General features: G+C 35.3%; 5 protein-coding genes, 4 long non-coding RNA genes and 2 other non-coding genes across 12 annotated transcripts; 10 read left to right on the top strand and 1 right to left on the bottom strand.

Annotated features, from left to right (window-relative positions):
* Window positions 1-3,050: 3,050 nt before the first annotated feature.
* Trnaq-uug lies at window positions 3,051-3,122 on the top strand. The gene has a single exon. It is a non-coding gene; the product is annotated as a tRNA-Gln (tRNA).
* An 893-nt stretch (window positions 3,123-4,015) lies between these two features.
* Window positions 4,016-4,087, bottom strand: Trnag-ucc. Its single transcript has one exon. It is a non-coding gene; the product is annotated as a tRNA-Gly (tRNA).
* Window positions 4,088-23,397: 19,310 nt separating this feature from the next.
* Window positions 23,398-30,954, top strand: LOC114532148. The gene is made up of 5 exons (XM_028553725.1): window positions 23,398-23,515; window positions 24,064-24,136; window positions 28,226-28,420; window positions 29,151-29,470; window positions 30,874-30,954. The coding sequence occupies exons 1-5, from the start codon at window positions 23,492-23,494 to the stop codon at window positions 30,952-30,954; spliced, it is 693 nt and encodes a 230-aa protein (XP_028409526.1). The 5' UTR covers window positions 23,398-23,491.
* Window positions 30,955-46,823: 15,869 nt separating this feature from the next.
* Window positions 46,824-48,209, top strand: LOC114532147 (stonustoxin subunit beta-like). Its single transcript, XM_028553724.1, has one exon. It carries the CDS (start codon window positions 46,824-46,826, stop codon window positions 48,207-48,209), a length of 1,386 nt encoding a protein of 461 aa, XP_028409525.1.
* A 6,456-nt stretch (window positions 48,210-54,665) lies between these two features.
* LOC114532182 (hemagglutinin/amebocyte aggregation factor-like) lies at window positions 54,666-57,725 on the top strand. The gene is made up of 5 exons (XM_028553757.1): window positions 54,666-54,694; window positions 56,114-56,225; window positions 56,449-56,619; window positions 56,826-57,015; window positions 57,536-57,725. The coding sequence occupies exons 2-5, from the start codon at window positions 56,123-56,125 to the stop codon at window positions 57,564-57,566; spliced, it is 495 nt and encodes a 164-aa protein (XP_028409558.1). The 5' UTR covers window positions 54,666-54,694; window positions 56,114-56,122; the 3' UTR covers window positions 57,567-57,725.
* Window positions 57,726-72,946: 15,221 nt separating this feature from the next.
* Window positions 72,947-82,563, top strand: LOC114532183 (hemagglutinin/amebocyte aggregation factor-like). The gene is made up of 5 exons (XM_028553758.1): window positions 72,947-73,041; window positions 80,071-80,164; window positions 81,577-81,702; window positions 81,857-81,990; window positions 82,519-82,563. Exons 2-4 carry the CDS (start codon window positions 80,080-80,082, stop codon window positions 81,985-81,987), a joined length of 342 nt encoding a protein of 113 aa, XP_028409559.1. The 5' UTR covers window positions 72,947-73,041; window positions 80,071-80,079; the 3' UTR covers window positions 81,988-81,990; window positions 82,519-82,563.
* LOC114532185 lies at window positions 73,195-74,079 on the top strand. Its single transcript, XR_003687940.1, has 3 exons — window positions 73,195-73,354; window positions 73,553-73,686; window positions 73,894-74,079. It is a non-coding gene; the product is annotated as an uncharacterized LOC114532185 (long non-coding RNA).
* Window positions 82,564-85,067: 2,504 nt separating the features above from the next.
* On the top strand, window positions 85,068-85,954 carry LOC114532184. Its single transcript, XR_003687939.1, has 4 exons — window positions 85,068-85,202; window positions 85,530-85,575; window positions 85,685-85,747; window positions 85,830-85,954. It is a non-coding gene; the product is annotated as an uncharacterized LOC114532184 (long non-coding RNA).
* Window positions 85,955-100,069: 14,115 nt separating this feature from the next.
* On the top strand, window positions 100,070-102,019 carry LOC114532146 (hemagglutinin/amebocyte aggregation factor-like). Its single transcript, XM_028553722.1, has 4 exons — window positions 100,070-100,178; window positions 100,512-100,682; window positions 101,175-101,367; window positions 101,893-102,019. Exons 1-4 carry the CDS (start codon window positions 100,070-100,072, stop codon window positions 101,921-101,923), a joined length of 504 nt encoding a protein of 167 aa, XP_028409523.1. The 3' UTR covers window positions 101,924-102,019.
* A 5,929-nt stretch (window positions 102,020-107,948) lies between these two features.
* On the top strand, window positions 107,949-111,052 carry LOC114532170. Of its 2 annotated transcripts, XR_003687935.1 has the most exons (5): window positions 107,958-107,976; window positions 108,054-108,091; window positions 108,347-108,460; window positions 109,930-110,410; window positions 111,025-111,052. It is a non-coding gene; the product is annotated as an uncharacterized LOC114532170 (long non-coding RNA). The 2 variants fall into 2 exon arrangements; XR_003687934.1 differs by lacking the exon at window positions 108,347-108,460 and having other exon boundaries at window positions 107,949-107,976.
* Window positions 111,053-117,167: 6,115 nt separating this feature from the next.
* Window positions 117,168-117,744, top strand: LOC114532187. Its single transcript, XR_003687941.1, has 2 exons — window positions 117,168-117,203; window positions 117,515-117,744. It is a non-coding gene; the product is annotated as an uncharacterized LOC114532187 (long non-coding RNA).
* The last annotated feature ends 2,990 nt before the right edge of the window (window positions 117,745-120,734 follow it).

The raw sequence follows: 120,734 nt of genomic DNA, 5'->3' as shown, positions 1-120,734 counted from the left end.
CGAATATGTCACGCTATGCTTGTAAAGTGGATGTGCGCATTTAAAGTCTCGTTGCATGCATGTTGTCGACGACACTTCGCTGAATTATCTAATGATTGAAAAGGGAAAAAAACTACAACTTTTTGAAACCAGCAAACATCAGAAGACTCGTTTTCATGCATGCATTTTCTTTCCCCCTCTCTCTCAGCCATTGCTCTCAGAATTCTCAATTATAGATCTTTGTTGCAATATATAATGAATGAAAGTGAGAATAAAGTACTTAAACACTCGAGTGATTGCATAGATTGCATTAGACAATAATGTCGCTTATTTATTTATTATTTGGATGGCTGTATTTTACCGAGGACGAAAACACTCGTAGAACTCATACATCACTACGTCCACGGGGTACAGTGCGCGTATATATATTTTCCGTATGTCACGTTTAGGTGTGACATAACGAGTTTGGGACACTCTCCCGCCATTTTTATTGCTGATGTTGTGAAAATAAAAATGGTCTTTGGTTGGTGTATGAAACGAAATTATCATCTTAAACATCTTTAGATAAATAAAATTTACTCTTTGTATGTATAATTTAAAAATATTCGCTTGTTCACTTGTCGTCTTTTACCTTGTTCACTTGTCGTCTTTTACCTTGGGTGTACTCACTCTGAATTTAGGCTGGAGATTTTTTAGATTATGGAGAAACTATCGCTGAAAAATACCGTGATGCGTTGCGCCAATTTTAGAACTTTTATTTATTTTAGGGCAATGAAGATAATTCGAACGTTTTTTGGTAGTGTTCTGTGTCCCCTAAATTCATTCGAAATATGTTGTTCCCGATTTTTTCTTGAAATATCAAACCAATGGAATGAAATAGCAACTGTTGTGCTAACGAAGAGAAAAGTTAATTTCTGTTGTCGGCGTAAAAACATGCAATATTTTCCTTCAAACAGAGGATGATGAAGACAAGAAAGCGAATATGCGTTGATCGGGACCACTTCACTAGTTCACTTTGTCACCCATCAAACATTGATTTTAAATTTAAGAAGATCACTGAAGAAGACCTGCATAAGAGCCTCAACAGTCTAAAGTTAGAAAAGGCAGTAGGTTCGGATAAAATTTCAAATAAATTATTCACTTCTGCAGGCACTACTATTTACGAGACATTACTTTACATATTTTATTTAATTTTGGCAACACGTTTATTTCCAGATGACCTAAAGCTATAGCCAAGGTAACTGCAATCTACAAAGAGGGTGAGAAAAGTGAATGTGGGAACTATAGACCAATCTCAGTCATATCATTGCAAAAATTATAGAAAAATTAATATCCAATCAATCAACCACTTTCTTGAAAGCCAATAACATAATTTCAAGACATCAATCAGGTTTTCGAAAATCTTATTCCGCAAAGACTGCCCTAGTAAATATCATCAATGAATTATTACACAATATGAACAAAGGATTAATAAATGGGATCTTGTTCCTTGATCTGAAAAAAATATTTGATACAGTGAACCACAATATTCTATTGGGAAAATTAAAACTTTATGGTATCAAAGGAGTCGAACTAAAATTATTCCAAACCTACTTAACAAACAGAAAAAAGTCATGCACAGTTCAAGGCTCAAATTTTCGATACAATAAGATAATATGTGGCGTCTTCCAAAGATCTAACTTGGGTCCCCTACTATTTTCATTATATATCAATGATCTTCCTAGTTGCCTTACTCAAACGCAAACCTCCATGTTTGCAGATGATACAAACATATCATGTGTTGGTAAAACACTTGCAAAAATAGAAAGTAAAAATAACAACGACCTTCATAATATCAATAAATGGCTTGAAGCAAAGAAATTAACCCTAAATGTTAAGAAAACAGAATTTATGATGATTGCATCCAAACATAAACTAAAACAACTCGCAGGAAAACTTCAGATACTAATTGGCACCCACTCTATAAAACAGATTACAAGTAAAATTGTTTTGGGTCTTACTATTGACCACGAACTTACGTGGAGTGAAAACAGTGACAACCAATGCAAAAAAATAACTCAATCAATTGCATCATTGAAAAGAGCTAAACCTTATGTCACCCAAAATGCATTGATTGAAATGTACAATTCTTTAGTGCTACCTCACTTTACGTATTGTTCAAACGCATGGAATGACGATAACCGCACACACATAGACAAGCTGTTTAAATTGCAAAAAAGATCAGCGAAAATAATTACAGGATCTAATTATGAAGTCACTTCGCATGAGATTTTTAGTCATTTAAGCTGGGAACCAATAGAAAAACTACTTAAAAATGTGAATTGATCATCACATTTAAAGCCATACAAGGCTATCTAACAGGATATATATGTAAGACATGTTAAAATATACCCGTAATAGCACGTACTCCCTCAGACGTAATGACTGTAAACTTTATCTAAACGAACCTAAAACTGAATTTATGAAAAAATCTTTTTCGTACAGGGGAGCTTCTTCCTGGAATGACCTTCCTGACGAAATCGTTAATACTTGCATGCAATAACTTTTCTATCACTGGGTTTAAAACTAAATTATACAACAACTATTTTAGAACATTGACGTAAATATAATGCAAGTACATTATCTTGAACCATGGGGTTTTGTGACATATCTTATTCCATTTTTTTACTTTCTTTCTCTTTTTTCCCTAAATTGTGAAATATTTTAATAGAGCGTTTAGTTTTAAGTCATTTGTAATCAATTATTTGTACTTAAATACCAACGGCCTCTTGAAAATCAGCCTAGACTGAAGAGCTACCGTTGTTAAAAAATTCTAATAATAATGATAATAACCCAGATCTAATGCTTGGAAGGCAGCAATGCTAACCATCACACCATGAACGCAACATTCGACACATGATTGTACTTTTTGTTACAAATCGTAGGTGGCAAATAGATGCAGAGAATGAAGAAAATCGTAGAAAGAAAAAGCTTCCACCCTAGTTTCAGTGGAAAAAATCATGGTGGACAGTTTTATACGCATCGTTATAATCCTAGATTAAAAAAATGCGTCTCGAAACATATCGCAAGTTGGTTCTGTGGTGTAATGGTTAGCACTTTGGACTTTGAATCCAACGATCCGAGTTCAAATCTCGGCAGAACCTACAACCGCCTTTAACGCAAATCACGCTTTCAAGTCAAGATAATTGCAGGTCTTGTGAAAGTGAGGCACATTTAAGATGATTTGTTGAAGATTTAGGGCAGTAAAGATAATTCGAACGTTTTTTGGTAGTGTTCGGTGTCCCGTAAATTCATTCAAAATATGTTCTTTCTGATTTTTTTTGGAAATATAAAACCAATGGAACGAAATAGCAACTCTTAAAACATGCAACATTTTTTCATTCAAACAGGGATGATGAAGATCCAAAAGCGGATATGCGTTGACCGGGAATCGAACGAAACTCTACTGCTTAGAAGGCAACAATGCTAACCATTACACCATCAACGCAAGATATGATAATATTCGACACATCATTGTACTTTTTGTTACAAATCAAAGGGTAGTAAATAATTGCACAGAATGAAGAAAATCATTGAAAGAAAAAAATTCCACGCTAGTTTGAATCGAGAAATTCATTGTGAACAGTCTTATATTCATCGTTATAATCCAGGTGTAATGGTTAGCACTTTGGACCTTGAATCCAACGATCCGAGCTCAAATCTCGGCAGGACCAACTTTAACTCTAATCACTCTTTACGGAAAAAATTGCAAGCATTGCACGTCTCGTTGAATCGAGGCGCTTTTTAAGATGATTTGTCGAAGATTTAGGGCAGTGAAGATAATTCGTACGTTTTTTTGTAGTGTTCGGTGTCCCGTAAATTCACTCAAAATATGTTGTTCCTGATTTTTTTTTGGAAATATAAAACCAAATGAATGGAATGAAATAGCAACTGTTTTGTTAACAAAGGGAAAAGTTAATTTCTATTGTCGGCCTAAAAACATGCAATATTTTCCTTCAAACAGAAATGATGAAGATTGAAGACCCAAAAGCAAATATGCGTTGACCGGGAATCGAACCCAGATCTACTGCTTGGAAGGCAGCAATGCTAACCATTACACCATGAACGCAAGATATGACAATATTCGACACATCATTGTACTTTTTCTTACGAATAAAAGGGTAGCAAATAGGTGGAGAAAATGAAGAAAATCATATAGAAGTAAAAAAATTGCACGCTAGTTTGAATGGAGAAATTCATCGTGAACAGTTTTATTTGCATTGTTTAATCATGATGAAAAAAATGCGTTTAAAAGCCAATCTCAATCTGGTTCTGTGTGTAATGGTTATGTATTTCGACACATCATTGTACTTTTGTTACAAATCAAAGGGTAGTAAATAATTGCACAAAATAAAGAAAATCATTGAAAGAAAAAAATTCCACGCTAGTTTGAATCGAGAAATTCATTGTGAACAGTCTTTTATTCATCGTTATAATCTAGGTGTAATGGTTAGCACTTTGGTTCTTAAATCCAACGATCCGAGTTCAAATCTCGGCAGGACCAGCTTTAACTCTAATCACTCTTTACGGAAAAAATTGCAAGCATTGCACGTCTCGTTGAATCGAGGCGCTTTTTAAGATGATTAGTCGAAGATTTAGGGCAGTGAAGATAATTCGTACGTTTTTTTAGTAGTGTTCTGAGTCCCTTAACCCCCGTTTACACTACACTCAGTTTATTGGCACGGCACGGCTAAAATGGGTACCCGTACCCATTTCATCTGTACTCGGCCTTTGTTTTGGTAGCCTGAACACTGATAAAATTGGGTACGGGTGCCCATTTTAGCCGTGCCGTGCTGATAAATTCATTGTAGTGTAAACGGGGCTTTATATTCACATGTGTTCTTTCTGATTTTTTTTGGAAATATAAAACCAATGGAATGAAATAGCAACTCTTTTGTTAACAAAAGGAAAAGTTAATCGTGTAGAGTTTAAATTTTCATTGTAAACAAAAAGGGCGACGCGTTATTACAGAATTGTATTGGAGTTAGGAATAAAATTTTGTTTAACGTAAACCTTTAAAGGAAGCTTAAAATGTCGGACCGAAAATTGCTAGATTATGGTAACAACTTTCATGAACGGAAAATTTGTCATATAACGATATAGAAATTTTATTCGGTATCACGACTTTTAACTATGAACCAGTGGTGAAATAAAATAATTATATAGCGCAGTACGTAAATACCTCAAAAGCTCTGCAAATAAATGCCATTCTCTAACCATTTTGATTGGTGAATACTAAGTGTCGCATCCCCCTTAGCTTGCCAGTACAATGTGTCTCAATCGATAAATCTTCCCAAATCTGTACGATTTTTACGTAGCTAGTTTGGTATTTTGAACTAACTTTAGTGCGAAATTAGTATATTCCAGCTGTGAAATTTGACCCCCCGAGCAAAAGCGCACTGGAATGGCGAACAGAACGAACTAGATATCGGCCTTTCTTGTTCGAATATGCATCCATTTTGCTTGTTTTTAGTACAAGCTTTGTGGCCAAGCCTTGGTCTCTAAGCAAAATTAATATATTCATAAACATTGCCGTCTATGGCTGGAATGTTACATAATTATATTGAAACCGGCGAAACTTTGAAATTAATTTCGCGCAATATTTATAACAACAAACGCAATAATTTTTAGCGTCTATAGCAGTTAGGTTAATGTTTTTAAAGCATATAGAAACAAGTTCTTAAATGTCTGACGCAACTATTTCTTTGGCGAATGTTAAACTGCTCATAAATGGAAATGTGCCGTCGAATATGTTGTTCTACGTCGCCAAACAAGCCATATTAGGTGATCATGTAATATACTGTATGGCTATTCACAATAGCGTTTTGCAGTCTGATATGTGAACAGTCTGAACCTGGTGTATAAATACACTCATTGTATATTGATACTGCAAAGTGTAAATTAATATACCCCTTGCAGTAAAAGTATACACCTTTCAGTGTAAATACAGAGGCAAGAGCATATACACCAAAATTGGTGTAAATATACACGGCCGTTGAGTGTATATTTACCTTTAAGAAGGATTATATTTGCACCTCTTTGTGTGTTTGTAGGGAGGCAGGAATTTACACCTTTTTTGGTGTTGGTACAACACTTGGAGATTTAGAGTGTATAGACACGCACACGGATCTGCGAATTTTTAAGCAAGGGATGAATATAAGGAAGCGAATGGAAACGAAACCCGATTTCAATTTCTTAAGACAGGAAATTAATTATTGAGAAAGAGCTTAACTATGTCTCGCATTGCGAAGAATCCTACGAAATGCGAGACTTATTTAATTAAGCTCTTTTCAATAAATTTTAATTAAATCCAATCAGCAAAATTAATCATAGAATTGAGGACGCCATAGCGCACGCAAATTAAAACTTTGTCGATAATTTCTTCTCAATATGCATGTGTATTAACTATAATTACTAAATTATATTTTAGGTGAATAAGAAAATTTCTTAGGGTCCAGCAAATTAGTTATTAGTAGTTTTGCAACTGATTAAATACAGTAATTTCATTTTAATACTGTTAGCTTCGGGAGAATTTACCAAAAGTATCCGCCTTCACTAATGTCAAAGTCATAATGATAAACAGCTTTCAAATTTCGAAACATTCAAACAACGTCTCGCATTGCGTAGGATTTTGTATATATCACGGTAGGCTTTCTTTTCAAAAGTACCGTGGTATTACATATATCGTGCATGTCTAGCTGTTAAGTAATATATCTTAAGTATTTTTTCCACTAGGGGGGATTTTGGGCACGGAGCGGAAGTTTAATTTTTTTTCTCACGTTAGCCTTGGATGAAATTAAAGGTCAACACAGACCGGACGCGAAGACGAAACGCGACACGAATTTTCAGTTTTCAGAATCATATAAATTGAATTCTGGGATCAAAACTTGGAATCTATGGAGGCTAGAGCAGTCAAAATGTTTTTTTTAATGTAATCTAGAAGAAAATTTTGATAAGTTCAAATTTATTTGCCTTTGAAAGATATAAAACGTTGATAATTCGGGCCGCGTTGCCAATTCGCGTCCGGTCTGTATGGGCCTTAAATGTCGACACAGACCGGACGCGATGCGATGCCGCGACGCGATTTTTCAGTTTTTAGAAGCACATAAATTAATTTCTGGAAGAAAAATATCTTAGGCCTTTTTTCCACTAGAGGGAATTTTGGGCACGGAGCAGAAGTTTATTTCTTTTTTCTCACGTTAGCCTTGGATGAAATTAAAGGTCAACTCAGACCGGACGAGAAGACGAAACGCGACACGAATTTTCAGTTTTCAGAATCATATAAATTAAATTCTGGGATCAAAATTTGGGATCTATGGACGCTACAGCAGTCAAAATGTATTTTTTTAATGTAATCTAGAAGAAAATTTTGATAAGTTTGAAAACTATAAAACGTTGATCATTCGGGCCGCGTTGCCAATTCGCGTCCTGTCTGTATGGGCCTTAAATGTCGACACAGAGCGGCGCGATGCGATGCCGCGACGGGATTTTTCAGTTTTTAGAAGCACATACTGAAATAATTTCTGGAAGAAAAATTTGGAATCTATGGACGCCAAAGCAGTCAAAAGGTATTATCGTTAAGTAATCTACAAGAATATCAGGAAAGTTTAAAAAATAATTTGCTTTTGGGAAATCAAAAACCGTTTGAAAAATCGCGCCGCGTTGCCAAATCGCGTCCGGTCTATGCGGGCCTTAAAGCGCGCAGACAATGAAAAATTTCGCTCGCGCGAAAATTCTGCATTGTGGAAAATAGGCTTTAAACAGAATGTATGCGTTCGGAAACCCATCTTAAGTTGTAATGGTTTACTAACCTTCAACGGATGGAAAATTGAATATAAGTGCCGGTTTTCTCAGTAGCGGTTAAAGCAATATATCTTAAGCCTTTTTTCCACTAGAGGGAATTTCGGGCACCGAGCGGAAGTTTAATTTTTTTTCTCACGTTAGCCTTGAATGAAATTAAAAGTCAACACAGACCGGACGCGATATTACACCTGTATGTCGATATTAATTATACATTAACAACCTATATATATTTCGAATTTCATGTAATTGTGAAGTAGAAAACACAGTTATATATACAGTTATAGGAACACGAGTGGGAGTTTGGGAAATAATCTGTGGGAAAACGAGCTCGTAGATCGAGTTTGTCAACGTTGCTTCTAGTTCTCTCAAACTCCCACAAGTGTTTCCGCATAACTAAATAGAGAAACAGGAAAACAGTTTTTCTATTTGTTTTATAATATAACTCAATAAAAAGATTTTGTAAAAATATTATAATTCGATTCAGTTACAAATTCTCATTACATCGCTTCGCATGTCAAGTTAGGCGGGAAAATTCCCGTGTTTCTATACGGTTATAGAAACACACTTCTCAACCAATCAGCACATGCTTACTATGAATGTTATATCATAATTAGCTATATACGCTATAATAATTATATACTCTGCATGACGATGTTCAATTTAGAAAGCTAAAATTGATTTCGAACTTCTGAAAGGGGATAAAAATTCATCCAACAATAAACCCAAAACTATCATTATCAGGGTCGTAACTAGAACGATAATTGGGGGGGGGGGGGATGTTAATTCATATATTCAGTTCTGCCCGACGGATTTCCATTGTGAGCTATTGCACTTAAAAAAGAAATCCGTCGGGCTGAACTGAATATATGAATAAACACCCCCCAACTATCGTTCTAATAATAACAAAGGAATTCCAAACCGGAAAAATGCTAATTCGGTAGAATAGTAAAAAGAGGACAACCTATAAAAACCCAAAACAATATCATTTCAATAATTCTACCAAAGGTATTTTGCCAGGAGTTTCGCAAGCTAACTCACGATCAGTCAATTCGTATTGATGTAAAGTTGCAAAGGTATAATTATATGGATGCGAGGTTCTATTATCATCTTTAAACGGCTAAAATACACAGCTGAATGACAGATTTATCTCTGTTTTGACTATCTCAGTATTTTTAGAATGAACGGGTATTATTTTTTACACAGCGCAAAATCTCTGACGATGATAAACTTCCTGTTAACAACTGGCGTCATATTTTGCTTTCAGTTCGTATTCTGTTCTGCTGGTGAGTATTATACAATGCAGTATTGTAGCCAGCCGAGCAATTTACATACCAACTAAATTCAAATAGCTGGACAATTTCGTTGGGCTGCATATGCCACGTACAACAATACGCTACTATAATATCTTTGCTGTTTTATAATAATTATTGTGATTACTATATCCAAAACGAATGTCCAGTTTAAAAGTTGGCTGTTGTTATCTAACTTCTCTAGGTTCAGTTTAAATGAGGTTAAATCATTAGCACTATGTTTTTCGCTTAACATTCGGCGTTAGTACTTGCAAGTCGCGATAATTTGAGCACTTTACCGCTCGCGATCGCTTATAGTTATACCTTACAATTAGACAGACAATGACCTTACGATATGAGTCTACAAACCTAAAATAAAAACTTATATTGGACACTGCTTACTGCATTCGTCGCACGATGATTTAGAGAGTCTTATATAATTAGGATTTGTGATGCATGTACGGCACCTAAATAACTTCGCTAATGAAACCAAAGGCAATTTTTCTTTTGTAACTTAATTGATACTGAGCAAGCTTAATTTCTGCATGGCTAATAAAATTTACTCGAGTTAAAGTTCATCCAAAGAAGTTGGCGTAGAATTATCAAAGTGCCTATCATCACTTGTGGGATCTTTACGGATTTGAATAGAGCTTGAAAAATTAGTTTATAAGTTGTAGAACCCTTTTTGATATAGTTAAATAGTTTCGGAAATATTTACATCTAAACATGACGATTTGCCTAAATTTCCGTCGTGCTCGGGAGCCTGGGACTCAGGAACCGAGTTCTTGTCAAACATAATATAATCAATTGCAATTTTACTTCGATCTTCCAATAACGTAAAATATTTGAGAAAAGCGCAAACTATATCGCCAGCGAAACTATTCCTGTTTACATTATAAAAGACGGCGTGTTTGCAAATCATTCCCGAGTCCCAGTCCCCCCACCGATGTAACTATTTATTATATCAAAAAAGGTTGTAGAACTTATAAACTAATTTTTTAAGCCCTATTCAAATCCATAAAAATCCCACAAGTGATATGGGCACTTTAAATGCAATAAATCAATTTTATATCGTGGAGTTGGTATAGCAAAAGCGGAACGACAGCTTTTGACATTAGGCGATACGAGTATCAGTTATTCCGCTGATTCATTGGACAAAATGTAATTTGTTATTAACCGTGTATTAGAAAATCTGAATAACTGGCTTACAACTAATAAGCTTAGTTTGAGCATAGTTAAATGCTTGCAAATAGATAATCTCTATACATGTTTAAAGTATTAAAAGGAAATATGTCTCCATATTTACAAACCTTGTTTTCTATTCGAAATTCTGAATATGATTTTAGAAATAATCAACTTTAGAAATAATCAACGTAGCTTATGCTCTAACGGGGCTTTGCTATGGAACAGCTTTCCTGAAGAAATGCGTAATTTAGCCCTCTTTCCTCGATTAAGGAAAGCTACAAATGATTATTTTACTAATTTACATAACGAATCTCCCACGGCAATTTTGTAAACCAGTTGTATTTTTTAACTGAAGATTCCTCCGTGTCTAAATAAACTGTTTGTATTGTATTGTATTGTATTAATAGTAATCGAAACGCATTAATTGTTTACTGCATGTTACGTGTGTGGGAAATCCGACCGAGGGAACGCAAGTAGTAATAAGTAATCTCCTAATTCGCAAAACAATTTTTGTATCCCGGCGCATGTGTTAGGTAGCTTTGACCTGTTTTGAATTTGCCGGTACTGTAGCTCTCTATACACTTAGATCAATTCTCTATTTGCTGCATGTATATATAAGCTTAATTTTTTGCCTGCTCCAAAATCATTATGCTATATAATAGCTATACGTTAACTTATAGTCTTTAGCTACAGTGCGGTATGAATCAAATTAGGGTAAACTCTGTTGTCTAGTTGTGTGTTTTCTCAGCTACGTTGAATTGTTTTGATGTTCAGTTTTGTGAACTATCAACTGCAAGAAAGCATAAATTTACAGCAAAAAAATCCAATATTTCCTATCATCTTGGAAAGCACTGAGCCGAAAACGGGTTAGATTTACCACGTGCATGCAACTTCGCTTTACTTGGATCTAATTGGAAAAAAAATAGAATAATGTTGTTTTTGAATATTTTTCTCCAGATGAAAAGCCAATTTTATCGCAAATTCCGTCTTACAAGTCGAGGTTCAGAGGTAAGTGTAATGAGGGATATTGTTGCATGGTTCCTGACGTCACGTAGCGTCGTTTTGGCCTATTCTCGCCAGTTTTTGCATACAAACGCATGCAGCCATGTTAGAAAATGCTTAAGAGGTTAACGTCTTATGTGTCTTTCAATGAGATAAAATTTATCAAATTCGTAGAGTAATTTTGTTTGATCGCCAAAAATATTTCCTTTGGCTCAGTTGCCGTGATGCAATAATTATAATGCAATATGACTTGAATATTAAATATTCAACAATATTTTAACGAATATTTGAAGTATTCGAAGTAAACGGTGTCGCAAACATCGATAAGTTGGTCATTCTTTATCTTACCCTCTACTCAAATTATCAATTTTTTATAAGTGAGTTTTTATAATCGAGCCGAATCTGTAAGATTATTTGTGTAGTTGATTGATGGAATAAAAGCAATCGAGGATTGTCTTCTGGCAAAATACTGATCTATATAATTACCTGAAAACTAAACTGCATGAGACCACCAACATGCATGGCCACTTACAGCATGGACTGCTGTATATGATGTATATATATATATATATACATTCATTCGCAAGATCCACTTAACATAGCTAATTCTAAGAATTTTTTATCACTGCATATGTCATCACAATAGTATAGTGGAGAGGGGCGTGAAAAAATGGTCCTAACTGGAAATTGGTGACTTATAATATTAGGGGGTCTGCAGGACCACTTGCAGAAAATTTTCTGTATTTTGCAGTCCTTATCACATTATTTCTAGCATTTTGGTGGGCAACTGCTTCTGTGCCAAATAAAAAGGAGCTATGCCCCTGCCTCCATCATATTATTGTGAATGGGTTAAATGCAAACTAAACTTATATCTGTGGTAAATTCTTCTTAGCTAAAACCACCTATGGAGCGTACCAACAATGTGCCAAGCTCGCGTCGGCTCCAAACATACACTCGCTCAATTTATTTTGACTGAATTAAAAAATATCGTATATCCCTATACAAGAAGTTAACCTAATCACTTGACATTATGCGGAACATTTGTATTCCCCAGGTGCCCCCCCCCCTTACTTACATCAGCACGCCCGGATTTGTTGCTATATATCAGCTGATATGTAGTTTCCAAAGCTCTCCCGAAGATGAGCTTGTCTAATCAATTATACGTTCTTCCAGGTACACAGACTAGTTATGGAAAACACTTCTTAGTCACATTTACATCTCGAAATGGGTATCGTGAATTCGACTACATATTCGTAGTTATTACAGCTCTTGAAGAAACAAACGTGACGATTTTTAGCGAACAGACAGGAACGCCAATGCATATAAAAAAATTCATTAAAGAAGGAGGAATTTTAAGGCAGAAACTGCCAAATTCGTGGCGATTGAGGGAACTAATAAGTTACCAGAGAGGTATCCAGTTTATCTCATCCGGAGATATTTCAGTTCTGTGCTTAAATATCGGCGACAGTCTCAAATTTGAAGGAAGTTTAGCGTTACCAACTCTATATAACGCTACGGGTTTTGCCTATTATGCAGCATCATATTTACCATTTTGCACTAATTGTACTTCAAATCTTGCTGTCATACCAGCAGTGCATAGCTTTCGTGTTATGATTACTACTGGGAAAAATATAACTTATCGCTCTAACGGTGAGATAATTGATAAATATAGAAGGCGTACCATATATATGTATCCTAGAAAACGTGATGTGTTATACGTCTCAAGTAAAAAGGATTTATCTGGAACACTCGTTGTTTCAAGGTCACCATTGACCGTGATATCAGGCGTTGATGATCGCAGATTGCGCGGATCATACAGTTTCCTAGAAACAACCCTTTTGCCGACTTATTTGTGGGGCTATGAATACATCTTGACAACAATAGGAACAACGAAAAAAACACGGAGACATTTTTCGTATTTTTGCATCACAAAATAATACTGTTGTCCAATGTTCATACTGGACAAAAGTGTTGTCATCTGGGTCATACGTGGAGTTGACCCTAAATAAAGATTTAGCTTCATATATTAAGTGCAATAAGCCATGTCAAGTTGTCCAGTATATCCGAAGCGAATCAATTTTTTGGAAAAATAGAATATGGTCAATGATGGCTCTTTCTGCAGTAAACCAGTTTCTTTCGTTATATCACGTTGCCCTCCCGTTTGATTCACAAATTTCCTACTCCATCACAATAGTTATAGAAAAGGAAAACGTCGATGGTTTACATGCGGATGGGCTGAAATTGAGTGATTTATATTGGAAAGGCATCAATGCATCGAAATATGTTTGGACAGTGATAAATCTGCCAGATCTAAGCAAGGTTGCAATATATCACACTTCTTCCTTGGTAAAGTTCGGTCTCATTGTATTTGGATGGAACTATAAATCTTCATTTGGTTACCCTGGTGGCTATGATTTAAACCCTCTATCACATGGTATGCAGTGGCGTATAGCCATCATCGATAAATAAAGTTGGGAGACATATTCATATATAATTATTAATTCATGTTAACAGACTGTAATGACAAACAATTTGAAAAGAAATTAATCATACGTACCATGAATATATGAACAATCCCCCCAATTATAGTGCTGGCTGCGCTTATGGTATTTCTAGACTCTTTCTTCTAAAGAATCGGAACAAAAAAATGTTATCAACTTTTGCATTGCCATTGAAATTCAAACGAACTTTTTAAGTTATTTTCCGATTTTAAGGCCATTCTCCAAAAAATTATGATTACGAAGATATTTTCAATAATTTTTTAGGCCCATCGCCAGGTAAGCCAAAAAATATTTCAGTGGCTGTTAATAGAAGCATTATGATCGTTAAATGGTTGCCAACGGAAGTTTTTGCTGGTCATGCTGATCACTACTTAGTATCTTTGAGAAAAAATGGAAACGATACTTTTCGGAAACCACAGGTTGCAACGAGTCTGTTTATCCACGATTTTGGAAGTAAGAATACATTTACCACCTTAATATCATTGAGAAGCTGAGCGAAACATATTTCCCCTCGTTATGTTCCTGCATTGGAATACTTTGAAGTAGAAATAGTATTTGAAAAAGTATTCCAGATAAACTTGGATATGCAATTGACCTAGAATGCCCCATTTAGGCCCTTGTGGAATATTGCAGAGATTATTTCTGAACTTTTTTCTTTCAATTTTTATGTAGTTTCATTATTTTCGTTTTTTTTTTTTTATTTAATCTCTACGGATGCGCAGCCTTGCTTTCGGCAATTTACGCTTATGTAGATCCTGGTTGATAGCCGTGATCGAATATTTCTTCCTTTTTCTTCAGGCCTGTTTATTTTTCAGATAAATCTGGAGTGTACACTATAAAAATCGAGGCTGTTGATATTGGCATTGTTGGTGAAGCTGCTTACTATTACAATGTAACAATACAGAGTGAAGTTACCGAGGAAACTATTACCCCTGAAGCTAAGAAGTCTCATTGCAATATGCCTGCTATTGCAGGAGGATCAGCCGGAACCGTCACATTCGTTGGTCTTGCAGTGATTATTTATCTTTTCTTGATGCGAAGAAGACATAAAGGAAGTCAAATTCAAGTAACCTCAGTAAGACCTCCCTCTGACCCTAAATTTTATTTATTCATGAGAGCTAGGTGTGTCAAATGAAAATACAGGTCTTTTTCACAAAGATCCTGTTAAGGATTATGTAATTTATCTATGGTAGGAATATCAGTCCCGCCAGGAAAGTGAACATACCACACAAGATGGGTTCGTTATTTTTGGGGAAATAAACAAATATAATGGTAATTTTTTGTGAACGCCTTTTTTAGGCATTGCCTATCGTATTTTTGATGTATTTTTTGCATATAATGCCAATATAATTCTATGATATAATTTAACGTTTTAGTACCGCTGCCAGGCGAAATTTCCTACATTACGATCTTAAAAGACTGGGAAATCTGCCCAGACCGTTTGCAGATTTTGGACGAGACACTTGGATCAGGACAATTTGGCATCGTAAAGCAAGGGTTATACACGTCTCTTCTGGAAGAAGGACAAAAAAAGGTTGCTGTCAAAATGTTAAAAGGTATATAATATGGGATTTTATTATCAAAAAGTCTTTAACTTTTCATGAATTTTTAATACAGCTATAATCTAAAATCCCTGTCTTGTTGGGCAGCAGCAGCCCACTGCGCAACGATTTGTACATGATACTCACAAATTTCACAACTGTATTTATTGCTCGTTATAATGAAATCTTAGACTCTTAGTTAAACACTTTTGTTAGAAACGCCACGGAACTTGATCTATCAGATCTGATAACTGAGTTAGAAACCTTGAAAAGAATTAACAAAGACCTACACCCAAATATTGTAAGATTGATCGGATGTTGTTTTTCGAAAGGTAATACGTGTAAATATTCTATTAAAGAGTATATTCGTATGTGCTTTTGGCTAAGAATTCGAACTAGGAAATTATAATTTGAAGTATAGCTTTTGAGTTTGTCTAAATTATTGTTAGATGACGGATAATGTTTCCTTGTTTCAGGGAAACTAATGGTTGTAACAGAGTACTGCTCTCCAGGTAATCTACAAACCTTTCTCAGAAAAAGTAAAGTCGGTGACAACTCCATTACACCTGACTTGCGAAATGTTCAAATAATATCGACTGTAAGTGGTCGTGAACTATTAAAAATGTGTATGGATGTAGCAAGTGGAATGGTGCATCTTTCCGATCTAAAGGTGAACATATTTGTTGAATACAATTTCAAAGTTAGACAGTTCGTTGCAAATATTTTACCCTCAAACGACTTATTCAGCATATCAAACATAATTATTTAGTTTCTACTGTATAAAAATAGGTATTATTGAAAAAAATAAAACGAGTGGGTATGTGTAATACACGTAGATCGCCTATATTAAGATGGGATGCACGGTAACTTCTCCCTGCAAATCCTGCAATCAATATGATTATAAAAAGAAAGGCAATTTATCAATCCACCTTAAAAGCCCTCATGCATTTCAGTTCGTTCATCGTGATTTGGCTGCAAGAAATATTCTCCTTAGCTGTGATGTGGCAAAAATTTCAGACTTCGGGCTGACAAGGGATATTGCTAATGTTGAGGAATACATACGAACAAACCAGGTATAATTATTTTTAAATAAATATTATTCAGAAACTAAAATCATACTACGGACGGGCTTCGTGCTGAAGGTTATTGAATAATGCAGTTCAGGAAACAAAATGCAAAATTGAACCAGCTTTATACCCTGCAATTGGCAACTGTTAACCAGCAATGATAGTGAAAAAAGTTTCGGATACTCTTAATAGAAAGAACTTTGCGCATGCGGCCAAGCAGGCTCTTGTATATCCTATACACATCAGTTCACTATTCCAAACTTTTACCGAAAATGTCTATATTGTCTGTCGTATATTTCCTGGTAATGACAAAAAAAATGTAGCTAGCTTCTCTGTAGCTATGTATACGTGCGAACGTCACTGGTAAATAAGCGACTTGAAGCTAGGTTTTAAAGTGAGCGTGGGTAATGGTGTTTAGGCTTGGACGTGAACGTATAATATATGATAGGAAAATAGTTTAACCGAAAGTTTTCGGGTAGGTAGCTTCCTTTCATGAAACTACAAATAAGTCTTTAAAATTAATTTGTTGCAATGATTCTTGTAGGATTTATTACCTATTAAATGGATGGCTTTGGAGTTTACTTTATGGTCGCTTCACAACAGCTAGTGATGTGTAAGTTCAAATATAACTGTCGGTATAAGGTCTTTTTAAATTTGACAATAATTTTTAATACAATTTTTAGATGGAGTTTTGGCGTTTTTCTCCATGAATTGGTAACCTTAGGTAAGTGTATCTATATACTAAATTTTTTAGTGGAGAAAATACGAACTTGCAATATGTTTATGAATCTTTCGGGACGTAAAATGCATGGATGATGCATTAAAAGCTGTGATAAGAATTTGTAATATTCCACATAAGACATTTTTAGCCATTTTTGGTTTAGCACGTCTCTCGAATATTTTCTCGAGTTATTGCTATATTGACAGTAACACAAAAATAAAGGTATTCATCGAGTATCACGCAGTGCCGAAAATAGTTGCAGTATAAAACGGAAGGAGTTTTGCCCTGCACAATGGATACAAACAATGAATTCTTTCTAAACAGCTGGGAATTACCTGTTACCCTTCTATACCCTTGCGATTTTTTGCCTGTCCAATTTCCTCCCCATTTACTGTTTCTCTTTCTAAGGCTGTCAAAAAAGAGCGTATCCGCTATTTATATAGAATACATAAACCCGTTGAGATGCATGACACGAATTATTATTTAATTTTTAAATATAGTCTCCTTCAAACCATAATGGTGATATAATCAAGTGAAATATATAATACGCATGCATGCTGCGTATATTTTTTTAAACCTTTTTAACAATGATAACGTTTTTACAGGTGGGGAACCATACAGCGAGATATCTCCGATTGAAATGCGAAATCACATCAATTCTGGTTGCCGACTGTCGAAACCATTTAATTGCTCAAATGAAATGTAAGTAGCTAAGATGAGTTTTTTTAGCAATCTGCAGAAATACCCTCGTTTATTTATTTCGCTAAGACCGCTTATTTATTTCAAAATTCCCTTTGAGGGTTACAGGAATAAAAATTATATTTGCTCCATACTAAAGCGTGAACATATTATAGTTTTTATTTTTTTAACAGCAATCCTGCTTTTTACGTCACGTAATTTTTAAGAAGTTTTATAAAAAGTGTCAATTTTCTTTTCAACAAATTAGAAATACTTTTTGTTGCTATATCCCTTTAGGACCAAAATTTTCTTTCATTTCTATTCAGATATGAAATAATGATGAACTGTTGGAGCGATGATGAAAAAAAGCGACCAAATTTCTCGGAAATACGGCAATATCTTCATGACATGTTAACTGATAACCAAGTAAGCTCATATACATAGAACTATAAAGCCTGGTTTTCACTAATGCATAACATAAGCTTAAAAGAAAAAACATTCCGACTTAAATAAAGTATATGTAAAAGAAAAATCAGGAGAATTATTCATTTGAAATTTATTTTGTCTTTCACTGGCTTTTGTTTTATAAATTCAGGGCAAATGTCGATTCGAGTGCTGCATGTTTCATTGCGTTTCATTGTTTTTCTTTTTGCCTTTTCTTATCCCTACGCTTATACATGTCGCAAGTGGAAGCCAGTTTGATTTCTTTACAATGTAACTTGCGATTTTGCTGAGGATATGGGCATGCCCAACTGTTACAGCTATCTATGTAACGATTATACAACTAATATTACATTAAGATAACAATAAATTTATTTTCAGAAATCGTATATCAGTTTGCATCAAGTAAAGGGCGAAGACTTTCGAAGAGAGATTAATATCTAAGATCATGTAACTGTGAGAAATGAAAGTGCTTACGTTTGAGAAAGATCTTCTTTTAATCGAACTAAATATCTTTTTGAAAAACATAATTAGAGTTTAGTATTAAATTCAGTATTTTTTGCACGAGAGTAAATTCGCTAGTAATATCCATACAGTTTGGAAGTGCTAAAGTTTAAGAGCATGACTTTAGAATAATTTCTAGTACGACACTATGACTATAGTGTTACATATAAGTTTGTAACGCTACGAATAGGAAGCACGATAATTGGAGGCAGCGGCAGATATTTTTAAATTCATTTTGCCTTTGATCAATTTTTTTCCAAATCCATTGTTATAACAATCTATTAATAATCAACACAATCTGAGATATACAAATAGATCACCCCTAAAATTTGAGTCTCGCTAGCGAACGAGACCTTGACCTGCTAAATAGTCATACGATTCGCGAATCGCGGTCGACTTCTTAGAGGGACTAGTTTTTGACATGAGATTGCATAGCCAGCCTTACCATTTTGTCCCGCTATGTAAATTTCGAGAATAATTTTTCATGTCTTTAGAAATTCATTGTTTTCACAATCAATGAACACAAAAATATTAGCATAAGGGGACAAATTGTCAGGCTCGCTACGCTACTCAAATATCCTTCATTGAAAATTTAATACGTATTAAATGTTTGGTTTCGTTATAATAAAACCTTGTTCTACATTCATGAAAAATGTCACGCTATGCTTGCAAAATGCATGTGCGAATTTGAAGTCTCATTGCATGTTGACCACGACACTTCACTGAAATATCTAATAATTGAAAAGGGAAAAAAACTACAACTTTTTGAAACCAGCAAACTTCAGAGGACTCGTCTTCATGCATGCATTTTCTTTCTCCCTCTCTCTCTTTTCCTCTCTCTCTCTCTCAGCCATTAATCTCAAAATTCTCAATTAGTCATTTAATTTTATAGATCTTTGTTGACATATATAATGAATGAAAGTGTGAATAAAGTGCTTAAACACTCGAGTGATTGCATAGATTGCCTTAGCCAATAATGTGGCTTATTTATTTATTATTTGGATGGCAGTATTTTACCGAGGACGAAAACACTCGTAGAACTCATACACCATATATAGTATTTACTAGAAATACATTGCATGCAAAGTCCCCTCGCCTGAAGCAATAAACTTATATTTCCATCACTGAAATTCTATGATACTCGCGGTTTCTGCTGAATGATCGAAGCCGTGTAAGTAAAATCCTATATCTTGGTACAATTATAAGGTCGACTCTCGAGCTATCACATTCAACTATAATCGTAATTCATTAATTGTGGTACGAATAGTTTTAAATAGTACAATTTTTAGCGAAATTTCAATTCCTTTTTAAACAGATTGACCTTTAAAAATAAATGTTTTCCCAATCAAAATCATTTTAACGAAATTGACGAATAAATTCAAAGAGGTGTCGTACGTTTGTTCATAAATTTACAAGTTAAACTTACGAAATACTTGCATGCTCTAAAATACAAAATCTACCTATTTACCTGTTCAAAAACACTCCAAAAATGCTTTAAAATCGTAGATTTTTCACCATCTATTTGAATCAAAGTTTTTCTATCGGAAAGCATCATCTACTTTACATTTTAATCATTTTTACGAGTGAATTTTTCCGTATATTTTCAAAACCATCCAAATGAAAAATATTTTTTAAAAAGTATAATTCAAAATATCAGTTATGCTGACGCGAACCAAAATTTTAATTTAGCCAATCGCACGCTTGCAAACGTTTGCTCGTTACCAGTTTTAGCTCGTCTTAAACTCACGCATGCGCATAACTTACAAAAACGCCCAACGTCCATGACATAATGGCGGACAACTTTCATTTCGCATTTGCATTTCCGGGTGTAATCAAAATTTCTGGGCGGAATTAGTATCCTCGCCCGGTGCTTCGCACCGGTTCGGGGATTATATGTGTATAGTGATTTATGCACAGCAGAATGATGAAATAAAAATCGCATTTCACTGTGTAAATTAATTTCATGCAATTTGATTGGACGTACGATGTTTTTCACGTGTGAAAAAATGCCATACACGGCTTTTGATTGGACGTACGATATTCTTCACACATGAAAAATTGTCGTATGTCATTTTGGCGGCAATTTGTTTATATTTTCTTTCAAGATGGCGTCGAAATATAGGAGTGAGATTCAAAACATAATTCTCATATTCACGATATTTTTACATTCAGCACATCTCAAATATTTCGGAAAGAATCTTTAACTTCTATTGAACAAAATTACAAAGAAACGGAACGGTAGTAAATATGTTTTCATGCATAAAGTTTCGATTTTGTTGTTCACTGTGTTTTTGTATATTAAAAGCGTGTCGTTGTCAAATTGATCTCTATACACATTTAATAAACAAATTACTTCATGGTTGGCTCGTTTGTACGATTTTTATTATGCACTCGTTGCGAAGGATCGCAAACTTACTCGTTGCTGCGCTCACTCGTTCGTATTGCGATCCTTCGCAACTCGTGCATAAAAATCGTACACACTCGCCAACCATGAAGTAATCTCTATATCCATGCACGGGGTACAATGCGCGTATTTTCCGTATGTCACGTTAGGAGTGACATAACGAGTTTGGGACACTCTCCCGCCATTTTTATTGCTGTTTTTGTGAGAATAAAAGTTGGTTGGTATATGAAACGATATTATCATCTTATACATGTTTACATAAATAAAATCTATTCTACGTATGTATATAATTTAAAAACATTCGCTCTTATAATTGTTTTTCGCGGCTTATTCACTTGTCGTCTTTTACTTTGTCTGTATACTTTAGCCACTCTGAATTTAGGCTAGAGATTTTTGAGGTTATCGAGAAACTAGAGCTCAAAATTACCGTGATGCGTTGCGCCAATTTTAGAACTTTTAAAATGGATGCAAGATTTTTGTTATTTTTGTAAATCTGGCCGTGTTTTGGAAATAAATCAGTAAAAATGTTGTGCAGAAGTGGTTAGCCTATATTTTTCATGATATGATTTGTTTTAGGATTCATTTCCAAGGCCATCACGACGAATCTTTAAGTTAATCTAAGAGCAAGTTTACATGGAGCGAGTTATCCCTGATATAGGCGGGAGAAAAATTTGACATATTTTCCGTTATTCTATAAGCTTTTACATTCTACAGATTGATTAAACTCAAACTGAGTCATCCTCAAACAATATACTAGGTCAATTTTGTTTTGAAAAATTGTAAAAAAAATTGTTTGCTTCCTTCATATAGTGACCCGCTTATTTTCGCTACATTTCTTGAAAACTGCCGTAATAGACCGGCGTTACTGCTGATCAATTGCGAGATGAAAAACAGAGTAATTCTGGATGCAAAAGAAACCAATAAATGCTCAAGAGAAAATTTAATTGCTTTTAGAAATTAATAAGACGTCTTCAGACAATAAACTAAATTATAGAATATTTTATTTGGTTTTTATCAAATGCATACCAGGCTAGTAAACGAATTGCATTTCTTGATTGTTAGTTTCGAGTGCATAAATATATGCCTTGTGCCATATAATAAACTTTTTTATTAACCCCGCTTGCTCGACCTACCGGGAAATATCGGACCTATTGGAGCTCGGTCTGTTCAAAAAGACCTCGGTCTAATATTTATAAAAAGTTATTAAAATGTTTACAAAGGACGGGATGTTATGTAAACATTGCATAACTTCCTCATAGTGGTGAAGCATGCATAATCGCATTAATCACGTGCACATATCGTTATGAAGCATATATTTGCTGGCACCTATTATATATAACAATTTTTATTAAATTAGACTTGTTACCACACCATCTTTTATTCCCAAGAAACATTTTTTTCATTTCTTTTTTCCTATATTTGGTTTATTTGCGATTGGAGAATATAACAGACTCGGCACATGAAATCGCGCGAAGTGAAAATTAAGCCTAAATTATATGGTTGGTATATATAGCAATATGACAAATGTCCTCACATTGAGTAACAAACTTAAATCTTATGTTGACAATAACGACACTAAGGTAAGAATATTCTTAGAAATTATAGCAACAATCAGTTATAGATCTCGTTTTTATTTAATGTAAAGAAGCACTTCCGTCTTATGTGGTGAAGATTGTTAGTAGCCTACTAACGGTTTGTCTGTTTACTTGCCTACAGTTGCTACTAATATTAAGAATCCAAGTCCAGATATAAACAGCAACTATAGTTTTTTCGTTATATGTATGCATGAGAGACGACATGCAGACGTCAATCTCCCGCATCGTACTCTGGTTTATTTGAACTATAGGAATTGAATGCTTATACTTCTTTCATTGAGCATAAATTTAAGTGATTAAAATTATCCAAAGTCTTAACCACAAAGTTTTGACGTTAGTGAAAATGAATATTGCAGTTTTGTTATATTCGGTATAGCCAAAAAGTCTAGTCATATGCGCTATTGCATGTGTAGAATGGAATGCGGTAAATAATTGAGAAATTTTACGTTTATTTATCATAAGGGTTTTATTGAAGAGCCGAGTTTCTATTACTACAAAAGAGGTTTAGATGTCAAGTTGACGCCAACGCAGTATACGCCTTATAAGTAGACATTCCATACGTCGAAAGTGAATTGGATCCGACAAAATTGGATCGTGGGAACGGACATGCATTTATATATGTCATTGCTGTGGGAAAACGACCAATGGAATCAGGACTTACTGCTATATATAAGGACAAACGAGTACAGGAGAATTATGACATATATCAAAATTAAAGTTGTACTCCAATTTCAAAGCATGAATGATATTAAATACGGAAACTATGGTATGATACAGAGAGCTTAAAATAAAACGGTGAATTTATTCTAAATACGCTAATCCATCTATTTATGCGGTACTGCATATACGTTTATTTATCATAAGGGTTTATATATATATATATATATATACATTTAGTTTCGATCGAGATCGAAATTACATGTATACATTTAGTTTCGATCGAATTTTATATCATTCAGAAATTTACTCTATCGGCGGGTGGCAAGAAATCCTCACAATGGCCATTATAATTACAATTCGATAGCTTTCCAAACAGGAAAGTTTTGATCACTAAAGCAGTAAAATGCTGGCTAATTTGACAAAAACAAGGAAAAACCCGTTCCTTTAATTTAGTAGATTTCAATCAAAGTTGGTTTATATTTCAGATCAATTCAAAAGGTGTAGTCTATAGGGATCAAATAGCATGGAGGCAAATCATGAGGTCTGTTAGGCGTTATTAAAATCAGCAGCGAAATTATGCAACCATGGTATATTATTTATTTCGATTTTGATGCGTTGAATTGATTCAAAATTCTTTTAACTTCTTTGTTACAGACTAAAATCTTTCAAATGAAGATGATTACAACTGGAGTCATATTTGGTTTTTTATTCTTTCATTGTGCCAGTGGTAGGTACTAGCTACTGCGTATTATACATAAACGTAATAAATTATTTTGGACGTAATATTTTGTAATATTTTTATAAAAATGCCGCGCTGTTCATTTCCGTATACAGCTATGTATAGTCGGCATATAGTCCCTATTATAGAATAACGGAAGACTGCATGTTTTCCTACTTAGTACGAAGAATTCGTCACCGCGATTACAATACCGTGCTTGTATTTTGGATTAAAAATGGGTAACAACAGTTACTTTTCATTGCAAATCAAATAATAATCAAATAATAGGGATTATTACCAACGTGTGCGAATATACATATTACGGAAATATATTAACCTCTTATTAACCGAGCGCGAGGTCTTACCAATAAATATCGGACCGAAGTCTTTCTTTTTGAACAGGAAGTTACGCTTGCCATATAATAGTACGAATTAATGCTATAGGAATCATATTATATGTTAATTTATAGCTTTCTAACACGGTAAATAAATTTGTATAAGTGGCTTCTCGGTCTGTAGAAGAGATACGGCAATTTTTTCCTATTTTAAATAAGCCTCATGATTTTTTCTAAATTTTTTTACGCATTTTTGTTAACGAATTACTTTTCATAATCAATATATTTTCCAATGAAATTATCTGACATTCGCTATTTTTCATATGCATATTAATGATCGGCTTATTCTGACAACGGAGATTATTTTGAAACAGAATTTATTCTTGCTCACTTGATCCAATTCGCTTAATATGTTACTGCAGCGATTTCCAGTTGAGCGTGGAATTGCGAAAGTTTGTTGGTTGAGTTCTGTAGTTTCAGAGCAATGATTCTAACGTCATCTAATAATGTTGCCAAGGGACGCTGACCATGGGTAAGGGTAAAAAACGTAAGCGCAATGGCGAAAGCCGATTGGCAAAAGCGAAAAAAGAGGTAAACACGGAAGCGGTAAAAAGGTAAAACGCGGAAAAGAGGGTAAAACACGGAAAAAAGGGTAAAACGCGGAAAAAATGGTAGAACGTGGAAAAAGGGTAAAACGTGGGAAAAGGGGTAAAGCGCAGAAAAGAGACCATTCCGCTTCGGCGTTTTCTTTTACCCCCTGGCCAAGTTGTCAAGGGAAAACTGTCAATTTTTTTACTATAAATAGAAGAATATGTCCATTTTAGGCAACTGTTATACAACATTTGATGCTAAGTTGTTTGAAGACGCTGCCACGGTTATATGCTTCCTGGTTATATTCCAAAATAAATAAAAGATCTGCATGTATAGCGATTAATAGCCGCTATTTTTAAAGTAGTTTATTTATAGCTGTTAGTCAAAAACTTGACATTTTTTCTTGACAACTTGGTCCGCGTTACCTAAAAATATAATTAGAAGACGTCACAAACATTTCTTTAAAACTACAAAACTTAGCGAAGAAACTTTCGCAATTCCCGCTCAACTGGAAATCGCAGAATATATTAGAAGCTCTCATTTTAAATGCTGTATACCTTAGTACCTCACAACATTACCGTTTTAAATTTAGAACCACCTTAACTGAGATGGATTATAAATTTTACTCTCAAAAGGTATGAAAGATGCAAAACTGAGATCCTATGAATTCAAAACGATAAAGTTGTGACGTAATTATCGGAAGGGTCTAGTATTTGTCATGGGTTTCTAAAAAACATTTTTAAATAAAATCCACCAATGCGATTATAATTTTCATCTGTAGTCATATATTTCTTAACTCTAAATTCGCCATTGGTTTCTCTTATAATTGTTTCTTAAAATAGTTTTAAATGAAAATAACATTACATGTTTTCCAATGCTTTTCGAGCTAAGACTTTTTAAGCTAATTACGTAGAAATTTGGGAAATATTAACATCTACAGCGCGTTGTTTTGCCGTATTTAAGGTAATTTCTAGCAATGTCTATAATTAATATATTATTGATCATTCGTGCATGATAAAGAGGCAAACCTTAGGAATTTTTTTATATTAGCTAGCAAATAGCACGCGATATAATTATATCGGTCTACACATGGCAATCAAAAATTCAAAAGCTAGTGGTGTTTTTAGAAAACTGATGATTTAATTAATAATTCGCAAGGGAATTGATCCTGGATTTTTTATTTTCGAATATATAAAGAAGATAAGATTCCGAGAATTTAATGAAACATTTAAGGGTCAAATCTGTTCTAATTATTGCTAGCATTCTGTTTTTTGCGCAAAACAATACACGCACGCATTTTTTGTGAAAGAAGGGGCTCAGGGGAAGCACTCCTATAGAATGCAATTAATCCTCCATTCAAAATACTCGATCTTAAATGGCCTTTAAATCACTGTTTTCCTAGGGTGTATATGCTCCCCAGACTCTGAAACTGCGCACAAGAGTATGATTTCACATATGCCTGTCGACGATATGTAAACATTCCAGTGACACATATATAGTTCAGTACTCTTAGTGCATGCGCGCAAAGTCGAGAACATGTGTTCAGCTAACGACTATAGAATTCTAGTTTAAATGTTTCACGTTTGTACTATTTCTATCGATCTAATCCACCGAATAAAACAAAGTTATCAAATCCTTTCCGTCATATATATTCTACTCCACAATGCCCACACGCTACATAATATTATACTATGAAACAGTAGCCCTAAGACATCAACCTGACAAGCAGCACACGCTAATTGGACATGCCGTATACGATTGAATGAGTCTATGGGCATATATATAGATTACAGACAATTGTTATAGACTGTTAATGGCCATGGTCTAATCTATGAGCGATATGTCAGCCAATAGAACACGAAACAACGTAGTATAGCGTTCGTCTTGTGTTATGAAATATATAGCGTATAGTATATAGCGTATAGTAAACTTTGCTGAAGCAATATAGGTAATTATATAATGACCACCATGCATGCATACATAGGTTAAGCGGCAATTGTCCCTTTTATTTTTGAACGGTGGAAGGGTGGGAAAAATTTCCGATTTAACAAATTAATAGCTTCTAATTTTGCAATCTGTATCTTTGAGGAGAGCGATTTGCTAAGTGAGAAGATGGAACATGTGCATTTTGCTTGTGCGCGTTTTTAGTACCGTACGTTCTTAATAAATTGAAATATAGTCAATTTTTTACAGCTTTATTTTCATGGTTGTATATTTATGTTACGGATTTCGTGATTTCTGATTCAACTTTTACCAGCTGATTTCAAATCATGACGTCAGTCAACAAAACAAATTTTCACACTCCCGGTGTTATTTGGCTCCGTGCTTCCAAATAGTGACATAAAGAGCGAAAAAAAGAATTTTAATAAACCGTTGAGTGAAAAACTGGGACATGTCGCTTTGCTGGGAAGCTTTCGTCCAATCGGATAATGCTTTTCTATGCTTTCTAAAGAACAAAGCTAGGCTATTGGTTGAAACAGAAATGCATTGTAAAGTTCAGCCAATGAAAATCATTCTTGCGAGGAGCTGCGACCCTACCGAAAAAGTACGTGTTTCAGCATTCCAAAGTCATATGAAAAGAAGGAAATTATAATTCAGTTTTGTCGAAAGTCTGGCTTCGAATAATTTATGTTGATTTTTTTACATATTAGCTCCTTCAATTTTGAGATATTTATGTAAAATTTATAAATATTCTATTGTTTTAAGACATGTTTTCATTAGAACTTTTGGGATCCTATACGGATTACCGAACGATTTTTTAATTACGCTTGAAATAAAAGTTGATGAATACATGTGCATAAACAGCTCGGGCGCATGCATAATTATTATTATGAAAGTAGTGCTTTTAAAATCTCACAATAACTTTACGAAGTCGCTATATAGTTGTTCTCGTAAAATTCGCGCGAGATGTTTCATCCTCGTACCTATTCCTCTTTGCTTGGGATCCCTCGAGGGATAGAGGACCTCCTCAATACGATATTATAACCGTGCATGCATCGAGTACGTACGTAAATAAATCTATTATCTTGTTTCATGTACAAGTATTTTTTTTATCTTACTGGCAAAAAGCTCTCTACGTAAAACACTCATGCATGTTATCTTATAGCTGTTGTACTATATAGCAGTCAAGTTCATTTCTTCACACATTGTGGACTTTTTCTTATATTTCTAGGACTAAAGATTGAAAAACCTCGAAATCTTAGAGCAACAGTTAATGGGAGCAAGGTACTTATTAAATGGCAGCCTTCTGTACCTACGCAAGGGGATGCCTATTACTACGTTGTAACTTGGAAAAGAACCAATAAAAACGAAACAGAGGACTACGCAATTGCTGATAATGACAATTCCTTCGTCCGTGATTTTGGCAGTAAGTATATATTGGGGTACAAGAGTAAGTTGCTGCTAAACTTAGTTATGATTTAACGAATGATTAACGAATTATTTGCTGACGGTTATGATGTATGTGATGCATGTTTGGATACATATAATATATGTTTTCGCACGTTATACAGTATAGACATATCACTGCAGTCCATGGACCGCTATAAAAGATTAACCAGAGTGCTTAGATACAAAACAAATTGTAATTAAGTTGCCTGATCCTGTACGGCTATTGACCGATCAAATTACGTGTTTCGCTCTAGTTATTATGTATTACTTATTTTTCCGACGCCGAAGGAAACAGTGTGTTTTGTGTCACAAAAACGTTTTTCACTAACTTAGTGATTTGTTATTATATCTAGTGTTAGTGAGGCCAAAGAACATGAAATTCATAGACATTACCTTTATGGTTAGCATATGATATAATTTAAAGGTAATTTCCAGTATCGCACGGTTGCTAGGAAAAGCATCGCAACGGGCAAAAAATTCCATAATTTGCCGGCCTAGGGAAAATTATTAAAAAATGCCCGCTTGTGTTGATCACGCCTAATCATGCAGATTTGAAGCTCTTTACGCGTGGACCTCTTGTCTAATAGGAAAGCAGAAAATATGAATTTTGACACTATAGGTATAAAACAATAGAATTTATTAGTGCGTCAATCATTAATGAGTGTGTCTACATCAATCATTCATGAGTGTGTCTATTTTTCCTTTAGATGCCACTGGTTTATACACAATAGGAGTCCAGGCTGGTAATAACGTTGGGATTCGCAGTGAATTCGCTTATCTTTACAACGTTTCAATAGGTGGAAATTATACCATCACAACACAGAGTACTAAATTAACAACCGCTCAGCATTCAAATACAACCACTCATACTCACGAATTGTTGAAACGAACGAATCCAACTGCAATGTCCATGCCTTTAATTGCTGGAGGTTCGACAGGAGCCTTTGTATTCCTCTGTTTGGCTGTGTTTATCTTTCTTTTCCTGCTGAGAAAAATTCAAAAGAAGCGACGAGATCGATCAATACAGGTAAATATTTTTATCACCTTACAGCACAATTTGTTTATTAGAGGTTGACTAAAACTCACAGTCACGATTTTAATGTCTGCACCCTCTGCATGTGTTGGAAAAATTCGTTTTCATTAAAACTTATGCATCTTAGTTCATGTATTAGCTTATACTGTGTTTATCTTTCATTTTCAACCCTGATGTTATTGCAATAATTCGACTTTCGTTTATACTTAATAATTTACGTACTGCTACAACCGTATTCAACAATCATGCACCATGTTGTCCGTTTTGGTAGGCATATTATTGAAACCTATCCATCACCAGAAATTCAAGACATTAATTACCAACACTCCAGGATTTCGCAATCAAAGATGGCTGCCTTGTAGGCAATAATTCCATTATAACAAGGCAACAATTTTTGATTGCAAAATCCTGGCGTTATGGTGATCAAAGTCTTGAATTTCAGGTGCTGAATTGTAATCTATAATTGGTAATCTGTATGTCTGCCCCACCCCAATTAAAATACCGGAATTTTCAAGGTGATACAAAGATTTTTCTGGACAGAAGATACAGTTCATATTCATTTAAACTTAAGCTATAGCGTATTATATAGCGTATAATTATATTATTTAAAAATTGCCGGAATTTTCAGGTGAATCAAATATGAAAAATATGAAAATACGGTTCATATTATTTAAACTTAGGCTATTGCTTATAAAATATTCGTGAAAGATATCCAGACAGCACACATAAAATCAATTATATATTTTCGGAGTTTACGCTAATCCAAACTGTTTTTGTTTCAGCCGTATACACTATTTTATAAATTCAGTGAATCAAATAACCTTGTCCACTGACTGCTTTTTGTGTTCCAGTGGCCGACATAATATTATGCCGTCTTGTTGACTTAATTGTTCGCGGTTAGAACCTCTCAACAACTTTTTGGACTAACTCAAACACAAATTTTGAGTACTTTGATTGGCTAAAAGCTAAAGGAAGTACCTATAAGATACAAATACGATACCAATTTAATCCAATTAATACATATCTGCTTGCGCGGGTATAAAAAAAACAGAAAATGCGAGGCAAATTCCAGACAAAAGATACAAGAAACAGATTAACATCAAGGCCTTATATAATGTAACGAACAAAAACGCTTTCGTATTCTGTCAAACCTAAATATCTAGATTTTTTTTTAAAAGTGGTAAACATCTGAGGCAAGCGCCAAGCAATGTAACAATTGTAATGCGTTAAACTGAGAAGTTTACATTGGCTGCGATCAACATAAAAATTATTCTGTTAGATTATTTCTATCAGTTTCCAGGAGATGTCTCTATTATAAATTTAATCGCAAAAATATAAATGAAATTCAAACAAAACCTGTGGATTTTTTTTTATTTGGTTGTATTTTTCATTTTCAGGAATTTGAATCCCGTTGGTTCGAAATTAATCTTCAAAAGACAAACGCTGCGATTGAACGACCAAACCGAAGTAGCGGTTAGTAATTTACGGTTGCATATAAAAAGTATGGATTATGCTAGCAACTTTATATTTCCTCAGTTAAATTCAATAGTAAATTTTATGAAAATAGCTGGAATCAGGGTAAGCACAACCTTTAGAATGCTATTGTGGCGTGATATGACTTTAATTGGCATCACGTACGCGCTGATCAGGTAATCATGCACTAGCTGAGATGAATAAACCTGGAGTGCCTGCTCCTCTCGAAAACCGTTCGCAAAAGTATTCGTAAAAAAATGGCGTCAGCAGAGGTAATTTTTCTCATAGTATGGCAGCCACTGTCCGCGTGTGCGCTGGCTCAGGTTCAGCTATTAACCAATCAAAAGCCAGAGTCTCTTTGCCAAGATACATACCATATGTTTGTTTTATTTGCCCGTTTCAATGAAAAAGAGTTATTGAAGTGTTCTATATGTTCCCGAAGCATTTTTCTTTGAATAAACTGGTAATATCTAACGATTTTAATATGCTTTCAAAAGTGTTTAAGGTGATTTTGGAATTGCACCAGTTAATTTGTGTTTCAAGTGGGAATATGCTGGGAAGTATTGCCCCAAAATACGCTGAGATTTGATACTGGTAAAAGATTTTATCTATTTGTTGTTAGATGCAGAAGACTTTCTATTTACCTAGGTCAAGGCTTCATTAAAGCAAAATTAATTTTGCCTTTGTAGCTATGAGTTTAAGAAATATATATAATAATAATTATAGCTATATTTAAAAGCGTTAAAAAAACATGATGGGCTTCGTCTTTGTATTCGTATTCATATTGTTCAAGGAAAAATGATTTGTGGAAAACATTACCCTATTGAAACTATTTTTGAACTTTTTTCATACTTTTCGTAGGTGACAAAAAGTGCTAAAATTCCGATAAGTGTGTTTAAAAAACCCAAGAGAGTAAGAAATTTCGTTACAGGTTTAGGGAAAAAAAATTTTCTGGTTTAATTTCCCCCCCACGATACGTTGTTTATCGCGGTCAGTGGATGCCCGGGTGAAAGTATTGACCTCTGCTGACGGCAGTTTTTTATCTCAGACTCCAGGTTTATTATGTCAATGTAGTGATATCATTCGTCTTGCATAAGTCACTATATCGACTGTAGTTTGGCAATACTAATCTCAAACTCTTATTGTGTGTAAAGTTATTTGTCTCACTTAAGTGAGAAAAATATTTTTTCTTCAGAATCACGCCAAAAGAAAATATCATACGTTGCACTATTGAAGCGCTGGCAAATCTCGCCAAACAGGCTGAAGGTACTGAACAAGCCACTGGGAGTTGGACAGTTTGGTATTGTTAAGAAAGGTTTATACTCACCTCAATCTGGCGGCGATCCTAAAGATGTTGCTGTGAAAATGTTAAAAGGTTAATAGTTAACATTAATAAATTAAAATTCTGAACAACTAAGAAGCCATAGTAACTTAGGTATTGCCCATTTGAAAGTAGTCCAAAGTCTTAATACTCCAGACGAAGCGACTCCTCGTGCATTGCGCACACAGGTATATAATTTTTATTTGGAACAGCAAATATATCTTTTTATTTGTCCATTTTAATTTGGATATTATTTTCAAAATATTATTTCATGTATTTAGATAATGCGACACAATCTGCTCTATCCAACCTGTTAGCCGAGTTAAAAATTCTAAAAAAAATAAATAAAGAGCCACACCCAAACGTCATAAGATTCATCGGTGGTCTTTTTACGGAAGGTATGCAACATGTATTTTGCAATAACTATCCTGCTTTCCTTTCGCGTTTTCCTTGGATTTTGTTTTGTCCTGCACAGTATGCCAGGTTTTAGGAAAAAATCCTTGCGGAATTAATATTCTTAAACAGCATTCAATTAAAATGTTTCCTTACTTTAGACCAACTCATGGTTGTAACGGAGTACTGCTCTTCCGGAAACCTGTTAAAGTTTCTAAGAAGAAGTAAAGTTATTGATACTGAATCTAACGCATCTCATTCGGAAAGCGACAAGCTAAATTCAACATTAAGCTCTTGCCAACTTCTGAAGATTGCCGTCGAGGTGTCCAGTGGAATGTTATATCTTTCAAAACAGAAGGTATATTCACCCATTATTATTAATATAGTTTCATCAGTCAGTTTCTCCTATTTCATAATCAACTAAATAGCAATTAATTAACAATCACTATAAATTTTAAGCTTGTCCATCGTGATTTGGCAGCCAGAAATATTTTGCTTGGCGGGGAAGGTAACGTGGCGAAAATTTCAGATTTTGGGTTGGCGAGGGACATCAGAAATACTCAAGCATATATAAGAACTAACCAGGTAAAACATCCTAAATGAACTGTAAAAGTTGCTACATTCATATTAACGTATGTATACGGTATGACAACTCTATTTTATTAGGCGAAGAAAAAGAAATTATTACTCTGAGAATTACGTAATTTTGAAAGATTGAGTAAAAAGTACTAAGTTCGCGTATATAAAAAGTTTAAATGATGTATTGAAACTTTTTCTCTTCCTTTTATTTGTCTTAAACCAAACGTCTTTGGTTCGACGAATTAAGATTAGAATGCTTATTAAATAACCATGAAGCGCAACTCCCCATGAGTTAAAGATGACGTACCTGTAAACAAATTTTAGTGTTCGTGGTCACTGTAGTCTGTGGATCCGGTTTTCATTGCTCTGACTACAGAAAAGGTTTATATTATTGCCATGTCAAAGGGTCATCTATTGTGTCCTTAAACTTTAATTAACGCAAAAATATTTTGTCTTTGGTAGTAAAATTAATAATATTTACAGCGTTATAAACCTGCATGCATGAATTGTTAGAAACGTGTATTTTTATAGGACTTACTTCCAGTAAAATGGATGGCTTTGGAAAGTTTAACCGAAGACCGTTTTACAACCGCCAGCGATGTGTGAGTTGATATGTTTCGTTAACTTATAATGTTATATGTACCAACTATAGCAAGATATTTACTTGTATTCCCCGGGCCCGTGCATGCAGAGTACTGTGGGATGGTACTAATTCCGCCCGGAGATTAGGAACTACACCCGCGGAACCCAGGAGAATAATTTTTTGTAGCGGAATCCAAAGTTGCCCAAATGTCATGAACGTTCAATGGTCATGGTGTTTGTACACATGCGCGATGCCAATGAAATGGCAAATTGTTTTTCGTATATGTTTTTTATTTTTAACAGTCTTTTAGCCTTTTCCAGAAAGGTTTTCACACATTTAGCCGTACGTTGCTTTGGTTTTGTCGTTCTGTGTACCTTTTTAAACAAATACACATGAAAATTATATTTTTTTGAAAACATCGTGTCAATTGTCAAAGATTATGAACATTATAGATAAAGCACTGAGTGTTTAAAAGTCAAAACAAACTGAAAGAAAGATATACCACAATGGTAGAAAAATGCGTTTTTTCTTTGGATATCAGACAGCCAAAAACTGCGAAAGCTATTTGTTGTGAATCGCGAATATAAGGGGCCTTAAGATTCACAATTTTTTTCCAGTTTAGTTTTGAAACTGCAGAAATGAAGACAGTTTTACTTCACGTCTGTATCGTAGATTTGGTATTATCCACATCTATAGATATCTTCCATGCTCGCCTGATCGATATAAATATTGAATCAAACTGTAGTAATTGTAGGCCGGAAGCCTTTCTTTGATCTCCGATGTTCCTCAAAAAACAATGGTACAAATTACAGGTCTGAAAAACAAATCTCCATATGCATAAGCAGAAAAATTGCTAAAATATGACTTGGATTTTAATCAATATTTTATATAAATTGGAACAATTAAATTAAGGCAAAGTTTTATTTCGTCAATGCCTTATTGTACGCTAATTTTGCATATTATGCGCATGGCATGCATTAAATGCAGAAACTAATTTCAATGTTTTTGTTTTTATTCAGATGGAGCTTTGGCATTCTTCTCTATGAAATTGTGACTTTAGGTATGTATATATATATTGCACTACACGGGATGCGAGACCGCGTAGACTCCGAATTACACCAAATATAGCACCAATAAGATGACAACATAATTATAGTTAGGCGTTTCAAATTACTACAATTTTCAGGTCAAGAACCATACAAAGGTGTATCGCCGTATGACATCAAAGTGCACGTCGTTTCCGGGGGGCGCATGGAGAAACCGTCCCACTGCTCGAGTGAAATGTAAGATAATTAAATTAAGGTTTCGTTCGTAAATAAATAAGTCTTTATACCAACCTCTGGTTTTCTTTGGCACTCAATAGTTTTGGTGTAACTATAAGCTAATACATTTATTGATGAACATGAACTTCAAATGAGAGTGAATATATCGGAGAAGTGAAGGATGACCACGTTTTCCATCATTAAGCTTATATATTAAAGCTTTAAGCTACAGTCAAAATACGCGTAAAATACAAAAATTAATAATGTTTCCTAATTAGCCGACAGGCATTAGAACACCCTAGAATTCACTCGAATTGTGGTATGGAAAAAATTGCAAAAGGCTAGCTGTGCAAAAAATGTTTTACTATAGCAGTGAGATATGTTTCTATTTTTTTACAAATTAATCCGCTGCGGGTGGATTCCTATAGCCTTTCCTACAATCTGATTAGCTGTAGCAGCCGGCAGAATTTTACGATATCTGACCACGGTCCGGAATTTGTTTTCTTTTCTAAATATTTATTCGCAAACCTTTTTGACTTTTTAATTTCAAAATATATGGACCAAATGATTATCGTGATAAATTGAAGTGAGTTTTAGTAAATTAAACAAATGAGGTTTCGATTGTTTATGTTTTTTTCGGCGTTGCTGAGTCTGACTAAGACTAAACGCCGCTTTTATTTCCCACCAGTCACGAACAAAACAATCCTTTCTCTTTCTTGACAGCTATGGAATAATGTTAGACTGCTGGAAAGCTGAAGCAAACGAACGACCGAATTTCTCAGAAATATCGAAAAGTATTTATGGTATGATGAATGAATCCCAGGTAACTCTCAGTAAATTAGATTATTATTCTACAATTGAATAAAAAATGAAGTTTATGCAAGTTGCAATGGGATAGAGTGTGAAAAACGGGTTTAGAATTAAATTAATCTATAATGTTCATAATATTTACCAATTCAAAACAAAACAGTTTTAAGCATTTTATACTTTCTCATCTATATATTATCTGTTCTCAATTGCAAGAACTGTCGCTAGACGGCTGGATACACACACAAAGGTCTCAAACCTTAATTTATGCATTTGTGTTTTATGAATAGATGTTTCTTGCTTTTTGGTTTTTCTTTGAAAAGTGGAAAGTAGTAACCACTGGTGGTATATAATAACCACTGGTATATAATATAATATAATATGATAATATGGACATGCCTCGGGTCCACAAATCATAATGTTTCCTTCGTTTGCAGTAAATAAGTGCTAATTGTTTTGCCCGAAATATCATGTGTAACCACTAACTGACAAATCGCATCGAATTACGATACCGATCACGAATTTTAGCCCTTGGCTACTATCGTTTACGTCGCATTCTTACTATCTTACACAAATGATGACATAAAATATTTTGCTTAATACGAAAATCCTTAAAATATCAGTCTAAGGCGTGTTTATATGGAGCGAGTTATCCCAGCTAGGCATGGTGAAAAGTGCATAAAATGAAAGATCTGATTGATCTGACGCGCCTTTTACTTCGCCAAGCCGCACAAGGAGGAATATCGTTTTAAACTAATCGCCATGTTTGTTTACATATTTTAGGTAAATCCTTTCAGAATGCTAAATCTTAAATACTTTATGTAAAATGGTATATATTGTACTTTTTATCAAAATTTATGCATTCTGATTGGGTTATTGAAAATGAAAACAAATTTGCTGATTCGTCTAACGAAATCCCTCTTGTTGCCGAGCCGGTATAACTCTCTCCATGTAAACAGGCCCCTAAGACGCATTTTAATCCAAAACTTACACACTTTACGCACTTTGATATACACAAAGGAATGAGACTAATGGTTTCAAATGGCCGAAAATTATATTTACCCATTTGCTTTTCGTATCAAAAATAAAAAAATCATCCGCGTCATGCCTGTTGATATTTACTACTTTTACAATAGTTTTATCATGCATATAACTAACACAACTAAGCCTTATGTAACAATATGAAGTCTAAATTTTCTTTTCAATAAAGCGAAAATAATTTTATTGCCATATCCTTTCAAAGTGTATTTATTTTTTTAACAAAAGCGAAATTAATATGAAAACATGTCTTCACATATGAAAATATGAAAAGAGAAAATCCTTTTCTGGTGTATAGATTACTTATTAACGTTTAACTATTGGCTAGAACTTTGGATAATGTTCAACGCCAAGTTATCTTTTTTTAGAAATCGCATATCAATGTGGGGCGAGTAATGGGGAAGAATAGTGTCCAAATCGAAATGGCGAAAGTTGCAAATAAATCAACATAACAAATTGGGAAAACAGTATTATCCCCGAGCCGGTGCGAAGCACCGGGCGAGGGTACCCGCCCGAGATTTTATTACGCCCGGAATGCAAATGCGAAATGAAAGTTATCCGCCATTATGTCATGGACGTTGGGCGTTTTTGTAAGTTATGCGCATGCGTGAGTATAAGACGAGTTAAAACTGGTAACTAGCAAACGTTTACAAACGTGCGATTGGCTAAATTAAAATTTGGGTCACGTCAGCATAACTGATATTTTGAATTATAAACCTTTTTTTATATAATATTTTTCATTTGGATGGTCTTAAAAATATACGAAAAATTGACTCGTAAAATTGATTAAAATATAATGTAAAAGATACCTTTGGTAAATAAATTTTCATTCTAATGGATGGTGAAATATCTACGATTTTGAGCATTTTTAAAGTTTTTTTGAACTGGTAAATGGGTAGATTTCGGTATTTTAAAGTATACTAGTGTTTTGTAAGTTTAATATGTGGATTTATCAACAAATGTATGACCCCTCTTTGAATTTATTCGTCAATATATCGTTGAAATGATTTGGATTTGAAAAGTATTTATTTTTAAAGCTGAATTTGTTTAAAAAGTAATTGAAATTTCGCTAAGAATTGTAGTATTTAAAACTATTCGTAGCACAATTATGATTATATTATAGTCGAATTTGATAGCTCGAGAGTCGACTTTATAATTCTACCAAGATATAGGATTTTACTTTACGACTTCGATCATTCAGCAGAAACGAGTATCATAGAATTTCAGTGATGGAAATATTGTTTATAGCTTTAAATATTGTTTATTGTTTAAAGTTTATTGCGTCAGGCGAGGGGACTTTGCATGCAATGTATTTCTAGTAATTATACAGTAACTAGTATTACGTATATAGCCACTAAACAGGATAGCATGTGCCACAAAGCACTGTATTGCGCAGGGAAAATGACTTGTAGTTTTAGTTCTTCCTCTAGCGCTTGAAAGTAATTTCCTAGGTAAGCAAATTTCTTTTACATCAAAGCCCAAATGGGTAATATGTTAAAATACGCGAAAGTACGCAAAAATACATGACATGAATGAATGGTGACCATTTAATCATTTTATTACTAAAGAAGCCAAGATTTCATGTATCAATCGTTTTACTTATATATATGGAAACGTAATATAAAAAATAAATAAATCAAAATTCATATGTGACAGTAGCAATTCATATTAGGAAATTTATTTTCCACATTATAGGGAAAATACTATCGATATCAGGAATGAGACTCATTTTAAAATAATGCCAATATTTTATAAAATTTAAGCTTTGTATGCTCATTGGGAAAGAGCCAATATGTTGACTATATAAACTAAATGAACACACTAGCTAGCAAACAACAATACCATTATTCTATTTATAGTTTTAATTTTTACTTAAAGGTGTGTATATTATGATTTATCACTTTGTTCAAATCCAATACAAGAGTGCCTGAGTTTCACAATAACGATTAACACTTACCAGGTTGGCATTAAAAACAATAAATATATTTGTAATTGTTCCGATACTTCGGCCCTCATCGAATGAGGTCCTTCATCGGCAGCTTAACCAAAACACAGATAAATTTATAGCTTTTTATTGTGAATATATACGCGGTAAAAGGAGAATGCCTATTCACCGCCTACAACAGAAATATAACAAAACGAGACCTTTTCCCCAAGCTAGGGATTAGCCAATAGAATACAAGCGTTCACCAAAACGGCGCGAAAAATATAGTGAGCAAGGCCGTGGGGCCAGAACAGTAATTAGCATCGTAGATGCAGAGAGCCATAATATTGTATACACGCCTATGATGTGGATAATATATACTAGCAGTTGTTCCTTTTAGGCTCAAGACTGTTACTATTAGTTAGCTGCTCAATGAGTCCATAGTTCTTCCGTTACCCTGTTCCCTGGTTCCCCATTCCCCGGTTCCCCCCATCCCCCTGCTCTCCTTTTCTTTGGTTGCCCCGTTCCCCGGTTCCCCCGCTGATTCGATCACCGGTTTCACCGTTCACGGGTTCCCCCTCCCCCCACTTCCCCATTCCCCTGTCCCCCGGTCTCTGTTCCCCCATTTCCGCATTCCTCCATTCCCGCATTTCCCCATTTCCGCATTCCCCGATTCCCGCATTCCCCCATCCCCGCATTCCCTCATTCCCCCATTCCCGCATTCCCCATTCCCTATTTTAAAGATAGCCAAGAAAAAATGTTGAGATTTTCTGAACTGTCAACAGCCAATCAGAAATTTGCCGACGATTTTTCGGATGATGACGTTTGACGAGTAAATTGCATCCCGCCTCTGTTTAACAAAATTTCGATAAAAATACACTTTTTATTTGCAAAATTTTTGCTGTTTTCAAGTCTAAAAATGACAGATAAATTTAGCAAACATATCCAAGGTGTTTTGTATCTAGTTTTTTTTCACGAAACTAGCGTAATTTTTGTGTTTCAAGCGATGGTATTAATGTAACAATTATATTTTTTGTGAGAGAGTTGCCAGCATAAGATAGTATGCAGTACCTGCATTGCCCGGGTTGCCTATTGCAATATCTGTATGTGTGTTACAAAGTAGATCGTTATAGAACGAAAGATTTAAATCTCCCATAACGATGTAATAGTTAGAGTTTGAATGCCTAAATAAGCGTCCTGTTGGGACCCACAAGTGTGTATATGTTCGCCATAAGCATTTCTATGCATGATGACTATAAAGTTTGTTTGTACCCACAAAAGATTTTCATTACCAATAATTACAATGACCTTTGACATGTCCTTCTTCTCTAGAAAATTTTAAATTTTTGTAGGCTTGTATTCAGCATTTTATAAGTTATGTCCATCCCCACAAATATAAATTCGCGAGCAAGTCAAACTTTAACAATAGGTGATTTCAATAATTTAGGGGTTTTTTTGGACACCATGTATATATTTTCTCTAAATTCAAATTTTCAAATTTCCATCCCCACCCAAACACTCCCAATCCATCCCTAACAATTTTTAAAAGTATATATTCTCGTGGTCATGGGTTGAATTGTTAAAATGCCTTGCTGGTAATTTCTCACATGCCTTCTAATGACTGGATGTATGTTCCTAAACAAGAGGATCGATAGAATCGATTCCAATGCAATATTGAAATATGAACAAAATATTGGGTAGGCCTGTGAAATATTCTCGACAAATAATTCAATTCTTAATGCGCCAGACGCAGGACAATCATTAATTTTTGCCGCTGCCTCATTATATTCCTCTCTTTCGGAAATCAATACTTTCTTTAATACAGCTTGAATTCCTTGAAACGATCTGTTTTAAAGAATGCTAACTGAAATGTTCATTAACGCGAAGTTAGTTTACTTTAAAGTTGGTAACAAATGCTTTGAAATTTAGGATAATTTAAAGCAGTGGCAATGCAGATTACTTACTGTGATCTCAGAAACAGTACTCATCGATTTTTTGTTCTGTTTCAGCTGGATTGTAGTAACTCTTTTCTTGGACGTGATTCAATTTGATCTGCCAAAATGAGTAGCCTTGAACAACAGTAAGACTGAAATCCATTATTGCATGTCAACTACAACACTGCACTGTGTATATCCTAGACGCTAAAGGCTCGTACCCAATTATTGCAATTCACAAAAACTAATGCGCAAGCTGGCTGCGAGTAATTTCGTACAATTACAATGATGGACAGTTATTTTAATTAGATGCAAACAAACACTCGCAGCGAGGTTGCCGGTTGATGACACTGAGCTATATTACAATTCCTGGAGGACTTGCTCTTGATGTTTTTGGCTCAGAAAGTAAAGCAAAAAACATGGCGGATTTTTCGTGCTGAAGCCAGTAAGATATGGTCCGAAGGGGTCATGGAAATGACGACTGACACGGCTATAGAATTATGCAAAAGATGATGTAAAGTCCGTTCTGCGCATATATTCTGCGCTGCAACACATTCCATCAGTGGGGGGAGCAACTTTTGGAACGCTAATGAAAGAGAGCTAGAGAGGCCTGTGGAGGAGGCTAATGCGATATTACTGCGTTGTATTACAAACGGACAGTTCGGGGGCACAATTGAAGGTGAAGAGGCTCGAATTGCGAGTGACGAAGATAATGCTGCTAGATAAAAGCAATATTATGCTGAAAGGAATGCTTCAATAATTTATTTGTTGCATGAGGACACGAGATGGCGAGGGTATTTGTCGTCGCTACAGATGCTACTTTCTCGCTTGTCCCACAATTGCAAATACATACATACATACATACATACATACACTTTATTTAAACACGGAAGGAAAACCATCAGTACATTTGATATTTAAATATTTACAGTCTAATTTATATATAAATAAAGAGAGTATCGTGGGAGTACTGTTCTACCTGGTTGCCGTGTGGGAGTCGGTTGAACTAGAATATAGAGATTCCAGTCTACTTTTAAAAGAGGTTAGAGATGGCGATAATCTAGAGGATTCAAGCAAGCTGTTCCAAAGAAATGCTCCGCTATAAGAGAAGGAGCGCTTTAAGTAATCAGTGTTAGGTTTAGGAATAAACAACTTGCCATAGGAATTCCTAAGAGCATACTGCCCCCTTCTAGAGACGAACATCTCTTGTAGGTATTGAGGTGTTTGACCATTAAGAATTTTGTACATGAGTATGGCCTTCTGTTTTTGACGGTTGAGTGATAAATTATTCCACTTTAGCTTATGAAGAAGGACATTGGATGATACATCATATGAAGAACATGTTATGACGCGTGCTGCTCTATTTTGTAGTCTCTGAACTCGATCACTTAAAGTAACTCCGAGTCCGTCCCATACTGGGGCGCAGTAGGAAAAATAAGGTTCAATAAAACCTTGGTAGATCTTAATTGCGGTTTCCTGATTCATTAGCCCTCTAGTACGTTTGAGTGCACTAATTGCAGACGAAACTTTTTTAGTAATCACGTCAACATGGTTAGTCCATGTAAGATGTTCATCTACTCAAACCTAAAGTTTTGGCGGACTCAACTTGTTCGATTGGTTCATTATCCACAGTTACACAAAAGTCATGATCATCAAAGGTTGCTAACCGTTGTCGAGAACCGATGACCATGAATTCTGTTTTAGCAATATTTAAACTTAACTTATTTGCTATTAACCACCGTTTTAGGTTTAAGAGATCAAAATTCATGAGGTTTTCGAGCTCAAAAAGATTATTACTCTTGAAACTTATATTGGTGTCATCAGCGAACATTCTAGGAAAACCCTCGTTCAAGCAATTCGGTAGGTCATTGATATACACCAAGAACAAGAGAGGCCCTATGATAGAGCCTTGGGGAACCCCCTTAGATATGGAAGAGCTAGACGAGTATTTGCCGTTGACGAAGCACTTTTGCTTTCGATCAGTTAAATAAGATCGAAACCACGCTAGCGCGAGATCGTCAACACCATAGACTCTAAGTTTTTCCAATAGAATTGCATGATCAATAGTATCGAAGGCTTTCTTTAGATCGATAAAAACTACGCCATTAAGAAGACCCCTGTCTATATTGACACACCACTCATTCGTTGTTTCTAGCAAGGAGGTTAGAGTGCTATGAGATCTAAAACCAGATTGATAAGTATTAATTAAATTATTAGCTGATAAATAACTATAGAATTGATCATGTACGAGTCTACCAAAGACCTTAGCAATTATAGAGATAATTGAAATCGGTCGATAATTGTTAAGATTATCTTTCTCGCCACTTTTAAAAATAGGCAGCACTCTAGCCATCTTCCAATCGTCTGGGTAGATTCCCATATTAAGTGAGCGTTGAAGATGGCAGTTAGAGAAGGAGACAAAATATCAGAAGCAATCTTCAAAACCCTACCAGGAATATTATCCGGGCCGGTTGCTTTGTTAGAATTAATAGATTTAAGAGTTTCAGTTACAGTCTCCACGTTTAAAACGGTAAAGGAGAATGAACTGTTGGTAGAATTGATATAAGAAATAGGATCTATATCAGAGGAAGGTATTTCGTTTGCAAGACTTACTCCTATCGTGGTAAAGTACGAATTAAATGCATTAGCTATATCGTGAGAGTTTGTTATCTCTACATCTTTTTGCCTAATACATTTTACATTTGTGGAGTCGTGAACTTTGCGCGAAGACAGCTCATTAATGAGTTTCCAAGTTTTTTTAGGATCACTTTTAGCCGAGTTAATACGATCCATGAAATATTGGCGCTTAGTGTTCTTGATGAGCTTAGTAACTTCATTTCGAGATTTTTTATATTTAGTCCAAATTACGTCATTGGGATTTTTATCAAATCGTTTTTTTAAGGAATCCCTTTCACGTATTTTGCTAATTACTGTGGAGTTAATCCACTGCGATTTATTGCATCTAAGCCTTTTTGTCTTAATTGGTGCATGAATATCTAATACAACCGAGAATCTAGAAAGCCAAGCTATCCACATATTATTAGGGTTATCAAATGAGCGAATATCAGACCAGTTAATTTCGCGTAAGTCATTCAGAAATTCATCATCGTTGAAATTTTTAAATTGCCTCTTAGTTACCGAATGATTTACACCAACTGCTTGCCAATTAGATTTTCGTATTAGATAGATGAGAGAATGATCACTTATACCCAGGGAATGAGTCCCCGAGTCTTTGACCTTATCAGGATAGTTAGTAAGACATAAATCGATAAGTGATTCCGTTGTATTAGTAACTCTAGTAGGCTTCGATATAATCTGGGATAGATTGTAGATATTACATATATTAAGAAGATTTTTGGTATTGCAATCGGGGTTCGCAGACATGACATCACAGTTGAAGTCCCCTAATAAATAGAATTCACTTCCATCAGCATCAATTTTATCCATTATATCTTGAAAAGCAGTAAAAGCTGTCGTTGGGGAATTTGGAGGTCTATACCAAGTTACTACCAAGAATGGCTTTGAACGAGGTTTACGAATCTCAATCGCAAGTAGTTCTAGGTTCTCACTATGTAAATCGTCTCGTAATCGGAAGTTTAAATTACTTTTGATGTAAATACAAACTCCACCACCATGACGGCCGTTAATAGAACGATCTCGTCTGGCGATATCATAACCTGGGACATGAATCTGATTTGAAGTTATTGTGTAATCCAATTTAGATTCATTGATTGCTATAGTATATCAATTTTATAAGTGTCGAGGAAGATCCTAAGTTGATCAATATGCGCAACTAAGCTATTAATATTTAGACATGCTATCACAAGACCTCGCTTACTTAAAGTTTGTTGAAGAGAATAATTATATACAGTGTATAAAGTTTTAAATAACGGTCGGTTTATTTATAAGCTTCGCTTTATATCTTCTTCAAAATATAACAATATTTTCTTCAAAATATGATATGAAATTAGCATGTTCATCACCGCCGGTCGAGCGAGATCGAGAAGAAAATAAGAAAATTAAAAACGACACATATGTCATGTAAAAATAGATTACGTCATCAAAAATTCAATTCGATAAATAAGAGTGAAAATAGTTAAAGTTGAAAGATATTGTTCACAGACGTATTGTTTGTAAATTTTACTAGTTGTTGATGATAAATATTTTAAGTTGTGAACATTTTTAAGTATTGATCGATTGAGCAGAAGACCAACTCGACTAGTGCGACAACGCCTTAAACAAGCAAGATATGAGAGCTGGAACGAGCTTCTAAGACAAACCCACATTACTAACTTACAACGCTGATTGGTTGGATAAGGATCACCCCACTCTGGTTGATGACGTGTGCAAGTTTCTCTCAACCGTTACTATAAAAGAGCGTGCACAACCCCTCAACCTTCAGTGGACTAGCGGAGTAAAAAGCACGTGAAACGTTAAGAAGCTCAACCTGATAGGACAGACAACCAAGACAAGAACTCAAAAACGACGAAGATCTGAAGTGAAGAGTAGAGAATCCAGAAAAGAAACTAGCATTAATGAACATTAGCTAACAATTGTAAAAGATCTCTTACCTCGCGCATAAAAATAAAAACGTCTATATATAACACCATCGTAAACAAACATTGTTATGCGCAGAACGGATTTTATATCATCTTTATTCTGTACCCAGATGTCTCACTTTTAAATAAAAAAGCGTTAGCGCTTGCTTAGCAAGTGAGTGAGTACTAGAGGCATTCGCCCTTTCGATATTTGAAACTGGAGCAGAACCATTTATATTGACAACAAATATGAAAATAAACTCCTCTCATTTGCTAGAAAAAGGTACAGTGTCGGTGTGGTTAAGTTTGTGCCTGAATCCCTCATCATCAATACGCGTATTTGAAAAGTGAGTTAAGAAGACCTCGTTTTCATTATGTTGCGAGTGTTTTATCTTTTTTCCATTGTCGTAGGAGCGGAAAATTATAAGCAGTTGGAATCCCCGTACGACGGGAAAACGTGAAAAAGTTTGTGAATGTCTTCAAACTGAATGACATTGCCTGTACAAATCAATAAATGTACATATATTCTGAATGATTTGAACACATCGTCGTTTTTTCAGTTGGAAAAAGAGCCAATAAGCTTTTTATTTGCAATTCTAAAAGATGACAACTGGGTAGGCTGGGTGTCCCCAGCATATTTTTGACAAAATTTTGTCAAAATATCGAAAAACATTTGCTTTTTTAGCATCCTTAAAATTGAACTTTGAGGTAAAAACTTCGGTTTAAAGTTTCGACGTTTAAACCGATGCAATTTTTATATTTCTTTTATTTGTAATTTGCGAGACATTCCAGGCGGTAGCAAACGTTGGAGTATATTTTAGTAAAAAAGCTTGCCAACCTTATCATAAATCATAATAATAGATCGAACTGTGAACCGAGTAGACTCGCGTACACGCGCGAGAGCCACGACAAGTGCGAGGCGGAGTCGAGATTCTCCACTTTTAGCGACTAACAGCATCCACAAACTGAGAAGAGGCAGTTGTTCCTTCACGTCAAAAAATAGTGGAAAATATCAAGATTCGATGGAAAAAATACGAAAAAATTACAAGAAAAATAAAAAAAAATTCGGGCCAAAGAGTGCGCCTGAAGTATTGTATCGCGGTTGTCACTGGTCACTGGTCATTGCCATGACCGTATTTGGCCATATTTGGCCACAAGGCGTCCAACTACGAGCTATGATTGTACACGCTTATCAGCGCGGGTGAAGCGTACGGTAATGGAGAATCGTATTTAAGTCATGTACGGCATTTATTATATTAGTAAGCGCTGCATAAAAACAATTTCATTGTACTTGAAAAGTGATTTAAAGCGTTGGTCGTAATTTGTTGAACGAATTTCTAGTATGCAAACCAGTGTTTATATAATATAACTAGCAATACTCTTCCAGACCGTTCTTTATTTACTGTGGTTTTTATTATTTAGGAAGGAAATTCCTGCCTTAGGAAGATTAGCAGATCTGGGCATGCTTTACGATATCCGTACAAATCAGCTGATTATGGGGAAATCGTTGTGGTCGCTAGAAGCCCTACAATCTAACGTTGCTACTGTGCCTGGCCGTTCCTCAAAAGAAGAATTCTTTGTCTCTGAAACGACGTCGGATAAAATAATGACAATAACAGGCGATTCACATCTCCAATTGAATCTGTTGTGCCAAACTGTCGACTTGCAAGGTATGGCTAGTTATTTGCGAGATTCTAAGTATCTAAGGCATCAAGCTCAAGCTTCTTTCAAGTACGAAATAACAACAGAACTTCGACAGCTTACAATGGAACACCTGAAAAAAGATAAAATTGAACATCCCGAGATTTTAGAAGAAGATATTGCCACCCATGTTATTGTTGGAATAAAATATGGTGGACAGATTATCATGAATTTCGTTGAGGAGCTTGATAAAGAAGAATGCTCGCAAAAGTTGAAATCTGAGCTCCTGTTAGAGAAGTTAAAGGGAATATTTTCGGGTAAGGTTGACGGTGGTTATACTGGTAATGATTATAGTCGGGATGAAAGGATAAAGTGCAATTTGTACAGCGATTTTCCTGTTGATACAAACCCGACTAATGTTAAAGAAGCAGTAGAGCTTTACAAGAAGCTACCGTCCTTGACAAGCAGTGGAAACATTGGAATTCCAGTTTCTTTTCACCTATGTCCTTTACAGAGCCTCGCTGGAAAAGGCGGTGATACTGTGAAAGAGATTCGTTCTTCATTAGTTCAGAAGATATGTTTCATAAAAGAGAAAATTCACTTTATCCTTGCTTCTTGTGAGGATCTTGTTCAAGCGGATGGTTTTCCGAGCGCAAAAAGAAAGCTTAGATTGTTCATGGAAATGGTGCAGCAGTACAAGCATTTTTTAATTCAAAAGGTTTCAGAATTGCATCGTGAAATTTCGTGTGGATCAGCCGATAATGATCACCTCGATACTTTCTTGAGGGAGCAGGAATGCTCGGTATTTTCACATTCCGGCCTTTCAAAATGGCTCAGTGTGAAGGAGCAGGAAATGAAGGTCATGCAAGGTTTGATGAAATCGCTCAAGACCCCATTTGTTGGCCGTGGAGAACTGGAAAGCTACTTCTTAAACCCTAACATTTACCACCTAGTATGCCTTGCTTTCAAGCTTTTCCCGGACACAGACACCCAACTTCAGAATATGGAACGATTTTTGGAGAAAGAACCAGTGCAGGAATTTGAACAGCCTGTGATGATGCCATTCGCCTCATTCGTACGTGCGTCTTTGGAGCGTTTTCTGACGCTAAGGGATGATAATCTGAAGTGTAAAGCTGCCAAGTTTGTCATCACAGAAGAACCTCTTGGCAAGGATCCTAAGTATGTATGTTTGATTCCATTACCAAACAGACTGGTGAGATTATATAGAATATTGAAATAATTGAAATATGAGATGAAAAGATTCCGCAATGTTAGCGGTTGTTTGCTCCATTCCACGTAATGAAATTTCCATTTTTACCGAGTACTTTTTGTACTGTTCTATGTTAAAATTTTACACGGGGTAATGCACTGCCAAAAACTTTCATTATACAAAAAAATAAATCTATTTGGTAAAGTCATAATTTTTTATTGCGGAAAGCAACATTTTTTATTTTCCAAAAAATCTGACTTTCCGGGTTTTTTTTATTTTGATATATATAGCCATTTGTTTTTTTCCTAAGTTAATTAAAAATGTGTTGAAAAATTCGGTCAATTCTTTTCCACGTATTCAAGCCAATGGGTCATTTCGGGGTAAAGACAGAAAAAGGCAACCTCGTACCCACGGCCTTGGTAGTTGGTATGAGGTTGAGAATTAAGGAGAACCCTTAAAGAGTTGAGCACCTGTTTTAAGTAAAATTGTATCGAACCAGTTTCATATGCCTCTAAGAATGTGGCGACCTATAGTTTAGCGAAGATTGGGTAAAAACGCGTTGCGCGAATCATGGATAGCGCATAATCTAAAATTTAAAGTTTCGTATCACAGCGTCAGCTGTTGCTAATCATTAATAACATTTAATTCGTAAATCAAAATGAATAATCGATTATCATGATGCATCCTGTGTTGGATGCATTATTCTAATAATCGAGTCATTTCACGGTTCGAAACTGAAATAGACTTGAACTAGTATTTCGCTTGTACTCTTCACATTTTATATCCACTAATAGCGATCACGATTAACACTTCGCAAGATTAAAGTACGAGATTTCGACTTGATACTGTTTAGCATTTTATTTGCCTTAGCCTTGACCAATAGTTTACAAATCGCCGGCCGCATATATGCTTCAAATTTTGGAGTTTATATATCGCGCGGATATCAAATCATCACTAATAGTCCCACTAAATACATCTATTAAACCGTCAAATATTGATAATTTTACCTGGCAATTACAGTTATTAAACGGCTAAATATCAAATAGCGTGCATGGATTGTCTTTAAAAACACTTAATTGAGGCCTTTATAGTTTACAAATCGAAGCAAGCACAACCTTATAAACGATACAGGACGATACAGGAATCAAATTATCCTGACTCTACTATCCCATATAGCATGGATAGATGAGCGAACAGTAAACCAATAATGATATAAATTACAGTAGAAAAGCACGTGAATGGCAAATGGTAAACAGAATATAGGACAAACTTGTCGCACGATAAGAAAATTCATCGCACAATATCAAAACAATTTTCAGCCAGACCACATGTAGTGAAGTGAGACGAATTTATAGACGATGCGCACAGAACTGCGCAAAGCCACAATGCCTTACGGCCCTAAAATTTGCTTTTTTCTGCTACTGCACAAATCAGGATGCGGCTACGCTCGCTCGCTCCGCAGCAAATAGTGCACCGCAAAATTTTCCTTTTCTCATATTGTGTAAAATTTTATCCGTAAAGTAAGATAAAGCGCTTACTGTTGAACGTTTTCACCTGAAACCAAATTGTGTATTGGAAAGTAGCTTGTTTTAAGCTTGGAAAGAAATCGATTGGCAAAATAACTTTTTTAGCTAAATTATTAAATTTTAAAGTTCACCTTTGTCCTAAAATCTAAAAGTTTATAATTTGATTAAAATCTGGCAGATGTAAATATACATGAAATTTTCGTTTGTTTCGGCAACAAATCAAGTATTTTTTATCCAGTAGCAGTGCTTATGTGAAAGATATTAATTCCTTATCTTGACATGTCATACATGCATATAATAATTTTACTTTGTAAACCAGGGTCCGGTTGTTCAAAAGCAGATACTTTAATTTTTGTTCACGAATCTTTTCCGGTTCATAATAGTTATACTTGCCTTTTCCTTTGTAGTGAAAGGCCCGGTGCATTCGTGCAGTATTATTATAAAGGAGAGCTTAAAGAGACAAACTTAATGCCATTAACGAAATTTCAGAAGTTGACGGTGGAGAGCGTTTCCAATGAATATGTGGTGCTTACGTGGGCTAACTCACTGGAAGATCTAGAGCTGAATGATATTCAAGACGAAATTCAATGTTACAGTGACAAAAAACATTGTGGGGTCTCGTCGCTATCGTTTAGGGAGGAAAAGAAAGTGAAAATCGTAGGACTAAAATCTGGCACGGAGTACAAGTTATCTTTGCGTTCACAACATCAGATCTTCTTAAAGGAATTTTTTAACTCTGTGTATGTAAAAACCCATAATTCACCCAGAACCTTAATTTGGATGTTAATTTGGTACCTTGATCTAATAAAGGCATGGAACCAAAAATATTTAAAATTATAGTACTCAGTGGATACCGACAACAAGGAAGAATTTCGTCTTAAACTAATCGCCATATTGTACTTTTTATCAAAATTTATGCATTTTGATTGGGTTTTTGAAAATGTAAACAAACTTGCTGATTGGTCTAAAACGAAATTCCCCGTTGTTGAAGCCGACACTATAGTACAATAAGGCAGGAATCATCGAGGTGCACGTAGACACAGGTAATTGATCATGTGGACAGGGTGTTGAATGAATTCGGTCCGTAGGATTGTGGATCATGTGAACAGCGATCACCGATCATGTGGGCAGTGCAGTAGAACAGATGTGTGACGTGTCCGTATATGAGAGGAGACATTTATTCTAGTACATCATTATAGCACATCATTAAATAGATTTGATTTTGTAACTTTTTTATTCACGTGCAGTCAAATTTTAGCGTACGGATTTTATAATTGATTATACACATAATATTCTTGTATGTTTGCATGGTGACATAAATAAATAAATTATTTATTAATTAAAAAAAAATTAATTAACTTGTATTAAATACTGCAAAGCTTTCGGCAGTGAAGGCCCAGGATAACGGACCGAAAGCTTTGTATTTTTAGCTCGCCTGCACTTTAGTGCAAGAGAGCTATTGCTATAGTCTTGGCGTCCGCGTCCCCGTCCCCGTCCCGTCCCCGTCCCCGTCCCGTCCCCGTCCCCGTCCCCGTCCCGTCCCCGTCCCCGTCCCGTCCCCGTCCCGTCCCCGTCCCCGTCCCCGTCCCCGTCCCCGTCCCGTCCCCGTCCCCGTCCCGTCCCCGTCCCCGTCCCCGTCCCCGTCCCCGTCCCCGTCCCCGTCCCCGTCCCCGTCCCCGTCCCCGTCCCCGTCCCCGTCCCCGTCCCCGTCCTCGTCCCCACTACATGATAAGTAGAATGTTAAGATGCCACTTTTATTTTCCCATTATTTTCAACTTATCTACTTAAGGAGTCTATTTGTTGCAAAAGAACCATTTACCAGGGGGGAGTGAACATTATACAACAAAATAATTATAATGATAAGGTCAATGTTAAAATGCTATATTTTTTCTATACTTTGGCTTTACATCAGAGGAATCATTATCAATATAAGTCATCAATATGCATTGTGACTATTTATTGCCATTTGGTACACATTTATACAATAATAAAGAGAGTTTTGCTCAAAATTATCAAATGATAAGGTGAATGTTAAGCTAATTAGCATAATGATAAGGTCAATGTTAAGATGTTATATTTTTTAAATATTTTGGCTTTGCATCAGAAGATTCATCATAAATATAGCTCATCGATATGTCTTGTACACTTACGCAATGTACCTAAAAGTTAAATTAATTAATTATACACAGGTCTATCAAAACTATAATTTGTGTAAGTAGATACTTATTAACAAATAGCATTTCAGTGCCAATACTATAAATTACTTATATACATATTAATAAAACTTAATAAACTAAGATACTGGGATTTGAAAAGGTGCAAGTGTACCAACAAGCATCAATAGCACCTCGTTAAGAAATATTTGGTGTGTTTAGGTAGTTTGAGTCCTTCGAATACAATTCTGAATTTTAAAATGTCCAGAAATTTATCAGTCTAAAGAAATTATACATTAAAATATCGTTTCCTTAAAATCCTATATGCATTTCTAGTATACGGGGAGGGGTCTATAGACAGAATGTGGTAATTATACGTTCTTATTGATAACTATTGATTGTATGAACTACCATGGCTTTTGAAGATACAATGTGAACTTTTATAATAAATGTGAAAATAATGTTAGATTTAAAAATAATGATAAAAAGATGCAGAAAATTGTCTCCCTTTTTTTTACCATAATTCGAAAATTGGTGCACCTTTCAAAATGCTACGAAAACACTTATCACCCTCCTCAGTGTGATTTACTTCCCCTAACGGCCCGAGGTCATATTCTAAGCCTGTAATGCTAACTATGTTGTAGATCAAAGATTGAATCATTTTACGAATTTCAATACAATCGATATCCCTGGAATATCCGTTGTGTTTTAACCATAATGATGGCGATCATTCATTAACGATGTTCTTGTATTATCTCAGAGGAATATTACGATCTTCCTTAGCTGTTTGTTTGAAAAATGAAAATTGTCTTCGCAATCAGCCGTTGGTTTTCTTACAGTCAAATGCATAAAATTTCGACGAAATGTCGATTTCACGTAATTCAAGACAACTGTCAGAAAAAAGTACGAATGCTATTTCCCAGCTTGATGTTATAATTTTGTGAACTCTGCATATCACATCGAAAAGCAACATTCTTCATATACTCTGACAACTACAAATGGACTTTATAATTCAAAATTATTCTCCTGGCCTGAGAAGAAAAACACAACGCCTTCAATTGCACCTTGGGAAGGGAAGTTGGAAAATGAATGCGCAAATAAGGCCTATATAGGCCATGAAATACGACCTTCCTTTTCATGCTAAGCTTATCTCTCAACAAGAATGCTTTATAATGTAAACATTTTTTGGCTTCTGTAGATCTTTTTCTTCTTTTTTAAGTTCGTCAAAAACCCCAATAAATCTGTTTTTCTTTAAGTCTTTTAATCCTTTTTGAGAAATATGAGATAAAATATCATACCATCACGTATTTTACTATTTTTTAGGATTCGACATTTATTAATCGTGTTGAGAGACTTTGTGATACTGTAGTAAAGTTTGAGTCATTTGCAGGATCAGAGAAAGAAACAAATCCAATATATAAAGACTATCACGGTATGCTTTTGTGTTGGTTACAAAAAGTTAGTTGAATGGTAGCATTGCTATGCACAATTCTGCTTTGGATGTTTGTCAAAATATTTAACACTTATTTACCGCGAAAATAATAGAAGATGGATACAGGATAAAATGCGTTATTTAGACAGGATATTTCAACTGACGTTCTTTTTTTGTTTTTACCTAGTGCAGGTTTATCTGTAACCTTTTACCGTTTACCTTTCGTGAAAAAATGTCCAATTATGATATTCATTAGCATTTCCGAAAAATAACGGCGCCAAACCGGACTGTTTACTGATTATTTCGAAATATTAATTGTGTAGGTTTATTTCATATTGTTTGTCTTCCAAGACTGAATTGAATAATTCCACAGTGCATGGTCCTGCTACAAACGACTATACCCTCGCACGTTCTACACGTTCTTTGAATGGTTGTGGAGAGACTCCCTTGAAGAGGTGACGAAATCTTGGTATATCACTGCTATATAGTTATTTAATGTTTTCTTAGACATTCATCTGCCTGTTATAAAGTCGAATAAACGAGCGAGTTATTAAAACTAAAACGGTTCGAACACCATCCTTCAAGGGTTTCAATCCTAGAGAGACGGTGGGATACATATTTGCCCCGAATACATATTAGCCCCCCCGCAACTTTTTATACTATAATGTTTCTCTTGAAGAGATGTTTCTCTTAAGCCGACATTGAGCTGTCTGTATGTAACGTTATACAAATAACCAACGATCATCGATCATCTGATCGCGATCTTTCTGTCCTCAGTAATAATTCATTCTTGTTCGCAACAAGAGTTACGGCAATTTCGCCTCATTTTGTAGAGCTACATATAAAACGTGAAATCCGCAAATTGAAATTTTTTATGCAGCTTTATCATAGAATTCCATCAAATTTTTTCAATTAATGACCATTATAAGAGCTGATTATAAGGAAGGAAATATTGAAAGGAAAAATATACGTTATAAATACCGACTGGATTTTTCCAAACTTGTATTTCAATATAACAGTAATAATTACTGCATACAATTAATTACTGTATTTTCCATGAATTTATTGCTTAAAAACAATTGTTTTTTATAACTATTTAATAGTTACCAGTCAGTATTTATTGTTTTTTACTAATTAAGTGACTTCTAAGGAAAAATGAACTCAAAGATCCCAAGATGCTCCACGATTTCGGATTCCATGTTTCACACCGTCGCTTTTTACTGCTTAGCATGCAGTTAATTAACCGCTTCATATTTCTTCGTGAATCCTGAACTGAAAAGGGGTCGAACAGGTTATCTTTTGCTTCCTGCACGAGCGTATATAAATTAAAGTATAAGCACTGAAGATCTGCCATTATTTGCAAATCGGGATCTAGTGATCAAAATTTACCCTTTAGCTTACAAGGTAGGAAGTTGTTAATATGGAATATACCAGCTACTAGATGGCCAGGTAAAATGATATATTGTATTGTTACAATCATACAAAGGTTTCCTCCGTCCTACTTTTTTTACTTAACTGAACCGTAATTACACACTTGCTGTTAAGTTCTGAACTGACTCATAGTCATCGCAAATCTTTTGCTCAAACATATGTCATGCATATAATATTTCAGTGCGAAAAAACTCGAGCTTGACGTACTTAATTGCAATTCACGATGTCTGAGTACTCGTATATAATCAGTTTAATTAGTGTGTATAATCATTTCGAAATGAAACTTTAAGGCAACGTCTTTAAATGATAGATGTTAGCTATCCCTATACTGATTCCACTGTTATATACCTAAGAGAGAAAAGCAAGTATATTGTATGGTCATATTGATTAGGCGCCATTTTTCAAAGAAATTGACTGCATTTTCCAGGAAAACTAAAGCTGAGCGTCAATCACGTGATCCGGAATAAAGCAATTCGCATGATTTGGTCGGCTTTTCTAAGAATATTCGTCACGTTTAAAATATATCATATACAGGGTTGGTATAGACCATGAACAAATAAGCCAAATATTATTATCATAACATATGCTTTTTTTGTTTAATTGTAATAATCAAAGGGCCGTCAATAACAATTTTGGTCTATTTATTCAGTAACTTATATACCAACCCTGCATGATCATGTAGCTACATGCATTAACTTCTTCAAGTCATATGTCAGATTCTATGTCTCACTGGTATCAATCAATCCACAATCATCTGCGAAGGAATGCCAAATACGATTTCATTATTTTCATATGAAATTTGAGGACGATCGTCGGACGCAAAAAATACTTTACCCATATATACTGATATTTATATACATATAAAAATGGAATAAAAACCATGACTAGCCGACAATTTAAAAAATTTCGTAAAAAACAAATTCCGAATAAACAGCACATGTTCAGAGTCAAAATATGAATCAAACAAGACACAGGTTGAGACTGAAGATTTTAATACAGTCCCAACCTGTGTCTTGTTTGTTTCATATTTTAATTCTAAAGATGTCCTGTTTGTCTTTTACATAAAAATGAATAAAGTGCATGAATGTGTGTGCGTAATGCATGTCAATGTTTTCTCGTTTACATGACCGGACGAAATGTCCGGGAATACTCGACCTAAACGTAATAACACACAGTAAAGTAAAACATTTTCTCTTCAACCATATTGATTAAAAAAAATGGAATTTCTATATTGTGACTGACCAAGACGAGATTACAAAGTGCTGTTATTCGCACTTATGACCGAAACAAGAAGGAACTTCGCCAAATTTGTTTACATTTCTCAGGCAAAGCCAATAATGCCTGAATTCTTCCTGAAATGTCTAAATCAGCTTCAACCTGTTTATATAATAGAACACGGCGATGATGAAAGTCACTTTGACAGTCTTGATTTTTCTTGCTAATTCTATGCTCATCAATGCTGGAACAAACTTCGACGCGGCTTGGTCAAGTGATTGTCCATCAGGTAAGTCGACAAACATCTAGCAACCATTTTCTACCATATCTATTAATACTATAGTTATATTACTAACACTCGAACCGCCTTCAGAAGAGAAACATCTTGATACACCGTAAAAATGAAAAGACTTCATTCAAACAGCGCAACGTATTTCCGTTTGTTTACATACGGACTTGACTTCCACTTTATATGTAAAATTTCCGTAAATTCCGTCACACATGCACTGTAGGCCAATCCATCCGGCATATCAGCAGCGTTCATAGCAACTGGCATGAAGATCGTTCATGGACATGGAAATGCAAACATGACTCCATAATAACAAGTTCATGCCGATGGTCTGGGTATGTAAATTCGTTTGACAAAGACCTTCTCTACCAATGCGCAACTGGAGTTATCACTGGTGAGTATTACACAAAATGTATTCAAGCACAAGGAATAAAAATGTCTGACACTGATTTCTTACTTTCATATGATTTACGCTTGTTTAGTATCCTCCAAAATCATACACGTAAACAGCCCCTTGTGAGGGTCAATTCTAAATTTCACTCAACTGAAAAAATAATGAAACACACATTGTATTCAAAAAGTTATTTCTAATTAAATCAGGTGTGAAGTCGTATCATAGCAACTGGTATGAAGACAGAAAATTTAATTTCAAATGCTGTAAAACTAAGAGCTACACTCGCGCTTGTTATTGGACTGGCTACGTGAACAGTTGGGATGGTTACTTGAGCTACACTGTTCCATCTTATTATTATCTTGTTGGCGTACAAAGTTACCACAGCAATTTTAGAGAGTAAGTTCGTTGAATACTCTCCTTTATCGCTTGGTATAGACCGTGCTTCACCCATAAGCTTACATGACGTACAGTATTAACAATTTTGCTGAACTGACCTTGTTAAACCATGAATATCGTTGTTACAACTTGTTAACATGATTGTCAACAAGCTGAAACTTCCTGGATAGCTCAACAACCATTGTTATATAACAGGGTGCAGCACTCTGACCTATATTAGATCTATCTCTTGTAATACATATATAGATCATTGGTGGGCAGCATCACATTGTTCAGTCTTATTTTATACAACTTGCATTCATCAACATGATGACTTTTACGCGTGTAACTGTGGAAGTGAAAGAAGAATAGGAAGAAAATTTGAGAAAGAAGAAGAGGAAACGTTTGGATGTCTGTTTGCTGTTTAATCGCAAAATGCAATCATGTGGTGTTTTGTACTTAAAAATCTTATTTAATTATAAACTTACTGGCGCTTGGAAAAATCCGTCAAATTCGTCGTCTTTCTTTTGTATTTTGTTAGAGACAGAAGATGGAGATTCCTCGTATGTTGATCGAACACGTTGATGAAGACAAAACGCCTATAATCTTTCCTAATTTGCCTGTTCTGCATGATGATTCCATATGATTGTGTTTATGTCAGTAGTTTGATGTGGTTGTTGCTTTTGATAATTATGATAAACAAATAGAATATGGGAAAATAAAAAATTCTTTGCTCGAAACTATCTCTTATGCTATCCCCAAACAATACGTCATGCCCTTGCTGAGTGACATTTGTGATCTCCTCTGAAGCCCCGCGTTGCTGGGAAAATTTGCGGAATTGCGCAGTGTCGTCTGTTTTCAGTATATGATCATAAACTTTACTTCATGTTTCTTGCTTCTCTGGCCCAGTAGCGTCGCGAGCGTCGATTAGGGGGGGGGGTAGGGGGTGTGCACGTTTATATTATTCATGTTCATAGACCGTGATAACAATTAATTTGAAAATAAATTAATAATGTAAAAGACGAGTATAAAAATATGCCCCGCCACTTATGACGCCCTCTAGCGTGTAATTAATAGTGATACTAATAATACCAAAATATTTTATATTTATCATTTTCATCCTGACTGAACTGACGTGGTCTATAATTGTATCTAACGCAAATAGAAATTTGCTTTCCTTTGGGCACAAAAGATAAAGTTCGTGCACACGACACTAAATAGCTTCCTCAGTTTGTATCAGAAGTATACAAATGTTCATGTAAACATGCAATGTTTGGCTTCAAATGTCTGATAGTTTCCCACTTCCTGGAGCAGGAAGTGGTAAATGCTTAGAAAAAAAGTGGCATGCGCTTAAACAAATTAAAATCAACCTAAATTGCCTGACCAATTAATAACCCACGGAATATGTATCTTAAACTAAAAACTATTACTCAATACTGTTTGTGGTTATATATGGAGTTCTATGGAGTCCGTATAATTATTACACAGAAGAAAGATCAAATGAAACAAACGTGCGGTAATAGTTTCTACGATTTCTGGACGTTTTTCAATCATGCTAAACAGTATATATTGCTATTTCTGATTTCCGTGTTCTAGTAAACACCGAGCTTAGAGCGGCCAAAAACATCACATCGCGCCTCCACAAAGGTTGTGCTATTCATGACTTCACTGCTTGGAAGCGAACGTATACCATCGCAATACCGAAGTAGCGTCGCCACATATAATTTGAAATACCACTTGAATTCTCGTATCCTTTAATGCACATATAAATCCGTTCAGGCGAATAAAGATAAAGAATCATTAAATTGCCGTATTTCCAATAGTTACAATTTTGTATACTTTGAGAAGGGTCCTAAAATGGGGGGGGGGGGTTATTGTCCAATTGACGAAATCCAAAAAAAGGTCAAATCCCATTCCCAAGAACTAAATCCCACTTTTCCAGCGTAACTGAATTGGAGCAATCCCAGCTCCCATTTTACCCATTCCGTGACCCTCTTATTTGGCTCTTAAGCAAATCATCGTGTTTATAGGAATAATTTGGCAGGTAAATCCAAACTGAAAACACGTGAACAATTAAATGTGATTGACGTGTTTGCAATTGGAATTTTCCGATCCGTTTAAGCATATCGAGTTCATCCTTGATATCATTAGTAAATTCCTTAGTAATTTCATCTGAAGGAAGAGCTGAAACAGGAAGATAATATTTTATTTCGGAACATATAAATATCAAACCAGGAGAAAGTTGTAATTTGGTTCATTTTCATTTCATCAGGGTCCAGGTATGAAGTATTTGCCACATCGATGTGAAAACTGCTAAACTGCAGGTGTTTACATAACACTGTATAATTAGGTCAATTCCATGTCGATCATTTTGTAGTGCGCAAAAACGCAAGGTCGACGTACTTGTAATTATGTGGCTTTGTACCATATATATTCAATTTAAACGTTGCAATATAAGCATGAATTCATTTCGAAATCAAACTTTTAGGCAACGTCTTTAAATGAATAAGGTTAGCTTTCCCTATACTAATTCCACTGTTATATTTTAGCTGAACTGTGGTGCAAACCCGAACAATATTAATATTCTTGCATATTTAAGTGGTTGCGTTTTTTGAGATACCCTGTAGAGTAGCATCCCTTGATTTCCTCGCAATATTCCCCACCGCGCGCAACTTGCTTTGTCTACTGATGTTTGTTTTTGACTAAATATCAACTGGGGCCATTATCAGGGATTAGCGCTAACCCCTGGATTAATTCTAATCCTGTGTTTCTGAACCACTGTTCGTTTTAAAAATTTACAAAGTGTGACGTCAATCGCCTATCGTATAGAAAATAGTTATGGAAAAGATATTCAACTTTGTAAACAATATGTATATATATATATTTATTTTTAATATATATATATATATATATATATATATATATATATATATATATATATATATATATATATTGTTATTAATAAATGTGGATGTCTTCAATTAAAGTGTATGCTATATGTATTTCTGATTGCAATTAATTCCTTGGTAGGCTCAATTAACGAAGTGAACAAGAATTACAAATTGTTAAGATATCTTGGGTTCAACCACGGGTTTTGGACAGAAAACAGGTATGACTCACTACGTATGGTATACATGCAGATATATGCGTAGATTCGCATCCGAGAAGTACAGTATACCAAGCGAGTGAAGTGCCAAAAATCATACTGCTTTTTTGTAATGTAAAATGTGTTTACTGGCAAAGATGGGGTATAATTATAGTCCATAATGTAATCCCTAGCTCTTTAGTTTGGAAAGTGAGTTTTGTGGTTTTAAGGAAATGAGGTCTGTGGAAATGTGGCCGAAGTCTGCATCTTCCATTAATGCATGCTGGGCGTCTTCTAGTCATGTTTGGTGTTGTAGATTATTTGGTTTCTGAAACAGGGATTGGGGCATGTATGACGTTTGGTATGGTATGGTATAGTTTAAAATTAAATAGTGCTATAAGGCATGGTTAGTTAAAGTGTAGTACGGTTTTCTTCGCTGTGTTATGAAACGTAACCAGCAAGGGTAAATATTAAGCTGTTTGTCTTCATTTAGATATCCAATATGAAAGATCTTCTCTCAGAGTGGTGTGACAAAACAAAGAATACGAGTGATATGGTCGAAGACCAAGTCCCAGAACTATTAATATAATCTGCAATTGTATAAATAATGTTTTTATAGCATTGTTTTGCCTGTCAGTTTGTTAAAAAGCTTGTAATCAGTTAAATTTTACTGAACATCTGCGGTCAATGATCAATGCAGAGTAATTTTTCCGATATACAACAGTAGCCTTGTTGTTCTCATAGATCGTAATTTAAAATATCGGTTCAGAACAGATGTGTTAAACTAGTTATTATGAACTAGTTGCCACAAGATTGATACACTTAACATCGGTACTTCAAAATGATCTTTCATACCCCCAGTAAACAATCCATCCCAGGCAAAAGAATTCCAGCTCCGACAAATTCGAATATCATCAAAATCGAAAATTATTTCAATTAAGTTTCGTTTTACATTTCAATTAATGTGGAAGCACCATGTATTGGTTGCGTAAAGGCAAGTTCACACGATCCAATTTTGTTGGGTCCAATTCACTTCTGAGGGATGATTTATAGTCTGTTTACTTGCAAAGTATATGGGCAGCAAATCAACTATCCCCACGTCTCCACTGTCCACGAGTCTTGTTCTTACGTGCCGGAATTGAAAATTCATGTAAGTGAATTGCTGGGAGTATCTTCAAACAACTTGCCACTGGAAGAAAAGATGGAAAATTAGCGAAGGAATACTAACGGAAAACCAAAGTCGAACAAGAGAAATTGGAAAATGACTTTTTTACTTTGATGGCATATATCAACAAGCCCCCCTGGATAAAATTTTGGCAATACACCCCCTGGACGCACTATATATGATTAGGTTAGGATTAAAGCTTGGGACACAGTTGTATGGCACCTGGGAAGAAATATGTATAAAACACGATAAAACGAGTGTTTCTAAATAGGCAGTAGCCTATAAGTCTGAGTGTTTATTTATCGCGAAAAAGTGCTTATATGTTCCTCAACCGTCAAGGTGTACTGAACTCGTGCAGACGTGTGCTTTAGCGCTTATATAATTTAGTGCGTACATCGTTTAATCTCGGAGAATAAAATCCACTGCTCAAGCCACGGTTCAATTGCAGCGTTTTTACTTTCATGCTTTCAAGTTTTATTCTTGGTAAATTTATTTATTTTAATTGAGCCATGCTTCCGTCTCTCGTGACAATTAAATTATCTTGGCCTTTGAATATGAACTGTTCCCTATCACTCACTAAAATCAGGGAAAACTTCAAAGCCGGTTGTGTTGTAAATGTTGTAAAGCCGGTTGACGAATCACGAATGCGCTGTTACACATGACATGAACTGGGAAAGCGAATTGTGACAGAAAATGTGTTTTCGCACGAATACGGTCAGTAGCTCACCAAGTGTTATTGATACTATTACATGTCAAGGACTTTTCCAGGAATTCTTGTTAACTTTCATTCTCGTGTGATAAATAATTATACGCCGTATAGCTCCAATCAGTAGCAATGCTGATTACTTTTGATAGATTTGGACTGTGGAAATAAATATACCAAAGTCCAAATCTATCAAAACTAACTCAGGATTGCTACTAACCATTGCCCAAAGGCAGACGAAGATGTTGTGACAAGCGAATCCGGTTATAGTGAAAACGGGGCTCACATGCGAATAATTTCACTGGAAAGAACTTGCACTTCACACGAACATCCATTCTATTAAAATTTCGCTTTTTTTAATACGGAGGATTTTTTAGAAAAAGATTTCTCAGAATTAGTGTGCGATTCTTTAATTCTTGGTGCCCTGATTCCTGGAACTCGCACATGAATATAGACATAATATAATCTATATACAGCATGCCTCAAAAAAACGAAAACTATTGAAATCACACATTGTTAAAATTTGAATGCCGTGTTCACGAATTTTATCCCCTGGGGATTTATAATATGCTAAATACGAAAAATTTGAAATTGTGAACATGATTTAAAAATTTAAATGAGCCATGTTATTGCTTCGAAAGAAAATGGTACACCTGACCGCGGAACAACGAGTGTTTATTGTGATAAATGATACGCGTATATCAAAGGCAAAGTTCAGCGGAAATGCGAAACGCTTTTCGACAAAGGTCGACAAAGGACAAATTGCAAATATTGTAAATAAATATTTTTGCGTACAAACAAATTTTACTGCATCATGTATAAAAATGCTTATGGCAAACATTTATACACTTGTGGGTCCCAACAGAGTGTTTAGGCATTTAAACTCTAAAAACTACATTGTTATGGGTTATTTCAATAGTTTTTGTTTTCTTTGAGACACCCTGTAGTCTCTCAATTATTGTATATTTGTATTCTGGTATTCTGCTTTAATTCTATTGAAATTTCGGAATACATTTTTTCATTTCGAAATACACAAATTCATCAAGTATGACGAGCAGTTATTGAAGTAGCGAGAAATATTTAATAAGGGTAAATGGAGCATTGCCGGAATAAAACTGTCAAAGAAAATTAGGAACTGTTCCTTTACTATGCATATGGTATATACGACATATATCAATTTCTCAATGACAATGTTTTTCTCAAATTTTGCCGAATTCAAGAATGAGCAATGTAATTTATGGTGCAGCAATTGGAAAGTATTTGAACAAATATATGCAAATTATTTACTGCAATTTGCATATTCTTTAAGACTCTGTTACTTTCGCCGGTGAGAACGAACAAAAAAATGATAACAGTGTTGAGCATTTTAAAACATTTAGTGAATTATAGTGAGCAATAAGCAACTTAAACTTTACAAAGCACATTAACAGTATCCTATTTCTTAACATTAACTTATCTGGTAAGAGTAACAGTGAATAGCTCCATAGTCGAAAATCTATCATAAATCCATCTATGTTATATTGTTCATTTGGTCAGCCGTCAGCTTAAATTAGCATCGTCAGTTATGGCATGTTGTAATGGCTGTAATCGCTTGCTTATATCTATTTGCGCTCGGACTTATATACGCTTGCTAAGAGAAACTGCAAAACAACAAGTAATTTCCCCTACGCAATTCAGACCGTTGTAGCGCATGTTACCATGGCTTTGTGGTTGACACCAAGCTACGCACTCGCGGTTAGGCGTGGACATAGCTATTGCCTGCTCATGCTTATACCTATTTTGCTTACTCATGCATGTAAGTCTTACGAGAATAAGGTTAACTAACTAAAAGGTATATATTTTTATACTAGCTAAGTATATGACGCTATATTATTATACGATCTAATTTCATGATAATTATTATGTATCATGTAACAACTCAAACAGGCCCCCAATTCAATAATGACAATATCCTCATGGAACAAAAGTCTATCAAAAGACATATACAAAGATGTATATTATGTACTAGTAGACTAAGTAGAGAACCCAATTGACACAAGTATCAGCGAACACCTTGCCTCCGATTATGATTTACGATAATTTTTATATTTATACTTAGAAAAGAGAGTGAACTTAAAACGAAGAGAAATACTATGAATTCCAATTTCCATGAAATTCCAATTCCCATGAAACTCCAATTCCTAGTTTCCTCGATTCCTGTATTTCCCAATTCTTTAATCTCATTAACTTAAGCGTATAAAAGGACATAATTATGAAACGCTCCGCTTGCTATTAGAGGCACACAGTGCTACCGCGCAGTTAACGTCGTTTGTTCTTAGCTCTTTGGCTGTTTATACGAAGGTAAAAACATCGTTCGTTCAGTTTCACAGAAATTGCAGAAATTGAAGCGCTGAATTCGTGGTATCTCCAGAAAGGTACGTCAAAGGTATCTTAAATCTCAAAACTTTGGACTTTAAGCTGCAGCAAATCATGCAGTTTTGTGTCTTTGAGGGTTCATGATCCTCGAAGTATATTATGATCGAACTGGTGAACTTGCAACTGAGTCATTCTTTTCTTGAACAGCAGTTACACGAGAGCTAGCTTTATAGGTTTCACTTAAAGCTCAAAATTTCCGTTTGAATTTCATTAGTTTTGTTCATTTGTTTCTAAAACCATGCGCATATTATTCGCATTTTAGCTCTTTGATTTACACGCTGAATTTGAACTGATCGCTGTTCGGTGACCACTAAGCTGCATAGTATTGAAATTGGAAGTATATATCTTCAGGTATGGCAATATTTAATAATGCGAATTAATTAAATGAAGCATTGCTTTCCACTTTATATAAATGTAAAACGATCGTAGATTACATGTTATATCTCTGTTTTCAAACTTTGGGAATTGAAACTAGTTGTATTGAATATACATGAATGATACATATACGTAACAATATGATGGAATTTATATTGATCTAAATTCGAAGTGAGGTCGTGGATTTTCTCCGCAAAGTACACATTTGGAAAAGTCACTGCCGAGGTTATAATTTATAGTTGTTCGTTTTTGCACAGCAATTATAGAGGCGATTAGAACGGCCTTGCAATTGAAGATTGAAGTAATTTTCACCAAAATTTTCCATCTTTGTTGCATGGTTTCTAAAGGTCAATAATGTTAAGACAGTGGGGTGTTTCAGTCACGGACAGTTCATGAGGCTTTAATTTGGAGGATTCTTATATATATATATATAGCTTACATAATTCAAAAACGAGACTTAAGGCCCTGTTACACGGTGCAATTTTTCTTGCAACTTGCAATGCAATTCAAGCATATGTATAACACTGTATATGTCAATTGCATGCATGTCGATGTCTATTTAATAACATTGAAGTACGTAGACACGACTATAAGGTTGCAAGAATTTTATAGGAACGCAGGTAAATGTACGTTTGCTATATTTGTATTTAGTTAATCATATAGGACATATGATCATGACGCAAGTTAAGTTGGCGATTTTGGTGTTGGTAATTTTTGCACATACAATGAGCATCAAAGCTGGTACAAACTTTGATGCGAGTTGGACGTATAGCTGCCCATCAGGTATGTCAACAAACAATAGATCGCTATTACTAGGGTCGACGTACATACCTGATCTCTTAACTTCCCACACTCGCCTATACGCCTGCACCAAATTGCCTGAAACCATAGCTAATAACTTATAAAACGTTTAGGCTTCTCAAGTTAAACTGCATTTTCGAATTCAGTTGCTTATTTTTTTGTGCGCAAATTTTATGTGCTGGAAAAAACACTGTTTTTTCGCATGAAGGTCTCGAACTACCTAAGACATACCAAAATAAACCTCTGCCGAGGCTGCGTGTACACCTAGAGGTTGTTAATAATGTGTAAACTTTTTCGGATACACCATGTATAGGTCAGTCTATCTCACATATCAGCAGTGTCCATAGCAACCAACATGAAGATCGTTGATGGACATGGAGGTGCCGAGCTTCCTCTGTAATACAAAGTTCATGTTCATGGTCTGGGTATGTGAATTTCATGGACGAAATAATGCTCTACCAATGTTCAAATGGAGTTATTGCAGGTTAGTGTCACCAGCAGTCGTTCTCGAATAGCTGGGGGTGTTCACAATTTGTCGTAATCTGATTCGATGAAAGCATGAAGCATTTTCAACACGTGTTTTGGAAACAAAACCATTAAAATTTAAATACCAGTAAACCTGGGTGCTAACCATTTACCCCAGGGATTCCTAAATTTCAGTCGGAAAGCAAATGGTACAAGGAATCTCCATCGGAAATTTCCGAAACTTCCTGACTTTTCCATGGAAATTCCTTGTACCATTTGCTTTTCCGACAAGAATTTCCGATTTCGCAAAGTGAATGGTAAGCACCCTTGTATCTTAATGATAAGACATGCTGTGATGTAAGAAGCTGGAAGTGATTTTCCATTAAGAATTGACTTCACCCCTAAACCCGAGATTGTACTACTCCAGTCTATTTTGAGGCCAATGACGACAGTTTGAAACGCAGCGTCTTTTAAAATGATTTTAATTTATGAATTGATTTTTCAGGCGTGGAATCGTATCATAGTAACAGGCAAGAAGATAGAAGATTCAAATTCAAATGCTGCAAAACCGATTGTTACAACCGTACTCAGTGCTCTTGGACTGGCTTTGTCAATGACTGGGATGGTTTTTTGAGCTATGACGTGCCTACGAATTATTATCTTGTTGGCGCATTTAGTATACACAGCAATTCCAAAGAGTAAGTTCATAAAAATGTTATATTGGGTTGTTAGTTTTTGAGAAAAACGTAAAAATGATAGCGGAAAATCCACGGATGTATGTCAATTTTCATCAGCATTGCAAGATATGCATGATTTTGGTCACATGCATGAAGCTAATAAAGTCTAATATCGAACTCAAATTATTAATTAATAAGCAGAAGTTGATCCAATAAATAAATGAACACATTATTATATCTTGCGCACTTTAAGCTGTCATGAATTTTCAATTTTATGAAAACTCGTTGGTCAGTACACTAAAACCTTTTATGCTGTTGGTTTATCTCTTGATCGTAGTAAGATTAAACTGATTTACGGGCAACAACCACTTCCATTAGTTGAAAAAATAAAATGCATTACTTAATTAAGCTAATGAAACTTGAAATTTCTTGAAATAGAAAACGCTTGTACCAAGCATCCCATTTAATGACTGACTTGTCATATAGCTCATAGCTTCAACTTTTTTTCATGACGTCATCTTAGTAATCATTGCTGTACATTCTTAGGGACAGAAGATGGAGATTCCTCGTATGTTGACAAAGTTGATTGAATCAAATGTTTTATCTCTTTCGAATTTACTTTAAATTTTATATACTCTCTCGACAATAGAGGCTTTGTACGGCCACGTAAGTAACCTGGTTCTTAAATGTTAAAAAATAAACCACTGTTTGTTGTTTAAATTATCTCAGTGTTTTTTCTTATCCTAAAAGCCATTCTGCCGTTATTTTGAGGAAACAGCTCTGGTTTTAATGCTGACGTCAGCAGTATATCAAACCGGCTTAAATCGTCGGGGGGAGGAATGCACTGGTAATTTGTAAGGAAATACAAGATTTGTTAAACAGCCAGCTGCATACGTTACAATTTTTGGGAATTTAGACAATGTTCACATGACCCAAACAGACCGAATAGTTTGAAATAAAAAAGCTAGGAAAACCTTGATGTATCGTTTGCACTTGACTATTGTGAACTTCTCGTTGTACTACCTCGTTCCCAGGGCCTTATACCTTAATTCTGGGTTGGGATAAAAGGCCAGCCGCTTCTAACTTTTGATTCGTTAAATGATTTTTTCTAATTTATGTGTAATTAGCGGAATTTTTTGTAAGTATTCCGAAATAGTACAATTCCAACATTCTTTAATGGTACAATATTATCCATTCGACGCGATGCCGCCATTTTGAAAAAGATTAAGCAAAATTTTATTACAAATTATTCTTATTCAAAATGGTCGATCTCCGGGAATTCCTATTCGGAACGAAGTTGCTCGTTGTACAATCCTGACTGGCAAGGTCACCAGTTCGTTATTAACGGTAGTATAGGTTGCCATGCAGTCTACTAATATGATTACCCTAAGCATTATACCAAAACAAAGGAATATGTGAATAAACGTAGTCTTGAACAAAAATTGAACAATTGTAGGAATGCAGATTTCTTAAACAGCCAGCTGCATAAGTTACAATTTATTGGAATATAGACAATGTTGACATGAACTAAGTACACCGAGTAGTTTAAAATAAAAAAAACTAGGAAAAACCTTGATGTATCGTTTCCACTTCACTATTGTGAACTTCTCGTTGCACTACTTCGTTCCCAGGGCCTTTTACCTTTTACCTTGATTCTGGGTTGGGGTAAAAAGATCCCAAGATGCTCCACGATTTCAGATTCCATGTTTCACACTATCGCTTCTTACTGCTTAGCATGCAATTAATAAATGTCGTGAATTCTGAACTGAAAAGAGGTCGAACAGGTTACTGGTCTTTTGCTTCCTGCATAAGCGTATATATATACTAGTATAAACACTGAAGGTCTGTCATTATTTGCAAATTGGGATAAGTTGTCTTGGAATATACCAGCTACTAGTTGGTAAGGTGAAATGATATATTGTATTGTTACAATTATACAAAGGTTTCTTTCGTCCTAATTTTTTAACTAAACAGAACCGTAATTACACACTTGCTGTTAAGTTCTGAACTGACTCACAGTCATCGCAAATCTTTCGCTCAAACATGTGTCATGCATACTATCATCTCAGTGCGGAAAAACTCGAGGTTAAACGTTGACGTACTTAATTTACAATTCTTGATGTCTGTGTACTCGTACATGGTCAATTTAATTAGTCTGTATAATCATTTCGAAATGAAACTTGAAGACATCGTCTTTAAATGAATGATGTTAGCTATCCCTATACTGATTCCACTGTTATTCATACGAGAGAAAAGCAAGTATATTGTATAATTATGTTATTAGGCATCTGCGTTATTTTTCGAAGAAATTGTCTGTATCTTCCAGGAAAACTAAAGCTAAGCGTGAATCACGTGATCCGGAATAAAGCAATTCGCATGATTTGGTAGGCTTTTCTAAGAATGTTCGCCACTTTTAAATTATGTCATATACAGGGTTGGTAGAAGTCATGAATAAATAAGCCAAATATTAGTAACATAACATATGCTTTTTTTGTTTAATAGTAATAATCAAAGGGCCGTCAATAACAATGTTTGGCCTATTCATTCAGTAACTTACATAGCAACCCTGATCATGTATATGCATTAACTCCCTCAAGACATATGTCAGATCCTGTCTCACCGGCATCAATCAATCACATGCGAAGGAATGCCAAATGCGAAATACGATTTCATTATTTTCATATGAAATTTTGAGGACGACAAGCCATCGTCGGACGTCAAAAAATACTTTACACATATATACTAATATTTATATACATGGAAAATAAATAAACCATGACAAATTTTCGAATAGAAACTTGTCAAGACATGAATCACAGGTTGAGACTTATCAGATTTAATACAGTCCCTTTTGCTTACAAGGTAGGAAGTTGTTTTGGAATATACCAGCTACTAGATGGTAAGGTAAAATCAGGGCCGTAACTAGAACGATAATTGGGGGGTGTTTATTCATATATTCAGTTCTGCCCGACGGATTTCTTTTGTAAGTGCAATAGCTCGCAATTGAAATCCGTCGGGCAGAACTGAATATATAACACCCCCCCAATTATCGTTCTAGTTACGACCCTGGGTAAAATGATATTGTATTGTTACAATTATACAAAGGTTTCTTTCGTCCTAATTTTTTAACTAGACTGAACCGTAATTACACAATTGCTGTTAAGTTCTGAACTGACTCACAGTCATCGCAAATCTTTCGCTCAAACATGTGTCATGCATACTATATCTCAATGCGGAAAAACTCGAGCTTGACGTACTTCATTGCAATTCATGAATTGATGTCTGTGTACTCGTATATAATCAGTTTAATTAGTTTTTATAATCATTTCGAAATGAAACTTAAGACATCGTCTTTAAATGAATGATGTTAGCTATCCCTATACTGATTCCACTTTTCATAAGAGAGAAAGCAAGTATATGTATATATTTCAGGCACCTGCGTTATTTTTCGAAGAAATTGTCTGTATCTTCCAGGAAAACTAAAGCTAAGCGTGAATCACGTGATCCGGAATAAAGCAATTCGCATGATTTGGTAGGCTTTTCTAAGAATGTTCGCCACTTTTAAAATATGTCATATACAGGGTTGGTAGAAGTCATGAATAAATAAGCCAAATATTAGTAACATAACATATGCTTTTTTTGTTTAATAGTAATAATCAAAGGGCCGTCAATAACAATGTTTGGCCTATTCATTCAGTAACTTACATAGCAACCCTGATCATGTATATGCATTAACTCCCTCAAGACATATGTCAGATCCTGTCTCACCGGCATCAATCAATCACATGCGAAGGAATGCCAAATGCGAAATACGATTCATTATTTTCATATGAAATTTTGAGGACGACAAGCCATCGTCGGACGTCAAAAAAATACTTTACACATATATACTAATATTTATATACATGGAAAAAATAAATAAAAACCATGACAAATTTTCGAATAGAAACTTGTCAAGACATGAATCACAGGTTGAGACTTATCAAGATTTTAATACAGTCCCTTTTGCTTACAAGGTAGGAAGTTGTTTTGGAATATACCAGCTACTAGATGGTAAGGTAAAATCAGGGCCGTAACTAGAACGATAATTGGGGGGGTGTTTATTCATATATTCAGTTCTGCCCGACGGATTTCTTTTGTAAGTGCAATAGCTCGCAATTGAAATCCGTCGGGCAGAACTGAAATATGATAAACACCCCCCCAATTATCGTTCTAGTTACGACCCTGGGTAAAATGATCTATTGTATTGTTACAATTATACAAAGGTTTCTTTCGTCCTAATTTTTTAACTAGACTGAACCGTAATTACACAATTGCTGTTAAGTTCTGAACTGACTCATAGTCATCGCAAATCTTTCGCTCAAACATGTGTCATGCATACTATATCTCAATGCGGAAAACTCGAGCTTGACGTACTTCATTGCAATTCATGAATTGATGTCTGTGTACTCGTATTAATCAGTTTAATTAGTTTTTATAATCATTTCGAAATGAAACTTTAAGACATCGTCTTTAAATGAATGATGTTAGCTATCCCTATACTGATTTCACTGTTATTCATAAGAGAGAAAAGCAAGTATATTGTATAATTATATTATCAGGCACCTGCGTTATTTTTCGAAGAAATTGTCTGTATCTTCCAGGAAAACTAAAGCTAAGCGTGAATCACGTGATCCGGAATAAAGCAATTCGCATGATTTGGTAGGCTTTTCTAAGAATGTTCGCCACTTTTAAAATATGTCATATACAGGGTTGGTAGAAGTCATGAATAAATAAGCCAAATATTAGTAACATAACATATGCTTTTTTTGTTTAATAGTAATAATCAAAGGGCCGTCAATAACAATGTTTGGCCTATTCATTCAGTAACTTACATAGCAACCCTGATCATGTATATGCATTAACTCCCTCAAGACATATGTCAGATCCTGTCTCACCGGCATCAATCAATCACATGCGAAGGAATGCCAAATGCGAAATACGATTTCATTATTTTCATATGAAATTTTGAGGACGACAAGCCATCGTCGGACGTCAAAAAAATACTTTACACATATATACTAATATTTATATACATGGAAAAAAATAAATAAAAACCATGACAAATTTTCGAATAGAAACTTGTCAAGACATGAATCACAGGTTGAGACTTATCAAGATTTTAATACAGACCCTTTCGCTTACAAGGTAGGAAGTTGTTTTGGAATATACCAGCTACTAGATGGTAAGGTAAAATCAGGGCCGTAACTAGAACGATAATTGGGGGGGTGTTTATTCATATATTCAGTTCTGCCCGACGGATTTCTTTTGTAAGTGCAATAGCTCGCAATTGAAATCCGTCGGGCAGAACTGAATATATGAATAAACACCCCCCCAATTATCGTTCTAGTTACGACCCTGGGTAAAATGATCTATTGTATTGTTACAATTATACAAAGGTTTCTTTCGTCCTAATTTTTAACTAGACTGAACCGTAATTACACAATTGCTGTTAAGTTCTGAACTGACTCATAGTCATCGCAAATCTTTCGCTCAAACATGTGTCATGCATACTATATCTCAATGCGGAAAAACTCGAGCTTGACGTACTTCATTGCAATTCATGAATTGATGTCTGTGTACTCGTATATAATCAGTTTAATTAGTTTTTATAATCATTTCGAAATGAAACTTTAAGACATCGTCTTTAAATGAATGATGTTAGCTATCCCTATACTGATTTCACTGTTATTCATAAGAGAGAAAAGCAAGTATATTGTATAATTATATTATCAGGCACCTGCGTTATTTTTCGAAGAAATTATCTGTATCTTCCAGGAAAACTAAAGCTAAGCGTGAATCACGTGATCCGGAATAAAGCAATTCGCATGATTTGGTAGGCTTTTCTAAGAATGTTCGCCACTTTTAAAATATGTCATATACAGGGTTGGTAGAAGTCATGAATAAATAAGCCAAATATTAGTAACATAACATATGCTTTTTTTGTTTAATAGTAATAATCAAAGGGCCGTCAATAACAATGTTTGGCCTATTCATTCAGTAACTTACATAGCAACCCTGATCATGTATATGCATTAACTCCCTCAAGACATATGTCAGATCCTGTCTCACCGGCATCAATCAATCACATGCGAAGGAATGCCAAATGCGAAATACGATTTCATTATTTTCATATGAAATTTTGAGGACGACAAGCCATCGTCGGACGTCAAAAAAATACTTTACACATATATACTAATATTTATATACATGGAAAAAAATAAATAAAAACCATGACAAATTTTCGAATAGAAACTTGTCAAGACATGAATCACAGGTTGAGACTTATCAAGATTTTAATACAGACCCTTTCGCTTACAAGGTAGGAAGTTGTTTTGGAATATACCAGCTACTATAGATGGTAAGGTAAAATAATATATTGTATTGTTACAATTATACAAAGGTTTCGCATGAGTATCGCAGTTCTGGGCATGCGCAAATGCGCGCATAAACTACATTCTGTTCATAAATTTCGCAACTTGTTTACTGTTCAACACGTATTCTCTGACTTGTCTCAAAGGAAGATTTTTCGAAGTTTTTTTCTTTCCTAAATGGCTGCAAATTCAACAACTGAATCAGCTTGCTGTTCTGGCGTTAAAGCGAAGAAACCTGACTCGGAAATCTGTAAATATAAGGTATGTCATTGTCGTCCAAACTCTGTTTACTTCGAATTCAAATGTTTGATGACTTCGATCTGATACCGATATTCGGACTGTTGTTTTAATGTAATTATTGTGATCATACTGATCATAACCAAGATATTACTGTTATTGATATTTATTAATTTGTCGTTGTTTTGGCCATGTATTAACACTATAATTTGAATGTCTTAGGCTTAAGTGGAAGAAGTGCTGCACTTCCTAAAATCAGGATACCAGGAATCTACTCATTTTGCCACTCTTGACTAAGTCGCAAGGAAAAAATATCCACATGCTGTCTCAATTCTCGAGAAACTTTGAATATGAAGGTATGTCTAGCCATTTAATAACTTCGCATTGGCGCATCGCATCATAATAATATGTGATATGATCTTATAAATTTTATTATTGTTACTTGTTTTATAGCTCTTATTATTCATTTGGCTTATATATTTACCCTTTATGTAGACATTCAAAAGTGAATATGAAAACTTACACACATGTCTACTAACTACTGTTTGGAATTTTTGTGGCAGTGCTGTTGGGAGAAATACAAGTGTGTGCAAAATTTGCAAGAAAGATGATGGTGAAGACTGGCTTGGGTGTGACCGGTGCTATCAATTCTTTCACGCCAGTTGCAGAAGTGTAGACTTCGCAACAGCACTTTCAGGAAAATTTTATTGCTAATGTGCAGCTAGGTGAAGTGATGCAAGGTGCAGATGTAAATATATGTAAATAAGATATAAATTCCAATGATGTAAATAATTTTGGTTGAACTGTTAAAATTATCTTGTCAGAAATTAAATGAAGCAATGTACCATTATACTTGAATTTTTGTGGTAGTATAATACCAACTATATTGCTATCTGAATCCTTACATTCATTATTGTGATATCCTAACCAAACAAATGATCTAACCACTCTATTACTCAACTACTTAATTTCCCAACTGACATTAGTACCTGACTGTAGTACCCATATCATGAAATAGATACCATTCTGGTACTCACTGGGTAATTATATACAAGTAGATGAGCACCAGAGTGGTGGGGTACTAGAGTCAATTTGGTAAAGAAGTGGTTAGATAAGCCTTCCATTATTCTGCATGATCATGACAAATCTTGACAAATCTTGCATGATTTAATAAGGTCTTAGAAAGATCTTGGCAGGATCTTGTGTAAGGTCTTGCTAGAACTTGACAAGTCAAAGTCAAGTTCTTGACAAGAATGTCATTGTGAACCTTGGACTGGGTTATACTTTTTCAAATTCGATAATGAATAGTATTTTAGCGATTTAAATAGCCTTCAATGATGTTTTATCTGTCCTAGTGAATCTTTGTTTTACACGTTTCTCGATTAATTACTAAAACGTACTAAAATTTTGATCAAAATTAGCCGAAACCAAACAGTCGCACTCGGCCGCCGAAGTCATAGATTTCGCAATCGTCATGTTTTTCGCTCGAGTAAGCCGCGAAATTCGTGACTCGTCACGCGTGGTCATGTATTTCGCAATGGTCATAAATTTCGCTTGACACCGGCATCAATCAATCACATGCGAAGGAATGCCAAATGCGAAATACGATTTCATTATTTTCATATGAAATTTTGAGGACGACAAGCCATCGTCGGACGTCAAAAAAATACTTTACACATTTATACTAATATTTATATACATGGAAAAAATAAGTAAAAACCATGACAAATTTTCGAATAGAAACTTGTCAAGACATGAATCACAGGTTGAGACTTATCAAGATTTTAATACAGTCCCTTTCGCTTACAAGGTAGGAAGTTGTTTTGGAATATACCAGCTACTAGATGGTAAGGTAAAATCAGGGCCGTAACTAGAACGATAATTGGGGGGGTGTTTATTCATATATTCAGTTCTGCCCGACGGATTTCTTTTGTAAGTGCAATAGCTCGCAATTGAAATCCGTCGGGCAGAACTGAATATATGAATAAACACCCCCCCAATTATCGTTCTAGTTACGACCCTGGGTAAAATGATATATTGTATTGTTACAATTATACAAAGGTTTCTTTCGTCCTAATTTTTTAACTAGACTGAACCGTAATCACACAATTGCTGTTAAGTTCTGAACTGACTCATAGTCATCGCAAATCTTTCGCTCAAACATGTGTCATGCATACTATATCTCAATGCGGAAAAACTCGAGCTTGACGTACTTCATTGCAATTCATGAATTGATGTCTGTGTACTCGTATATAATCAGTTTAATTAGTTTGTATAATCATTTCGAAACGAAACTTTAAGACATCGTCTTTAAATGAATGATGTTAGCTATCCCTATACTGATTTCACTGTTATTCATACGAGAGAAAAGCAAGTATATTGTATAATTATGTTATTAGGCATCTGCGTCATTTTTCAAAGAAATTGTCTGTATCTTCCAGGAAAACTAAAGCTAAGCGTGAATCACGTGATCCGGAACAAAGCAATTCGCATGACTTGCTGGGCTTTTCTAAGAATGTTCGTCACTTTTAAAATATATCATATACAGGGTTGGCCGTAGACGTCATGCATGAATAAATAAGCCAAATATTATTAACATAACATGTTTTCTTTGTTTAATAGTAATAATCAAAGGGCCGTCACTAACAATGTTCGGCCTATTTATTCAGTAACTTACATAGCAACCCTGATCATGTACATGCATTAACTCCCTCAAGACATATGTCAGATCCTATGTCTCAGCGGCATCAATCAATCACATGCGAAGGAATGCCAAATGCGAAATACGATTTCATTATTTTCATATGAAATTTGAGGACGACAAGCCATCGTCGGACGTGAAACAAAATACTTTACACAGATATACTAATATTTATATACATGGAAAAAATAAGTAAAAACCATGACAAATTTTCGAATAGAAACTTGTCAAGACATGAATCACAGGTTGAGACTTATCAAGATTTTAATACAGTCCCTTTCGCTTACAAGGTAGGAAGTTGTTTTGGAATATACCAGCTACTAGATGGTAAGGTAAAATCAGGGCCGTAACTAGAACGATAATTGGGGGGGTGTTTATTCATATATTCAGTTCTGCCCGACGGATTTCTTTTGTAAGTGCAATAGCTCGCAATTGAAATCCGTCGGGCAGAACTGAATATATGAATAAACACCCCCCCAATTATCGTTCTAGTTACGACCCTGGGTAAAATGATATATTGTATTGTTACAATTATACAAAGGTTTCTTTCGTCCTAATTTTTTAACTAGACTGAACCGTAATCACACAATTGCTGTTAAGTTCTGAACTGACTCATAGTCATCGCAAATCTTTCGCTCAAACATGTGTCATGCATACTATATCTCAATGCGGAAAAACTCGAGCTTGACGTACTTCATTGCAATTCATGAATTGATGTCTGTGTACTCGTATATAATCAGTTTAATTAGTTTGTATAATCATTTCGAAACGAAACTTTAAGACATCGTCTTTAAATGAATGATGTTAGCTATCCCTATACTGATTCCACTGTTATTCATACGAGAGAAAAGCAAGTATATTGTATAATTATGTTATTAGGCATCTGCGTCATTTTTCAAAGAAATTGTCTGTATCTTCCAGGAAAACTAAAGCTAAGCGTGAATCACGTGATCCGGAACAAAGCAATTCGCATGACTTGCTGGGCTTTTCTAAGAATGTTCGTCACTTTTAAAATATATCATATACAGGGTTGGCCGTAGACGTCATGCATGAATAAATAAGCCAAATATTATTAACATAACATGTTTTCTTTGTTTAATAGTAATAATCAAAGGGCCGTCACTAACAATGTTCGGCCTATTTATTCAGTAACTTACATAGCAACCCTGATCATGTACATGCATTAACTCCCTCAAGACATATGTCAGATCCTATGTCTCAGCGGCATCAATCAATCACATGCGAAGGAATGCCAAATGCGAAATACGATTTCATTATTTTCATATGAAATTTGAGGACGACAAGCCATCGTCGGACGTGAAACAAAATACTTTACACAGATATACTAATATTTATATACATGGAAAAAATGAATAAAAACCATGACTAATTTTTGAATAGAAACTTGTCAAGATATGATTCAAAGGTTGAGACATATCAAGATTTTAATACAGTCCCAACATTATTATTATTATTATTATTATTATACATAAAACATACTCCCAATAGGGCTTTTCAGTATGTACTAACAAGGCTAAAAATAGGTATATTTCTATCTACAATTACGTTATTGACTATGCTATGTTTATAAAATATGTTTACAATTAAGAGAAATCCTAGTTGTATAGTTATACTAAGATTTTAATACTTTAACTAAGATAGATTTCCGTTAACATTATTTGTTAACATATTTTTCTTTAAGTGCTTCTTAAATGTTTTAAAAGGTAGTTTTTTAAAATCTTTATCTAAAATGTTCCAGATTTTTATTGCTCTATAGCAAAAACTTCTTTGACCTGATGTTGTTTTGCATGGGGGAATGTCAAGGTCGTCTTTATTCCGGGTGTTCTTGTTGTGAACTGCATTTCGTTTTAAAAACTGGTCACATAAGTACGGCGGTGCAAGTTCGTTCATGCATTTATAAGCCATTAGTGTATCTCTGTACTGTAAATGTTCCTTGACTGGGAGCCAACCGATCGCCTGTAGTACTGGTGTTATGTGGTCGTATTTCCTTGTATTTGTTATAATCCTACAAGCAAAATTTTGTACTTTTTCGAGTTTTTTTATGTTTGTTGCCGATGTATTCGACCACACCGTAGAGCAGTAATACAATCTGCTCATCACTAGGGCATTGACAATCGTGTGGAGGGTTTCGCTATCGAAGCTGTCCTTTACTCTATTTATTTGGTACAGTTTTGCCATTGAAGATGATATGACGTGTCGTATATGATGATCATAACTTAAATAACTGTCCATGAATAGCCCTAGGTCTTTGGCGTAAGAGGAAGGTGTGATCTCTTTTCCTAGGAACGAGATAACCAGTCCTTCAGTAAGGTTTCCGATTAACTGTCGAGTGCCTATTAGCATTAATTTTGTCTTTTCAGGGTTAATTAACAGCTTATTTGTGAAACACCATGTTGCAATCCTCTTAAGATCCTCTTCTATGTTACTTTTTGCATCGATTATATTCGTGATTGGAAAGGACATGAATATTTTCGAATCATCCACAAATGATTCTAACTTAGCTGTTTTTGGTGCTGTTGGAAGGTCGTTTATATAGATGCAAAATAATAGAGGTGACAATATTGCCCCTTGTGGGACGCCATGAGTGATTGAAAGAGTTTCTGATACTGAAGAGCCAATGCGTACGTATTGCTTTCTGTCTGAAAGGTAGCTTCTAAACCAATTTAGAGCCTTACGAGATACTCCAATATTGCTTAGTTTTTGAAGCAATATTGTGTGGTCGATGCGTCTTGTTTGATTCATATTTTGATTCTCAAGATGTCCGGTGTGTCGCTTACTTAAAAATGAATAATGCATGTCAATCCTAGAGAGACGGGGGGAGACTATAGGTCCTCCCAACTTTTGGGGTAGGAGGGGGTGAATACATATTTCCCTCCCCCAACGTTTTATACCATAATGATTCTCTTTAAGAAATGGCCTTCACAATTAATGTAAACTCGAAAATCAAAACACCATTAACATTGGAAAATTCTAATATAAAACAACGGAAAAATAATTATATTAATAACTAATTTTTGCTTAACAACACTTGCTGTAAGTTCCGAACTGACTCATTATGAGTCAGTTCGGAACTTACAGCAAGTGTTGTTAAGCAAAAATTAGTTATTAATATAATTATTTTTCCGTTGTTTTATATTAGAATTTTCCAATGTTAATGGTGTTTTGATTTTCGAGTTTACATTAATTGTGAAGGCCATTTCTTAAAGAGAATCATTATCATAGTCATCGCAAATCTTTTGCTCAAACATGTGTCATGCATACTATCATCTCAGTGGCAAAAACTCGAGGTTTACGTACTTAATTGCAATTCATGATGTCCGTGTACTCGTATATAATCAGTTTAATTAGTCTGTATAATCATTTCGAAATGAAACTTTAAGACATATCGTCTTTAAATGAATGATGTTAGCTATCCCTGTACTGATTCCATTGTTATTCATAAGAGAAAAACGCGCGTATATTGTATAATTATATCATTAGGCATCTGCGTCATCTGCGTCATAACTCCCTCAAGTCATATGTCAGATCCTATGTCTCATCGGCATCAATCAATCACATGCGAAGGAATGCGAAATACGATTTCATTATTTTCATATGAAATTTTGATGACGACAATTAATCCATCGTTGGACGCCAAAAAAATAATTTACACATAACTACTAATATTTATATACATGGAAAAAATGAATAAAAACCATAACCAATTTTTCGAATAGGTCGAGACTGAAGATTTTAATACCGTCCTAACCTGAGTCTTTTTTTATTCATATTTTGATTCTCAAGATGTCCGGTGTGTCGCTTACCTACAAATCAATGTGTGTGCGAAATACGCATAATGCATGCATGTCAATGTTTTCTCCTTTAAATGACTGCACAAAATGTCCGGGAATACTCGACCAAAACGTAATAACACACAGTAATATTAACTAACTGTATTGTTACTGACCAAGACGAGTATATATTAGATGGATACTCTTCCTGAAATGTCTAAACCAGCTTCAACTTGTTTATGTAATAGAACACGACGATGATGGAAGGTACTGCTAATTATAGTATGTTCATCAATGCTGGAACAAAGTTTGATGCGGCTTGGTCAAGTGATTGTCCGTCAGGTAAGTTGACATCTAGTAACCATTTTCTACCATATCTAAAAATTATAACAATTATTGGATGAGGTTGAGTGTGATATCGACAATTATTATATACAAAAGCCCCAGATATGAGGTATGCTGCAATTTTATTGGTTGGCTACTAAACAGATATTAGCTCATATCTGTCTAGTAGAGAAAGTAAACAAAATGGCTAAAAGATTTGGAAAGTTGAGTGAAATAGAAATCCAAGCTTCAGTTGATAATAGTACACCAAAATGCATCGAAAGGGTGACAAAGTTTGTGTATGTAATAAAACTATATATAATAAATACGCGCCTCGTCAACTATCAGCTCATATACGACTCGAGTTCGCAGAATAACTGTTAATTCTCGATCAAGCCGAAGATTGCGTTATTCGCTGAAGCCAAGCTGAGACTGATAACGCAAACTGAGGCTTAATAATTCTCGATAACATGCGAAAACCAAATTCAATAATTGTTTTCATATGTATTTCCTTCTTACAGAGGAAGCCTGCGCAATTATTGACAACAAAACTAGCGACAAAAAATTACGTTACCTATGGATAATTTCAATGTCTGTAGATGGCAAGAGATTGAGAATTATCCGTAGGTTTTTAGCCAGTCACATTCGAGATGGCATAAGTAATGCATAATAATACTATTTATAATTACTATACAACTCGCACCGCCTTCAGAAGAGTAAACATCTTGATATACTGTAAAAATGAAAAGCTTTTTAAAGGGTATACCTATGAGAGGCGAGTGAAAGGAAGTCAAGTCCGTTCTGCGCATGGGTACTGCTCGTATAGTTTGTATAGTTCATATTCATTTACAGTGCTCTTAACACAAAAATAGATTTTAGATATTTAGATCTTTGTTGGGAGTATATTTGATATTCAAAAACCGAATTGCAATCGCAATAGCTTAGAAGTTATTCCCGTTGAAAAATGGTAGCTATTTGCGATGTACGAAAACTGAAAACCGCACAAAAGGGATTGGTGCGAAATCGATGTTATGTTGTGATGTCACCATCTCAATACAATTTCAGCACGGTAACAATCCGAGACCGCTACACCGGCCAATATTTCATTCATTAGAACAGCATTATAGCGTGTATTATATACTGAGGGCGACAGCACAAAAAAGGCACGCAAATTAAAAATATGCCAAATAGATGTATTGCAGTTGGTTGCTCTAATGTATCTAATGCGGGAGAAGGCATATCTCGGCATTTTATATACCGTTTTCTGGCGACGAAAGGCCAGAAGTTAAAATAACAGCATTGTTTGCGAGTATGTGTTGTAAGACGAAACACAGGAACGAAGCGAGCTGAAGCCTTATACATCATGGACTTTACTTCCACTTTAATAATTATGTAAAATTTCCGTAAATTCCATCACACATGAATTGTAGGTCAATCCATCCGGCATATCAGCAGCGTTCATAGCAACTGGCATGAAGATCGTTCATGGACCTGGTCTGGGTATGTAAATTCGTTTGACCAAGATCTTCTCTACCAATGTGCAACTGGAGTTGCTGGTGAGTTTAAACAAGATGTTTTCAAGTTCAAGAAATAAAAAATGTCTGACAATGATTTCTTACTTTCAAATGATTTATGCTTGTTTAGTATACTCGAAAATATATTTAAAATACACATTGTATTGAAAAAGTTATTAATTTCTAATTAAATCAGGTGCGAGGTCTTATCACAGCAATTGTTATTGGACTGGCTATGTGAACAGTTGGGATGGTTACTTGAGCTATACCGTTCCATCATATTATTATCCTGTTGGCGTACAAAGTTACCATACACAGCAATTTTAGAGAGTAAGTCCGTTGAATACTCTGCTCTATCGCTTGGTATACACGGTGCTTCACGCATAAGCTTACATGACGTACAGTATTAATAATTTTGCTGAACTGACCTTGTTAAACCATGAATATCGTTGTTACAACTTCTTAACATGATTGTCAACAAGCTGAAACTTACTCGATATAAAGTTCAACAACCATTGTTATATAACAGGATGCAGCACTCTGACCTATATTAGATCTATCTCTTGTAATACATATAATTATATAGATCATTGGTGTGCAGCATCACATTGTTCAGTCTTATTTTAAACAACTTGCATTCATCAACATGATGACTTTTAAGCGTGTAATTGTGGAAGTGAAAGAGAATAGGAAGAAAATTTGAAAAAGGAGAAGAGGAAATGTTTGGATGTCTGTTTGCTTTTTAATCGCAAAATGCAATCATGTGGTGTTTTGTATTAAAAATCTTATTTGATTATAAACTTACTGGCGCTTGGAAAAATCCGTTAAATTCGTCGTCTTTCTTTTGTATTTTGTTAGAGACAGGAGATGGAGATTCCTCGTATGTTGATCGATCTTGATGAAGACAAAACGCCTATAATCTTTCCTAATTTGCCAGTTCTGCATGATGATTCCATATGATTATGTTTATGTCAGTAGTTTGATGTATTGCTTTTGATAATTATGATAAACAAATAGAATATGGGAAAATAAAAAATTCTTTGCTCGAAACTATCTCTTATGCTATCCCCAAACAATACGTCATGCCCTTGCTGAGTGACATTTGTGATCTCCTCTGAAGCCCCGCGTTGCTGGGAAAATTTGCGGAATTGCGCAGTGTCGTCTGTTTTCAGTATATGATCATAAACTTTACTTCATGTTTCTTGCTTCTCTGGCCCAGTTGCGTCGCGAGCGTCAATTAGGGGGGGGGGGAGGAGGAAGGTGGTGTGAACGTTTATATTATTCATGTTCATAGACCGTGATAACAATTAATTTGAAAATAAATAATGTAAAAGACGAGTATAAAAATATGCCCCCGCCACTTATGAGACCCTCTAGCGTGTAATTATAGTGATACTAAAATACCAAAATATTTTATATTTATCATTTTCATCCTGACTGAACTGTCGTGATCTATAATTGTATCTAACGGAAATGGTTGTGCTATTCATGACTTCACTGCTTGGAAGCGAACGTATACCATCGCAATACCGAAGTAGCGTCGCCACATAATTTGAAATACCACTTGAATTCTCGTATCCTTTAACGCACATATAAATCCGTTCCGGCGAATAAAGATAAAGAATCATTAAATTACCGTATTTCCAATGTTACAACTTTGTATACTCTGAGAAGGGTCCTAAAGGGGGGAGGGGGTTATTGTCCAAATGACAAAATCCAAAAAAAGGTCAAATCCCATTCCCTAGAACTAAATCCCACTTTTCCAGCGTAACTGAATTGGAGCAATCCCAGCTCCCATTTTACCCATTCCGTGACCCTCTTAAGCAAATCATCGTGTTTATAGGAATAATTTGGCAGGTGAATCCAAACTGAAAACACGTTAACAATTAAATGTGATTGACGTGTTTGCAATTGAAATTTTCCGATCCATTTAAGCATATCAAGTTCATCCTTGACATCATTAGTAAATTCCTTAGTAATTTCATCTGAAGGAAGAGCTGAAACAGGAAGATAATATTTTATTTCGGAACATATAAATATCAAACCAGGAGAAAGTTGTAATTTGGTTCATTTTCATTTCACCAGGGTCCAGGTATGAAGTATTTGCCACATCGATGAGTAAACTGTTAAACTGCAGGTGTTTATATAACACTGTATAATTAGGTCAATTCCATGTCGATCATTTTGTAGTGCGCAAAAACGCAAGGTCGACGTACTTGTAATTATGTGGCTGTGTACCATATATATTCAATTTAAACGGTTCCAATATAAGCATTGAATTCATTTCGAAATTAAACTTTTAGGCAACGTCTTTAAATGAATGAAGTTAGCTTTCCCTATACTAATTCCACTGTTATATTTTAGCTGAACTGTGGTGCAAACCCGAACAATATTAATATTCTTGCATATTTAAGTGGTTGCGTTTTTTTTGAGACACCCTGTAGAGTAGCATCCCTTGATTTCCTCGCAATATTCCCCACCGCGCGCAACTTGCTTTGTCTACTGATGTTTGTTTTCGACTAAATATCAACTGGGGCCATTATAAGGGGTTAGCGCTAACCCCTGGATTAATTTTAATCCTGTGTTTCTGAACCACTGTTCGTTTTCAAAATTTACAAAGTGTGACGTCAATCACCTATCGGTATAGAAAATAGTTATGGAAAAGATATTCAACTTTGTAAACAAGCGATTAAAGAGTCAATGTAAAAATTTGCTTTAACCCAGGGTTGAACAACCGGCCCCAGAGTCCATCTGTGTATCAAATTAAAATTATGTTTTATGAATATTTAATATCATTGAATCTATATTGCATATCGTCAATTATAGGCCACTGGTTCATTCAATGCATTATTATTATTACAATCGCACTACGTTTATGATTGTACTAGGTTGTACCTATATTACAGCTGCAATTTAGTATAACACCCAGAGTTAAAGTAGTCAAAAATATAAAACATATTTATTAGGGGGCGTATAAACTATATAACACATGCATATTTTCACCATACGGAAAGGCAAAATGTACCATAAGAATTGTATAAAAATATGTACAAAACGTCTGTAGAGGTAGGTAAAGTGGCTTCCACCTCACATCACGAGTTCGTGATGTCGACCATCCTATATACAAAGAAATAACTTGAATAAGACCCGAGTGTTGAATGTAATAGCTGTATTCATTCTGTTTTTTTAATTTAGCGAAAGAACTACAAGATAGAGGTTTCAACTTAGCCTTGGCTGCGTTGTTTGGAAGTGATATTTGTAATTTTGGAAAACTGGTATGATTATTAGCGATTGTTTTAAATCGTGTCTAAGCATGCAATTCGCCCATACCATATGTTAATGATGAATAATACATATGTTTTACATTGCAAACCGTTTAGTATGCTGTTGAAGCCATTATCATGATAGCAGATTTGCTCGTTGCATCTTTCCTTGAAAAATCTTCATTCCTTTATTCTTTCAGCTTGCACATCCAGTATTGGACTCAATAACAAAAACGGACCACCAATGGGTAGTGGACTTGCTTTTTGCTTTTAACAGTGGTACATATGTCTTTATTTGTGATACTTTTATGAGGCACATAAATGCAGCGAAAAATTTTATGCGTGTACTAATGGGTAATAAACGTTAGACAAAGGCCTCGCAAATTATTCATGTAATGTTTGAAAAACAGTGAAACCCACAATGATTTGGAGCGTATATACATGCATGAAAAAGAGAATTCCCAAATTGTGATTTGAAAAGATTTCCATCAATAGCGCTATCCAGGAAGTGAAGCTGCACATTTAAAATGCCAAGATTGAGCTCAAAATCAGTGTAGAAGAAGTCGAAAACACAATAAGTAGTTCTTTATAACAAAATGTTTTTAGGTAATATTCCCACTTTGAGGCAATGAAACCCACTTGGACAAAACAAGTAAGAAAGTTGGTACTCCGTACATACCCTATATTACCGTATATATAGATGACCAAATAGAAATGCTCCGTTAAACAATTCCAATCAATTTTCTCATATGTTATTCTAGCCTGATTTAGCAAGCCACGAATTATTACTGCGTCAGAAGATCACGTTACTCTGCTTAATGGAGGTAAAATGTACAAACGTGTACGAGGGTGGTTTATAGAATATTGTGCAATTTTGATCTGATAAAGATCTCGTTTTTATTTTAGATGGCATTCAATCGCCCACCAAATGACCGATCCTTATCCTTTAAAGAAATAGCTACCGATGCGAGGATACCAGTAAACGAGGTCTACTGTGTTCAGGGTCTCGAAATAACGGCCGGTCAACGGACAATGACCACAGGGGCGCCAGAAGCAGCTAGTTTAGGGCGGCGGGGGCAGAGTTTTAGAAAAGGGCACATTCGTTTTACCTTAGCAACAACACAAAGAGGAAACTCAAATTTACAAGTACATGCGAACTTGCAAATCCACGGGAGAACGCATTTTCAACAATATTACGGTTAGTTTTTATGCGAAAAGTAGGCATCATGATTAAATGTTGAATTTATGATACTTTTATATGGTAGTAAAGGGCACAGGGCTGCCCCCGTAAGCAAGGGGCAGGCGGCAGCTGCCCCCGCTGCCACCGTGGTTCCGGCGCCCCTGAATGACCAGCCAAAAATGCTTGTTGACCGGTTAATTTTTTACCATGCCGGTCATTTTGACCATTTGACATAATTCTCTTGGCTTTCATTTATCAGCTCAACACCTATATATATATTGTTATTAATAATTGTGGGTGTCTTCAATTAAAGTGTATGTTATATGTATTTCTGATTGCAATTAATTATAGTCCATAATGTAATTCCTAGCTCTTTAATTTGGAGAATGAGTTTTGTGGTTTTAAGGAAATGAGGTATGTGGAAATGTGGCCGAAGTCTGCATCTTCCATTAATGCATGCTGGGCGTCTTCTAGTCATGTTTGGTGTTGTAGATTATTTGGTTTCTGAAACAGGGATTGGGGCATGTATGACGTTTGGTATGGTATGGTATAGTTTAAAATTAAATAGTGCTATAAGGCATGGTTAGTTAAAGTGTAGTACGGTTTTCTTCGCTGTGTTATGAAACGTAACCAGCAAGGGTAAATATTAAGGTGTTTGTCTTCATTTAGATATCCAATATGAAAGATCGTCTCTCTGAGTGGTGTGACAAAACAAAGAATACGAGTTATATGGTCAAAGACCAAGTCCCAGAACTATTAATATAATCTGCAATTGTATAAATAATGTTTTTATAGCATTGTTTCGCCTGTCAGTTTGTTAAAAAGCTTGTAATCAGTTAAATTTTACTGAACATCTGTGGTCCATGATCAATGCAGAGTAATTTTTCCGATACACAACAGTAGCCTTGTTGTTTTCATAGATCGTAATTTAAAATATCGGTTCAGAACAGATGTGTTTAACTAGTTATTATGAACTATTTGCCACAAGATTGATACATCAAATCCACCCCAGGCAAAAGAATTCCAGCTCCGACAAATTCGAATACTGCATCAAAATCGAAAATTATTTCAATTAAGTTTCGTTTTACATTTCAATTAATGTGGAAGCACCATGTATTGGTTGCGTAAAGGCAAGTTCACACGATCCAATTTTGTTGGGTCCAATTCACTTCTGAGGGATGATTTATAGTCTGTTTGCTTGCAAAGTATATGGGCAGCAAATCAACTATCCCCACGTCTCCACTGTCCACGAGTCTTGTTCTTACGTGCCGGAATTGAAAATTCATGTAAGTGAATTGCTGGGAGTATCTTCAAACAACTTGCCACTGGAAGAAAAGATGGAAAATTAGCGAAGGAATACTAACGGAAAACCAAAGTCGAACAAGAGAAATCTGGAAAATGACTTTTTTACTTTGATGGCATATATCAACAAGCCCCCCTTGATAAAATTTTGGCAATACACCCCCTGGACGCACTAAATATGATTAGGTTAGGATTAAAGCTTTGGACACAGTTGTATAGCACCTGGGAAGAAATATATATAAAACACGATAAAACGAGTGTTTCTAAATAGGCAGTAGCCTATAAGTCTGAGTGTTTATTTATCGCGAAAAAGTGCTTATTATGTTCCTCAACCGTCAAGGTGTACTGAGCTCGTGCAGACGTGTGCTTTAGCGCTTATATAATTTAGTGCTTACATCGTTTAATCTCGGAGAATAAAATCCACTGCTCACGCCACAGTTCAATTGCAGCGTTTTTACTTTCATGCTTTCAAGTTTTATTCTTGGTAAATGTATTTATTTTAATTGAGCCATACTTCCGTCTCTCGTGACAATTAAATTAAAGTGGCCTTTGAATAATTATGAACTGTTCCCTTTCACTCAGTAAAATCAGGGAAAACTTCAAAGCCGGTTGTGTTGTAAATGTTGTAAAGCCGGTTGACGAATCACGAATGCGCTGTTACACATGACATGAACTGGGAAAGCGAATTGTGACAGGAAATGTGTTTTCGCACGAATACGGTGAGTAGCTCACCAAGTGTTATTGATACTATTAAATGTCAAGGACTTTCCCAGGAATTCTTGTTAACTTTCATCCTCGTGTGATAATTATACGCCGTATAGCTCCAATCAGTAGCAATGCTGATTAGTTTTGATAGATTTGGACTGTGGAAATAAATATACCAAAGTCCAAATCTATCAAAACTAACTCAGCATTGCTACTAACCATTGCCCAAAGGCAGACGAAGATGTTGTGACAAGCGAATCCGGTTATAGTGAAAACGGGGCTCACATGCGAATAATTTCACTGGAAAGAACTTGCACTTCACACAAACATCCATTCTATTAAAATTTTGCTTTTTTTAATACGGAGGATTTTTTAGAAAAAGATTTCTCAGAATTAGTGTGCGATTCTTTAATTCTTGGTGCCCTGATTGCTGGAACTCGCACATGAATATAGACATAATATAATCTATATACAGCATGCCTCAAACAAACGAAAACTATTGAAATTACACATTCTTAAAATTTGAATGCCGTGTTCACGAATTTTATCCCCTGGGGATTTATAATATTCAAATACGAAAAATTTGAAATTGTGAACATGATTTAAAAATTTAAATGAGCCTTGTTATTGCTTCAAAAGAAAATGGTACACCTGATCGCGGAACAACGAGTGTTTATTGTGATAAATGATACGCGTATATCAAAGGCAAAGTTCAACGGAAATGCGAAACGCTTTTCGACAAAGGGCGACAAAGTGCAAATATTGTAAATAAATATTTTTGCGTACAAACAAATTTTACTGCATCATGTATAAAAATGCTTATGGCAAACATTCATACACTTGTGGGTCCCAACAGAGTGCTTAGGCATTTAAACTCTAAAAACTACATTGTTATGGGTTATTTCAATAGTTTTCGTTTTCTTTGAGACACCATGTAGTCTCTCAATTATTGTATATTAGTATTCTGGTATTCTGCTTTCTATTGAAATTTCGGAATAGATTTTTTCATTTCGAAATACACAAATTCATCAAGTATGACGAGCAGTTATTGAAGTAGCAAGAAATATTTAATAAGGGTAAATGGAGCATTGCCGGAATAAAACTGTCAAAGAAAATTAGGAACTGTTCCTTTAATATGCATATGGTATATACGACATATATCAATTTCCCAATGACAATGTTTTTCTCAAATTTTGCCGAATTCAAGAATGATCAATGTAATTTATAGTGCAGCAATTGGAAAGTATTTGAACAAATATATGCAAATTATTTACTGCAATTTGCATATTCTTCAAGACTCTGTTATGTTCGCCGGTGAGAACGAACAAAAAATGAGAACAGTGTTGAGCATTTTAAAACATTTAGTGAATTATAGTGAGCAATAAGCAACTTAAACTTTACAAAGCACATTAACAATATCCTATTTCTTAACAATAACTTATCTGGTAAGAGTAATAGTGAATAGCTCCATAGTGGAAAATCCATCATAAATCCATCTATGTTATATTGTTCATTTGGTCAGCCGTCACCTTAAATTAGCATCGTCAGTTATGGCATCTTGTAATGGCTGTAATCGCTTGCTTTTATCTATTTGCGCTCGGACTTATACAGGGTGTCCCAAAAAAAAAGCAACCACTTAAATATGCAGAACATTAATACAGCTCTAAAGCGCAATAGATAAGCACCTCTGGGAATTGAAAATGACTCTTAATCCTTCATTTACAATGCTAAAAGTCATTTTAGCTGAACTATGGTGCAAACCCGAACAATATTAATATTCTTGCATATTTAAGTGGTTGCGTTTTTTTTGGGACACCCTGTATACGCTTGCTAAGAGAAACTGCAAAACAACAAGTAATTTCCCCTACGCAATTCAGAGCGTTGTAGCGCATGCTACCATGGCTTTGTGGTTGACTCCAAGCTACGCACTCGCGGTTAGGCGTGGACATAGCTATTGCCTGCTCATGCTTATACCTATTTTGCTTACTCATGCATGTAAGTCTTAGGAGAATAAGGTTAAGTAACTAAAAGGTATATATATTTATACTAGCTAAGAATATGACGCTATATTATTATACGATCTAATTTCATGATATTATGTATCATGTAACAACTCAAACAGGCCCCCAATTCAATAATGACACAATATCCTCATGGAACAAAAGTCTATCAAAAGACATATACAAAGATGTATGGTACTAGTAGACTAAGTAGAGAACCCAATTGACACAAGTATCAGCGAACACCTTGCCTCTGATTATGATTTACGATAATTTTTATATTTATACTTAGAAAAGAGAATGAACTTAAAACGAAGAGAAATACTATGAATTCCAATTTCCATGAAATTCCAATTCTCATGAAACTCCAATTCCCAGTTTCCTCGATTCTTGTATTTCCCAATTCTTTAATCTCATTAACTTAAGCGTATAAAACGTATGAAGCGTATGAAACGCTCCGCCTGCTATTAGAGGCACACAGTGCTACCGCGCAGTTAACGTCGTTTGTTCTTAGCTCTTTGGCTGTTCATACGAAGGTAAAAACATCGTTCGTTCAGTTTCACAGAAATTGCAGAAATTGAAGCGCTAAATTCGTGGTCGCCACTGAAGTATCTCCAGAAAGGTACGTCAAAGGTATCTTAAATCTCAAAATTTTGGACTTTAAGCTTTTTTCAAATCATGCAGTTTTGTGTCTTTGAGGCTTCATGATCCTCGAAGTATATTATGATCGAACTGGTGAACTTGCAACTGAGTCATTCTTTTCTTGAACAGCAGTTACACGAGAGCTAGCTTTATAGGTTTCACTTAAAGCTCAAAATTCCCGTTTGAATTTCATTAGTTTTGTTCATTTGTTTCTAAAACCATGCGCATATTATTCGCATTTTAGCTTGTTGATTTACACGCTGAATTTGCACTGATCGCTGTTCGGTGACCACTAAGCTGCATAGTATTGAAATTGGAAGTATATATCTTCAGGTATGGCAATATTTTATAATGTGAATTAATTAAATGAAGCATTGCTTTCCACTTTATGTAAATGTAAAACGATCGTAGATTACATGTTATATCTCTGTTCTCAAACTTTGGGAATTGAAACTAGTTGTATTGAATATACATGAATGATACATAATATACGTAACAATATGATGGAATTTATATTGATCTAAATTCGAAGTGAGGTCGTGGATTTTCTCGGCAAAGTACACATTTGGAAAAGTCACTGCCGAGGTTATAATTTATAGTTGTTCGTTTTCGCACAGCAATTATAGAGGCAATTAGAACGGCCTTGCAATTGAAGATTGAAGTAATTTTCACCAAAGTTTTCCATCTTTGTTGCGTAGTTTCCAAAGGTCAATAACGTTAGGACAGTGGGGTCTTTCAGTCACGGACAGTGCATGAGGCTTTAATTTGGAGGATTCTTATATATATGTGACCTTCCACGGGAAAACGTACGTTAACGATATTTCGTTGAAACGGCAAAACGAACGGATAACGAACGGGTAGTGAACGATCTGTAATAACGTTTCAACGAACCCAAAAAACGTTTTGACGAATTCAGCTAAAAATGTGAACGTTTAAAGTCGAGAATACGAACGGATAAATAAACGTTCAATCTGAAGCCGTTTGAACGATTTATGTTTATGAACGGTTTTAACAAATTAGTCTGAACGCCTGTTGCGCGTATGATTGACGCAAGATATTATTGAGTAATTAAAAGAATAGGAAATATTTTCAAACACCTAACATGTGTTGGCGCAAGTATGCGTGTACATATAATCTATGCCTTCATTTGAATGTTTAACTAAATTTATTAGCCAAACTACGTAAATCACATTATTTTATTTTATACATATACACATTTGCATTTTGCATCAAAATTCGGGTTTATTAATCGTTAGAAAGCCTTCAGTTATTAGTACAAATTATTATCATTATGTCAAATTAATCAATGCATCATCTGCAACTATACCCATCAAAATATTCAGCGCGTGTTTATTTGCAACAACGTTACAGATTTTGTAAATCTCTCCACGGACAAACTATATGTATGGATGGGTGGTTAAGGACATATAAACACATCATGCATACATCCGTTTTATTAACACGGCTTTAAACCGAGAGTAAACAAAGATTGCCATAAATGGCCTGGCTTCGATAATAATATCATAGGCAATGTCATTAGTCACCGTCTCAGTTTGGTTGAGTTTCAGCTATATACTGGATACATATTTTATGTTAAACTAAACACAAGAGATTCCATTGTACACTATTGCTTATACTCTTTGACGCGCAAACGACTAAATTAATTAGCGCAAGGATCAAGTTGTTTACAGATGATAACCAGACATTAATACAGAATATCGCATACGCAAAGTTCGTTTGTATGCAAACCAGCTTAGTAACGTGTGCTTGCATGCTGTCAAAACTTTTTTGGTATAAATAGCCCACTACATTAAATATCCAAACCATTTATACACGTGCAAATCCACATTTAAATTTTAGCAATGCATTGCGCGGCGGTAATAAAATATTTAAAATATAAGCTTGGATATTTACCTAGTGCACACTTGCAATATGTTCCGTGCAGCAATAGCTTCTAGCTGCGGTCAAGCTTGTCGCGGAATGTCGCCTATACACAGTTCTGTCAGTAGCAACTAAGGGCATCATTATACCTTAAGAATATTTTAAAATTTGATAATAATCATTTTTTTATTGACTGCATGCACCATCGCCATATTTTCTTCGCAAAGCTAAAGCTGCAATGTTCTTATTTCTGCCGCCATATTTTTTCATATAAGTGATATGTTTTGTGACCATACGATCACATATGCATGTGTTATGACTTATGAACCAGTATATCGCTAATCAATACTTGTGATATTAAATTAGCTAACTAAATTCTTGGTGGACACTATATTCATCAGGAAATATTTTTTCCCCCAAATATTCGACCATTTACATAGTTAACTGCGTAAATATACCTATGCTACCTGCAGAGCCTAACAATAGTGACTAAAGAAATAGAACGCGTAAATTAATGGGATAATTTTCGAAATCTTCATTTCAAACCACTGCGGGCAATCCGCAACCCGAAGGTCCGAATTCAGTTCCGCCTGCAAAACAACTTAATACTCAACCCCGGCAGCAAGAAGAGATTGCACAGTATTTTCACTAAAGCATATAGCAATAGCAGACGGCCCATATAGAAACCGGGTTTTTAAATCACAGAGTGCAAATATTTTTTTTCCAAAGCATATAGCAATGCTGCCGCCCATATAGAAACGACAATGCCAAATGCATGCACAGGGGAGTTTATACTCACCATTTTAAGAAACAAACGATCCTCAACATCTTCGAGACATCTACTTGTGACACAATTTGTGCCTCCTGCTTACAGTAAAATTAACTAATCAAGATTAATTAAGACATGCAGAAAGCATTAATCCATTTTGTCTGGCGAAATCTTTTTACATCATATAATTATATATATTTCGAGGTAGCATCTACCCTTTTTTTATGAAAAATGTCAGCAAAGTTGTAAACAATTGCTTTTCAATGTAAGTAAATGCATCCTATAAATTGTATTAACCACCACGGCCCAAGCTAACAACTTTCTAACCTCAGCCAAGCCATTTTGAAGGTCTGGCAACCTTTCATGTCATGTTTATTCGGAATGATTGGATGATCGTGGCCCAACTTGATTCCACCGGCCATGATAAGCAATCTAAAGGGTTATATTGCTGTGCGCATTTAATATATCCGAATACATTTTACTCGCGTTAACATATACATAAAATGCAATTGAGAACGTCTTGTTATATACAATTGCATGATCATCTATATGAAATCTTACTTCGAATGCGTGTCATATTTCGATATATGCATGGTCAATAGAGAGCTACAGTTTAGCCAAGCAAATACACTCAAGGGAATATACGAATTCTGTTGATGATTTCATCGATAAGCCTGATTTCAAGGCTTGGAGGAAAATAATTGCAAGCGCCCCTAATAAAGTGGCCCAGTCATGACTTTCCTTGTATCATAGCTAATGTTTCATTTAGTGTTCATACCTTTATATGCACGTGTTAAAACGCCTTGACTTCTCCATTGATTTTAATATCCAGCAAATATTTGGGATAGTCTTCGCGAAATTATTGGTAAAGATCTTTACCCGCGTGCACATGTACGCATAAACAGTTGATAGACGCCATTTGAAATTTGCTCATTTTGCCGCTCTAGCTGGCAGGCGTCAAGGTGCAATGACCATGCATAATTGCAATTTAATATCCGGAATGTAATTTCTAATCAAGGGAACCCAAATCAAAATTAGTGAAAACTTTCCTGTTGCCCAACAGCTGATATTTTGTCCAAGCAAGATAAATTCAAATGCTCCTTTTCTGATGAATTATATATAGCGAAATATATGTAGCAAAATATCTGAAAGGTCAAACTTAAATGTTTGTAAACGTTAGCCTGGCAACTTGCCCTTTGGGCTTGTGTCAGCCCAGTTGTGCGCAAGGAAGGACTGCACGCACTTTAAAACATAGCGCAAAACTCAACCTCACAAAACACGGAATTTTTTTTGTAATAAACAATGTCACACAATGAACATCATTGATATAGGTTCATAACTTTCATACAGTCTCTATCATTTATACGATTTGAGCCTTTTCCGCGTTCCACGTTTCCGATTCGAGGAGCAAGTCGAGAGAAATCAAATTACAACCAAAATATACATGGAGAGTGAATTGTGCTGAAATGTGCATATATCAATATATATGAAGTATTTTTTTTGTGAATTAAGAGTCTAAATAAATATTTACAATGCATGAGTTATATTTATGCCATAAGTTATATTTATGCAATTGCCACCTTTCAACATGCCAGCAACGATCGAGCCAGATGGCTTAGATCTGGGGAGACAAAGATACCTTTTTAAGGAAATAAGACAATTTTGTAAGCGGGGCACTGAGGATCTTGTTGCTCCGGCTCCAGTTTTAGACCAGATGCACCTACATATTTAAATTGCTATGATATTCATGCAGTGGCGTAACGAACAGAGCCGAGGATGGAGTCTTGAGGTATACTTGGTACTGCGGGGTCCCTTAATTCGCTGTTTGTCATAAATCACGTTTTGCTAATACTATGATGTTGCGTTATCTATCCTGGCCCCCAATAAATGGGGATCTCTTAGTTCTCCTCGTAACCCTACCGAACGCGCGTTAGGTCACTGTATTTATGCCTTCAAATATTAGCTAGGGTATTTCAATTGTTGTATAATTTGTAGCTATGTCAGACTGCATTAAAAACAACGAATTTCAAGCTGAAATGTCCGTCCTAGGATGCGGTCCTTAATTTTGAATAGATTTTAATCAGTAGCTGCTTCGTACGGAGGCCCAGCTAGATAAGTTTATCAGATGTAAATAAATTAGCTATATACACATGGTTTACAAGTACGATATTAATATGTAACACGCAAAATCCCTCAATTCATTTTAAAATCTGGTTTTGTCTGTTTACCTACATTTAAAGACTTCCGACAATTATGCAACTTAATTAGCACCTTGCCAAGGCATATTATGGCTCGTAATGCTAATATATGGCTTGCGAGTTGTTTGGGTGCGCGGTGAAATTTGGCTTATGGAAGCTACAGAAGTATAGTAAAGCACAAATTCTAACCATTTAGTGCATTACCGAAATTCAAAAAACGATAATTTTTTGAAAGAAAGCTTAAGACGTGAAATTTGACGCTAATGGAATAATTGCATGCACTGAATCTTAGGCCCTGTCTACACTAGTGCGTTTTCGTTTGAAAACGCATACATTTCGATGCGTTTAGGCCTTCCGTTCACACTAATACGCTCGAATACGCTCAGCGTATTCACCGAAAACGCATCGATTTGAATACGCTGTTGAAAGTGAATACAAATGAAAACGCATACATATCGTATTAGTGTGAACACTTGAATACGATACTTTTGAAAACGATTACGTCACACGCATCGATTGCCACCAGTGATTGCCACTAATTTCAAGGTCTTAAGTCCGTTATCCGCGGCATAATTCCAACCAAAAAAGGCGGACGAGCACGATATGGAGTTTCTCATGCTTCTAGCAAAACATAATTGTTTGTTTGCAGTTAAATGTTGCGTTGTATAACGCCATGATGGCTTCACACGAAGACAAATAGCTGTCTTACGAACTACATTTATCTGGGCCTTCTACCATATGAACACCTCCTGCTTGTTGTTATTAGCATTCTTTTTAGGTTTATTTTGCTGCGAAGAACTAGACATAATCGACTAAACAAATGCCGAGCATGCGCAAATTAACGTTTTACGTCAGACTACGATCCGATCATCGTATTCAAGCGTTTTAGTGTGAACAGTCGAATACGCTACGAAAACGGTAGTGTGAACGCGAATCGATCGATGCGTTTTCGGTCTTGCGAAACCGCATACAAACGAAAACGCACTAGTGTATACAGGCCCTTAATAGCCTTCTGTCTGCATGACGCTAAGCATAAACCATAACATGAAGCGCACAAAAAATACATTCGATTACGCTAAAACGATATTTCCTTTACAAGCCTTCTACTAAGGAACTGAATACGTTTCTGGGAGTATTTCTGTGTAGCACATTCTGCGCTTTCTTCTACAATGTTGTAACATTGCAAATGTTTAATCTAATATGTTGAACCAAATCCAATGCGATTAAACGAAATTCCGGCAAACGTTTCAACGAACCGTAATTCAAATGGTTGAACGCTTTTGGACCAATTTTCAAACGTTTTTTCCTAAGCGTTCGAACGGGCAATTTCGAACGATGAACGATCTCGAAAATCGTTTCAACGAACGCTTCAAGCGTTTGAACGGCAAACGAACGGATAACGAACGATATTTTCGAACGAACGAAATAGCGTTAACGTATGTTTTCCCGTGGAAGGTCACATATATTGCTTACATAATTCAAAAACGAGACTTAAGGCCCTGTTACACGGTGCAATTTTTCTTGCAACTTGCAATGCAATTCTACTTTTAATTGATATAAATTAGTGAAGTGTCTTCAAAATATTAAGTGTAAGAAACGCTATGGAGTGTAATAAAGACAAAATTTTGTTAGTTGGCAAATTTAGATCCCTCAAAAGAAGAATTGAATTACAAGTTGCAGGAGGGCCGTCAATAACAATGTTTGGCCTATTCATTCAGTAACTTACATACCAACCCTGATCATGTATATGCATTAACTCCTTTAAATCATATGTCACATCCCATGTCTCACCGGCATCAATCAATCACATGCGAAGGGATGCCAAATACGAGTTCATTATTTTCTACCGTGTTCTTATACAAAAATACTAAAATATTTTATATTTATCATTTTCACTCTGACTGAACGTCAGTTGTCTATAATTGTATCTAACGCAAATGGAAATTTGCTTTCCTTTGGGCACAAAAAATAAAGTTCGTGCACACGACACTGAATCGCTTCCTCAGTTTGTATCAGAAGTATACAAATGTTCATGTAAACATGCAATGTTTGGCTTCAAACGTCCGATAGTTTCCCACTTCCTGCTCCGGATGTGCTTAAACAAATTAAAGTCAAACTAAATTGCCTGACCAATTAACAACCCACGGAATATGTATCTTAAACTATAAACTATTACTCATTACTGTTTGTGGTTATATATGGAGTTCTATGGAGTCCGTATATAGTTATTACACAGAAGAAAGATCAAATGAAACAAACGTGCGGTAATAGTTTCTACGATTTCTCGACGTTTTTCAATCATGCTAAGCAGTATTGCTATTTCTGATTTCCGTGTTCTAGTAAACACCGAGCTTAGAGCGGCAAAAAACATCACATCGCGCCTCTTATAGCAAAGGTTGTGCTATTCATGACTTCACTGCTTGGAAGCGAACGTATACCATCGCAATACCGAGGTAGCGTCGCCGCATAATTTGAAATACCACTTGAATTCTCGTATCCTTTAATGCACATATAAATCCTTTGAGGTGAATAAAGAGATGAATTCTATAATTGCCGTATTTCTAATGTTACAATTTTGTATACTCTGAGAAGGGTCCTAAAGTGGGGGGGTTATTGTCCCTGAAATGACGAAATCCCATTTCCCACGTCAAATTTTCGCAAATTCCAGTAGGAGTTGGACTTTTCAAAGAAACCCCAGTCAGCTGAGTTGCATGTGTATTAATCCAAGGAAATCCCAGGTCAAATCCCATTTCCAGGAACTAAATCCCATTTTCCCAGCGTAATTAAATTGGAGCAATCCCAGTTCCCATTTTCCCATTCCGTGACCCTCTTAAGCAAATCATCGTGTTTATAGGAATAACTTGGCAGGTGAATCCCAACTGAAAACACATGAACAATTAAATGTGATTGACGTGTTTGCAATTGGAATTTTCCGATCCATTTAAGCATATCGAGTTCATCTTTGATATCATTAGTAAATTCCTTAGTAATTTCATCTGAAAAAAGAGCTGAAACATGAAGATAATATTTTCTTTCGGAACATATAAATATCAAACTAGGAGAAAGTTGTAATTTGGTTCACTTTCATTTCACCAGGGTCCAGGTATGAAGTATTTGCCACATCGATGTGAAAACTGCTAAACTGCTGGTGTTTACATAACACAGGTCAATTCAATGTCGATCATTTAGTAGTGCGCAAAAACGCAAGGTCGACGTACTTGTAATTATGCGGCTGTGTACCATATATATTCAATTTAAACGTTGCAATATAAGCATTGAATTCATTTCGAAATCAAACTTTTAGGCAACGTCTTTAAATGAATGAAGTTAGCTTTCCCTATACGAATTCCACTGTTATATACATAAGAGAGAAAATCAAGTATACTGTATGGTCATATTAGTAGGTGACATTTTTCAAAGAAATTGTCTGTATTTTCCAGGAAAACTAAAGCAAAGCGAGATTAACGTCGTCCGGAATACAGCAATTTGCATGATTAATTGGTCGGCTTTTCTAACAGTTTTCATCACTTTCAAAATATATCTTATTAAATTCCTTAGTAATTTCATCTGAAAGAAGAGCTGAAACAGAATTAAGATAATATTTTATTTCGGAACATATAAATATCAAACAATGAGAAAGTTGTAATTTGGTTCATTTTCATTTCACCAGGGTCCAGGTATGAAGTATTTGCCACATCGATGTGAAAACTCCTAAACTGCAGGTGTTTACATAACACTGTATAATTAGGTCAATTCCATGCCGATTATTTTGCAGTGCGCAAAAACGCAAGGTCGACGTACTTGTAATTATGTGGCTGTGTACCATATATATTCAGTTGAAACGTTGCAAAATAAGCATTGAATTCATTTCGAAATCAAACTTTTAGGCAACGTCTTTAAATGAATGACGTTAGCTTTCCCTATAGCTACTGATTCCACCGTTATATACATAAGAGAGAAAATCAAGTATACTGTATGGTCATATTATTAGGCGCCATTTTTCAAAGAAATTGTCTGTATTTTCCAGGAAAACTAAAGCTAAGCGCGAATCACGTGGTCGGGAATACAGCAATTTGCATGATTAATTGGTCGGCTTTTCTAAGAGTTTTCATCACTTTCAAAATATATCTTATTAAATTCCTTAGTAATTCATTTGAAGGAAGAGTTGAAAGGGGAAGATAATATTTTATTTCGGAACATATAAATATCAAATAAGGACTGAGAAAGTTAGTAATTTGGTTTATTTTCATCTCACCAGGTATGAAGTCTTTGCACATCGATGTGGAAACTGTTAAAACTGCATGTGTTTATATGTATAACACTGTATATGTCAATTGCATGCATGTCGATTTTTTAATAACATTGAAGTACGTAGACACAACTATAAGGTTGCAAGAATTTTATAAGAACGCAGGTGAATCTACGTTTTGCTATATTTGTATTTAGTTAATCATATAGGACATATGATCATGGCGCAAGTCAAGTTGGCGATTTTGGTGTTGGTATTTTTAGCACATACAATGAGCATCAAAGCTGGTACAAACTTTGATGCGAGTTGGACGCATAGCTGCCCATCAGGTATGTCAACAAACAGTAGATCGCTATTACTAGCTATAGGGTCGACGAACATACCTGATCTCTTGAATTCTTACACTCGCCTATACGCCGGCACCAAAATGTCTCAAACCTCAATAACTTATAAAACGTTTAGGCTTCTCAAGTTAAACTGCATTTTTGAATTCAGTTGCCTATTTTTTTGTGCGCAAATTTTATGTGCTTGCAAAAACACCATTTTTTCGCATGAAGGTCTCGAACTACCTAAGCAATACCAAAATAAACCTCTGCCGAGACTACGTGTATACCTAGAGGTTGTTAATAATGTGTAAACTTTTTCGGATACACCATGTATAGGTCAGTCTATCTCACATATCAGCAGTGTCCATAGCAACCGACATGAAGATCGCTCATGGACATGGAGGTGCCGAAATTCCCCTGTAATACAAAGTTCATGTTCATGGTCTGGGTATGTTAATTTGATGGACGAAATAATGCTCTACCAATGTTCAAATGGAGTTATTGCAGGTTAGTGTCACCAGCAGTCTTCCTCGAATAGCAAGGGGTGTTCACAATTTGTCGTAATCTGATTCGATGAAAGCATGAAGCATTCGCAACACGTTTTTGGGAAAGAAAGCCATTAAGATTTAAATGCTGGTAAGCCTGGGTGCTAACCATTCACCCCAGAAAATTGAAAATTTCAGTCGGAAAAGCAAATGGTACAAGGAATCTCCATCGAAAATTTCCGAAACTTCCTTACTTCTCCTTGGAAATTCCTTGTACCATTTGCTTTTCCGACAAGAATTTCCGATTTCGGAAAGTAAATGGTAAGCACCCTTGTATCTTGATGAGAAGACATACTGTGTTGTAAGGAGCTGGAAATGATTAATTTTTCTATTAAGAATAGACTTCACCCCAAAACCCGAGATTGTACTACTCCAGTCTTTTTTGAGGCCATTGACCACAGTTTGAAACGCAGCGTCTTTTAAAATGATTTTAATTTATGAATTGATTTTTCAGGCGTGGAATCGTATCATAGTAACAGACATGAAGATAGAAGATTCAAATTCGAATGCTGCGAAACCGATTGTTACAACCGTACTCAGTGTTCTTGGACTCCATTTGTCAATGACTGGGATGATTTTTTGAGCTATGACGTGCCTACGAATTATTATCTTGTTGGTGCATTTAGTATTCACAGCAATTCCAAAGAGTAAGTTCATAAAAATGTTATATTGGGTTGTTAGTTTTGGAGAAAAACGTAAAAATGATAGTGGAAAATCCACGGATGTATGTCAATTTTCATCAGCATTGCAAGATATGCATGATTTTGGTCACATGCATGAAGCTAATAAAGTCTAATATCGAACTCAAATTATTAATTAATAAGCAGAAGTTGATCCAATAAATAAATGAACACATTATTATATCTTGCGCACTTTAAGCTGTCATGAAGTTTCAATTTTATGAAAACTCGTTGGTCAGTACACTAAAACCTTTTATGCTGTTGGTTTATCTCTTGATCGTAGTAAGAATAAACTGATTTACGGGCAACAACCACTTCCATTAGTTGAAAAAATAAAATGCATTACTTAATTAAGCTAATGAAACTTGAAATTTCTTGAAATAGAAAACGCTTGTACCAAGCATCCCATTTAATGACTGACTTGTCATATAGCTCATAGCTTCCACTTTTTTTCATGACGTCATCTTAGTAATCATTGCTGTACATTCTTAGGGACAGAAGATGGAGATTCCTCGTATGTTGACAAAGTTGATTGAATCAAATGTTTTATCTCTTTCGAATTTACTTTAAATTTTATATACTCTCTCGACAATAGAGGCTTTGTACGGCCACGTAAGTAACCTGGTTCTTAAATGTTAAAAAATAAACCACTGTTTGTTGTTTAAATTATCTCAGTGTTTTTTCTTATCCTAAAAGCCATTCTGCCGTTATTTTGAGGAAACAGCTCTGGTTTTAATGCTGACGTCAGCAGTATATCAAACCCGCTTAAATCGTCGGGGGGGGGAATGCACTGGTAATTTGTAAGGAAATACAAGATTTGTTAAACAGTTAGCTGCATACGTTACAATTTATGGGAATTTAGACAATGTTCACATGACCCAAACAGACCGAATAGTTTGAAATAAAAAAGCTAGGAAAACTTTGATGTATCGTTTGCACTTGACTATTGTGAACTTCTCGTTGTACTACCTCGTTCCCAGGGCCTTATACCTTAATTCTGGGTTGGGATAAAAGGCAATCCGCTTCTAACTTTTGATTCGTTAAATGATTTTTCCTAATTTATGTGTAATTAGCGGAATTTTTGTAATTATTCCGAAATAGTACAATTCCAACATTCTTTAATGGTACAATATTATCCGTTCGACGCGATGCCGCCATTTTGAAAAAAATTAGGCAAAATTTTATTACAAATTATGCTTATTGAAAATGGTCGATCTCCAGGCCTATCCTATTCGGAACGAGGTTGCTCGTTGTACAATCGTGACTGGCTACGTCACCAGTACGTTATTGCTAGTAGTATAGGTTACCATGCAGTCTACTAATATGATTACCCTAAGTATTATACCCAAACAAAGGAATATGTGAATAAACGTAGTCTTGAACAAAAAAAAGCGGTTTTGAGCAGCTGTTTTGTATTCTTAAAGACGCTTCTGTTAATGAAAATCTGAAATAAGATCAAAACGAAGCACGTCAAAATTACCTAAATCAGTTAGCTATGTTGCAAATTATTTCACTAAGAATCCCTATGAGTGCCCTTCTTATGCCTTCAATTATCTAAAACGAGTTACGGGGAAAAATAGTTATGCGGAAGTCGTTTTAATGGATAATAGTTAATATGTACCAGAAATACACGCATACCGCTGCCACTTGTAAGAAATAATCTTTTCTTAAAAGACTCTTCTATTCAGATTCAGATTCCATTCATCTTTAACACAATGATTTACTTACGAATAATACACCTACAAAACAGGTATTTTACAACACTTCAAACTCCAAAATACCTCATTAATATTCCATTTGTTTCATGCATGACGTCACCTTAGATCCCATCTCTCACACTCCTCGCTATGTCAAATAAAGCAAGAATTTCCCGAGCTATCCTCAAATGAGTCGATAGCTTTCCATGATTCGGAACCAAATGTAATCATAAAAGTGAGTTTCTTAGTGTTTGTTCAATTTTTCTACATTTTGTTTCAATTATAATTAAAACATTTCTAAAAAAAGAGTTTGCAAAATGACGTAAAATTACTGACGTTCTTATGAAAACACAAACTTTTTGTTTTATCCAATCAGAATGTCCTCATTATCAGTCTCTACTTGTTCAAATGTCGCGCATGCGCAAAACAACCATTGCTTATTGAATGAACACTTCGATTATATTGAGTTTGGACAAGTTTGGGTTGTTCAGTAAAAATACCAAATTTACTTAATCTAGATTTTTAAGCCAAATTACCTATAGTATCCTTGCTCCGCGCCGGCTCGGTGATTATGTTTGCGGCCTGTTCCTTTTTTGGGACACTCTGTATTTTATTATTTTGGATTTTCATAAAAGAGCAGCCAGGAAATGAAGCGGCTCAAAACGGTGGCAAAGTATGATTGAAGATGAAGCTACTTAACATTAAATTTTAAGCTTTTGCTTAATACCTCATACATACGAACTACGTCTAAACCACCTGATTAATACGTGATGATAAGAACAAACAAAAGATTTTAGTTCCAAATATCTCTGAGTATACAAAACGTTTTAGTTCCATTGTAAGTGCATGGTTTTTGATAACAACTTTATAAAAGCTTTTGTCATCATATTTGTATCAAAATAATTGTGTCATACAAAAACAAAACATTCATGATTCTAGCTGACACAGCGCGTCTATTATTGTTTTACGTTGAATTCAGAGTTTCAACTCACTGTTATGAAAATGGTAGCTACATATAGATTATACGGTTTAGGCCGAAAATTTGATAAATTACGTGCTAATTCTATAAAATAAATTATAATCACAGTGTATACCCTACACTTTATTTGATTTATTGGCGATATGAGCTTTGCACCAAAAACCTGATGCAACGCCATTAAAAATTTAGGACGAAGATTTTCAAGATGAAAACACTTTTAAAAACCTTTCGAAAAGAACTCTTCCATGGCCATGCATGTGTGTGAATTAACGAAATTTAAGCTTAATCCTTTTGCTGATTACTGATTAGAGATTCTTATGAAAGCAGTGCACAATACCTGGCCAAAAGCAACTGTTTTAAAGTTTCTAAGTCATTTTCTGCAACTATAATCGATATACAAAATCAAACGGAACACGTTCAATAAGTCAAAGGACCAAGTTCAACAATGCATTCAAGATGACACTCATTGTCGAAGCAAGTTTTTTAACAACGGATTTCCTCTATAAATAACACCTATATTGGTGATGTCTGTCGTTTTCGCAAGCTATACAACGATTCTTTGTTATAGCTTTGCAAACTATAATAAAATACCAATCTTTAAATTAGGCGGTGCATTCTCGGTTGTATGACTAGTTTATTAGTTTGATGACTGTTGTCATAGGTTTGAGCAATAATGTGCGTCACCTTGAACGCTGTCAAAATTGAAAACCTGAGTATACATACTTATATGCACATGAAATGTTGCTAATACCAAGATACGATATATTATTATATAATTTATAATACTGCATAAAGCTCTCGGTGATTTACACTACTAACAATTTGTGGATCTTTTTAGTCATGATCAGCAAATCGTCTATATACATTTAACTATTTTCGCTTAAGTATAATCGGGTGCTTGTCTATTTATATAATTATTCCATGGCACTGAAACAATAGACGTTTTTCTAATCTTAACTCCTTGAAGCGTTCTTTCTAATTCAAAATCATATACAGTTTAAAAGCTTGCGTGTCGTTATTGTAACATTTCAATCGGCCGCTTGTAAATTTCACAAATAGAGGAAATTAACAGGAGACACTAACCATGACGGAGATTTTACAAAAAAGAGAACTTAATTAACTTCCTAGATTGCTAGGAAGGCCGTCTGTCGTTTCTCGTCTGATACTGATTTTGTGTGTACTCTTGTACAAACTTTCTTTTAATTGCATGTGGTTTGTAAGGTACTGTTAACTGTTTATTTATTGATAGCCCAGCGTACATACTGTAATTATGACCATGGTTATAATAATAATATATATAGTTGTAGGTATATATACATGTAAGGTATACGTATACTTCTATGAATTTAAAATACAACACAGAAATATACAAACCATGCATGCAATAGCTTGGAAGGGTAAATGCATTAAATGAATAAAAAAAGTACTAAAACTATTAAATAAATAAATAAAAACACATTTATTATAAATACGTGCATTCGTGCATGCTTGCTCAAATATTTCTCCTATTACAGTTCAGAGAAATTGTCTATGACAATTTTTGCGTAAAATGGTACAACATTTCGTTTAAAGCAGTCGTTTTAAATTTTCAACGCAATTTTGGGCCATATAAATCTGCATACAAAGTGAAACGGAACACGTCCAAGGCTAACAACACACTCAACTGAATGACGCTAATTTGTCTGGCAAATTTCTACACTATATGCATATCGTTTAAGTGGTCTCTTTGAATTAAGGGGCGCCTAGAGAGATCTGCGCTAAATTTCCTTTCAACTATCTAATGTCATTTATTTGGGCATAAAATTTCACAAATGGAGAGAAATATATTACAAGAAACACTAAACGACGAGATATTAACACAAAAAAATGGTAAATTCCTGGTTGGCCTCGAATAAGGTTTGCCGACTCGCGATTTTTGTCGTCCTCATTGAATGGGGTTTTACAAATTTTGGTGAAATTTTTATTTAAGTGCGGGTTAATAACAGCAGAATTAGTGCCAGTTTGAAATTAGCTGGATTGAATTGATTATTGCCTTTTAATTTAATCAAGTGTAAAATTACACGCTATGTTTTAAGGACAATCTAAACAATGCATAGCTTGGAAGGATAAATGTATTAAATAAATAAAAAAAGTACTAAAAGTATTAAAATAAATAAATAAAAACACATTTATTATAAATGTGTGCATTTCTGCATGTTTGCTCAAATATTTTTCCTATTACAGTTCATAGAAATTGTCTATGACAATTTTTGAGTAAAATGTTACAACATTTCGTTTGAAGCAGTGGTTTTAAATTTTCAACGCAATTTTGGGCCGTATAAATCTGCATACAAAGTGCAACGGAACACGTCCAAGGTTAACAACACACTCAACTGAATGACGCTAAATTGTCTGGCAAATTTCTAAACTATATGCATATTGTTTAAGTGGTCTCTCCGAATTAAGGGGCGTCTACAGAGATATGCACTAAATTTCCTTTCAACTATCTAATGTCATTTATTTGCAACAGGATTGATTTATATTACAACAGGAGAAAAATATATAACAAGAAACACTAAACGACGAGATCTTAACACAAAAAAATGGTAAATTCCTGGTTTGCCTCGAATAAGGTTTGCCGACTCGCGATTTTTGTCGTCCTCATTGAATGGGGTTTTACAAACTTTAGTGAAATTTTTATTTAAGTGCGGGTTAATAACAGCAGAATTAGTGCCAGTTTGAAATTAGCTGGATTGAATTGATTATTGCCTTTTAATTTAACCAAGTGTAAAATTACACGCTATGTTTTAAAGACAATTTAAACAAAGGCGTTTTTATACAAACGTTCACAAACGTACGTTATCTGCCCAGACAGTAACTAGGTTAATGTCACATAATTATTCTCAGTTTTGCCTAATGGCACATTACTCTATAACACGTAAATCTAGGCTGAGTTAGTGATCATGCTGCTAAAACCATGTGTTACGACAAAAGCTTTAGTAGTTTGTAAAAATATTTATTGTTGACCAAACTATGAGATTACAAGTGTGCTTTTTTCTGCTAAGAGGTTTTTTGGGATCCAAAACTTTTTATATTTTTTACACATATCCTGTAGTCTGAAGAGGACTTCCGTCTTTGGTATATGTGATCAAGTTTGTGTATATTGCTTTGCATAACACGAAACATTTTAAAGCAATAAGGTTGCTCTATAAGTGTTTAGTAGCTAGAACTTTAAATATAATCCCTTAAAGCACTTTCAATAGATTCTTACGATAATTAATTACGTCACAACATTATCGTTTTAAATTTAGAACAATCTTAAATCAGATGCATTTCAGGTTTAGTCTCACAAGCCATGCGCTAAAATGTAAAAAACATCGTTCTTCAAGACATGCATGCAAAAGAGCTTTTAATGTTTACAAATAAGTGTGGAAATAAGCCGTAAGACGAGAACGAGGCTCCTGCTCGTTGTCTGCATGGTAGCCTCGTTTTAGTGTTACAGCTTATTGTCGCATTAATTAGTCAAAGTTAAAAATTATTTTTCATGCATGTGTTGAAGAAAGATGTTTTGCATCTGTTCACGTGGCTCGTCGGAAATCTCTTTCAGTACAAAGAATTTCAGTAATTTCTTTATTTTAGCTTCCAAAAAGTATCTTACACGACAAAAGAGTTTAGTTCTTTATTTACATTTAATGTAAAAAGAGATTTTGTGTATATCACAAAAAACCTTTTGATATATTCATTGGAGTTAATTTCCCCGATTCGTTTATAATTGGTTTGTTTTGCATCCTTATCTTATACAAAATGTCTTTCTAATTCCTGCTAAAAAAGGGCAAAACAAATAAAGTCTGTTCCATTCCCAAACATATAAATATCACAAACACCTGCTTGTAGCAGGTGCGTTCACATCAACATTGTAAGGTACGAAAGTATAGTGTGTATTGAATATACTGAACATAGTAATTATTAACGTGAGAACTTTTATTCAATTTTTGTAGCAGGAGTAACATTTTGAACTGTTTGTCGACGCTCTTTGGTAAGTGTTTTATTTAAAATCGTTTTCTGAAGTTTCATAATGTTCCTATAATTGATCTGCATCGTTATTCAAGCAAAAGTATGTACAGTGAGATCGTTATTCAAGCAAAAGTATGTACGGTTCCAACTAGTAAAAAGAGACTACAAAAAGAGTTGTTTTTCCCCAAAATACACTTTGTTATATAATTCTCCCTCATTTTCGGCACAAAATTTTGTTTCGAAATCATTCGTTTTGTTATCATGTATCACCCCACAGCAGGTACTTTGGCAGCGGTACTAATTCTGCAAGAGGCCGGTTGATTACGCTGGTATCGAGTTCTGAATTAATGCAAAATTAATGCTGCACTAAAGTCGCGGAAGTATAGTCCAGGTATAACTGGTATTTCAATATTATTCAATATTTTAAAAATTAATTATCTTTCTATTACGGATCACCCGTAACCGAAAATCTAGTAATTCAGGGAACTTATTTCCTAGAATTTAACAATTTTAAGACTGTATAGGGAGCCACGGCAGGCAGTTTGTGAATGTGATAATTTCAAACTGAGCTACCATGCATGCTACCAGTACAAATTTGTCACTTCGTAGTGCCGTCTATCAATACATTATATACACGCTCACACGATTAAAAGATGGTTTCACAATACTCTTCTAATATATGATTTTTATAAGGTAATACTTTATAAAAACATATATCAATTGGTTGAGCCAGGTGGGGAGATTCTGCATTAATATATTGCCAGATAAATGTATCTAGCTAATAAAATTAATTATACACTGCACTTGTACTTTTCGACTGTGGCTCAGATTCAAGATGCTGGAGTGTTTATAATAAAAAAGTCTTTGTGAGTTGGATAAAGATTAAGGTTTAAAAGCAATACCACACTCAGACTGATTGAGTATATGACATAGAAATTTTGTTATTATTGATCAATGAGAACGTTCTTTCTTAACAACCCTTTGCATGGTAATGGTACCAACAGGGGCCAAAATGACCCGGTAAATGTTGTGTCCATTTTAAACCCCGTACATGCATAAATATCCCTATATAGTCATGCGCAGCTATCAGTGCATTTAGATAAACACTTTCTGATTCAATTTGTGCGAATTTTTACAAAAATATAACGAAATACTGCGGGGTTTTTGTTGGAAATTAGTAATTTGATACTTTTGGACTTTGAAAATGGCGTTCAATAATAGCCTTTTCACTTTGGATGAAGTTATGAAGCGAATTGAGGCAGATAATAACGGAGATTCAGACGAAGAGAGCGATGTTGGTGTCGGGGATCCATCCCGTAACTCGTTATGTTACGTACAAATTACATCACCAGACTTTATATCTAACTCGTCGAGGCATGTGTTTAAGTATAGCGATTTATTAATCCAATAAAGCTGCCTGAACACAGACCTTCGTTTCGCCCGCCTTAGAATTCGCGGGGAGAAGCGAAGGCGAAACAAAGGTCTGAGGGACTTGCATATACAGTACTGTCCAGAAATAACCTAACACTGCGTTGCGGTTTGGCTGTCGTTAGGTCGCGGTTCGGTCGCGGTAAACCGATAGAGACCACAGACGACCGCAAGGGGGAAAATACAATCGCGGTGGCCGTTCGCTTCCGAACGGAATGTTATGAACTGTTGAGAACGACAAAACAATAATCATGTCGAAAGCTTCTTAAAAAATGTCTGTCAGTCAACTTTTTTGGCCTCAGACCATTGCTTCGCCTTCCCGTCTCCCAAAGAATTTTGAGGCGAGCGAAACGAGGGACTGTGTTAGATTGGGGTTTTTTAGCTTTCCAACATTTTTCATTCCATAATATTAATATCTAACATTTTTTTAAGATTGCAAAAATGATGAAACTACTCTGTTTGGTTTTTTTGGTTTGTGTATTGGCCTATGAAATTGAAGGCTGGAGAACTCGTCGTTGGCGAGTCCGCAAAATTGTCAGAGTGCCGCGCGTACGGAGAGTAGTACCACGTATTCGTTTGCGTCCTATCAGGGTGCGACGTTTACGACCGCGTTTGAGATTCCGACGAAGATTTCGTGTGCGGCGTTTGGTGCCGGGTATACGACTGCGGAGGTTAGGCCTGCCGAGTATCAGAAGGATCGGTTCGTGTTTGAAACCTGCCCTTCAAATATACAAAAAACTGCAGAAAACGTTCTATGGTGCTTACAAGAGGGTTTGCGGTGATCGAAAGAGGCACAGCTGCGGTTTCAAGTTGTATACACGAGCGAGATCCGTCTGCAGTGGCCTATCGTGCTTCAAGCGAAATTTTGGTTCGCGGTTTGGCATCGGGAAAAGATCTATCGAGTTCGACGCAGGTAAATATTCGCATCACAACTTTTTGGTGCATGGCATGCAAATCGAGCTCTGTACGGGGCGTCTCTATAATAATTATTAAGGACCTTTATAAAAGGTCTTTGTTATTAGTTTGCAGCTAGACATTGGAGTGTCGTGCCAGTTAGTTGTATTAGAGTTGACCCTATTTACTGAGAACCATCCTTCGTTCTGACGCTCAGGGTTACAAGGGCATTTTTTATGCATGGCAAACATCTATCTCTTAATTGGTACAAAGTTTTTTAGGCCGAAACGTCGAGTTTATGATTATTGGGCGTGAAAAATATAACAAATATCCATGCAAACATAATTAATTTCCGAAAAGCTTTGCATTCATGGGCGTAACTAGAACGATAATTGAGGATCGGGTGGAGAATATTGATATAATATTCTGTTCTTCCCGACGGATTTCTATTGTAAGCTATTGCACTTACAAAGGAAATGGTTCGGGCAGATTCGGATATGTAAATATTCAATCCAACTATCGTTTTAGTTACGTCACTGTTTGCACTAACGATCCATGCATGTAGTAGCCTATAACTCTAAGGCACAGTTCAAAACAAAACGGTAATGACTTATTGTAATTTTCTTTACTAAGGAATGGCAGACTCCGAAAAAACTAATAGCAAAAGAGGCATTGTGACCGCCGCCAGTATTGGGTACACGGTCTATAAAGGAGTTACTCTTCACCAGAAATGCTGCAAGAGAGGGTGTTTGGACGCCGAACTAGCTGAATATTGTATATCACTTGCATTTAAAGGATATCGCGGATAATCACGAGCTAAAAATAGATATTGAACGAATATATAATGAAGCGGATGAACTTATAGTTTCTAGTAATAGTATGAACGTGTACTGATAGCTATATGCCTATATAGAGGACTATAGAACATATAATTTGCGATTCATAGTCTCCTAGCTGAGAAATAATTATAAAGTTATTCGTAAGTTTAATCATTAAAAGCAATGTTTTGTTGTACAAACTATTTTGATTCATTACGTCTCTATCTATTTTCATTTCAATTCGAATTATACGGTAAATTAAGATCTCGGATTTTGAAAGAACTCGAATTAATTTTTAGGTCTGTTTGTGATAAATATGTACATATAGTCATTCACAAGATTGAAAAGGCAGAAGGAGATAAGAGTTCTACATGCATGCAGTCAGGAATTCCCAGACACCTCTTTAGCAGATAATAGTGAGCTGAAGCAAGTGACGTCTTTGACAACACAAATGGCATGAGTAACGTTAAAAGACTGGGTCAGTCGGTCAGGGATTGTGATCGGTGAAAAACAAAAACTTTACTTCCGGTCAACGTATACGTGCTGTCGAAAACGTCACTTGCTCAAGCTGACTAATCAGTACCGTCGTTAACATCTAAGCGTGTACACGTGATCATGCATAAAATATTTTTAAATTAGATTCAAAGTTGTAACGTTTTGGCGGTAAAGACAATTAATTTTGTTTCAAGCGATAAAAGTTCAATTGCTATACGCAATGTACTCACCCAACTGATGTTGGAAGAAATTACAGCTAATTTACCATTATAATTTCTTCCAAATTTGTTGACTGAATGCGCTGTTGTTGAAACAAGTAGTCTTTACCGCCAAACGTTATAACCTTGAATTATTTAAAACATATCTTATGATCACGCGTGTACACGCTTAGATGCAGGTAAAGACGGTAAAGTTTGGTAAGAACAATGAGATATCCCGCAAATATTGGCTTCACAAAAACAACGAGGAGGTATAGTTACAGTTATTTATATACAGTTCACTGGGTGCCGCAGAACGTTATTTCTGTGCAACGTATCTGTTCCGTAATACGAAGGAATACATGCCGCTGAGAAGGTTTCGAAATCTTGGCAAAGAGATTGTGGAAAGTAATTTTGCTATATATAAAAAGGATATACTCTCATTATCCAACTGCTTCTCACTGATATATGTTATTTCTACTGCATGCGGAAATGCTTTGCCTTGTCTGTAATAATTACATTCAATGCATCATGCAAATATTTTCAATATAAAATATTTTAAAATAATTTCAATGCATCATGCAAGAGGGGCCAGTTGTATAAGAGGATAGGTAACTTTTAACTTTGGTCAATCAGAATTCGCCAATCAGACTTGTATAATTATTTTTAAGTGAATTAGGATTTGACTATTCAAAATGTGGGTAAAGAGTTTTAAACAAACGGCCCCTGTACTTCAGGTCAGTACTTCAGTAGCTACTTTAGTCGAGTATTTTAGTTCACTTAATCCACCCACATGCAAATTTAGCTTTGTGAGCTAAAGCCCATGCATCCAATAATACAAATAATATTATTATAATGTACCACAAAATCTCAGTTGAGTTAACTTCGCATTTAAGGCAGGGAAACCGTATCCATCAATCGTAATTAATTTTACAAGGCTAAAAACTAATCAAAACCGCCATTTGAAGAGCAAATTTCATAGAATAATGTAAGATAAAAGCTAATGAAAGAAATCAGTCGGGCATGTGAATATATGAATACACAAACTCTATAGTTACGTTTCTAGCGATGGTTCGGATCGAAATTGATAGTCATGTACATGCAAATGTCTTTCACGCAGTCACTGTGTCCCAAAACAGCAATCTTCCCAACAAGTGCTGCTGGCATGATATTCGTCATTAATTTTGTTTGTTCCTGGTGTTACGACGTCATTGCTCTCAATTCCTCTCCAGCAAGTGTGATCATGCAATATTGCGCGTATTGCAAGACGCCATGTTAGATAAAATAATTGAGGACACGTAATGATGAAAACAATAGCTATTTTAATTGTTGCGCCCATTTCAACAGATAAATGAGTATCTAAAAGTCTCTTCGTGGACGCACGTGTGTGTAAATCAAATTTCGAACTGAATTCTTATATAGCATTCCTGTATATTGGTAATGGATATGTTAACAATCCACGCTGCTAGTAAATGCAATTGATCCATGTTAATATCGATATTATTTTTCTAAAAAAGAAACTAGAGGATTCTGTGATTTTTCAGAAGCTAAGATTATGATGAAAATTGTTAAATACATATTTCTTTCGTAGTTTTTCCATTATTTCGAATTATTTTGAACTTTGGTAGAGTTTAGAAAGTATATATTTATTGTACATTTTTGGTACCCTATATGTGACCTTCCACGGGAAAACATACGTTAACGCTATTTCGTTCGTTCGAAAATATCGTTCGTTATCCGTTCGTTTGCCGTTCAAACGCTTGAAGCGTTCGTTGAAACGATTTTCGAGATCGTTCATCGTTCGAAATTGCCCGTTCGAACGCTTAGGAAAAAACGTTTGAAAATTGGTCCAAAAGCGTTCAACCATTTGAATTACGGTTCGTTGAAACGTTTGCCGGAATTTCGTTTAATCGCATTGGATTTGGTTCAACATATTAGATTAAACATTTGCAATGTTACAACATTGTAGAAGAAAGCGCAGAATGTGCTACACAGAAATACTCCCAGAAACGTATTCAGTTCCTTAGTAGAAGGCTTGTAAAGGAAATATCGTTTTAGCGTAATCGAATGTATTTTTTGTGCGCTTCATGTTATGGTTTATGCTTAGCGTCATGCAGACAGAAGGCTATTAAGGGCCTGTATACACTAGTGCGTTTTCGTTTGTATGCGGTTTCGCAAGACCGAAAACGCATCGATCGATTCGCGTTCACACTACCGTTTTCGTAGCGTATTCGACTGTTCACACTAAAACGCTTGAATACGATGATCGGATCGTAGTCTGACGTAAAACGTTAATTTGCGCATGCTCGGCATTTGTTTAGTCGATTATGTCTAGTTCTTCGCAGCAAAATAAACCTAAAAAGAATGCTAATAACAACAAGCAGGAGGTGTTCATATGGTAGAAGGCCCAGATAAAATGTATGTTCGTAAGACAGCTATTTGTCTTCGGTGTGAAGCCATCATGGCGTTATACAACGCAACATTTAACTGCAAACAAACAATTATGTTTGCTAGAAGCATGAGAAACTCCATATCGTGCTCGTCCGCCTTTTTTGGTTGGAATTATGCCGCGGATAACGGACTTAAGACCTTGAAATTAGTGGCAATCACTGGTGGCAATCGATGCGTGTGACGTAATCGTTTTCAAAAGTATCGTATTCAAGTGTTCACACTAATACGATATGTATGCGTTTTCATTTGTATTCACTTTCAACAGCGTATTCAAATCGATGCGTTTTCGGTGAATACGCTGAGCGTATTCGAGCGTATTAGTGTGAACGGAAGGCCTAAACGCATCGAAATGTATGCGTTTTCAAACGAAAACGCACTAGTGTAGACAGGGCCTAAGATTCAGTGCATGCAATTATTCCATTAGCGTCAAATTTCACGTCTTAAGCTTTCTTTCAAAAAATTATCGTTTTTTGAATTTCGGTAATGCACTAAATGGTTAGAATTTGTGCTTTACTATACTTCTGTAGCTTCCATAAGCCAAATTTCACCGCGCACCCAAACAACTCGCAAGCCATATATTAGCATTACGAGCCATAATATGCCTTGGCAAGGTGCTAATTAAGTTGCATAATTGTCGGAAGTCTTTAAATGTAGGTAAACAGACAAAACCAGATTTTAAAATGAATTGAGGGATTTTGCGTGTTACATATTAATATCGTACTTGTAAACCATGTGTATATAGCTAATTTATTTACATCTGATAAACTTATCTAGCTGGGCCTCCGTACGAAGCAGCTACTGATTAAAATCTATTCAAAATTAAGGACCGCATCCTAGGACGGACATTTCAGCTTGAAATTCGTTGTTTTTAATGCAGTCTGACATAGCTACAAATTATACAACAATTGAAATACCCTAGCTAATATTTGAAGGCATAAATACAGTGACCTAACGCGCGTTCGGTAGGGTTACGAGGAGAACTAAGAGATCCCCATTTATTGGGGGCCAGGATAGATAACGCAACATCATAGTATTAGCAAAACGTGATTTATGACAAACAGCGAATTAAGGGACCCCGCAGTACCAAGTATACCTCAAGACTCCATCCTCGGCTCTGTTCGTTACGCCACTGCATGAATATCATAGCAATTTAAATATGTAGGTGCATCTGGTCTAAAACTGGAGCCGGAGCAACAAGATCCTCAGTGCCCCGCTTACAAAATTGTCTTATTTCCTTAAAAAGGTATCTTTGTCTCCCCAGATCTAAGCCATCTGGCTCGATCGTTGCTGGCATGTTGAAAGGTGGCAATTGCATATATATAACTTATGGCATAAATATAACTCATGCATTGTAAATATTTATTTAGACTCTTAATTCACAAAAAAATACTTCATATATATTGATATATGCACATTTCAGCACAATTCACTCTCCATGTATATTTTGGTTGTAATTTGATTTCTCTCGACTTGCTCCTCGAATCGGAAACGTGGAACGCGGAAAAGGCTCAAATCGTATAAATGATAGAGACTGTATGAAAGTTATGAACCTATATCAATGATGTTCATTGTGTGACATTGTTTATTACAAAAAAAATTCCGTGTTTTGTGAGGTTGAGTTTTGCGCTATGTTTTAAAGTGCGTGCAGTCCTTCCTTGCGCACAACTGGGCTGACACAAGCCCAAAGGGCAAGTTGCCAGGCTAACGTTTACAAACATTTAAGTTTGACCTTTCAGATATTTTGCTACATATATTTCGCTATATATAATTCATCAGAAAAGGAGCATTTGAATTTATCTTGCTTGGACAAATATCAGCTGTTGGGCAACAGGAAAGTTTTCACTAATTTTGATTTGGGTTCCCTTGATTAGAAATTACATTCCGGATATTAAATTGCAATTATGCATGGTCATTGCACCTTGACGCCTGCCAGCTAGAGCGGCAAAATGAGCAAATTTCAAATGGCGTCTATCAACTGTTTATGCGTACATGTGCACGCGGGTAAAGATCTTTACCAATAATTTCGCGAAGACTATCCCAAATATTTGCTGGATATTAAATCAATGGAGAAGTCAAGGCGTTTTAACACGTGCATATAAAGGTATGAACACTAAATGAAACATTAGCTATGATACAAGGAAAGTCATGACTGGGCCACTTTATTAGGGCGCTTGCAATTATTTTCCTCCAAGCCTTGAAATCAGGCTTATCGATGAAATCATCAACAGAATTCGTATATTCCCTTGAGTGTATTTGCTTGGCTAAACTGTAGCTCTCTATTGACCATGCATATATCGAAATATGACACGCATTCGAAGTAAGATTTCATATAGATGATCATGCAATTGTATATAACAAGACGTTCTCAATTGCATTTTATGTATATGTTAACGCGAGTAAAATGTATTCGGATATATTAAATGCGCACAGCAATATAACCCTTTAGATTGCTTATCATGGCCGGTGGAATCAAGTTGGGCCACGATCATCCAATCATTCCGAATAAACATGACATGAAAGGTTGCCAGACCTTCAAAATGGCTTGGCTGAGGTTAGAAAGTTGTTAGCTTGGGCCGTGGTGGTTAATACAATTTATAGGATGCATTTACTTACATTGAAAAAGCAATTGTTTACAAACTTTGCTGACATTTTTCATAAAAAAAAGGGTAGATGCTACCTCGAAATATATATAATTATATGATGTAAAAAGATTTCGCCAGACAAAATGGATTAATGCTTTCATGCATGTCTTAATTAATCTTGATTAGTTAATTTTACTGAAGCAGGAGGCACAAATTGTGTCACAAGTAGATGTCTCGAAGATGTTGAGGATCGTTTGTTTCTTAAAATGGTGAGTATAAACTCCCCTGTGCATGCATTTGGCATTGTCGTTTCTATATGGGCGGCAGCATTGCTATATGCTTTGGAAAAAAAATATTTGCACTCTGTGATTTAAAAACCCGGTTTCTATATGGGCCGTCTGCTATTGCTATATGCTTTAGTGAAAATACTGTGCAATCTCTTCTTGCTGCCGGGGTTGAGTATTAAGTTGTTTTGCAGGGCGGAACTGAATTCGGACCTTCGGGATTGCGGATTGCCGCAGTGGTTTGAAATGAAGATTTCGAAAATTATCCCATTAATTTACGCGTTCTATTTCTTTAGGTCACTATTGTTAGGCTCATGCAGGTAGCATAGGTATATTTACGCAGTTAACTATGTAAATGGTCGAATATTTGGGGGGAAAAAATATTTCCTGATGAATATAGTGTCCACCAAGAATTTAGTTAGCTAATTTAATATCACAAGTATTGATTAGCGATATACTGGTTCATAAGTCATAACACATGCATATGTGATCGTATGGTCACAAAACATATCACTTATATGAAAAAATATGGCGGCAGAAATAAGAACATTGCAGCTTTAGCTTTGCGAAGAAAATATGGCGATGGTGCATGCAGTCAATAAAATAGATTATTATCAAATTTTAAAATATTCTTAAGGTATAATGATGCCCTTAGTTGCTACTGACAGAACTGTGTATAGGCGACATTCCGCGACAAGCTTGACCGCAGCTAGAAGCTATTGCTGCACGGAACATATTGCAAGTGTGCACTAGGTAAATATCCAAGCTTATATTTTAAATATTTTATTACCGCCGCGCAATGCATTGCTAAAATTTAAATGTGGATTTGCACGTGTATAAATGGTTTGGATATTTAATGTAGTGGGCTATTTATACCAAAAAGTTTTGACAGCATGCAAGCACACGTTACTAAAGCTGGTTTGCATACAACGAACTTTGCGTATGCGATATTCTGTATTAATGTCTGGTATCATCTGTAAACACTTGATCCTTGCGCTAATTAATTTAGTCGTTTGCGCGTCAAAGAGTATAAGCAATAGTGTACAATGGAATCTCTTGTGTTTAGTTTAACTAAAATATGTATCCAGTATATAGCTGAAACTCAACCAAACTGAGACGGTGACTAATGACATTGCCTATGATATTATTATCGAAGCCAGGCCATTTATGGCAATCTTTGTTTACTCTCGGTTTAAAGCCGTGTTAATAAAACGGATGTATGCATGATGTGTTTATATGTCCTTAACCACCCATCCATACATATAGTTTGTCCGTGGAGAGATTTACAAAATCTGTAACGTTGTTGCAAATAAACACGCGCTGAATATTTTGATGGGTATAGTTGCAGATGATGCATTGATTAATTTGACATAATGATTAATTTGTACTAATAACTGAAGGCTTTCTAACGATTAATAAAACCCGAATTTTGATGCAAAATGCAAATGTGTATATGTATATAAAGTATAAAATAATGTGATTTACGTAGTTTGGCTAATAAATTTAGTTAAACATTCAAATGAAGGCATAGATTATATGTACACGCATACTTGCGCCAACACATGTTAGGTGTTTGAAAATATTTCCTATTCTTTTAATTACTCAATAATATCTTGCGTCAATCATACGCGCAACAGGCGTTCAGACTAATTTGTTAAAACCGTTCATAAACATAAATCGTTCAAACGGCTTCAGATTGAACGTTTATTTATCCGTTCGTATTCTCGACTTTAAACGTTCACATTTTTAGCTGAATTCGTCAAAACGTTTTTTGGGTTCGTTGAAACGTTATTACAGATCGTTCACTACCCGTTCGTTATCCGTTCGTTTTGCCGTTTCAACGAAATATCGTTAACGTACGTTTTCCCGTGGAAGGTCACATATATACCATACCTTTTAACAATGAAATACACACTTTGTCGTGCGCCATGCATGCTGCATGGTAAACATCGGAAAGTTCGTCAAATTTCAATATGACGAAGCACTGGATACGTTCATATTACCACAATTAAGACAATACTACAATTAAGAGAAATGTATAAATTTTGTCGTTAGTTGCCACGAGTTAGCTATAATTTATATTTCTTATGCAGTCAATCTGATATTTGACTTGCTGTTACAGATAATAAAGAATGTGTGAACTTGCGACAGGTAGGCGGATGATAGGCTTCCTCACTTAGATGAAACGCCGAGACAGCGTCCTGTTATGTTTAACATCAAATCTCTTGATCGAGAGGTCCATGAAGGGCAGCACGCCGACGTAAGTAAATTTGACTTATTTAGATTGGGGATTGTTAAGTTCCATGACAACATAACAGAGTGTTGAATCTCGCTGTCCGAAACCAAGCATACTAAAGTATATAGATATATATTTAAGAGGAAGCTACGTCTACCGAAATTCTTCGTCAAATTCAGTCAACTTTTCACTCATGTGCAATTTTCGGCCACACTCATGACTCACTCAAATTGTGTAATGTATAAAAAAGTTTCGCATGTATATTAATCCTTATTTTATTGGCCACTGAATTTGTCCCGGGATCTGTTTTACATCCCTTTATAATAATTTAGTAACTTTCGGATAATGTTTTAGTAACTTCTACTGATGAAAGATCTCAAAAGGAAGTCGATTTTTACTTTTATCCATGACCCACCGATGATTCCACATGTGTGGCTAATAATGTCCCACAAAATCTGAGATGAGTTAAGTTCGTATTTAAGGTAGGGAAATCGTGAAATCGTATCAATGAATATGCATTAATTTTACAGGGCCATGAATACTTCATCACCTTTGTATTGGACTATATGTATACTACGCAGTTTACAAAGTGGTCCCATACACGGGTCTTTTTATGGTGAATGCTCAAATAATATTCAGTTCAGCCCGACAGATTTGCTATTGCACTAACAAAAGAAATGCTTCGGGCAGAAATGGATATGTAGATATTCAACCGAGCTATCGTTTTAGTTACGCCACTGTTTGCACTAACGATCCATGTAGTATAACTCATGCACAGTTCAGAACGTTAATGACTTATTGTAATTTTCTTTACTAAAGAATGGCAGACCCCGAAAAAAACTAATAGCAAAATATATATTATATACACATATACACCGGAAGAAACATGCCTATAATTATACAGAAGGCCAGAGCATAAAATCATCATATAATTTGAGAGTAATAGTCTCCTGAGAAATGTATAGTTATTTTTAGGCTTACTCTTTAAAGGCAATTTTTTTGTACTTAATGATTTCTGTAGAAACTATTTTGATTGAATACCTCTCGATCTATTTTCATTTTAATGACAATCATACGGTAAATTAAGATCTCGAATTTTTAAAGAACTCGATATAAAGATATACATAGTCATTCACAAAATGGAAGAGGCAGAAGCAGACAGTGGCGTAGGCAGCCTAGCGATTTAGTCTGCTTTTCACAGTCAACGAACACCAAAATATTAGCATTAGACTTCCGGTCAACGTACGTGCTGTCGATAACGTCACTTGCTTAAGCTCACT

The sequence above is a fragment of the Dendronephthya gigantea genome, unplaced genomic scaffold (genome assembly GCF_004324835.1).
Source record: "Dendronephthya gigantea isolate DGI-Jeju-01 unplaced genomic scaffold, DenGig_1.0 000078F, whole genome shotgun sequence".
In the NCBI taxonomy this organism is placed as follows: Eukaryota; Metazoa; Cnidaria; class Anthozoa; order Malacalcyonacea; family Nephtheidae; genus Dendronephthya; species Dendronephthya gigantea.
This window is presented reverse-complemented; position numbering and strand designations above follow the sequence as displayed.

Excerpts from the sequence above, each read along its gene's own strand:
- LOC114532148 (XM_028553725.1), top strand. The coding sequence starts at position 23,492 with ATGATATTAAATACGGAAACTATG. Across the intron at positions 24,137-28,225 it reads ATTCTTTCATTGTGCCAGTG|GACTAAAGATTGAAAAACCT; the intron begins GTAGGTACTAGC and ends TTATATTTCTAG. Across the intron at positions 28,421-29,150 it reads CTTCGTCCGTGATTTTGGCA|ATGCCACTGGTTTATACACA; the intron begins GTAAGTATATAT and ends TTTTTCCTTTAG.
- LOC114532147 (XM_028553724.1), top strand. The coding sequence starts at position 46,824 with ATGGGGAAATCGTTGTGGTCGCTAGAAGCCCTACAATCTAACGTTGCT.
- LOC114532182 (XM_028553757.1), top strand. The coding sequence starts at position 56,123 with ATGATGAAAGTCACTTTGACAGTCTTGATTTTTCTTGCTAATTCTATG. Across the intron at positions 56,226-56,448 it reads GTCAAGTGATTGTCCATCAG|GCCAATCCATCCGGCATATC; the intron begins GTAAGTCGACAA and ends CATGCACTGTAG. Across the intron at positions 57,016-57,535 it reads TACCACAGCAATTTTAGAGA|AGACAGAAGATGGAGATTCC; the intron begins GTAAGTTCGTTG and ends GTATTTTGTTAG.
- LOC114532183 (XM_028553758.1), top strand. The coding sequence starts at position 80,080 with ATGATGGAAGGTACTGCTAATTATAGTATGTTCATCAATGCTGGAACA. Across the intron at positions 80,165-81,576 it reads GTCAAGTGATTGTCCGTCAG|GTCAATCCATCCGGCATATC; the intron begins GTAAGTTGACAT and ends CATGAATTGTAG. Across the intron at positions 81,703-81,856 it reads ATGTGCAACTGGAGTTGCTG|GTGCGAGGTCTTATCACAGC; the intron begins GTGAGTTTAAAC and ends TAATTAAATCAG.
- LOC114532146 (XM_028553722.1), top strand. The coding sequence starts at position 100,070 with ATGGCGCAAGTCAAGTTGGCGATTTTGGTGTTGGTATTTTTAGCACAT. Across the intron at positions 100,683-101,174 it reads TTCAAATGGAGTTATTGCAG|GCGTGGAATCGTATCATAGT; the intron begins GTTAGTGTCACC and ends TTGATTTTTCAG. Across the intron at positions 101,368-101,892 it reads ATTCACAGCAATTCCAAAGA|GGACAGAAGATGGAGATTCC; the intron begins GTAAGTTCATAA and ends GTACATTCTTAG.